General features: G+C 40.5%; 2 protein-coding genes across 3 annotated transcripts; both read left to right on the top strand.

The window, feature by feature from the left end:
* The first annotated feature begins 15,054 nt into the window (after window positions 1-15,054).
* LOC138716588 (hyaluronidase PH-20-like) lies at window positions 15,055-61,545 on the top strand. 2 transcript variants are annotated; one of them, XM_069849755.1, is made up of 4 exons: window positions 15,055-15,079; window positions 51,905-53,094; window positions 54,605-54,694; window positions 60,635-61,545. In XM_069849755.1, the coding sequence occupies exons 2-4, from the start codon at window positions 52,126-52,128 to the stop codon at window positions 61,289-61,291; spliced, it is 1,716 nt and encodes a 571-aa protein (XP_069705856.1). In that variant the 5' UTR covers window positions 15,055-15,079; window positions 51,905-52,125; the 3' UTR covers window positions 61,292-61,545. The 2 variants fall into 2 exon arrangements, with proteins under 2 accessions (XP_069705856.1, XP_069705855.1); XM_069849754.1 differs by lacking the exon at window positions 15,055-15,079 and adding an exon at window positions 34,328-34,410.
* Window positions 61,546-71,714: 10,169 nt separating this feature from the next.
* On the top strand, window positions 71,715-97,557 carry LOC138716587 (ADP-ribosylation factor-like protein 8B). The gene is made up of 7 exons (XM_069849753.1): window positions 71,715-71,905; window positions 76,170-76,250; window positions 90,565-90,638; window positions 90,968-91,061; window positions 93,138-93,205; window positions 94,611-94,681; window positions 97,124-97,557. Exons 1-7 carry the CDS (start codon window positions 71,717-71,719, stop codon window positions 97,171-97,173), a joined length of 627 nt encoding a protein of 208 aa, XP_069705854.1. The 5' UTR covers window positions 71,715-71,716; the 3' UTR covers window positions 97,174-97,557.
* The last annotated feature ends 18,253 nt before the right edge of the window (window positions 97,558-115,810 follow it).

Here is a 115,810-nt window from a genome sequence, read left to right as displayed (position 1 = left end):
ACCAGAATCAAAAGAAAATGTAGTCTGAGGAACAACCACATAACAAACCATTGCATTACTTTAGAAAACCAGTGAGATGCTAAATTAGCCTGACAGCGATTTCTTTACCCTTTTCTCTGTTGCAAGATCTTCTTAATACCATCAGAGAGTGCCCTAGGATCTGCAGGCATTATTATTTAGAGAGATATGAATTTCTTCAGAGGCAAGTCCATTCCTGGTTTAAAAGTAATGTGTAAGATCCTCATTTTGTCCTCTTAATAGACACTGTCTCACTGCACCACTTGTGAGTACTTGGTACCAGCAGAGCTGACTGCTTAACTAGTTTTTCCTGTTGCTCAGTCAGGATGAGTATGAAATATGGTCAAGTGTTCCTGAGCCAACAAGGTCTTGTGAGGCTCACAAGCAATCAGTGGTAGTGAAGGATGGCAATGGTTAATACCAGGCATTTTGGAAGACAATTCCTCAATAGTATATAATCCTGGTCAGATCCCTTTCTAGCTGGATAAAACCTGAGGAAATAATCTAGAGCCTGATTAGCACATCAGTCAGAGCAAATTAGTGGTAGAGTGATGCCCAGCAAATTGTCTGGTTATGAGAACTCTATTTGTGCCTTTGTGTGGGCAAAAAAATGAAGGAGGCGGATGGAGAGGATTCATATTATGTCACATCAGACCTAGCCACATTAAAATCAAAGACTGATTTCTGAGGTTCCGTCATGTCCGGGACCTTTCAGACAACCACACATCAAACTTTGTCATGAGGAAAGATTTTATCTTTAAAGCTGTGTGAAATGGGTGTTCTGGGATGCTTTTCTCCTGGCAGATAGCACAGAAAACCCAGCCAGCATGAGAATGAATGGCTGAAAAGAAGTGTTCAGTTGTTCTCAGCAAATTAAATTACTTCAGACAGTTTTTTAAGTATTTGGCTGTGGTTTCTGTCACAGTCGATGTGAATAGGAGGGTGAACTTCCTTTCAACTTGGTCAAGTGACAAATGCAAGACCCTGGAGCATCTCCATCAGCTCCTGACTCCCACACTCTTGCCAGCCACACAGCCACGCTATCCTCACCTGCACTTCTGGCACACATCATATCTTCTTTGTAGATGTACAGACTGTATTGTTTTCTGAGAAGTGTAAGCTGCTAAAGCCCTTTGCCTCTCAGCTGGGTTACATTTTCTGTATAAACCTTTCTCCTAATCCTTTAAACTAGACAAGTTAATTCATGAATGAATTCACTAATTCATGCAGCTTACAGATTGCATATGTTTCTGTTTTCAAAAGGAAAAATAGTGTGGTTAGTTTCACATCAACAAAAAAAATTTCTATTATTTATAGAGCAACTGCACAGAAGTGCAAAAATCTGTTGATTCTGAATCAGGGCCCTACATTATCAATGTCACAACAACACCTGAGGTGTGCAGCAGGCATCTTTGTCAGGACATTGAATGACAAGTGCAAATAACCTGGAGACCCTCAACATATTTACCTACAGTTGAATCCTAAGCTTCTGGATAGATGCCTCAGAGGACCAAGGATTTATCGTGAGAGAAGCATCAAATTAAGATCTGGAAATCATAGCAAAGACATTTGTCTGGCACTGTTATCAGGGTTATGAAGGAACTGACTGTGGGGAAGTTGAAGTTACTGATGACCATCAGGGACATCTGCAGAGCCTGCCTTGCTGAGAAGATTTGCAGTCATCTGCCTGCTTCCTTTGCCTTTGATAAGTCTTCTCTAACTGCTGCTTAGTCAAAGGGCTGGTTTTAGTATGTTGAGAGGGATGGTAAAGTGAATCCAACAAAAAAGTTTCACGTGATATGCAGTTGGTGACTAAACATAAAGTTGTCCCAGACGTAATCCAAAACTTGAAGCTGTGCCCCGAGGTTTAATGCCCAGAAGGAATGGAGAGAGGGGGTTGCTTGAAGGCTCAGGAAAAATCTCACAGGTAATAAGAATGTGTGTGGTGCTTGATCCAGTCTTTTGAGATTAGGATGTTTAGGACACAAAAAGCCACGTTTCTTCCCAGCTGGCAGCCACAATCAGGACAGTGAAAGTCTGCTACTACTGAAAAAAAATAGCATGAGTTTATCTTTTTTTGCTTTGTTAAGAGTGGAAGATTCTATATACAACTGTGTCTTACTGGATGTCACACTGGATAAAGCATCCTCCCAGATAATAGAAGATGGGGAAGGTATCTAGTGTCTTTTCTGTCTGAGCAAATTCAAGCCCATGTTTTCCCCTTTCATGTCCTGCATGATGGAGGTGTTCATGCCTTGAGCTCTCCACTAGGTAGAAAGAATGAATGAGTCAGATCAGGATTAACAGAGTCAGGAGATGAGAAAGAAAAAGGACAAGCTGCACTCTGTTGATCAGTATTAACTGAGAAAGGAGTACATATGATCTAATTAAACAACAAATCTCCCTATGGGTTTTTTATGCCATCACTATTCAAAATTAAATTAATAACTAGCGCTGGGAGCAGGGACTCCAACTCAGCCAGGTCTACTCCCACCTTGAAACTATGACAATACTCCAATGACTTTTAAATTTAAAGCTAATGAAAGCACCCCGTTATAGAGAGGCAATCAACAGGGGTCAGGCAATTTTACATCTTTAGCAAGAAAATTACGTATGCCCCAATTGCCATTGTAAGATCTGTACTCTGGAGTGCATTGAAGGGCTCGTAGGGCTCTCCTTCCAGTCAGCAGGGTGAAGAGTGCTCTTCTAGAGGTGACCATGAGCAGAAAGAATATCTGGCATCTCTCCAGGGCACTCTGTGAACCTCCAGCTTCTTAGCTTACCAGCTTTGCAAGTGAAATACTCTTGTTAAAAGAATTTACATGAATGAAACAACTACAAACAATTTGTTTATTGATCATATACATAAAAATATGCATATACATGCATACAATATACTTGTATATGTGAAATAATTGTGCCTTTCTATTAGAATCTCTGTAGCTGGAAAAAGAACAAACAAATAGCCATAAGACAAGTAAGGGACCTATGAGACCTGTGCTGAGTTCACTGTTTTTTTCTATTTGACTCCAGCAAATGTGAAACATATCATCCAGCTCCCACTGGCCTCCATTATTCCTTCAGTCACAGAACCTTACAGATCCCATCAGGCTTAGACCTTTGTGATTTTGCACCTCTTAGCAGCTTTTCATTCTTTAAATGTATGCCATTATCCTTGTACATAACCTCAGTGAGTTATGGCTATAGCTATATTAAACAAAATATTGTAAGGTGAACAAGCACTGTGTTAATAGAGCTCTTGAAGGCAAGTGAGAAAAACTTTCATTAATTTTTTTGACAGAAGTCCTTTGTAGAAAGAAATACATTAAATTCCATTTAATTTAGAGGAGACTGTGACTAAACCAGAGCAAATCAATACACAATAAATTGAGTTTAGAACTACCCTTCCTTAAAAGAAAAGAATTGAAATGAAATTCCAGCTATTTCTTTAAAGAAAAATATGGAGATCCACTAAAATTTTTTAAAGGCATATTTTCATAGTGAAAAAAACCTAGAGATATTCCAGTTGAGATTTTTTTTGACAGAATGGTTTTCAGAAAAAATGCAATTTCTTAAAATCAAAGAGCTGATTGTGGTGGATTTTTCAAGGGAAAGTTAAAAAAATTATTCATTTGACAATTTGCTTGTGCTGTTCAACTGAAATACATGATAATAGGAAACAAAACATCTCAATATTTTCTGAGTGGCATTGGATTAGATGTTAGCTGTCTTCATTAAGGTCACATCTTATGGTAGCTGAACAATGGGAAATAGAATCGGGGTTTTATAAAAATCAAATTTCCAACTCTTCTGCAAATGTGTTAAATTAGCAACTGTCTGTAATGCACCAATGCATCTTATATAAATGTTATGATATTCCTTCATATCCAAACATGGATCCAGTTATACAGGTTTGGGTTTCTCCTACTCCTTATATCTATTAAAGTGGGACAACTAAATTAGAAACTAACCTGTTCGGAGGGGGAAGGGCACCTCTAGGTACCATGGGGTTTAACTGGCTTTGAGGTACATAGAACCTGGGTGGAAAGAAGGCCCTATATCCCACCTCAATATCAAACCAGGCACTTAAGCCCTTGTTTGGATTTGAGGTACACTTCCTCTTTAGGCAGAGTTACAATAGCTTTTCATCAGATCACAGATCAGCTCTATTGTATTTCTTCCTTCCATCAAGAGAAAGAGGGATTTTTTTTCCTGCTAAAGACTCAAATAATTTTTAAGGGCTCTCTTTCTATACAGTATTTAGAAGAAGACCTCAAAATCCAGGTTACACTGAGAATTGTAGTTTCAGAATGTAATACAGAATGGAGCAGGTGATCTTGAGTGCTATCATGAAGCACATGCAAGAGAGACTGGGTGATCAGGCCCAGTCAACACGGGTTCACAAAAGGCAGGTCTTGCCAAACTAACCTGATCGCCTTCTATGACAAAGCGGCTCGGCTGCTGGATGAGGGAAAGGCTGTGGATGTGGTCTTCCTGGACTTCAGTAAAGCCTTTGACACAGTTCCTCACAGCATTCTGCTTCGGAAACTGTCAGCCTCTGGCCTGGACAGGCGCCCACTCTCCTGGGTGGAAAACTGGTTGGATGGCCGGGCCCAGAGAGTGGTGGGAAATGGTGTGAAATCCAGCTGGAGGCCAGTGACAAGTGGGGTTCCCCAGGGCTCAGTGCTGGGTCCAGCCCTGTTCAATGTCTTTCTCAATGACCTGGATGAAGGCATCGAGTGCACCCTTAGCAAGTTTGCGGATGACACTGAGCTGGGTGGAAGTGTTGATCTGCTGGAGGGTAGGGAGGCTCTGCAAAGGGATCTGAACAGGCTGGACCGCTGGGCAGAGTCCAATGGCATGAGGTTTAACAAGGTCAAATGCCAGGTCCTGCACTTGGGGCACAACAACCCTGTGCAGTGCTACAGACTAGGAGAAGTCTGTCTAGAAAGATGCCTGGAGGAGAGGGACCTGGGGGTGTTGGTTGACAGCGACTGAACATGAGCCAGCAGTGGCCCAGGTGGCCAAGAAGGCCAATGTCATCTTGGCTTGTATCAGAAACGGAGTGACCAGCAGGTCCAAGGAGGTTATTCTCCCTCTGTACTCGGCACTGGTGAGACCGCTCCTCGAATACTGTGTTCAGTTCTGGGCCCCTCACCACAAGAAGGATGTTGAGGCTCTGGAGCGAGTCCAGAGAAGAGCAACAAAGGTGGTGAAGGGGCTGGAGAGCAGGCCTTATGAGGAACAGCTGAGAGAGCTGGGGTTGTTTAGCCTGGAGAAGAGGAGGCTGAGGGGAGACCTCATTGCTCTCTACAACTACCTGAAAGGAGGTTGTAGAGAGGAGGGTGCTGGCCTCTTCTCCCAAGTGACAGGGGACAGGACAAGAGGGAATGGCCTCAAGCTCTGCCAGGGGAAGTTTAGTCTGGACATTAGGAAAAAATTTTTCACAGAAAGGGTCATTGGGCACTGGCAGAGGCTGCCCAGGGAGGTGGTTGAGTCACCTTCCCTGGAGGTGTTTAAGGCACGGGTGGACGAGGTGCTAAGGGGCATGGTTTAGTGTTTGATAGGAATGGTTGGACTCGATGATCCGGTTGGTCTCTTCCAACCTGGTGATTCTATGATTCTATGATTCTAAGTACAATACACCTAGTTTCTCATATTATAGTAGAAGTCGTGAATCTTCCTGTCATGTTTTGCAAGGCTAAACAATTCTAAGTGAAATATCAGGTGAAAATAATAATATATGAAACCAAAGAACAGAGCACAGATGATAAGCACAGAAATATTCCAGTCAGAGCTTTCGACAATCTGACCCAAAGCTATATGAAGTCAATGATAAGCTTCCCTTGGTTTCAATAGGCCTTGCATCTAGCTGAGCTGCCTCCTAGGGAATTATAGCACAAGGGCATTACAAGCAAAAACATGTTTTGAAGAAGCTTGTGTAGGCACCTAAACATAGAAAAAAATCTAAAATAATCTAAAAGACCTTATTACTTAAATTGTTAAATTTTTTTGAGCTACTACACATTTAGATAGCAAATAAACGAACTATGTGATTTGTTACTTAATGATATTTATTGGTATAAGGTAAGAGAATAACCTTAAATGTTCTTTCACGTAGCCAGAAGCTTAACAGTCAGCTAAAAATATGCATGTACCTGACTAATAATTGAAACTGTGTACAATTTTCAACACAGCTAGTCATTTAGCAGAGGCAACCAAGGTTATTGAAATGGTTTTGTAGTTGTGATTGAGAACAGGACATAAGGAAAACTGCTCTGACATTGTTGCCTGCTGATTGCCATGGCACTTCCATGACTCACTTTGAAATGGGAAATCAGACACTAATTATAAATTTCAGGTAATCCAGAACCTTCTGGTATTGATATGCTCCACTGCATTTCACACTGGCTTTATGTTTATAAAGATATCTTACTTTTGCTTCTCCTTATTGTCATTCGGGAAAAGGACATTTGAAACTGACACCTGGTTGCAGTCATACCATGAAGTATCTGTAAAATGCATGGGTTCCTAAATCTAGATCCAGCTGGGCAAACCCCATCTGCATGTGTAGCCAGTTAAGAGGTACAGGTCCAAATGACAGTAAGGTTAAGTTAGTGTTTCAAATTAAATCAGAAATTCTGATCCAGCGTAGGCAGGCTTTGTTTCAATCATCCTAACTTATTCAGTACTAAACTACTTTCCTCCTGTTAGCCATGAGGCAGCTGAAGAGTAATGCTGCACCTTCTTGCCCCTTTCTGCTTCTTGATTTTACAGACAGGGAATTATCTCCATCACTCAACCAGTTCCAGATGTTGATCTTAATCCCAGGCTGGGGCTTTGCTGCAAATCAGTTTGACAGTCAAGTGCAAAATAGATTTGCCTTGGCTTAATTCAGGTGCCTAACTCTCTGAAATCATCATTATAGCAATAACACTATGAAATACAGCATTTTAAACACTGTACAGATTGCATTGCAACTTAATTTAAATTGCATTTTGTATTGAAATTAATAGGAACAGGTCTCCTAAGTACACCTAATGAGTCAGACTAATAGTCAGGAGTTTGTTTCTATTATTCTTATTTTCATGTAGACGGGATTAAAGAGTAACTACCTATCTGAGCCCTAGTACTCCCAGTTATGACAGATGATTTTATGCTTATATTGAATATTTCAATCACCACTGCCATTGTATTGAGACTAGTGGAACAAATTACTGATCTCTTGTATATTTTTACATATATTTACAACTTGTTCTTCACTGGTGGAAGTCTGAGGTACATAATTTTCTGAAAATTCCAGAATTACTTTAAAATTTTAATATATATTGAACACTAAACTGCTAAAGTAATACCTGAGTTTTCTACTGAGCTCCCACTTTAGCACAGGATTTTCTGAACAGATGCATCTTTGAAAAACGAAAAAGAAAAGATTCAAAGCAGATCCAGAGGTATTGTGGCTTTCCTTGTTGCGCAAACTCAGCCAGTGGGGTTGCTTACACCAATCACTTTTCATAGACTGGTATGCCCTATGAACTCTCTACAGAAAATGAAGTCTCAGCTACACGTGGCTTCCTCAGTATTTAGAAATGATATATTGACTGTTGCAGACTTCTGCACTTCTGATTCTTTGGGAATTGACACGTGTGTTTTGCCTTAAAATGTATTTTGAGAGAGCAGGAAAGGAAAAAAATGATATGAACCAGATAATTGTCTATTAACACCCATGGCAGGAGATTCAGATTCAAGTTCTTTCCTTGTTTTGACAATACTGCCTCACCACTATTTTCTCCAAAAAGATGTTTCAGATCCTTATTCAATCTAGACTTGTAGTTCAGCTCATGCCTCTCTGTAAAGTAAAGCTAAGCCTCCTAAACAGAAAGTCAACACTCTGCTATTCCAAGTCTAGTAAAAACATATGTCTCACTGATGGCAATGAATCTGTTTTCTGCTAGGATTCTAGGTAAATAGCAGTTCTTGAAAGCAGGAGCTTATTAGCTCTTCCTGAAATCCATGTTTGTGTAAGGATTCTCTCTCAGCAGACAAGCAAGATTATGTTGAAATCTGTCAAGACTGGCTGCAGTTACACTTTAGATGTGGTTATGGAAAATTTTGCTCTTTCCTTAACCCTCACTACATGTGGTCAGTGAAGGCTTGAGCACTGATTCTCTGAATCACAGAATCACAGAATCACAGAATAACCAGGTTGGAAGAGACCCACCGGATCACCGAGTCCAACCGTTCCTACCAAACACTAAACCATATCCCTCAGCACCTCGTCCACCCGTGCCTTAAACACCTCCAGGGAAGGTGACTCAACCACCTCCCTGGGCAGCCTGTTCCAGTGCCCAATGACCCTTTCTGTAAAGAATTTTTTCCTAACGTCTAGCCTAAACCTCCCCTGTCGGAGCTTGAGGCCATTCCCTCTTGTCCTGTCCCCTGTCACTTGGGAGAAGAGGCCAGCACCCTCCTCTCTACAACGTCCTTTCAGGTAGTTGTAGAGAGCAATGAGGTCACCCCTCAGCCTCCTCTTCTCCAGGCTAAACAACCCCAGCTCTCTCAGCCGCTCCTCATAAGGCCTGTTCTCCAGCCCTTTCACCAGCTGGAGCGGCTCTGCAGTTTCTTGCTGCATGGGGAATTTGCTCTTCAGCAAAGAAAAGTCTAGCCTTTTTTTCCAAATCTTCAGGCATTGGTCATTGAAACACTCACTCTATTGAAGGTGAAGGCATTCCTAGTCATGGGTGCAACTGTCAGAGCTATTTGAGTCAAACAAATGGGACACCATTTTGTTTCTCCCAGGGAGTGGGAGAAGGGATGGGAGCTGAGCATTTAGTTAAAAGTCCTTCATTTAAAAGACAGGGTTTCTGAAATAAAGACACACCTCTACAACCAAGAAAACCAGTCTTTATTAGAAGAGCAACATGATGTAACTAGCTTTCAGTTAAGGCAATATGAACACAAAAGATTTACTTATAACTCCTGAGAGGGAAGAAGTGGGTGTTTCTATAGGTCGTAAAATCCTCTTCTCTGCTTTCTGATCATATTCCTTTTATTTTAATAGCTCACATTTTCTCATACTTTTAATATTCTGCATTGTAATTTATTGCATTCTAAATATAAAAGGGGTTCAGATTCTATTAAAGTCAGAACAGGCTTTGGTTATGTTTTAAATTAATGCAGAATAAAAGAAAATGTGTAATTTACAGCCTAGTCTCGACTTTATGTAAATGATTATTGGAATTGCTGGCTGGCAAAATGAAATATCATGTTTATTTTGGTCTTATCCTGATGGAAAATAAACTTCAGTAGCAGTAACTTGCTTGAACAACAATGTGGATCAGATGGAGAAAACACGGTATGGTATGGTGTGGTGTGTTGACCCTAGCAGGATGGTGAGTGCGCATGTCTCTGCTCCATCACTCCCCTCCTCAGCTGAACAGGGAAGGAAAAATATGAGGAAATCTCATGGGTGGAGATAAGGACAGGGAGAGATCACTCATCAATTATCACCACAGGCAAGACAGTCTCGACTTGCAGATAAATTAATTGCATTTATTGCAAATCAAATCAGAGTAGCACAAATCCAGAACTCACCAGGTTGTACAGTTCTGGTTATCACTCCTTGGGCCACAATAGAGGTAGCAGGTGTTCCAGGCCATCAGGAGAATTCTCTCCCAAGGTGTGCCCGACTTTCCCTGGATCGGCAAGTAACCCAGAAGTGGGGCACACTCAGCGATGGTGGTAGTGCCTCTGTGATAACGGTTTTAAGAAGAGGGGAAAGGTACTGCACAACAGCAGAGAACAGAGAGAATATAACAGAGAGAAAACTCTGCAGACACTATGATCAGTGAAGAAGGAGCGGGAGGAGGTGCTCCACGTGCCAGAGCAGAAATTCCCCTGTACACCATGGTGAAGATCATGGTGATGCAGGTTGTCCTCCTGCAGCCCATGGACGTCCTTGTTGGAACAGATATCCATTTGGAGCCCCTGAAGGACCCCAGGTTGGAGCAGGTGGATGTGCCCAAAGGAGGCTGTGACCCTCTGGAGACGCATACACTGAAGAGCAGCAGCCACAAACAAGTTCTGCTTTGTTAGGCAACTGAAGGAAGCATAGGAAAAAATGCAAAGTTACCAGGTTTACCAGTTTCCTAAAATACACAGACGTTAGAGGCAGGCCTGATATTAGACTTCCCAGAAGTTATGAAACATGTCCAGGCAATGCTTGTTTATCTCTTAAGAGAACGTCATTGTCTGTTACCACAGAAAAGGCAGATTCTGGAGCTTCCCTCATCTTCCATTGCCAGCTGAATTCTCCCAAGGCTGTTCAGCTCCTGGGTCTTTAGTTTCCTTATAACATTTGTTTAGGATGGCAACGTGTTGAATGTTTTAAGAAGCAGAACTGACAAGAGAAACAAAAATGCAACTGTGCTCTGCACTCAGGTGATATCCAAACCTGCTGGGGAACTGGGCTTTGTGAGGGGTGCAGTCCACTCCAAGAGCTAGCAAAATCCTTTTAGTCACTTTGACAGGAGTGTCAAACTTCTATCTGAAATAAGTGTAAGACTCTTCGAATTTAATTTTGATGTATTATGATAAATAATAGACATCTTTAAAGGATAACAAATGCTCAAAATGCAAAGTTTGGTTCCACAGTTTGACTGTTATTCCTAAAATTTATGTTGATCAGGTCCTTGTTTGTATTTTTGGGGGAGGGAATTACTTAAACCTTCAGAATGTTTTCTTTAGCAGTTGTATTGATTATATCTGGCCCATAAGGAATACTTAATGTCAAAAAGCATTACAGAAAATGTGCTATCTTTCTGAATTTTAGCCAGCAATCTAAAGCTCCTGATGAATTTTTAAACCATTTGGAAAATAAAACAGACTTCAGTGGGACTTCTCTGATTTACACCAGCTGGGAATTTGACCCTGAGTCTTTTAGAACACACTAATTGCCAATCAATAGGAAAAACTTCCAGCTGTTATGTGAAAAATAGCATTCAACTGGCAGCTCAGTCTCTGGCTTTTCTGGTGTAATTTTTCACAGTGAAAATTGTCTCAACTGTTTTAGTGGCTGCCTAAGAAGTGGTTACAGGTCCTGCTCAAAGCAGCGTGATTTTCAGGCAGAGGGGAAGGAGCCAGGAAGTATGTGAAAGGGGGAGAAATGCAAATACAGCCATCGGGGACTTGTGTGCTGGGATCATTTCTCTTGGTAGATGGAAAGGGAAAGGCAAAGCATTGACTATCAATATGGAACCAAAGGAAGGAGCCCAGGTGACTGTGTCAACCTGCTATCCCACCCATGTAATTCTGGGAGATGCTCTAAGTCAAAATAGGTCTTAGCATAACAGCATGCCTAAAATTAGCACCAGCTCTCTGGTGCTAACCAGATTCCTAAACAGGCACAGAAAGGATAGCGTCAGTGAAGTATGATCTGTGTAAGAGACCTCCAGTCTCCATGTGCTGGTAAAGCACCTGGGCAGGGAAAGGAATGGTGATGACATGCGCCCAAACTGCGTCCAGATGAAGTAACTGAACAGTGAAGAGCTTTGGAGAAAAGAGGAAGGTGAGGGTGAGATGGGCTCTGGCAGCCCATCTGCTCTGTGATGGGTCGAAGAACCGGTAGGAGAGTCGCTGGGCTACTTGGTAGCTGCTGTGAGGTCACTCATTGGCTGGTGTACTGGCAGGTAGCTTTGCTGACTCTTGCACATTTTTTATTGCTTACTAATACTTGAAGGATTTCCTCCAGCACTGGTTGGCAAAATACAGACTACAGAATAAATAATAGCTTTCATTTATTAAGGAGAGCATTTGGTTGGGATTAGCTTGTAGAAGGGATCTCTAAGTCTGCCCACTTATTCTGACTGAATATTTTGCCTGGCCTTTCTTATTCATTTTCATGGTTAGAGATGAGATCACATAAGTGATATTTGAGCACTGAACCTGACCTTTTCAAGAAATGGGATGCATATTTCATACATCTGCAAAACCCAATGTATCTCAAACATAGTAGATGTTCTCTGTAGATTAGCTATAAAACTTCTGCCCTAGAAGGCCAGCACTTCCCAGAGGCACTGAACCAGTGCTCAAGCCACGCTAGGTTTAATGTATGCAGTGTGGAGAAGTGACTGAAAACTCATAAAACCAAATGTCAGTAACAGCTTAATGCCTATTGTTTTTAAGTTGTTGGCTTGTAAGTGACTAGCATAATAATTCCAATAATTACTTGTTCTTTTATAGTATGTCCATCCTGTGAATCTCAAAATGCTTTACAAAGACCATAAACAACCATTTTACAGATAGTCAAACTATAGATTGAAAAAAGACAAATTATCTTGGCTCATCTTGCAGCTGGCTGATGGCTCAGCCAAGAGCAGGACAAGAACCTCTGGAATCGCAAATGAATGTGCTACCTTCAAAGCCAAAGGATGAACAGGATCCCTACTGAGCACAGAGTACTGCAGCTGTACATCCTGCAAAAGAAGATGACCCCAAGAACAGCTCAGAGAGGGCCCCATGGATAGATGGTCCTTTCGTTCCCTCAGACATCTAAGACCCTCTGAAGTCTTTCTCATTGTTTTTTTCAGTGCTTGAGGTTAAAAGCACTGGCATAGTTCTTGTCAAGTCAGTATAGTTACATCAGCTTATATCTGTTGAATTCCTGATTCTATCTGCTCTCACCAAAAGCAGCTAACCTCGAGGAATGGTACCAGAAATGACCTATGGTTTACCTCTACTGGGCTTTTTCATTCATTCATTCATTGAAAAAAAAATCACATATAGACTTGCTTAAAAAGAACTAAAAACATGAATTACAATCATGTGCTTTCAGGGTTTGCCAAGTGAAGCTCTGAGCAGTTTGTCTTAAACGTTTCAGCTAAACTACATCGTGTTCCTCCTTGAATGTTTTTTAATTGGTAAAAGTAGCTTTTATTTACCCTGTCTCTCTATACTCCTAGAGTGACTTAAAGCAAGTTGAGCAAAGGTCCTCTACTTTTGAATAAAAGTGCCTCACAGGTTTTTTAAATAGTTGGTCCATTAAATGTACACCTTTAGTTAGTCCATAGAAGCATTCCAAGCTCTCCCCATCCACCTGCTCCCAGTTCCAGGCCCTGAATAGAAAAGTCCTAAATTACTGTCTCCTTAGCCTGTGGAATCAAGTCTCTAAACGCGGTCCTCAGGCTCAAGATCTAGAAAGCAAGGATGAACTCAGCTGAAAAGCATATCTAAAATCTCTGTAAAGTGAGCATCTTTGATGATCTGCCTTGCTGTCACAGGCTGTTCCAAAGGACCAGCACTGCTTTGAACAGCCTGGTCTGCAGCGGTGGGATCAAAACCTCCATGAGCACACACCTTCGTGCCCATGGCACCACTGGGAGAAGAGCTGTGAATCCCCCGTGTAGTGTCTGGTTAATAGTTACTTAGTTCACAGTATTAAAACCTGAACTATAGGTATATAGGTACTGTGAGAACTGTCATGTGTGCTTGCTGAAAATGTTATTGCATATACAGAAATCAGCATCAAGGAATCACTGTCTGTGAAAAGATACTTCTTTATGGTGCCACAAAACCTATGAAATGGAAATTTGCTTTAGCTGTAGCAGACAATGATTTACCTACTTCTTGAGTATAAGACAGTACCTGAACTGTACATTACAATCTTTATATTTTTGTTCTGTTCTTTTTCAGGATAGGTTAATGAATGATACCTACAATTTTATGAAGTTTTCTGAGTGACTTGATCTCTCTACCAGGTCAATCAAATTATTTCAATCAAGCTTCCAGGCAAGTGTTAAAGGGGAAAAATGTAAAATTTCCTTTTAGAAATTTTCTCTCCTTTCAAATAATATTTGCTGTTTCCTCAAGAGATTTTTCAAAAAAAACTTCCTCATTAAAATATTAATTGGAAACAGACAGAAAAGGGTCATGAAGAAAGTGCCATGTCTATTGAAATCTGCCTACAGGAACATGATTGCCTAGTTTCTCAAATAGACACTGCAGTATTGATCAATCCAGCACATTGAAAAACATAGCAAGATAACCTTTCCAATCTTCTCTTTGCTGAGCAAAAGATTTGATGGTGTAGAAGTGAATATAATGAGAGTTCTGACTATTTCATATTAACTCCTGGAAAAGGACCACTTAGAAGTCACCCTTGGGTGACCGAGAAGATAATATTGACATTGACTTTCTGAATGGTTCCAAGTCTCTTCCTCGTGCCACGGTGCGGAAGACAGGAGTCTGGGCAGCTAGTGAAGCAGCACAGCAACAAGGACAACAAACTAAACTCCTCCATGTGATTAGTCCAGCCGTGCAGAGAGAAGGAATCAGAAATGCAGCCTGTTTACACTGGCAGAGGTGGGCACCCGTTCGCTTCGCTCCTACTCATGACGAGCAGGATTTGTACAGCTCCTGGCAGCTCTGCCCTGCTTCTGCTGTACAGGGTTTCATAGTAATCAGAAAAGAACATATCTGGGTCTGCAGCAGTGTACTGGCATATGGGTAGGGCTCTCTTGAATGTGCTAGGGCTGGCCAAGCGTCGCCATAGCCTGCTGTTACACAGTATTGCTTGCCAGTGAGTTGTCTAGCTTGACTGAAGAGGCCCACTGCATTAGTTCAAGAAGAGTCCAGTAAAAAGTGCAAATACATGTGCTACAAGCCTTCATATCTCTGTCATCCTTCTGACTCCTGCCAATGTTTCAGCATCTTGTAGCTTTTTCAGTGGCCAGTTTTTATTCTCTTTATATTTCTGATCAGGGACTTGAGTTTTTGCAAAACACTCAAGTGCTTCCGTCAGCATTCCAAGAGCGCTCACCCCTCCTGATTTCTAGTGCTTGGAGGAGGTTGGTGTCGTTTTGTTTACCATGGCAATGGTACATGCTGTAACAAGTGAATCTGGGCATAAGTCGTGTGTCACAAACTTCACTCTGTGTCACTTAGGGAAGGACTGGAAGAACTGGACTTCTGCCAGTCAGTATAAAGGTAAGGTAGCCTGGGAACAGGCAGTTCTAGTAGCTTGCTTCTGCAGCACCTTGTAAGCAGCAGATCACATCAGAGCCAGGTAAAAACACTTTGCATGAATTTCCATTTTTTTTTGTTTAAGCCTGCTACTGTTTGAGCTGGGTCATTTCTAAGCTAAGGGTGGGATTCAGATATATCCCACCTCGCCTCCAGCGGCTGTCCCAGAAGGATGTAAGACTCCTGTCCATCCTGTGTCATACCTGTCACCCCCATGGAGAAACCTGTGAAAGAACAGGGCAGTTATAATATACAGTATATAGACAAGTGAATCATGGACAAGTGTTTTTATAATTGTTTGCACTGGCATTTTTTGATTTTAGTCTGCGTATATACATATTTAGAAAAGAAATGTCTACGTCCTGATACACTCAGCAAAGGTGGTTTGTTTTGCTGTGCTTACTAATAAATGTGCACTGGTAGCAGCCACAGTGAGCTAAGATGCTTGCATCTAGCATGCTGATATTACTAAACTTCTAAAAACCTTCTGTTCAGGTATTACCTAGTGCTCTAGACTGCTGCATTCCTTCAGCACATCAGGCTTTCTTAGTAATGTCTCATCACCCCTTGACCCCTCTCGCCACCTGGCAACTTGGAGACTTATTTCACATTTGTGACTTGATGTGTTCTCTGGAAGTTTCACCTCTCTGACTGCCAGAGACTGATTTGCCAGGTGTCCTGAGAGCCTGTTTCCTGGACATCTGAGGGAGACCAAGCTAATACTGATAAACCCCAATTCTGTCTCATTTTATTCAATAGAGTAGCAAATGTGTTTGAAAGACCTGTTTGCTGATCTTGTTTGGGAGCAGAGACTTAAACCCAAGCCTCCTGCACTTCAAACTAAGCTTGATGAATCTTTAAATAGCAATGCAAAAAATAAGAAGTACTTTTGCTGAAACATTACAATGGTGGGAAAAACACTGAGCTTTTGATCTTTGTACATGTAACATGTTTATTTTCTCAGAACAGACAGCCAAAGATGAGGGTACTGGGGACATGAAGGCTGGCTACTCCAGAAGGGATGGGCAGCTGGGAGTTGAAGGTGGCCCCAGGACAGGCTGTGCCCTCACCAAAAGCTGCCATCCCACAGGGGCTGGACATGGCAGGTAGATCCAGTTGCTGGTAACAGGGCACATTGACAGCCCCAGATGAGGCAAGGTAATGAGCCAGGTCCTAGGGCTGTCCAGAGAGCCTACTCAGGAGCAGCAGGAGATAAAAGCTGGAGACAAAAATGGAGAGTGGGGCCCAATGGACCCACCCAGGAGGCAGGGCTAGAGATGGTCAACCCCGCAATGTCTCTTGGGCAAGGACCATGAGGCTCCTGGGTTGAGGTTGAGGGTAGCTCCAAGGTAGACTGGGCAGAGACTGAAAGGCCATCAGTGCCTTCCAGATGGCAGCAGAGAAGTGTTTAAACCCCTTTTGTTGAACAATCACTATGCATGAGGTGAGACAAATCCATCAGAAGCTTTGGATGCTGTGCCGTAGGTTCCTCTCCTGTCTTGGTGCAGCAGGAAAGAGGCTCAAGCTCCCAGCAATACGCTCTAGCTGGATGTTTATTTTGAGAAAGGCAGGACATGAGTTTTTTGAAGCCTACAAGTAATAAAGACAAAATCCTCCCTGTAAGGTGAGGGCTCTGTAAGCCGTGGATGAAGTTTAGGATTAAGATCTCTTGGAATTGCTCTGGCTTCAGTTCTTAACATATTTGGTGGCCATACAGAACTCTGTGGTTGTTTTCTTTATCTTCAAAAAGTTTTTAAATTCATTGCCTTCATGACACCTGCTGCAGAAATACTAGCACCTATTATTCCTAATACAATTTATTCTTCTGACTTGTATTTACATATGTATTAAACCATTATCTCCTTCATTTAACTTTAGGATTGAATAGAGAGGGGTCAGGAACACAGAGAAATAGAAATACAAAGAAAATGAAAATAGATTTGAGAGAACCTCTTTCAGTAATAAGCTAAATTAAGAAAAAAAGTAGTTTTACCACAGAAATTCTCTGTTGACAAGCTTGGAAACCCTTCAGAACCACTAGCATCTAAAAGCCCTGGAATTTAGTTTATGCACAGTCCCCTCATTTTTAATACATTTTAGCACAAAGCTTCTAACATTCTAAGTAGCCAGAAAAATAAATAAATCAAGAGCTTTATGCACAGGCACAGGAAGCAATTTAAAATATACATTGCTTCCTTTGGGAAAAAAAATAGCTGAACTATGTGAGGAGTATCTACGAAAAGATGTTCTGGAGGATACTGATCATCATTTAACAGATATATTCCTCAATTTGTCAGATTTATTTATGCATACACACACAGACAAGCCAGCTATAAACATTACTAGCTACTGCTCTTAACTGCGCTAGCCTTGATAACAAGACTGTGTGTTTGAGTTTTTAATGTGCACTTTAATTTCCATTGGTCTGGCACTGTATGCATTAAAATATCTATTTAACAGATCATAAGTATTAGATGCAATAAAAAAAAAAACCCTCTCAGAATTGACACACACTCAAGATGTTGACTTCCTACTTAATGACAATACTAATGGTAGCGAGATTTTAAAAAGTCAAGTTCCTCTCTTAGAGAGACACAGGGAAAGAATGTCATGCTAGCACGTAGATAGATTCCAATGATACAAAATGGCACAGCTTGTTAGTCTTTGCCAGCTCATTGTGTTTGCATATGTTAATAGCAGTTATAAAAAGTGCTATTACTTGGAAGTATTTATATCAAGGTACTATAATTATCTTTTATGCAGTTGAGTAAAGTACAAAATAGAGTAGTTTTTTGGCTGTTATAACACCAAGTATTTTTGATGTAAAAAACCACTTTACAGCCTGAGCAGGGCCTGCTGTATCCTTGTTTACCACCACATTGTGGGAATGTAGGTTAAGATAAATCTGGTTTTACTATCATTTGGACTTGTTTGCAGCATAAAGCAGCCCATAAGACAAATGAACAGAGCAAGATTTTAGAAATGAGAATACAAGAGTTTTTTTTTAAATTAGATCATAAATAAAACGTTAGCCATCAAAATATAACTCCTCCTTTTCCTAGGGAGATGAATAGGAACTAGAGAAAAGTGCAACAGGTAGGCTAGAAATGCAGGCAATGGGTTAGGAATTAATTTACCTTCCCCTCTGGGATTAATACCCTGAAGGGAAAGGCTCCAGCCATGGCATGACCTCTGCTCAGAGCATCCACCAGCTGTAGAGAAGCAAAGTTGAGAAGAGATAATCCTGCTCCTGCTAAGACTGATGTGTCTGTGCCTTGGGTCAAATGTGACCCTCAAAGCCAAGGCAGCACCAGGGCTTCTGAAAGAAACGCACAGGCAAAAGGCAAGGCTTGGGTCAAAAAAGAAAAGATTTGGAATGACTGTGAGAGATCTTAATTTCCAACTGCATTTTCCAGCAGTTATTTCCAAGGGATTCAGATAATGCAACCCAGATGCTTCTCTGGCTATCACTTTAAAAACTATGAAGTCTTTTTCCATCAGGAAATGAAAAAATCCTTTCATAGCTATTTCATTTTGACAGATGATTTGGCCTTCAGCTTTTTAAATTCTAACTAAATAGAAAATGAAAATACATTTTAAACTTTTTTTTTTGAGACTATATTGATATTGTTGCAACTTTTTGTACTCCTTTTACTGAGATTTTATGTTGGAGAAAAAGTAAACAATTTCATATATCTCAAAAATATATTTAATTAAAAGTAGTGCCATCTTTTATTGCAAAGCAGCTTTTCTAGCAGTTCTAACTCCTGCACTTTGAATACTGCAGTCAAACTACTATTTAGAACATTTGCTTGATGCTTTCTGCAGCATGCTACATGTAATTTGGTCATTACCACTTGTGCAGAGGTAATTTAACATTTCAAAGCTAGAGATGTCTATAATGGGGACACTATGATCTGTGTTTACAAATGTATTTTACCAAATGACTACAACTGATTTAAATAGAATTCAGGCTTTGAAATGCTTTAAATTCTTAAGTGGGCCCAAACCTTACTCCTTCCAGTTTAATTTATATTGAGAGTGGTAATTCAGTGATTATAGCACTGAAAATAGGAAAGGGAAATACTACCTGAATTCGACCGATAACTACAGGTAAAGAAATGGGTTCCTTAACAACTACCAGCACCTTTCCATGATTCTTGCCTAAAACCTAAATAAACTCAGCTTAAACTCTCAGGGAAAGAAAAAAAAGGAAGAAAGAAAAAAAAGGAAAAAAAAAAAAAAGGAGACAGTTTTCTTTCAGCCGTGCTCCTTACAATAATTTCATTTTTAAAAAACTGAAAATAGAAAAAGCAAAAATGCCACAACATATCCTACTCTGATGATCCTACCAAAATCAAGAACAGAGAAATTACTGGAAACTGCATTAGAAAATCTCACCTAGGAAACTCAGATGAGTTTCAGTTACAGCTGGACAGCTTTTTTTTGCAAGCTGAACAAAGCTTCTGAAAATTCATGTCTCTGAATTTTCTCTTATTTGTGAAAATATTGTATTTAATACTTATACATACTTATATAAATACCAGACTTTATAGTTTCACCAACAATTCAGACAACATAGAAAGTTTATCATTTAAAAATGTCACAAAACCAGACACCAAGTATACTGGCTTTAAGCAGAATTGAAGGTTCTTCCCTTTGGGGCTTGAATGACATTATATTTCCACATCACAAAGAGTAAACACCTCAAAAACCTTCCTCTCTAAGGGCGACAAGCCAGCTGTTCCTTCATACCACGCATAAGCTGAAAAACGCAACAAAACATTGCTATCTCCTGCCACTGTTGTGTTTGCTACTGCTTCAGCAAAACTATTCTTCCCCCTCAATTTGCTGCTTTACTTCTGCAAGAATTCTCTATACTGCCTGTTGAAAGGCTTTATCGAGCAGAGTTCAATGTTACACATTGACTCATCGGCAAACACAGCTTCTTCTGAATTTCTGCTTGGCTGGAATATATCTCATGAGGTGAGTGGGACAGTAAGGTTTTCTATCTTGAAGTGAAACCTTTGTGTGAGTCTGTTCCACATTGTCCTGCAGGACTTAGTTAAAAATACCAACAATGGCCACAATAGCTAATGGGCTTGTAATCTGATTTGCATAATGAAAAATTTTTATTAATGTTAACTAATGAACTTGGAAAAATGACTTTCAAAATAGAATGTATTCTTCCCTTTGGAAAACAGTAAAATACGTGGAAAGTTCATATGATCACTTTAATGTCAAAAAGGCTGAGTATCAGGCTAAAGGTGGAGGGAAAATTATGATTTTATTATGAAATATGGTGATCAAAAAGCAAAAGGTAAATCAAACATTAAGAAACTTTGAAAATGGATCCAGTAACAATGTGAATTCACCATGCAGAAATCTTCAAGCTGTTAATTTTTGTGCAGACATGTCAGAGACATGGTTATCAACTATGCAGGGAATTCAGCTTACCCAGCACTACAGGCTGGCAGAGCCAAATCTCTAAAGATGGAAATAGATCAAGGGTGAGCACTGGGGACAGGACGACTAGATTAAGCCCTTCCACTAGGACACACGCCAGCCATTCAGTACCTCTGTTTGAGGGATTTTATACACTAATGCCACGCCACTTCCCTCTATAATTGTAAATCCCCCACTGTTCACAAATGGAATAGTAGTTGCTAATTACTCTTGCAATTGTCCATGAAGACAAAGATGGGATAATGAGAAAATTAGAGGAGGATTGGAATAAGGAAGATGGTGTTCAAGCAGGCTTGGAGTGGTTCCTTTCAAAATATCTTACACTTGACACTGAAAAGGCAGGAAAGAGCAGGGATTTTGTCTGGTAGTCATGGGTCTTGCTCGCTGTGGTAAAGAAACTTTAAAGAGCAATCTGTCCCCCCACAAAAGGCCAGCTGGCCAACATGGACTGTGAAAGGCACTTGAATATTTGTGGCTTTAGGCATTTTGTTGCTTGACACATGTCATCCTTTACTAACCTAAATTCATGTTTTTGCAGTCACTTCAGGGTATTCACAGAAAGCTGCCTACACTTTGAAGACGGAAATGTTGTAAATGTCACGCACTCCTGTATTATATACATGCAAATTTACATTATATCAGTCATTTACATTATAGCAATCGGAACAATAAGGTCAGAATTCAGCAAAAGATCAAAAGTCAATATTTTTTGCCTGAAAATAACGTGCCACTGAAAAACATTTGACCAATGCTAAGCTGAGGTAGAACAACTGATAGATATTATAAGTCCGTTCGTCAGATACTGGGCATGAAGCTGTCAAAGCTACAATGAAGTTGTTACACACTGCCTTCCTGTGGCTCCTGAGAATATTTTCACTCCAAGTTTCACTCATAAAAATGCATCTCTGCAGAGCAGTTGTTCCTGTGACCCATTTACAAAGTAATCCTCTCCCTCAGTTCACGGTGATTTAACAGCCCTATTCCACTAAATTATTTACATTCTAAATCTTCAGGTAAGTCTAGAGCCTGGATCTACTCATAGCACAGTCAATTAAAAAAAAAAAGAAAAAAAAGTTAATTTTGATGGCACAGGATCAGATCCTTAGGCAAGGTATTTTATCAGCTGTATCAGAGTAAATAAATATATTTGCTCGACTTCCTCAGTCAATTTACATTCATTCTCTTTTCTTTGTTCCTTTCTGTGAACAACCCACAGTTTTTTACCATTGGGTTATCTTTTTTGACCTCCTATCCTATTTCTGAACTGCTCTTTCATTTTCCCATGTAAGGCCAAGTTCTCTTCCTTTCTCCTCTTTATTAAGAAAATTTGTGGTATAAGAGGGTGCTGATTTTTTTCAACCTGTATTTCTGTTCTTCAGTGTTTTAATTTTACTTTGGAAGAACAAACTCCGTTATTCACATATAGAAGCAAGAAAAGATCTCTGCTTGATTTTCCCTTGGAGACAAGAAGTGGCATTGAATAACTAAATTGCATTTGCTGTAAACCAGAGTACATTTTCTGATCTAGCAGCAGCTCTCAGGAAATTAGTTGTAGTAAATTGCTCAAGTTTCACAGGCCAGCGGATATAGTGTAAACTCAGTGGTAGCAATCAGAGGAGGAAAAATCTTTCTCCCTCAAGGAAAGAAAGATTGTTGGAGAAAAAGAATACAAAGCATTTTCTCAGTGTTGTATTTTCAGACTTGTATCTAAGAAAAGAAATGCTAAAAGAGAATAACAAAGACCTGTAGCCAACCTAACTAGTGGCTTCATCTAACTGGGGAAAAAAAAAATAATCAGATTTTATGTAGTGATGTGACATCACGAAGCAGTAGCCCTACATTTGTAATATTGCATCCTGATCTGAGCAGGACCCTAACCCAAAATAAAGTAAGTGTTATAAGCAGTTTAGGGAAAAAGAACATGAACAGGTATTGAAGAGACCACCACATACATAAAAAAAAAAGGTTAAAATCACTGATTATACATTAATTTGTGGTAAAAGAGGACAAAACCATAGGCCATCATAAAAACTGGTGTAGATAAAAGGAAAGGGAGGAACTGTCCTGTGTGATGTAAAAAAGTTATAAACAAAACCAATGGATTAAACCTAGGAAAGGAGGAAAAGTCTGGTGAATGTGAGAGTAAAAGGAAAGTTGTAAGATTATTTTGTTCTATGGGAAGTATTTGAAAAGAATATGCTAATTATTAAAGAACAGACCAGGTGGCCTATTAGACTTTATCTCACTTGTAAGATTCTGCCAGCTATATTCAAGGAAAGAAATTTTATTAACCTCAATATCATTGATATTTTCAGTAAAAGATGTTAAACTGACACCTTGTTCCTGTATAAGAAAAAAAGCGAATATTTTATTTAATATGCAAATTACTAATGGCTGGATTGTTTTGGATGAGAACTAAAGATACTGAAGCATTTTAGGCCACCACAACTCATTCTTCAGTTTTCTAATCCCTGCAGTATGATGCAGAGACATTCGCTTGCAGCTGGAGTGCTATTATCTGTAAAAAGATGCCAGGTTGTTTCATATCATCCATCTGAATTCTCCCATCCTCCCTTTACAGAACTGATGGGGAGAATGATGCTCATTGTCAAAGTGCTTCTGTGTGCTGGACCAAAGTTAATTGCACAGGATTTCGGCTGGTTTAGACCCGCTTAGGATCCAGCATGTGACAATGTTCACTATGTTGGGAAATTAATGACAAGTACCACCCTCCTCCTGTGTGATGTAACCATTAACTCAAGGGCAGTCACAGAGAAAGCTATAAAGGAAGTAAAATCAGTAGAGCGTAGACACTGTTTGCTAAGTGCCAGCTGCTAATCCAGCGTAGCGAGTTAAATTTTAAAGGAAGAATTTGCCATAAAATAGTTGTGTATGCTCTCACAGCTCCCAGATGGATCCTAGCTTGCTGGGATATGGAACCCACTCTGGGAGCAATGATGAGGATGGTGCAAACCAATTTTCTTCCTGAGCTTGTCTGTTTTCATTACGTATTTTGCTACATTTTATGACTCCTGCTTCCAGATGGCAATTTATAGTTTAGCTGAATAAAAAAAAACGGGGGTAATTTTTCTCCCTGTTCTGCAGATATATACTTTCATTGTGATATACAAAGTATGTCAAAGCAAACGTATATTGTGTTTTCAATTGCTGCTTAAAAGGCGTGGGGCAGTGCACGGGGTGATTTTTCAGGCACACTTTTACCTATTACTTCTCTACCTCAGAGACTGAAGAAATGGTGGCTCCTTTCTTCCCCCTCCTGCTTCATGACTGGCTGATACAACACACATTCATTCTCAAGTCAAATGGAAGGTCAGCCAACTGATGTAGAACAGAATGGTACCTGTTACTGGGTTTCTATGGAGCAGTTCCTTTATTCTGGTTTGCTTTAGTGTCTGTTTTTGAAAGTAAACTAAATCAAGAAAGTGGTTCCTTTGCTTGCAAAGAATTTTAGGTCAATCTTTGGCTAGTCAATCTGTAACACTAATTTTGAGCTGTTTCTTTAGTTTATGTTGTGGGGATATTAAAAAAGAACTTGGCAATGGCACTGAGGATTTGTTAATATTCCTGATTTTCTAAAACTAGATTTCTAGCACCACTACTATAACTCATAATGCTAACAGCTTTGAACGTCTGTGTGCCTGTTCTTGTAGGTATGAACTCCTTAAACTACTGGTTTCTGGATGTTTCCTTTGAGTCTCTATTATTGAATCTGCTCCAGTCGCTGCTCAAACCCTGTTAATGACTGTGCTGATGTCCAATTTTTATTCTTTATAAAAATAACTTGTCCAGTGTATTACTACAGCAATTTGACAAGAATTGTTTATATAGTGGGCATCTTTAGTGCTAACTTTGTACAGGTAATACTTTGATTAAACTGTCTAATTCTGTATGCTCTTTGGAAAAGTTATCAATATCCATGTTTTAATTTTACTTTTTGTCTTTTCTTTCTCCTTTAAGGAGGTAATTATTAGAAAATATCCTGTTTCATTGAAAATTAGGCTAAACATCAACTATTCAATTATGCAGTATCTTGGAGAAAATGTAGATAAGCCTCTAAAACAGACAGCTCCTGCCCCAGTGGGTCCCTAGCACGGCTTCAGACTGTGCACTTACTCACAGATTGAGTAATTTGTATGCTGATATTCACATTGTCCTAAGTAGTACAATATAGTACAGAAAGTGCTTCCATCTCTTAAGGAGAGAAACTACTTCTTATTTTGTGTGAATAATTGACTGCTTAGGTCTTGAGTTCATCTACATACCTTACCTTTCATGCGCTAATTAGAGGCCTGCTCTTGTTAGGTACCATCTGCAGGCAATGGAGAGAGGCAGGCTTTCTGCAGGGTGATTCCTCCCTCTCACCCATCATTCATGATTTGAGATGAATTTGGGAGGTTCCTGCAGAACGAGTTTATGACAACTGCATTCCTAACGTAGGCACCTCAGCTAAATGCCTGAAGTTACCTGCATAAACTGTATTGTGGCATTCAATTATTACAACTTCAACCATTTAGGCATTAGGTCTGTGGACCTAGCTATGTATCTATGAGTTAGTCATTACAGGGAGAATGGATCTCCTGGCAAGGATAAATCTAAAAGATGCTGTACATAGATGAGATTAGTCGTGCTCTACTGCTTTCTGTCTTTTTCTGTCAATGATAAGGAGTGTCTGGAATAGCTGCCTTGGAGAAGGTACTTAACTTTTAGATGGCTGAGAGAAATCCCATCCTAAAGAGATAAAGTATCAATTTGGCCACTCAATAGACTATAGTAATCTTTTAGCTTATCCAGTGGGAAAAAATAGGCAGCAGGATGCAAAATTCCCCATAATGTTCTGTGAGTATCATTAAGGTTATTAGGCTCTAATTTGCCTGAAGAGTGGGAAAACAGCTCAGTCTTCATTGCCATTAACTCTATTACTTTCAGCTGTACTGCAAATTTTATGACAGAATGCTGAACAGTCACTATACTAATTTTATGAGATGCAGCAGGTAGCTAAGATACTAACTGAGTAGACTGGAATTGAACTTTCATCTTAGTTGTGGTGCCATGATAGAGGAAAAAAGTTAGCTTTAACTATAGTTACTCAGAATCCATTAAGAGAAGGGATAGAGAAAGAATCAGTATTTTTAAAGTATGGGATAAAGATTACAGGTTTTAGGAAGACTTTAATGTTTTCACATCTTGATCATCTACCTATTACAACAATGCCTGCAATGGCTTTTAGTGGGTTTTTATATCTTATGTTTGTAGAGTTTAAAACCATTTTAAAGTCCTAATAATTCTGTATTGCATGCAAGAGTAAACACCTGGCTGCTACACTAAAAATTCTTTGCGAGGCTACACAAACCAGCCCTGAACTAGTTGCATAGCATTGCCTTGTGTGGTCTTATGCATGAGTTCTATAGTGCAGAAGCATGATCAAGTGTGAGTTTGAAGTTTAACTCATTCTAGTGTTACTGGCTGCAGTGTGCAGAAGTTCAAAGTTTGGTTTCGCTCAAGGTGGAAATAAATGCAAAAAAAATTATGGGCCTATATTTTTAAACATAGTCATTAATTCTGGGTGGTGCAATGCCTAAGTACCTATCTTGAGACTCCACTAGGTAAAATTTCTGACTCAGCCTTACACTGGCTAAGGCAATGTAAGAAGCTCTTAGTGCTTCTGCAGACAAATACACAGCACCAGAAATTGGAAGGAGTTTTCGAAATGACTTTTGTTCTCATATTTCTATACTGATTTGGAGTGAAAGCGTGAGCAGCCTTTAAAGGCTTTATCTAGCAAGCAATTCTGCAATGTGTCCAATTTCTTGAATTATAATGTAGTCTGACATATCTGCAGCCAAAAGGCTTTGCGTATCAACCAAATCAAAGGCAAGAATTCTAAGTCAAGGAGATGTTTGATTACTGCAGAACTCAGAGTACAATCCTGAAAGGGTCCTCTGGAGATCATCTGATTATCTCTTGCTTTCCAAAGTTAGGATTAATTATACTTAAAATGATTTTCCAACTTTCCTAGATTAAGTGTTCTACCTTTTCTCTGCTTGTACTGCTACAAAGTGTTCTAATATTTGATTGAAATCTTTGTTAATGTGACTGGGGTTCATTAGACCTTGTCTAACCCCTAGTGGATGCAGAGAAGGTTAGTATTCTTTCATCCTTTTTTTAATACTTTCCATTTCCCTGCCTATTAAAATGATTACCATGTTTTCCTAATACCCTCCTCTAAAGACTAAGGAACTGTCCTTCACCTGTTCAGTATTACCACGCTATATTTCCTGAAACTGTATTGATTTCCATGCTCTGCTGCATCTTTGGCATTCTACAGAAAGAAGAAATTGATCAGTTGATTTCTTCTACTAAAGTACACATTGTTGAGTACATCAAAAAAGTTGTATGAGCTTTTTCCTGGTCATTCATTCTATTTGAGATTTTTTTTTCATCCTAGGCCAGACCTCTGTCAGACTTGCAGGCCATCTGTGTTGTAGACCATGACAAGCAAAAAATAAAAACTTGTCTGAAGACATAGGTAGTCCTCTTGTTGGATTTTGACGAGGCTGTGCATGGTAAGGTGCATATCAACATAAATACACATGAATATATTCCTCTCCAGAACTCTACCTGTGATGTGTATGTGCACATGTCCTAATACTACAGCAAACAAAACCTACCAGCCAAGCAACTAAGCATTGCCATTTAGGGGCATTTTACATCTTTCTGATGTATTTTCTCAGCAACAAGTTACTTCAGTATAATCTTCTTGCTCATATACCAGTACGGAAATGTTTACAAGCAAGAAGATGTTTAAGGCCAAAGGAAAACTATAAATTAATAATCTTTTAATTAAAAAGAGTGGCATGTTTTGATTCGCAATAATTACCCTGGCCTAAAGTGGCTGATGCAGACTGAGTCTACAGAAAGTAGATCTGGACTAGTTTTAATACAACAGCTTTCTCTCTCTGCTATGGATAGGTGCTATGCTTTAGTATTTATCGTGTAAATACACTTCCTCCTGTGTGAAGCTGCAGCAGGTATTTAAGGCAGGATCAGAGCAAGATGTATATTAATCGACTCTAAACCCATTGTTGATATATCCAACATTGGGTTATAGACAATTATGTGTTATAAAGCTGTTTGAAGTAGAAAATAAAAAGTGGGCTACAGAATATGGTTGCACAATGTTCATGTATCCTGGGGAAATTGCATGTGATTGACTTTGAAAATTGATTTTGAAAATTAATTATTATTGCATTAATCTTTCCTTGAAAGAATAGTATGATAAAATCCCCATTTAAGAAATAGAAAATTCTAAATATTGTCTAATCCATTATTAAGTTCCTCTTTTATTTGGGTGCAGTAAAACAACAGGAAAGGATATGCTCCTTAACATTTTTGCATTGCTGATATAATAACAGTGCAATTCCTACATTTGTAGGATTTCTCCAGCTTGCAAGATCTTTCCTCTTTTTCAGTAGGGGAGAAACATCTGTCCCAGATGATTAGCTCTGTTTGCTCAACATAGAAGCAAGAAAACATAACAAAACCCCCACCATCTAAAACAATCCTACACAAAGCTTTTTCCCTTTTTAATCTCTATCTCACTCTCACGTTCTGTTTGCTTCATAATGATCTAATTACAGTTGTTTTTGTTAGCAAGTTCAAACACCTGTATTTGGGGTCTGAAAGACAGAATCAGAACTAAATAATTCACTCTGGTTTGTACAGGCATTCCAGAAGATCATCTATCATCTTTATGTAGACAGTTTTCATGTAAAGTCAAGCACAGAAAAAACTGTAATGGTTCCCAAATGACTAGTTGAAGAGTATAAAAAATGCCCTCCAGAAATTCTACTTCTATATTGCAAAGTATTAAACTATTGAAAATCAAATGTAGTCTAGACATGAAATTCTCATAGAAATTATCATTTCCCAAAGCTATTCCTCGAGGGCCTAAAAATATTGGCCATGCCATGTTGAAATTTAACATGATTTTTATAATGTACAACATCATAAGACTATGTAATATAAATAACCCATGAGCACTGACACTGCTGCCCAGAATCAACATTTCACTTACTTGCCATGGGTCTTCCTGAATTTGTTTTAGCACTAGTCTTTATGACTCCAAGCAGTTCTTTTTATGCCTTTAACATGCAGATTCCCAACCTGGGATAACACTCACCTTTTCTATGTTGCTTTGCAATCCAAATGAACTGCTACCTCTGCAGCCTTCAGAAGTCATTTAAATTCATTTCACAAGCAGGTGAAGCAGTTCAGAGGCAGTTTATAATGCAGATTTTCTTTGAGGCCACATTCCAGCTGTGTTAAGTGTGGAAACAGCTGGTATAGGAACTAGCTAGTAAGCAGTCTCCTACTCCAGCCCTTGTGGAAAACCTTGACTGTTTTGTTTTTAATTCAAAAGCAGGTAGTCATCTTCACACAGAACATTTATAACGTGCTTCAATTAGCACTTTTCTCAGCAGGCTTAGTAAATTAGACTAACTCTTTTGAAGGCAACAGACAGCTGGATCTGTTTCTACAAGCAGTCTATTAAACTGGGATTCTTATTTGTTTAATTCATTTTCTCAAAATTATTTTACGAGTGCGTAATGATTTTGTCAAACTGGATTTACAATTACTGCTATTATTGCTCTTAATATGGAAATTGCAAGGAAATTCCCTGGGTTTGATTCATCTATCACTCTGGCAAAAACAAATAAAGAATACCCTCTAGTAAAGTCTGTGCAAGATAGACTGAACATTTCTAACTATTTTCTAGTCAGAAATACAAACTAATCTATTTCTGAATTCTGCAGAAGTTATATGTAAGCCAGCACTAGGTAAATAAACCAAAACAACAACAAAAAAGAGGCCCGTGGAACCCTTGAAATTCTTGCAAAACAGGGCAAAGATTGATTATCATCTTTTAGTACTTGCATTTCAGAACTTGTTTCCAGTGCACAAATAGTTATGAGCTTTTACTCTCCTCGACTTCATAAGAAGAGGGGTAGGGAGGAAGCAGACTCAGCAGGGAAACCTTGAATACTCAGAAAAAAGAGCTAATTTAACTTCAAACTGGACTCAGAGGAAAATCCTTGAGATCAAAGTCCAAATCAAGTTCGATACATTCAAAGGTGAAGAGAACAAAAACTTATTAATCAAACACACTGTAAAGTACTGCTGGATGGGAACTGTTTGATGAAACTTCTTTTTGACAGAGGATTTCAATCTCTCCCCCCAAAAAACAAACAAACAAACAAACAAAAAAAGGACAGGACTAAACAGAAAATATGTGGGAATACAGGCTTCTCAAAGAAATTCAGGCAAGCCCACATTGACTAGTTTCTCATGGCTAGAAATGTGTCCTAGCGGCAGAAGAGCCACTGGCATGCCTGCTCCCAGATGCTGCAGCCCAGGGCTTGCTGTGTTCAGGTAAGATACAGCTAAAGATGATTTTGCCTCAGGAATGCTGCCTACATCTGTATTACTTCTTTCTGCTGCACAGGTAGAGAGCTTCCAGCAGGAAATGGGAAAGCAGGAAGGGACTGTAACACCTTAGTCATCCCAGCCAGAGCTGCAAGAGCTTGTTTCCAGGCAGTCTCCTTCCTCCTCTCCTGCTCTCTTGTCTGCCTATTTTTACACACATATGCAACCTGTTGCAAAGCAACAGCCAGGAAACAAACTTCCTCCCTCATGAGCCTCCCATGTGTCTGTGCTTGGGGCAGGGATACATCTCTGTGCTTGAGGAGATGATCAAGATTATTTACTAAAGATGGTTTATTCCTGGTCTGTATAAATGTGTTATTTTTTACTGTATATTATTCTCTGAGATCATGGCATGGTTGATAGAAACATTAGTATTTTAGAAAAATGTGGGTGAAGAACATTAACATAGATTTTGCATGTCTACCACATGAATGACTTCCTGGTGGTTTATATTTCCGTAACACAAAAAAAAAAAAAGGGATTCTGGCCCTTAAGATACATTCTGGCACAAAAAAAATGACAGACTGGCAGATGAGAACAAGAAGCAGGATTTGCTGGGATCCAGTGGTCCTGATATCCACAACAGCAAGGACTTAGGAGCACAGGGAAGACTGGTAAGTGCTTCTTATGCTTTCCAGAATTTACAATGGCAGGGATGCAGTGTGGTGTAGTTCTGTGCTGTTGTGGCAAGAACGTGTGCATCCCTCTCTTCTCACCATGTGTGCTTTGAACCTGTCCATATGGAAAGGATCCTTCCCTAGACATCCACATCAATGCACAGACAGTGGTCTTTTCCTTCTTAAAGGCATGATCCCCGATGTTGACTATATTAATGAATATGGTCTTGTTGATGTAAAATTTGCACAGATGTGCCACAGCTACCTGCACTCTAGGGATTTTCATGAGTGAGAATTTGGGACTAGATAAGCTTCAGAAGCAGTTTGCATTATTGCTGTTGGTTTAAGCTGGGGTTTTGTCTCCCGAACCTTTTTGCTTTTGAGCTGGATGAGGGAAGCGTGTCTCCTTCTTCCTTCCTTTATTAAAGCTGCTGTTTTCAATATGTATAGGTGACGCACAAGAACATATCTTTCTTGACATAAAACCATTTCACTTCAATTACTTTTAGCTTTCACATTTGAAGAGATAACTGGAAAATGCCTCGGCACAGACTGACATAAAAGGCAATGAGACATGAAAGGCAATCAGGTAAATAAGAAAATTCTTATTTACTAATTTTTACAGTGCCTATTGTCATGGCAGCTTGGCAAGGGATTAGAAAGATTTAAATGTAAATGAGTTATGTCATTCTCAAAATTAAAATGAGTTAGTCATTCAAAACTGGAGGGCGGGGGGGGGGGGTGGGAGGGAGGAAAGGCAAAAGAGACTTCTATGTTTCCTTTAAAAGCTTAGTTCTGAGTTCTGGAAGGCACCGAGTGCAAGCCACATTGTAGGAGGCCTCCTGGGGGAGAGCCATGATGCCTGTACAGAAAAGCACAAGTTAGAAGTAGCTTTGCATATGCAAATATGCCAGAACAGGAAAAATCAGGGCTATGGGAGTGTGTTGCTGTGCCCAAACTAAAAGCTCTGCAGAGACAACAGCGTGGCTGCTCTGCAGGACCCCGTGTGGGACTGAAAGCTGCCCGTTCAATCTGTGTGGGGAGCAGGGGAACATGTGAAGAAAAGGGAAGGGAGATACCAAATCCTCAGCTCAGTCCTCTTCATCCTTTCACTCCACCAAGTGTGCATTCCGCCAAAATCACAATGTCGAGTTTAGACACCGATTAATAACAGGAGCGGTTCCTCCATGCTTCATACTTGGGGCGGCAGAGTTTTATTTTTGCCAACACTGCTTAGAAGCTTTGGGCCACCTCTGCCTTTGCACATTCTGTGCTTTAAAAAAAATTATTTATAGCATTCAATGATATAAACTGGCTATTATTTGTGTAACTACGCCCACGTCTCTTCCCATCTGGGGAGACATCTCCTCTCTTATTTGCTACCAGCTGCAGCTCATATTTTTTCATCCTTTTCTGCTGCTCCACAGCCAGCAGGAACACCTTCCAGTTTGTGTTACATCACAGCAAAATCAGGAGTCTTCCAACAGCCATACCCTTACGACTTGGAGAGGTGCAGAAATACTTAGCATCAGGTTATTGGGTTGAATCCATCTGTTTCAGTAGCAACTGAAAAATTTTAGTCTCTGCTGATGGGCTGGCAGCTGTGGGGTGTGACACTGTTGTCTCCTCTCCGGTTCCCAATAGACAGATGCCATAAAAACACAAACAAAATTAATGCTTTTGCTGGCAGTCTCATCCGAAGACACATTCAGTGGGCAATGTGTCTGTTCTTAATGTGGGGCAATGCCCACAGAGACGAAAAAGGTACTGCAGTGAGTAATTTGAAGATCACCCTCTGCTGGGCTTGTTCTGGGGATGGGAACCTTCTGTACCAGCGACTGCAGGTCTTGCTTTGAAAGAATTAGTTTGATGATAGAAGCCAGAGGGGATGTTGAGGGATATCTGAGACAAACCAGTAGGTTAATGAGGTGTGAAGAATGGTTTGGTGACAGTTCTCTGCACCTCTTTTTCTTTCTTTCCCCATACCTCTGCAGACCCATTTCTGTATCTCCTCAGGCTCCTTGACTTTATTCTATTCCACACCATCACTTCCACCAAGCACAACAGTACTTCCTTTAAATGTTGAGAATTATTTCATTTATTTAATACTGCAGTCAGCAATACCTGGCTTATTCTGGGAGAAAATTCCTATTTCACAAGGGAAGTGAGTGCTAGACCACAAAATGAGTGGTAAAGATGCCAGATGAAATTCTGGCTGTTAAGAATCCCATGGAGTGGATCCTGTACCATAAAGATGTGACATTACAGGAATGAAAACCACTACTACACGTGAAGTGGAAAAGCCTTGCAGTCTAGAGTGTGAAAGAACAGCAACAGCTTTTGCTGCCATGAGTCTTTCAACAGTAATTTGACCTATATGGTCTCATTACTACTTGTCTTATCTTCACTGTTCTTCTGACACATGAAGCTGGCTCCATATTTTCCATGAAGAAGGACATTATTTGCTTTTACAAAAACAGCTGGCAGAAGAATTCAAGCCAGACAAAACCAAATTATAGTATTAACACTTAAAATTCCAAAGCTTTATTTTCATTGTTCTCTGGCTTTTACCAATCTTTGTTGTTGTAAAATTCTCATGTCATATGAGAGTAATGTACAGTAGCAGGTAACTGAGGAATGTTAATGTGAAAATATGTATTTTGGAATATTGTGTTCCATCTTCTTTCTTCATCATAGCAAACTGGTTTAGGTTACTTTTCCCCATAATTTTAGGACAGTTTTATAAACATTTATTCTAAATAGTTATTTAAAATCATTGTTCTACAGCTGACCTTAAAAAATAAGACAAATTTACTGTTTTGACAATTTTGCCATTTTGGGGATTTATGATTATAGCAATGTAAAAGGGATATATCACAGAGTACCAAAATCTTAGTAAAAATAATACATAAAGAAAATACATTGTATGACATCTAAATGACAAAATGTTTCAATATTGAAATAAAATTCTTGAGACTGAAATCAATTCCAAAGGCAAGTGTTTTTATGCTGAGGGAGGAAAGAAACAGTTTTTAAATTGCCACATTGTAAGTCTAACAGAGAGCTCAAATCAGCTCTAACCGGTGGTACCACCTAACGTCCCACTGCTGTGGGAAGTCCTCAACCCAAAATGAGACTAATCAGAGCTAGGAGTTCAGTGGCAGATAGTGAAGGCTGTTCAATTATCTTTATGGGGGCATTAACATTCCTACATCAGCATCTGTTAGGGATGCTTCAGCAGTCCTACCCCAGTCTCTGTGAGAGCAGTGTGAGGGCCAAATGTGGTGCCCAGTTCAGTGATCTACAAGAATAGCAACCTCAACACCTGTTCCAGTGGAGGATCTCCTCCTGTGACCCTGTTTCCCATCCAGCACTGATGAATGCAGAATGCAGTTTTGTTTCCCTCTACCCCATTTCTGCACAGCCATGAAAAAGCCTCCTGTCTCCACTGGTCAAACCACTGCTGCATCAAAAAGAAAAACTGAGCTGAAATGTGAAATATTTCTTAGTTTAGAAAAAACCTCAACCTCTTTCAAAGCATTTCTTTAGAAGACTATAAAACATTGTGTAAGACCTCTGACAGGTAATGTGTCGCTATACTACTTCCTGCAATCAGCTGTGACAGAGGCGCCTTTCATCAGCTACCCTATAATTATGCTAAGGTTTTAACCAAATGGCAAATCCCAATTGGTTGGGCCAGGGCCCTGCCTTTCCAGACAAGGTTAATTATTTTGTCCACTCACCTGTTCATTCAATCCAGCAAGCCCTAACCTGTGGAATCATGTAGGTGAGTATTTACTGCTTACTTTTATGTTGTTTAAATTTTTAGTACTTTGAAATTTAAATCTCAGAGAGGGAAGGTAAAATTCAGTAGGACTTTCCAGAAAGTTTGTCAGGAATCATGAGGTGTAACTACCACAGTTATGAACCATATGTGATATTATCACCTATTTCCCTCTCAGTGTGTTTTAACTTTTCTTCATCCCAAGTGATTCACTGAACAACACACACAAAAGATTACTTATAAATTGTAACTATATAGCTGTCATAGGTATTGAGTAAAATCTATGTCTCCGTATCAACAAAATTGCTAAAACAATCTTTAAAATACCACTTGTTTCAAGCTTTTTGGGATAGTCTTGACAATTTTTCTCTGGAGGTGGCAATAGGGAATAGTAGTCTAATCAGATTTTTGTTTCTTTAGGAGTCTTCCGGAAAGAACTTATGCTTGGGGAAGTTTCATAAGAAGTCATTTGTCTGTAGTGAATGTTTCTAGTCAGGTGTGAAAGAAACAACACCTGAACGTTTTCAGCTGGTCAACTCAGGTAAATTATACGTTGCCGTATAATAGTTATTTTTTTATATGAAGCTACAGATGGGCAAGGCAATCCACAGAATATCCGAGGCCAGAGATCTGAGTCAGAGTTGCTTACAAACAATCAAGTGCCTGCTGGGCAGTCCCTGAAGAGGTTTGGGTTGGCGCAGGTCTCTACTGAAGCCTCCAAAGAGAAATCTGAGAGAGGGAGAGGATGTGGGCAGTGTGAGCAGCAGGCCTGTAGGGCATGTGCTGTCAGTCCCTGCTCCCACTGCAAGTGGACCAAACCCCTTCTTTCAAACATGCTTGGCATTAAGGTCTTTCGGCTTTAAAAATAGTAGACTTCACAGTGTCTCAACTTTGCTGTTTAGCCAAAGTTTGTGTGGGTTTGCAAGTTATTTCAGTTAGAAGATGATATGGTGATGCGTTCAGGTATCCTGGCTGTTTATTTGAAAGGACTGCACGAGCTTCACCTCCCCAGCCACAGTGTGTCCAAGCAAACAGAAATAGCTGTTTGCTCAGAGCTGCCAGCCTCTGCTTTCAGTTCTGTCACTGTAAATCCTTTTCCTTAGGCTTCCTCTGAGGGTTATGTTAATATGCTTGCTCAGGCAGGTCCAGCTGCCGCTCCTTTCTTCTTTTTGGTTGAAACTGTTAATTCTTTGCATAACCATTTTCCAAAACAGTTTGCGATAATGCTAATGTCTCCTCTATAAATCAGCAGTGTTTTGCATAGCTTTGTAGTCACCTTTGTTTTGAGGCTTTGACATCTGCTTACTCATTCCTCTCTCTTATCTCCAGGGATGGGTGGCAATTATGCTGGCTCCTTGGTATTAGTAGGTTTATCAAAATAACAAAAGACAATGAGGATTATGAAGAAACAGCAGGTGAAAAGGGGCACAGTAGGAAAAAGGAATTATTCTTGAGGGAAGATTCATGTCTTTACTGCAGTTTCATATTTTCCTCAGATTGTATTTATTTATATATGATTGTGTGGGAGAAAGGGATATGGAATGAATCACAGTCCCAGGAGAGGAAGTTTAAAAAGAGAGAGCATTCAGAGAGAGCACAAGAGAACTTGAAACCGCATACTGTGAAGGCAGATGTTAGTATATAAACTGGTACTGAGGTTAATAACAAATACTTATTTCCAAGGATAACTCCCTCTGAGAACCCCCCCTACCTCCGCCTCCTGTTGCTCTAGCTATGAAGCATTGTTGCTGAAAATCCAGGAACAATTTCATCCATACAGGTTGGGTTTACTCCAGGGTTACATCTGCTTCCTTACATTTAAAAGGGAACGTCAATATCTCTTTCTTGAAAGACCCTCTTTCTTAAGAAAAAAAAAGGGCATAATTTAGGGACTGAAATAATTTAATGTTTGGAATTGGCTGCTGTGTTAATTTTAATACTGAATTGCTTCCAAGGATTAAGCAAAAGCCTGTTCTGTCTCTTATGCAGATGTTCTCCAGAGCAATCTCACCTTTTCCAAAGACACAGTTACTCTTGTACAGTTAGATAATTTTTTCATATTAACCCCTAGACCAGAGTAAAGATTTGCTGGAGGAAAAATATATTTTTAACACAGATGTGAAATACCATCTGCTTTGTCCAAAAATGTATTGCAGTCATATTTCTGTGCTGCATGAGGGCTTAAAAGGAAGAATATTACACACTTTTCTGTTCAGTTCAGACTTCTGGGTTTCAAAATAATATGATGATCATACATACTTACTAATAGTATATTATAATCCTTCATATTATGGGCTCCCTTTGATACTTTCTCTACACCTGTAGGTATAACATTGTCTTGTTTAGAACAGCTCCCTGAGAAGATCTGTTACAGTAAACTGCTTAGGAAACCTGTTCTTGTACCACAGCTCCAGGTGCAGAGTGATCTGCACTACAGCTCTTTGCAAAATCACTGTCCAAACAGTTTAAAATGTTACTGGAATACAAGTTATTGCTGAAAAAAAAACCAATCCACCATTTAGCATCTTAGGTGGAATTCCAAAGAAATATTTTGATGAGACTATTCAAAGATTTTTTTAATTTAGTCAGTTATTGTCCCTATAGAATAGGGGAACCAATGAAGATTTTGCCTGCAACCTGTTGAATATACAGGCTAAACCAGAGAAAATAGAGGTTGGTGTGTTTTGGGGGTTTGTTTAGGTATTTTTGTTTGTTGTAATTTTTTTGTTTAGTCTTCTAATTAGTATTATTCAAGAGAGTTCAGTGTGATACAGTGAAAAATATTTGACCAGAAACAAACCAAAGAAAACCACAAGCTTTTAAAAATTAGGCTGTGATTTGCCTGGTATTCTACATTAGGGTACTAATAGTATAGTACAGAAATGTGATCCAAATATCTCCCAGGTTGTTCTGTGATTTAATTACCTGTATACTAATCAATATTAGTGGTAGATACATGATTATATTTTTTTAATATTATATTGACTTTTAATGCATATTTTTAATGATTTTGAATCTTGTTAGAGCGAATATGTTCGGACTCATTTTTCCATAAGGCACTAGAGATTCAGCAGGCAGTGACTGTTTTGCAGAATAACCTTAGTGAGATAGAATACTCAGTAATGTGACACGTGATAGACTCTATCTTATCCCTCATTTCTCTGCAATGGAAACTCATTACAGAATCTGAGTTCTGCCAAACCTACTTGTACACAATACAGCAAAGGAAATTTTCCAAATACTCTTGAAAATAAGTTCAGACAATTTATTTGGCTAACTTGCTAAAAACCAGACTAGAACATCAATAAACAGGCTGTTAATATCTTAAGAGTTTTTATAAAAAGGAGAATTAGAATTTGCAAAAGGGAAAAAAGAGAATAAAGAGGACAAAGTTTTTCTTAACATTTGAAATTAGTCATGCAACATTGCAATAGTCATCGTAAGACTATAAAAATAAACAAACACGTTAGTAAAATATATAGTGGACTCGCATTTAAGTAATTCAACTGTTGTTTGAGTAACGTCAGTCTTTTGTCTACACATTTTCAAGGATGCCTGTGTACAACCTGGATCCTTAGCTCCTGACCCTTATATGATTGGCATATTTTGATTTCTTCCATGCTCAGGAGTGCCAGCACAGATATTTGTTTGGAGGTTTTCTCAGTCTTCAGGTCCTCATGCACTCATTGCTGTGTACTTGGAAAAAAGAACTCAAGAATAGGAGTAAGCAATGATGAAAGAGCCTGATGTTAAGTTCTTGATGATAAGGACAGCCACAGCACCGGGGTGTAATTTAACAAGTGTGTCTTTAATCAGATGTGCTGGCTAAACTAGCCAGGTTTGTTGGTTCATGTACTTACTCATGTAAACCCCCTTCCTCTCTTTTATTTTGGAGGACATATTTTTACCTTAAGCAATTCATCATGTGGCCTCAGGAACAACTGCCATTGCCCAACTGAGAAGATTATACTGAAACGGTGGTGGAGTTTTAGACACCATTGTCAAAATAAGTGCTTACCAAATTTCTGACTTTACGGAGCAGTGCAGCATTCATAACAACAAGGCAAAATCTGACCACACAAATACCATCCCTCACACTTAAAGACTGATCAGGTTAAACTTGCTCTTAGCTGTGCTGCACAGATGGTTCATACATTCAGAGGTGGACTTTCTTTTGGAGGAGCTTCCTATTCTTTGCAAGCATTTATGTTATCTTTGCAACACCAATGTGTGTTTGTGTTCAGTGAGTATCATTGCCTTATTTTAGAAATGCCAAAATGACCCAAGAGGGGAATACTACCAATAACTACCAAGGTTATTCTTCCCTTTCTTCTCTGTTTGTCTCATGACTCTGACGTGTTTGTAATGAATGAACAGCCTCTAGCCCTGAACATAGACCTCTAAAAGAAGGAGGAGGCTTTAAATCCTCTTTAGGTTAAAGTTCTAGCAGCAATACTGTTCTCTTTATCCAGAAGAAGGACCCCCTCCAGAATGAACACTAAGAGAATTGGGCCACTTCTCGCAACAGCACCACCTGGGGCACCCGAGGAGAAGCGCAGAAGGGATGTCAGACACATTAAGCATTTTCCACTGATTGATAACAAATACAAATTTTGTCCTCAGACAGGTTTTTGCTGACTGTGGGCTGCTTTGATCCTATTCAGAGAACTGTAAGTCTATGGATTGTATCAGTATTGCTGGTACTTAAAAAAGTTTTGGATTCTGCTTCAGGTTCCAAGTTTAAAAGTTTAAATACACTAACAATTAAATGCATCCTTAGTCTATTTATCTGCTCCTTAGGAGTCATGGCTATTTCTCCTTAGGACTTAATCACTGCTAGTCTCTTCACAGAAACTGGAGCTGAGTCTTCAGGCAGTTTTCACAGCTTCGTATTTCCATAGCCTTCAGATAAAAGAAGACACAAAGCAATTTGCCCCAAACACTTAGACAGTGACAATGCCTCATGCCATATTTTGTCTATAAGGTTGTGAGTTATTTTCACACCAACATAGCCCGTGTTTATACTAGAATGAAAGAACAGGGACTAAATCCTCAATATTCTTGTCCCATCTATATATTTGACTACATTTCTTAAACCACAACTTTACAGGAATTTAAAAAAAAGCATTCCTCTACTCCATCAAAAAAGCAGTTCCACATGCAAGCTTCTGTATCCAAGTTTTCTTCAGCAAAAGGAAAAGACTGACCAATTTCCATACCATTATTTTCCATAATTATTTTATGTAATTGATTTATATGCAATAAACCACACATTATTTGCAGTGTAAGAAACAGCAAATAAACACTTGAAAACTATGTTATCTGTAATCTAAAATGATAGACGATTATACTGACGATCTTGGGCTTAGAAGCATTTTTACATGCTACTGTTCAGTCAGATACCACAGCTCAGTAACACTTGTCTTCTCCTTTGGAAGTCGTGAAGAGCACCCCTGCTTTCCTAGTGTTCAAGGTAAATCAGGAGGTGCATGAGATTTTATGGATTTTTTATTGAAATTTGAGAAGTGTGGTTATGACTATTAGTGTAATAATGTTGGATACTGGTTTTGTTTATTGGTTTAAGTTTATTTTTAATGTTAGTGAATCTGACGTGACTGAGCTATGTCTAATTACCTCAAGACTAAACATTGGACTTTCACATCTAATTTTCATAAAAATGCCCAAGCTGAATTCTTTTGACATTTAGTGGCACCTCTTGAATAAAAGCCAAAGAGCAATCATTGATATTTAATGGGATGCATCAGCTGGTCGTGGTGCATAACATTTGTGTGAAGCTGAAATACCCTCTCCTTCAGGGAGAGTCCTCTCCTTTATTTTCTAACTGGTTTTGGCCAAGTGGGGCATTTTTTTTTCTGGTGCATGTGGCATGGCACAGGTCTATGACTGTGTAGCTACATAAATATGGGAGCACACTTGCATTTTCAATCATGTGTGTTTCTGCAGTCTAGTTTATGCTGTGAAAAATGATGTTATAATTGAACCAAGAAAATTGATATGATTTCCTCCAATACATAACCTTTGGAAATGCCAAATTCAGGAAAATCTAAAGCAGTAGCTGTTTCCCTAGACTAAGGGCATTTAGATCTATCAGCATGTACTTCTAGTCAGGTAGCCCCAGAGCAATTAGTGTTAACAAATCGTAACGATATTGACTTTTTGACAAAGACAAGGGCAGCTTTATGACTCGATTTACTTAGACTGGCATTCAAGGAGACTGAAAAGAGTAACATTTCTCACCAGAGCTGTCAGTGTTAGGCTGAGCCAAAGGCAATCTTTCTAACTGGAAACTATTACACAAAATAATCTGTTAGCTCATACCCAGCAGAGTACATCGCAGCACAATTTGGAGGAGGACCATTTCTCAACAATCAGTTAAAGCAAACTTTGCAAGATAAGCCAATAACAAATGAGTTCTAGCTAAACCAGTAAATATAGTACTCAAACCAATGCTTTCTTCTCTTTCTCTAAATCAAAATCAGCCTGTTATTGAAACCCACTTATAAGAAAGCTTACAGAAGCAAAGAGCTAAATTTGTATTCTGTAGCTTTCTGACTTTGATAGGGACAAAAACTACTTCATAGCAAGAGCCAGGGGCACAGTAAAGGCTGAACTACTCCTAAAACTCCTTTCTGAGGTGATCACACTTTTTATGACAAAACCAAGGATCATTGTCTTGGTAATTGCCAGTGTATCTCACTGTATCTGTGTGACAATTTTATTTCATTTTAATAACTTGTATTTGCTGAAGTAGAAAATATTTTCCTCCATAATTTCTGTATAGAATTTATTTTGGCCAGGAAGTCTCAGTCTGCACCATCTCAGGAATGTCACTTAAAATCATAGAATAACCAGGTTGGAAGAGACCAACTGGATCATCGAGTTCAACTATTCCTATCAAACACTAAACCATGCCCCTTAGCACCTCGTCCACCTGTGCCTTAAACACCTCCAGGGAAGGTGAATCAACCACCTCCCTGGGTAGCCGGTTCCAGTGCCCACTGACCCCTTCTGTGAAAAATTTTTTCCTAATGTCAAGCCTAAATCTCCCCTGGCAGAGCTTAAGGCCATTCGCTCTTGTCCTGTCCCCTGCCACTTGGGAGAAGAGGCCAGCACCCTCCTCTCTACAACCTCCTTTCAGGTAGTTGTAGAGAGCAATGAGGTCTCCCCTCAGCCTCCTCTTCTCCAGGCTAAACAACCCCAGCTCTCTCAGCCGTTCCTCATAAGGCCTGTTCTCCGGCCCCTTCACCAGCTTCGTTGCTCTTCTCTGGACTCGCTCCAGAGCCTCAACATCCTTCTTGTGGTGAGGGGCCCAGAACTGAACACAGTATTTGAGGAGCGGTCTCACCAGTGCCGAGTACAGAGGGAGAATAACCTCCCTGGACCTGCTGGTCTCGCCGTTTCTGATACAAGCCAAGATGCCATTGGCCTTCTTGGCCACCTGGGCACACTGCTGGCTCATGTTCAGTTGCTGTCAACCAACACCTCCAGGTCCTTCTCCTCCAGGCAGCTTTCTAGACAGACTTCTCCTAGTCTGTAGCACTGCACAGGGTTGTTGTGCCCCAAGTGCAGGACCCGGCATTTGGCCTTGTTAAACCTCATGCCATTGGACTCTGCCCAGCGGTCCAGCCTGTTCAGATCCCTTTGCAGAGCCTCCCTACCCTCCAGCAGATCGACACTTCCACTCAGCTCAGTGTAATCTGCAAACTTGCTAAGGGTGCACTCGATGCCTTCATCCAGGTCATTGAGAAAGACATTGAACAAGGCTGGACCCAGCACTGAGCCCTGGGGAACCCTACTTGTCACTGGCCTCCAGCTGGATTTCACACCATTTCCCACCACTCTCTGGGCCCGGCCATCCAACCAGTTTTCCACCCAGGAGAGTGGGCACCTGTCCAGGCCAGAGGCTGACAGTTTCTCAAGCAGAACGCTGTGAGAAACTGTGTCAAAGGCTTTACTGAAGTCCAGGAAGACCCCATCCACAGCCTTTCCCTCATCCAGCAGCCGAGTCGCTTTGTCATAGAAGGCGATCAGGTTAGTCTGGCAAGACCTGCCTTTTGTGAACCCATGTTGACTGGGCCTGATCACCCGGTTCTCTTCCATGTGCTTCATGATAGCACTCAAGATCACCTGCTCCATGACTTTCCCTGGCACTGAGGTCAGACTGACAGGCCTGTAGTTCCTTGGATTCTCCCTGCGACCCTTCTTGTAGATGGGCACAACATCAGCCAGCCTCCAGTCCAGTGGGACTTCCCCAGTCTTCCAGGACTGTTGGAAGATGATGGAAAGGGGTTTGGCCAGCACATCCGCCAGCTCCTTCAATACCCTTGCATGAATCCCATCTGGCCCCATAGACTTGTGGGTGTCTAGTTGGGCTAGCAAGGCTCTGACCACCTCCTCTTGGATCATGGGAGCCTCATTTTGCTCCTCTAGCTCCTGCGTTTGTACACAGACGGAACAACTTTCTTTACAAATAAAAACAAAGGCAAAGAAGACATTAAGTACCTCAGCCTTTTCCTCATCCCCTGTCACTGTTGTTGCTTCTGCATCCAATAGGGACTGTATGGTCTCCCTAGTCCTCCTTTTATTATTTATATATTTATAGAAAGATTTTTTGTTATCTTTCACAGACTTTGCCAATCTGATTTCTAGTTGAGCCTTAGCCCTTCTGATTTTTTCTCTACACAATCTCACTTCCCTCCTGTAGTCCTCCCAAGAGGCCTGTCCCCTCTTCCAGAGCCCATAAACGTTTCTCTTCTTCTTGATATCCCTCAAGATCTCTCTGTTCAACCAAGCTGGTTTTTTCCCCTGTCAGCTTTTTTTCCGGAACATGGGGATGGCTTTCTCCTGAGCTGCTAGGATTTCCCTTTTGAAGAGCTCCCAGCACTCATGGGCTCCCTTGCCCTTAAGTACTGTCTCCCAGGAGACTTTGCCAACCAGCCTTCTGAAGAGTTCAAAGTCTGCCCTCTGGAAATTTAATGCTACCGTCCTGCTAACCACCCTCTTCACTTCACCTAGAACAGAAAACCCTATCATCTCATGATCACTTAGTCCTAGGCATCCACCTACTGCCACATCCCCCACAAGGCCTTCTCTGTTCACAAACAGCAGGTCCAGGAGGGCACCCTCCCTTGTTGGTTCTTTCACCAGCTGTGCAAGGAAGTTGTCTTCCACGCACACCAGGAACCTCCTAGACTGCTTCCTTTCTGCTCTATTGTACTTCCAGCAGATATCAGGCAGATTGAAGTCTCCCACAAGAATGAGAGGCATTGATCTAGAGATTAACCCTGGCTGTTTATAGAAGAGCTCATCAGCTGCTTCTCCTTGGCTGGGTGGTCTGTAACAGACTCCCATCACAAAATCTACCTTCTAATGGGCTCCTCTGATTTTAACCCACAGGCACTCAATCTCCTCATCACCACAATCCATCTCAACTGTGTCCACATCCTCCCTTACAAAGAGGGCTACCCCACCTCCTCTCCTACCTTTCCTACCTCGCCTGAAGAGTTTGTACCCCACCATAGCTGCACTCCAGTTATATGAGTCGTCCCACCACATTTCTGTGATGGCAACAACATCATAGGCTCCTTGCCCTACAACAGCTTCCAGCTCTTCCTTCTTATTCCCCATGCTGCGTGCATTGGTGTAAATGCACCTCAGCTGAGCTGCCGAGCCTTCAGCCCTCTTAGAGGGAACAGAGTTCATTCCCAATTGCCTGGTAACTGGAGTAGCTAGCACCAGAGTGCCTGTATCTCCCTTAGCAGCCCCAGGTGTGTTCTCCTCCACTTTCTGTGTGGTGATGTACTGGTGGTCCTCACCAGCACACCCTCTCCGAATCACCAGTGCCCCATATCCAGGCTCGTTCCTGTCTAGCCTGGGCTCAACCCCCTCCCCCTTCACATCTAGTTTAAAGCTTGATTTATGAGCTTAGCTAGGTTTTTAGCAAGGGCTTTAGTCCCCCTAGGAGACACACGTGTCCCATCCTTAGCAACAAAGCCTGGGGGTGCATGAGCCACCCCATGATCAAAGAAGCCAAAGCCCTTCTCCTCACACCAGGCTCGGAGCCAGGCATTAATCGAATTCTTCTTCCTGACTTCCAGCTCCTCTCTATTTAGCCTTGGGATGGAGCAGAATATTATTTGTGCCCCAGAGCCCTCCATAATTTTCCCAATGGCCCTGAAGTCTTTCTTGATGGTTTTGGTCTTTTTGTTTACTAGACCATCGTTACCAGTTTGGACTACTATCAGAGGATAGTAGTCTGTCTCACGGACCAGGGAAGGAAGTTTTCTAGCTACCTCCTTCACTGATGCCCCCAGTAAGCAGCAGACCTCTCTGTGGAGTGGGTCCGGTCTGCAAATGGGTCCCTCTGTTCCTTTTAGGAGGAAGTCCCCTATAACAATCTTCTTCTTAATGGAGGATGTTTTTATCTTTTTTTGAGGATGGTGCAGCCTAGGGAAGGATTCTTTGTTTGGATTATGTAGAAGCCAGCAAGGAGAGCTATGCTGTTGGACTTCCTAGTTACAAACAAGGAAGTTGAAGGTTGAGAGCCGTCTTGGCTGCAGTGACCATGAGATGGTGGAGCTCAGGATCCTGAAAAGAAGGTACAAGGCAAATATCAAGATCACAAATGCTGAATTCAGGAGAGCAGTCTTTGAACTCTCCAGTGATCAGCTTGGAAGAATCCCATGGGAGATAGCCCTGGAGAGAAGAGGAGTCCAGGAGCTGATTGATTCTCTAAGAACAATCTTTTCCAAGCTCAAGAACAGTCCATCCTCACATGCAGGATACCAAGGAAGGCAGGAGGAGGCCTGAATGAATGAACAAGATGTTCCTCACAAAACTCAGACATAAAAAAGGAATCACACATGAACTGGAAGCAGGGACAAGTGAACTGGGAGGAATACTGAGATACTCTTTGAGTAAGGATGAGGTTAAGAAAGCCAATACTCCAGTGGCAAAAGCTAAGGTACCAAAAGACTTTTAGTCAGTCTTTACTGGAAAGACTGGCCTTCTGGGATCCTAAGCTCCTCAAGCCCATGGGAAAGACTAGAAGAAGGAAGTCTGACACTCAGTAGAGGAGGATCAAGTTAGGGAGTATTTAAACAAATTGGACGTACACAAGTCTATGGGATATGATGATATGTTCCTACAAGGGGATGCACACACTTAGGGAGCTCCTTGATGTCACTGCAAGACCACTCTTGATAATCTTTGAACAGTCACAGTGATTAGGGGAGGGTTCTGAGGACTAGAAGAAAGCAAAATGGAGGATTCAGGGAACTACAGGCTTGTCAGCCCAGCCTCACTCTCATCCCCGAGAGGTTGACAGAACAAATAATTCTGGAAAACATTTCTAAACATTAAGGACAAGAAGGTAACTGGAAGGAGTCAGGATGGATTTACAAAGAGGAAGTCATGCCTGACCAACCTGACAGATTGCTACAAAGAGATGACTGGCTTAGTGGACACAGTGAAAGCAGTGGATATTGTTGATCTTGATTTTAGAAATCTTTCAACACTGTCTCCTGTAACATTCTCACTGATTAAGTAAAACCTAGATAAATGGGCAGTGAAACTGAAGTCTGACTTAATTGCCAGTCTCAAAGGGTTGTGATCAGTGCCAGGAAGTACAGCTGGAGGCCTGTTTCTAGTGATGTATCCTAAAGGTTCATACTGGGTCCAATACTGTTTAATTTCTTCATTAATTATCTGAATGATAGGGCAGAGTGCTCCCTTGGCAAGTCTGCAAACATGCCAGAAAATCATGCTGCCATTTAGGGGGAACCATTGCAGGATGGAGAAGCAGGCTGGAAGGAACTTCATGAAGTCTAACAAAAGGAAATGCAGAGTTCTGCACATTTAGAGGAATAACTTTATGTATCAGTACAGGCTTGTGGACTGACTGGCTGGAAAGCAGTTGCACAAAATTCTCTAGAAGGTTGTGGTGGATACCAGGTTGACCACAGTGAGCAGCAGTAATGAAGACAAACAGCCTCCTGGGTAGCATTAACAAGAGTATCCATTACCAACAGATCAAGGAATATGTTTATTTCCTTCTATTTAGCATGGGTGATGTCACACCCTGAGTGCTGGGTCTACTCCTGGGCTCCCCAGTACAAGAAAGAAATGGGCATACTGGAACAAGTCCAGCAAATTGCAATGAAGATAAAGAAGGGATTACAGCATTTGTTATATGAGGAGAAGCTGAGAGAGCTGAGATTGTTTTGCTCAGAGAAGAGACGGCTTTTTCCTGCTGTCATCTCTGGCCAGTTGCAGAAGTGCATGGAGCTCTGTTTTCCAAAGGCTTCATCAAGCAGATGCCATGCAAATGAGGTATTGCTCTTAGAGCAATTTAAATGAACAGAGCCATTCCGTCTTTCCTGGTGATCGGATTTATGATCTAAGCTTATGAAACTGCTTCTTGGCAGAGTTTCTTTAGTTACCACATAGGCAGCTGTGGAATGGTGAAATATTGGTATTGGTGTTTAAACTTGAGCCCAACTGCTGCTTCTTTAATAAGAACTTGTTTGCCTCCTGTGATTGGTAAGATAAAAGTGAAATGGACAATAAAAAGCTAGACGAGGGAATCCAAAGCAACTGTGAGAACTCCTGTCTGCTGTTGCTTGTTCATAATCCCAAGAGAACCAAAGAGCTTGATCATGAAAGAGGATCTAACTTTTTTATTATGAAAGCAATAAGCAGTCATCATACACTTGATGACTCTTGATTCCAGGGTCTTGGGTATCTGCAGCTCTTGGCCTTTCCAACTGGTACCATTGGTTTTGATTTCTTCCAAAATATCAATGAAAATTTGTCAATTGAAGAAAAAGGGAAAATCTTTACTGTAAAGGTGGTGGGAAGAAAAATCTAAATCAAGCAAAATAGTGCAGAATTACATTTGACCAGAGCTCAGCTATTTGTGAAAGGCCATGGAGAACTCTTAGCAGCTAATTGTGCATAGGTGTGTATACTATAAGTGTGCATAACACCGCAGACACTCAAGTGTACTGCAAAAAAGATTTGTGTTAATATGTTGAGGGAATGAGGATGATGGGGCCTAAATCCTAGCTGAAAGATTGTGATGGTTTATAGAATAGAGGTATGTTCTCCTGGCAAAGCGTATAGAAAATGCTTTAAGTTCCTTGATTTACAGTCAGAAATCGGGCTCTAGAGGTTCAGGGGCAGTGCAGCTTAGGAGACAGAGGTGCTGTCATGGCTGGTGGGAGAAAGCTGTTAGATTTCTAGCTCTGCTGTATGTTGCACCTCACCACCTATGTTACATTTTAGTTCCTTTCCTTACCTTTCTTTCATATACCTGTAGATTAGTTCTGAAGGGATGTCTGATACTGCATGGTTGTACTTCCTACTTGCTCCTTCTACTTGTACTTCCTACTTCAGGACTATAAGCTTCTATTTTGACAACAAATTCATCCTCTACTGCCAAGCGCTCTTCCAAGAATCCTTGCAATTCGTGCTTGTTAGCCAGCCTTTCAGCTGCGCATGCTTGTGTCTTTGAGTAGCCGGTTTCATTCACATGTACTGGAGCCTCTAAGACAAGAAAACTGAATTGACTGTTGTTCCCTCCTCAGCTAGGTTGGGGACCTGGCACAAGGAATGGCTGGTAGCTGTGTGCTTCTCCACTCACACAATAACCAAGAGCTGGCAGCATGCCCAGAAAGAAGAAGAATAAAAAAGAATAAAGGGGAAAATATCCATACTGCCTATTGGCATCCAAAGTGATGGATGAGGAAGAAGCAAAGTGGGGTCTGCTAAACAGACTTGCTAATCTGGAAAGCTAAGTGTTTGGGTTCTGACATTTCTTGAAGAGCCCTGTAATGCAAAATTCTTCCTCTGGGAAATTCAGCTCCTAGAGTTCTCCTCCTCCAGTACAACTTTTCTGTTTGTCCTTAATTTCCTTCTAGTCCTCAAAAGAGGCAAACTATTCTCAAAAGAAGAATTTCAGAATCACCTCTAGACAGTGTTATGTCCAGGACCACAGGCAGGATCTAGTGTACTTGTTGACATAGATTCTTTCATTGTTTTGGTCTCCCAAAGATCTAAGTTTCACCATTCTGGCAAAACCTGTGTTATCCATTACACTGCCGTCCCTTCTGCCCCTCCTGATAGTTCTTTTTTCACATGCTTTTCTCCTACAATGAAAGCAAATCTGGAGGTTCCAATAGATTCAGATGTGACCATACTTAGTGAAAACACAGGGGATCTCATTGTACTACTACTACAACAATCTCTGCTGTGAACCTGGCTTGAGGCTGGACTTAGGAAGGTTCAAGTCTCCATCAACCTCTCATTAGTGTCAAGCTTTTTTGGCTATGCAACAATTTGATGGATGGAGGCATTCTGCCATTTATTGGAATGAATTAAAGAAAAATCATGCAGCCAGAGGGATAATAAAAAATCCAAATGTGTAATAACTGCAATGTGTTGTCTGTACGCATTGTTGAGGCAAGAGAGATCTAAGATTCTGTGCCTATAATGCTTATACTTTTTACTCTGTGTAGTCACAGAAAAGGCAAACAGAAGGAAACAGATAATTCAAGGTTTAGGGACCAGAGATTTGCGGTTTCCACTTCTAGTTGAATTTGGCAGATGCAAACCAAAACCTTTTAATCTGTCCTCAGAGATTTTACATTTCCAGCTACCTTGTGCCCCATTTCATGGTGACCCCTATATTTTCATGCACTCTTACATACACCTTATTTAATCTATGGCCTCATTATGATGGAAAGTGATAGATCCAGGTTTGAACTATTTCAATATCAGGACCAAAGTGGATTCAGGTGAGTTACTGCAGAGGAATGATTTAGCTACTGGGCTGTTATGTAAAAGGTGCTGACCACACCATGACCATCACCATTACAATTATGTTTTTGAATAAAAGTGTGACTGCTTACTATGGATGTATGGACAACCTCAGTTTTCCTCATGAGTTACACTCCTGCGCAGACTTAGAGTCACTTAATCTGTAAATCTCAAGTGGCCTTATGCAACATATAGATGGCCATATACCAAGGCAATACACAGCTTTTGAGCCTGTTTAACAGATCTAGACAGAAGATACAGTGCCTGCATTTCCAATAGCTCACTGAGATAAACAAGTGTAAATGAATTGTTTTCTTCATGTGTGCAACAGTCCAGGTTCTAGTTTTGTGTTGCTTTGTTTATTCCCTAATGTGCTCTTTAAAATTAATGAATTAAGACCTAGAACTTAAATGTTTAGAGACAGGTGAGAAATACCACATCTAGTTTACTGTTGATTAACAGAAGACATAGTGAGACTATCCACGTTTACAGACATCAGTTACTGGCACAACCACGACTACTGCTGAGTATATTTATTCTGATCCATGCCTTACTGGATACGATTCTATCAGTTTTTTATCTACTTTTTCTATACAGAGTGTGTCATGTGTTGAGAGACAACGTGATTAACATCATGAACAGCTACACTTGAAATACATACGAGAGACTTCAAGAGGAGAGTTTATCAATCTGTTTGACTCTTTCTGCCTGACAGTATTGCAAGGGTGAGAAAATATATATAAATCTCACCCAGCCTACTAGCCAGAGTCCTTCCAACCTGACAGTCATACGAGAGCAAGAAGCCCAGCCTGTCAGGATAATTAATGTGCTAAATACACAATAAGTAACATAGCAATGACGAAGGGGTAAATAATAATAATACTCAGCTTGCTACATATGCAATAATTAATGACAGCAATAACACAAAGATAATTATTAACATAATATTATCTAGCTTGCTCTGTTCCATTAGAGACTCCCCTTTTTAATCCCTCTAAAGAGTTAAACTGCAGAGACTTGTACAAACAAATCCATTTTATTAAGAATAACAGCTCATGACTTAATAAGGTTTGTTAATTGCTGCAGAGAAGGTACTGTTTGTGAAAATATATTGAACAATCCTATTTATGATACTACATCTCAACGCATACAGGCATGCGACAAGCAATGATATATGGGTAGTAATAACAATCAGACACAAGTAAAAATAATGTGTAGATAGGGTTAGAGTACAAGAGAGAGATACTAACAATTAGCTTAATGTTAATTAGCTTGATGTTAAGATTTATATTTAGTGTGCATATACAAAGTGCTAGTGCTTACCCCAGTTGAATTGCAGGGTGTGGAGGGGAGATTGGGTTCAGCTCATCAGCTGATCCCTAGAGTTTTGCTGACATTTTCTATTCTTCGCACCTGCTGGCACACCAGAACTCTTCCTTTGTTCACATTATTTCAAAAAATCACAGAATGATAGAATCACTAGGTTGGAAAAGACCCACTGGATCATTGAGTCCAACCATTCCTATCAATCACTAAACTATGCTCCTTAGCACCTCATCCACCTGTCTTTTAAACACCTCCAGGGATGGTGACTCAACCACCTCCCTGGGCAGCCTGTTCCAGTGCCCAGTGACCCTTTCTGTGAAAATTTGTTTTCTGATGTCAAGCCTGAACCTCCCCTGGTGGAGCTTGAGGCCATTCCCTCTTGTCCTGTCCCCTGTCACTTGGGAGAATCCCTCCTCTCCACAACTTCCTTTCAGGAAGTTATAGAGAGCAAAGAGGTCTCCCCTCAGCCTCCTCTTCTCCAGGCTAAACAACCCCAGTTCTCTCAGCCGCTCTTTGTAAGACTTGTTCTCCAGCCCCTTCACTATCTTCATCACTCTTCTCTGGACTCGCTCCAGAGCCTCAACATCCTTCTTGTGGTGAGGGGCCCAGAACTGAACACAGTATTCGTGGTGCAAATTTATAGTAAGCTTACACCTAGGGGCAGAAAAAGTTGAGTGAATGTGGTTGCTATGTTAATTGCTGATTGGTGGAGAAAGAATTCTTGCTTCATGTGCCAAAACTTAACCGCGCAAGCCCAGGTGTGGCCATGGGAGTGGTTTGCCTCAGAGGAGGATAACCTTAAGTGTGGAGGTATGTTTTAGTACTATAATGTTATTACAATGATGAGCACAGGTCACCTGTAGGTCGAGTTGTCAGAGCAGCAGCTGCAATCCATCTTCTTAGAAAATAATTAGGCTCTTGTCCTTGGCAGGACCTTGCCAGTTGCAAGAGCTCACTATGTCTACTTCTAGATGTCTCACCCCCCACTTTTTTGATACTGATATGCCTCTGATTCATTCCTTTCTGTTGAAGGCCTTGTACTCAGCCCATGGCAAGAAATGCAGTGGAGGGCTAGAGAAGGGAGGCGGGGGGAAGCACCCTTGCCCATTTCTCCCCACATTCAGTCTTATTCTCATATTTAGCCTTTCTTCCCACATTCAGCCTCATTTCCCACAAGAAAGTTTATTTCCTCTATGACTGTATATTGTGCTTTTTCTTCTAAGAGAAATTTTATTGAAAGATTAGTTATTCAAAATTATAGCTATTTCATGGTTAGAAATGAAATATTTATCACCTCTTACTTTACATACATTTGTCTCTTTTTCTGCATTAGGTCTCAGAAGCTGTTGAAAGCCTTTCCACAGTATGAAATGACAGAGAGCCTTGTATAAAGGACACCCTATTTTACATCTAAGGTGTATGGCTTAATAGGTATTAATTTCATGAAATATATTATATGGTAAAGGTTTTGACAGACTACCAACCTTCTGAACACCCAGAGACCATTTAATTTTTGTCTGATCAGAAGCACCTAATGTCACTGCACACACTATAATGGAAACTCTAAGACAAATACGAAGTTTTGGTATCTGTGTTACCTGTACATTTCCTGTATCAACTGGTATGGTGTTTGCCACTCTTCTAGTTTCTTGCTGTTCATCTTTGAAGATAAGAGCTAGTCCACTTGTTCATAATTCACCTTTCATTTCTATCTGGAATGCTCCTACAGAGCTTTGTGCTGAAAGGACTGGAGTACAGCTGGACATGAAATTATTTTCTTTCATTGGGAGCACATTGAAGACATCCATTGGGCAGAACATCACTTTATTCTATCCAGACAGGCTTGGCTACTACCCTTACAAAAATGAAGTCACTGGAGAGGCATTCAATGGAGGACTCCCCCAACTCTCACTCCTGGATAATCATTTGAAAAAAGCCAAAGAGGACATTCAGTTCTATATTCCTTCAGAAGAACAGTTTGGATTGGCTATCATTGACTGGGAAAACTGGAGACCTGTCTGGATAAGGAACTGGGGATCAAAAGACATTTATAGACAGGAATCCATTGAACTGGTCCAGCAGAGAGACCTCAGTCTATCAGAAGCCGAAGCCAGGACTATAGCTAAAATGGAATTTGAAGATGCAGCAAAATCAATTATGTTGGAATCTTTAAAACTGGGCATAGAAATGAGGCCAAATCGTCTGTGGGGATATTACCTTTATCCAGATTGTTATAACTATGATTACAAACGAAACCCACATAATTATACAGGAACCTGTTTAGATATTGAAATAGAAAGAAATAATGAGCTTAACTGGTTGTGGGAGAAAAGCACAGCACTTTATCCATCTGTTTATCTACAGACAGCCTTAAGATCTTCCAGAAATGCCCAACTCTTTGTTCGCAACAGAGTTCAAGAAGCAATTAGAATTTCATATGTCTCTAATTCTTCTTACCCACTTCCAGTTTTTGTATATACACGTCCAGTATTCACAGATGCCTATGAGGAATATCTCTCCCAGGTGAGTAGAACTGGACCTTAAATATTTCAGATTTCAGTGGAAAGAAATTACCAAGTGACACTTACTTAGCAAACATGCTAACTCATACTAGAAAAAATGTGTGTAGGTTTTGTATAAAAATTTAAATTAATCCATCAAAGAAATTTGGTCAAATGGAACACTAAGAGCTCTATTCCAAATCTTCCTCATGATATTTATCAGAGAGCGTTTTATTCTCTGAGTAGCTCTCAAATGTAGCAAAATATTACAAAGCTAGAAAACATATTTAGTACATTAAACCAGAGGAAAGAAATTTGAGTAACACCTTCTGAAGAGTATTAGTAAAACCGGGCAAGACTAGCGCCTACTTTTTAGGTTATAAGAAAAAACAATAAAAGGGAGTCTTTCTTTTCCTTAAAAAAGGCTTTAAAAGCTAATGAGAAAAACCTGCCCTTTGTTATACTCAAGTAGATTTCCAAATGGTATTTCAGCATCTCATGGGTTAGTCAAGGTTAGTTTCTGATTAACGTCTAATCATCATATTGCAGTTCTGGTTGCACTCTTCCCTCATATTTTTATATACATCAACCCTATCAGAGACATTACCGATCTGGGGAATCTCTTTGTCATCATCAAGGCCATAAGGAAGGGGAAGTTGGATGCTGTGGCCCTTGTGATCATATTTTGTCTGGTGTCCTCTCACATCCTAGACAGAGCATCACCAGGCACTGCCCTTAGTTCCATGGATACCTCCAGGAGGCAAGGGGTGCTGTCAGGGTCCCTACTGGGTTCCTCGTTAATAATTTAAAACATTTAATCCTTACATTCTTCCTCTTCATGTGTAGTGCCCTGCAGTAAGCTGGTTTTGCCTTGCTCTTTTTCTGTCCATAGTCCTCTCCCGTCACAGATGGGCTTTCAGATTTTTTTTTTTTTAGGGCTGTGCTAATAGCTGAGCCTAAAATGAAAATTGAACAGAAAAAAATGTCCCAAATCAATCTCTGTAAAAGGCCCAATCCATTCTCTGGAGGGAAGAAATTCTTGTTGGTGAAAGCTCTTTCTGTTGCTACTTTTCTGCTTTAGTACTTTCTGATAATTCTGAAATTAAGTTTTTTTAAAAAAATAAAAATAAATAAAACTATGCCTTCCACCTTCTGCTTCAGGCAGCATCACTGAAATGAGTTAATACCAACTCTGAGCAGCGAGGAGGCAATGCAGCAAAATATAAAACTTAAAATGATTGGAGGACTTTATGTCATATGCATAATCACTGGCTCAGTTTTACAGCCTTGTTTTTCTAAGCAGATGACAAATTTAAATTGGATATAGTTGGCAAAATTTTCTGGCATCACCTGTGCAACCCAATCCCAGAATAAAATAGTGCAATTGAGAGCAGAATGTTTGCATTGTGTATAATTGCTTGCTGTCTTCAAAGTAGTTATTCTGGATATGTAATTTACTATATGCATTATACCTTTGGCCTTATGCTATAGCTTACTTACAGCAGTACAATTCTTTGTGCATTTCCTCTCAGGATGACCTGGTAAATACCATCGGAGAATCTGCTGCACTCGGCGCTTCTGGAATTGTGATCTGGGGTGATATGAATTTAACACAAAGTAAGGTATGCCTGATTAGTTATGATATGACATTTTTAAAGAGCAATAACATGAAAAGGATATAAAGCATTCTGATTACTTACATCATACCTTCTACTTTTAAAGTGATGATTCCATATTGCCAGCACAATTCTCTAGTCAAAAAAACAAGCTCATTTGAGGCTGACAAAGATTATCATAGACCGCACAGAATAAGAGTTCCAACCTTTGAAGTATCAGTGTTGGCTCTGACTAACTGGACAAGCTGCCATGATAACTGTAGGCAAGTTAGCATATTTTAGTTAATTTAAGGAAAGAATTCCTGTATCTTCATTACAATCCAATCATAAAGTACAGAAAAAATTACCTGTGCTTGCTCAGAACAATTTTAAAAGATCCTTCCACTTTCTAACCCAGTGCACTTAGCAATAGTATGTAAAGCAGTAAGTAGAAGGAGTCAGTCTGTGAAATTTCAGCTCTAGCCTGTTCTGTGTGTTGTAAGTTGTACTTTGAATAATTTCACTGTAAAAATGATCTGAGCCAGAGAAGGAAAAAAAAAATCAGACTTGTTTTAGGAAGATCAAATATCTAGTTTGAGAAACATTGTTACAAGGATGTTCAAATCAATCTCTCCAACTTGCTCATTCATGCCCAGGCACCTAGATATAATAAACTACTGTATGGGAAGACTCTTCTGAAGTCTTCTAAGAGAAAACAGCTGAAACTCTTCAATGCTGCTAGGCCTCCTCTCATAGAAAAAATGGCCAAATAAATCTCCACAGCTCTGGAAGGGTCAAATTCCCAAATGCATTCCAATTTGACTCTTTCTTTGTGTCTGCCTGCCTTTGAGAAAGCACACCAATTGCACCTGAAGGTTTTTTTTGCCTGTTACAGAGCCATAGAATTGTTTAGGTTGGAAAAGAAATTTCAGATCATTGACTCCAACCGTAAAGCTAACACTGCCAAGCCACCACTAAACCACGACCATAAGTGCCACATCTACAAATCTTTTAAATACCTCCAGGGATGGTGACTCAACTACCTCCCTGGGCAGCCTGTGCCAGTAATTGACAACCCTTTCAGTGAAGATTTTTTTTCTAATATCCAATCTAAACCTCCTCTGGTACAGTCTGAGGTCATTTCCTCTTGTCCTATTACTTGTTACTTGGGAGAAGTAACAACCTCCTTTCAGGTAGTTGGAGAGAGCAATGAGACTTCCCCACAGCCTACTTTTCTCCAGGCTAAACAACTCTGGTTCCCTCAGCAATTCCTCATAAGACTTGTTCTCCAGACCCTTCACCAGCTTTGTTGCCCTTCTCTGGACATGCTCCAGCACCTCAATGCCTTTCTTGTAGTGGGGGTCAAAACTAAACACAGTATTCATGGTGTGGCATCACCAGTGCCAAGTACAGGACACAATCATTTCTCTAGTCCTGCTGGCCATGCTGTTTCTGATAGAAGCCAGGATGCTCTTGGTCTTCTTGGCCATTTGGGCACACTGACGGCTATCGACCAACACCCCCAGTTCTTTTTCTGCTAGCTGGCTTTCCAGTCATTCATCCCCAGGCCTGTAGCGTTGCATGGGATTGTTGTAGCCCAAGTGCAGGACCAGACACTTAGCCTTCTTGAACCCCATACAGTCAGCCTCGGTCCATTGATCCAGCCTGTCCAGATCCCTCTGTGGATCCTTCTTTACCAACACTACCTCATAACTTGGTGTCATCTGCAAACTTACTGAAGGTGCATTCAACGGCTGGAAGGCATTCCTGTAGATGGGCATCACATTTGCTAATCTCCAGTCATAGAATCATAGAATCATAGAATAACCAGGTTGGAAGAGACCCACCGGATCATCGAGTCCAACCATTCCTATCAAACACTAAACCATGCCCCTTAGCACCTCGTCCACCCGTGCCTTAAAACACCTCCAGGGAAGGTGACTCAACCACCTCCCTGGGCAGCCTCTTCCAGTGCCCAATGACCCTTTCTGTGAAAAATTTTTTCCTAATGTCAAGCCTAAATCTCCCCTGGCAGAGCTTAAGGCCATTCGCTCTTGTCCTGTCCCCTGCCACTTGGGAGAAGAGGCCAGCACCCTCCTCTCTACAACCTCCTTTCAGGTAGTTGTAGAGAGCAATGAGGTCTCCCCTCAGCCTCCTCTTCTCCAGGCTAAACAACCCCAGCTCTCTCAGCCGTTCCTCATAAGGCCTGTTCTCCGGCCCCTTCACCAGCTTCGTTGCTTTTCTCTGGACTTGCTCCAGAGCCTCAATATCCTTCTTGTGGTGAGGGGCCCAGAACTGAACACAGGATTTGAGGAGCAGTCTCACCAGTGCCGAGTACAGAGGGAGAATAACCTCCCTGGACCTGCTGGTCACACCGTTTCTGATACAAGCCAAGATGACATTGGCCTTCTTGGCCACCTGGGCCACTGCTGGCTCATATTCAGTTGCTGTCAACCAACACCCCCAAGTCCCTCTCCTCCAGGCATCTTTCTAGACAGACTTCTCCTAGTCTGTAGCACTGCACAGGGTTGTTGTGCCCCAAGTGCAGGACCCGGCATTTGGCCTTGTTAAACCTCATGCCATTGGACTCTGCCCAGCAGTCCAGCCTGTTCAGATCCCTTTGCAGAGCCTCCCTACCCTCCAGCAGATCGGCACTTCCACCCAGCTCAGTGTCGTCCGCAAACTTGCTAAGGGTGCACTCGATGCCTTCATCCAGGTCATTGAGAAAGACATTGAACAGGGCTGGACCCAGCACTGAGCCCTGGGGAACCCCACTTGTCACTGGCCTCCAGCTGGATTTCACACCATTTCCTCTCTCTGGGCCCGACCATCCAACCAGTTTTCCACCCAGGAGAGTGGGCGCCTGTCCAGGCCAGAGGCTGACAGTTTCTCAAGCAGAATTCTGTGAGAAACTGTGTCAAAGGCTTTACGGAAGTCCAGGAAGACCACATCCACAGCCTTTCCCTCATCCAGCAGCCGAATCACTTTGTCATAGAAGGCGATCAGGTTAGTTTGGCAAGACCTGCCTTTTGTGAACCCATGTTGACTGGGCCTGATCACCTGGTTCTCTTCCATGTGCTTCATGATAGCACTCAAGATCACCTGCTCCATGACTTTCCCTGGCACTCAGGTCAGACTGACAGGCCTGTAGTTCCCTGGATCCTCCCTGCGACCCTTCTTGTAGATGGGCACAACATCAGCCAGCCTCCAGTCCAGTGGGACTTCCCCAGTCTTCCAGGACTGTTGGAAGATGATGGAAAGGGGTTTGGCCAGCACATCCGCCAGCTCCTTCAATACCCTTGGGTGAATCCCATCCGGCCCCATAGACTTGTGGGTGTCTAGTTGGGCTAGCAAGGCTCTGACCACCTCCTCTTGGATCATGGGAGCCTCATTTTGCTCCTCTAGCTCCTGCGTTTGTACACAGACGGAACAACTTTCTTTACAAATAAAAACAAAGGCAAAGAAGACATTAAGTACCTCAGCCTTTTCCTCATCCCCTGTCACTGTTGTTGCTTCTGCATCCAATAGGGACTGTATGGTCTCCCTAGTCCTCCTTTTATTATTTATATATTTATAGAAAGATTTTTTGTTATCTTTCACAGACTTTGCCAATCTGATTTCTAGTTGAGCCTTAGCCCTTCTGATTTTTTCTCTACACAATCTCACTTCCCTCCTGTAGTCCTCCCAAGAGGCCTGTCCCCTCTTCCAGAGCTCATAAACATTTCTCTTCTTCTTGATATCCCTCAAGATCTCTCTATTCAACCAAGCTGGTTTTCTCCCCTGCCAGCTTTTTTTTTCCGGAACATGGGGATGGCTTTCTCCTGAGCTGCTAGGATTTCCTTTTTGAAGAGCTCCCAGCACTCATGGGCTCCCTTGCCCTTAAGTACTGTCTCCCAGGAGACTTTGCCAACCAGCCTTCTAAAGAGTTCAAAGTTTGCCCTCTGGAAATTTAATGCTACTGTCCTGCTAACCACCCTCTTCACTTCACCTAGAACAGAAAACCCTATCATCTCATGATCACTTAGTCCTAGGCGTCCACCTACTGCCACATCCCCCGCAAGGCCTTCTCTGTTCACAAACAGCAGGTCCAGGAGGGCACCCTCCCTTGTTGGTTCTTTCACCAGCTGTGCAAGGAAGATGTCTTCCAACTGGGATCTCCCCAGTTAGCCAGTACTGCTGACAAAGGATAGAAAGCGGCTTGGTGAGCACTCATGCCAGTTCCTTTTGTACTCTTGGGTGAATCTCATCTGGCCCCACAGACTTTTGCACATCCATCTGGAGTAGCAGGTTGCCAACCATTTCGTCTTGGATTGTGAGGGCTCCACTCTGCTCAACATCCCTGTGTTTCAGCTTGGGCGGCTGGGCACCCAGAGAATAACTGGTCTTATTATTAAAGGCTAAGGCAAAGAAGGCATTAAGTTCCTCAACCTTTTTCTTGTCCTTTGTCACTATGCTTCCCTCCACATCCAATAAAGGACAGAGATTCTCCTTAGCCTTCTGCTGCTGATATTTTTATAGAAACATCTGTTATTGTCTTTTGCAGCAGTAGCCAGATTAAGTTCTAGCTGGGCTTCGGCCCTTCTTATTTGCCCCCTGCATAACCTCACAACATCTTTGTAGTCCCCCTGAGTTGCTTGCCCGTTCTTCCAAAGGCTTGCTCCCTTCTTCCTTGCCTGTCCCTTCTGAAGTGTTTCTAGCCATCCATTGCAGCATCCCAGTTGTGTAAGTCATCCCACCATGTTTCGTGATGGTGACTATATCATAGTTTTCCTGCCATTCCATGGTTTCCCAGCTCCTCCTGTTTGTTGCCTATGCTGCGTGCATTGATGTACTGACATTTCAACTGGGCTGTTGGCCCTTTCACCGTCTTAGAGCAACACCTTTTAATTCCTTCAAGATATTTCACTGGCGTTTCCTCCTTGGCTCCTATTACCTCAGTAGCTCCTGGTTCATCTCTGTAAGACTTCAGCTGTGCTCCAGTGTACCCAGCATGTCTCAGAAACATAGGCTGAGGGCCCTCGCTAGCAGACTGTCCCTCTAACCTTGGTGTATAATCCCTCAGCTTATCTTGGGCAAGCCTGGTATGGTCATCCCGCCTTCTATTTTTTTAACAACTATCACAGTCGGTAGCCTTTCAGCAATGAAACATTACTGTGGGTCTCACTTCCGCAAGAATTGCATCAACCAAAATTTTTAGACAGTTTTATATATGTATCATATACTTAAAAGAAAAACAACAAAAAAAAACCCTACAGATCCCTCAGTTTCACTGAAGTGATCTCCATGGATGTAAATATTAGCTGTATCTGTATGCAGTATTAGGCAAATGCCCTAAGGAGACAGTGTCAGAAACAAAGAATGAGTTCCCAAAGCTGTGCCAAGCATACACAGGATATATGCCAATTTCATGATGAATTAGAGTAACCAATTCCCTTAGCACACTTTTCATTTGACCATCCTCCCAAAATGCTTTCCATTAAAAAAATGCCATGGATGCTCCCTACTCCTTCAGCCTAGCTATTCAGATCATGAGAAAACAGGAGTCTCACAGAGATGATTTGATAGAAAAATTATTTGTTCAGGCTGAAGACGTGAGGATGTTTTTCAAGATCTCTTCAAACCATTCAAGACATAAAAAGGAACTTTGATCCTTCGTGCAACTTCTTTAAATGCATCTGATTAAAAATGCTACATGAAATACACAGATAAAATGAAAGATTGAAGTCCTCTGCTTTCTGATAAAAATGCCTTTCATAACATCTTCAGCAACCACCCAACGTAAATTTGCTGTGATGCTTGAACTATATAGCAACTTCTCAGATAAAATTGCTTCCAACAACTGCTTTTAACTATTACCAAAACCTCGGGAGAAACATTCATAGATATCCACTATGGTACTGGTATCAGAATGATGGCAAATTGATGGTTTCTGTACTAAACTACGCAGATATGATGTTCTTTTCACAGAACACCTGTAGAACTCTGGACAACTACCTTAGGAGGACTTTAACCCCATACCTCATCAATGTCACGATGGCAGCCAGAATATGTAGCCAAGTGTTATGCCAAGACTCTGGTGCTTGTGCACGGAAAAAATGGAATTCCAGTGATTATCTTCACTTGAACCCTGAGAATATTGTCATTCAAATGACAAAGGATGGAAAATACACTCTACGAGGGCAACCAGCATTTCAGGACCTGCAAACATTTAGAGAAAAATTTGATTGCCACTGTTATGCAGGGCGCAGTTGTGAGCCTAGAGCTGATATCAATGACATCCATTACCTCCGTGCCTGCATTTCAGAAGATATTTGCATTCAGATATCCTCAAATTCAGTTTCTAATATAGAAGCCTCTGAAGAAAAGGTCCTGTCTAACGGAACTGTATTTTCATTCACCTCTCAGAGCAAGGTGACATTATCTGCACATCCTGAAAGAGATTTCCAGCCTACCTTAGGAAATGATACACTCAATATAACAACTGCAGAATATAAGACTGGCACAGCTGCCACTAGATATGATTTAGAAACAAATTATACTCGTACTTTCAGTAGTTCTTCATCCTATAAGATAAGGATGTTTAATCTGCTTTGTTTAATTCTAAATTTGAGAATCTTAATATAAATGACCCTCGGAAGCAAGAATATTATTTTTCCTGGCTGTGTTTGCAATTCTATAGGTTTTACTTACAAAGCCAAATCATTCCTAAAGGCATATGGTATTATCTGTATCAGGTAACGTTTTCTATTCCATAAGTGACACTTCAGCTTGAACGTATTTCTTTGGTTTAGTTCTATAAACTACTATTTGTGCTGAAGATACATAGGTCTGTATATACTGATTATAACATATGAAAGGATAATGCAGGATAATGAACATTTTTTACAGTTTACACTTTTAATACTTACATTTGAATAAAAAAAACCTATAATGCCATTTTGTATACTTCCGAGTTAAGCCAGTTAAATACATCTCAACCTGGACTTCATTGAGTCACAGCAGTCAATAGGTTTGACGGTCTATGTGGAAATTCATTTCATTCTGTATGAAAATCAGCTCTTAAAAATATTTGGCTTAACTTTATATCTATGGGACTTTGCAGCAAAAAATTTATCTAATCAATGTAATATTTCTCCACTTTTGATAATATCTACAGGGACAATGTGGGTTTTCTTTTAATTAGATATATTTTTAACTCTTCAAAAGGTTCTGACTTTAATGTATATGTCAAATATCACAGCTTCTTTATTTAAAATTTGAGTTGTATCAGTTTATCCTACTTCCTTTCTTCTCCTTTTCTTCTCCCAAGCCCTTCCCCTTATTTCAGATGCCCCCTCCTTGGCTTTCCAGTTTTTGTCTGGCTGATACTCACAACTAATCTGACCTACCTCTGCCCTTGGTACCAGCACTGATTATCAGTCCTGGCTTCTCTGCCAAGACAGCCCTACCAACAGGATAGGCCTGTCTGTGCCATTTGGTAAAATGCCTGTGAGTGTGCGACATTCTCTATGCCTGACTATTTTTTGAGCCGTCCCTTTGGTGAAAATCGGTTTGTTCTCTAGGAAAACTCAACAGTGGAAGCTGCAAGATGAGTGACACTAGGGAGCTGGGACTCCATTTCTGCACTTCCAGTGCCTATGTTCCTCAGTCTTGGGGCCACCTTTCTGACCTTAGTTCTGCTGACAGAACTAAAACCATTTGCTTAATCTTATTCCATTGCCAAAAGCAGTGTGAAAGTAGCAGAGATACCTCAGAAGAAAACTACTCCCAGTACCATATCAGGAGCCTAGTTATGATATATGTGTAGTCAATTTAAGCATTTAGAAGCAATTAACTGCAGCTTATTTGGTAAAATAGCCTTTTCAAATTATTATGTCAGTTGCCTAATAGGCGGCTGAATTTCTGATGGGTGAAGAGCAGCTGCTAGCATGGATACATTAAAAAAGTCTCCCTAGAGCTAGGCATAATCTGCATAAATAAATCACCACCTCTCATAGATACAACCTGCCTCACTAATAGAAATACCTGGGATTCAGTATAGTAGCTGTTTATTTACAAAAAAAGCTCATGCCTTAATCTAGCAGAAAACACATATTATACCCATTTCCTTTGAATTTTCAGGTTGTCAGTCATGACAGATGTGCAGAAAAATAGATGAAGCTTTTAGATTTAACATGGAGAAATAATGTTGTATGGCTTTTGGACAGCAAGTTATCAAGAGGAAATGACAATTTTCTCATGGCAGTTACGGTGTTCAGTCCACAAGTCAAAGTTATTTCTGCCATTAAAGTTCCAAGTACAATAATGAATAAAAAATAAATATGTAGCAGACTGTCTGGCACAAACAAACCCAATTTGTTTTGACCATATCTGTAAAAACATGTTTTCACTGCACCTTTGATACTGGCTATTTGATCTTGGGTAAATAGAAGCCATGGTATCATAATTACCGTACCTGAGGTATGGCCCTTTCACACTGCAGTTGTGATAACTATCGAAGGCTTTCTGAAAACTGGAAATGTTGCTATTAATGCCTTAGCATATGTTGTATGACTTAAATGAAGTTTTATTTTTTCAGCAGAACTGTTGAACATGTCTAAAATTTTACGTTGGCACACAGAGTTCTAGTTCAAAGCCTGCACTGCTTTGTTAAATGTTTGGCAGTCTCCTGAGACTAGGCTTGTTTGTACCTAGCACTGTGAAAGACACTGGACCTGTAGCACTTTGTGATAAGAGAGCTCATAGGTTCACAAAATCTACAAGTTTTGCCATAAATACTGTGGACCAGCAGCCAGGTAACAGCAAGCAGAGCTTTTGTTATGGGGAAAGCATGAAATCATCAGAAAAGGATGAATGAGAAGTTAAATCACAGAAGAGTTAAGATAGAGCACTCAGGACCTCCCAGCTGATGCGGAGAAGTGAACTGCTTAAGTTAAAGAGTGAAGCAGCAAGGAACATGGACAGACCACTCTCTTCCCATTCACTATTTTTTATCCACCTGGTATGTCATATGACAGCCTTTCCCTGAGGCCAAATATAAAGATATACACAGTAACTGATACGTTAGATTAGACCCAACCATCTGATCCCATCTCTTTTCTTGAGAGCAGGCCAGGACCAGAAGAGTAAAAGGAAGGTGAGAAGAAAGCAGACTATCATAATAAACTGTCCACAGAAATGTGTCTGCCGAAGTTTCATGCACAAATAGGTATCTTGTGCTCTGATGCATAATGCTTTACCAACCACCTTTTGAATGTTCATTTGGGATATTTATATTGCTTACATGTATCTGCAATTCATCCTTTAAACCTTACAAACTTCTTGCCATACAGAGATTCAGGCCAGCTATGTGCTGTGTAAAATTACAGTATTTTCCAAATATATTATTTTCTCTATTATATTTTTCTTGCTTATACTCTGTGCTAAAGAGTCACCATGGAATCAGTGAGTCTCGTTGGTGTAAGGAAGGAGAAAAGAAGGAAAAAGGATACTGTGCCTTGCATTGCTGGTGTCTCTCTTATGTTCAAAGCCAAACTTGTATTCTCCTCAAGTGGAACCCCTAAAAAAATATTCACCTTCCACTCACTGCATTTTCTGTAACCTTACAGTTTCAGTTTCTTATGTTCTTGTATTTTTCAAAAGATTAAATATTAGAGGAAACTTCATTTAACTTTGATTGCTCTTCATTATTTTGTACTTCTCCCCTCTAGGTAGAACTCAGGCTGGCAATGCTTATGGATCGGGAAATGCTAAAATGGGTCTGATTAAGTGGTTTAAATGAAAGTAAATTAAACAGTTCAAGTGCCCTCTTTCAATGTCTAAAAATTTGGCTAAAATTTTAATTGAAATTCCACTTCTCTGTCTGAAAAATCTTGATCTAGCTTATAGTGATCCTTATTCTGGGATGCTCAATGATACTGACAATTCTAAGAGAGATGGCTATTGTCACTTACAGAATCTAAACAGAGGTGAAATCATAGTAGAGTCCCTGCCTTACAGTTTCTTGCTTCTTTATATTAAAAATAACAACATGGAGAGAGATTTTGAGAGACAGGCCAATAATACCACTTTGTAGACAGCCTAGGATGTGACTGGTATCCCAAGGTGCCCAGCAAAATTTAATCCCTGCATTGTACTGGGCCACACTGTTATATACATATCAGCAAAGAATTGAATGGAAGATTTCAGGCCTGTGCAATGTGCGATAGACAGCTCTCAGACACAGATTGGATTTGTACATGAACCTATCCATCACTTTTCAACACACACAACAAGACAGTAAAGACAGTTACATAATTTACGTTACATATTCAGTTATGGAGCATTGATGACCATTTTAAGTGGACAACTGTATTCTGTCCTTCAAGTATACACACATTTAAAACTTGATTGGTTTTTCACAGAGTGCTTGTGCAAACCCCTTTGCACTGACAGATACCCACTCTGCCAAAGAAAACAACCTGCAAAACTAGGGTCTGAGTTTTCAAGATAGAGTCATGACTTTCATTACAAAGAATAACATTGATAAAAACCAACGTTATTGCATGGCTTCAAAAAACATTTCCTGCTTTATTAAACAATGACTTCATCTTTCTCAAAGAAATTTCATTGTTTTTGTTCTTTCCTGGCATTTTTTCCCCTGTCCTACTGAAAACGTTGTACAGGCAGCTGGAAACAGATTCCAGAAGGTTACTGGTCTAATTTCATTCCTTAACACCTTTACATGTTTCATGATGTGTGGCTATCCCAGACCTTTCTGCCTGTTTTTCTGGAAAGACTCCACTGAAATTTAACCCTGCATCAAACTATTCTTCTTATTGATGACAGTAATGTAAACATACAGCATTTGAGATCAATCCTAAGTTTTCAGCATCCACCAGTCAAGGATATGGGTCGTTAAGAGAACAGTTCTTTTGTTGCAGGTGTTTTGAACCCTTTGCAGCTACTTCTATTTTCACTGCCAGTAGTGCTCAGAGCTGCAAAATCTTCCTGCATTTGTTGCCCCCTTGTTACACATGACAAAGTAAAGGGCAAGGAGGTAAAGGGCACCCACCTATCAATATTAGCATCCTTAAGGGAATAACTTTGGATTTCATTATGATCACTAATGTGTTACCACCATTATGGTGTATTGATTATAGTTCTCCTTGGCCAGCAGTAATTAGATGACATTCTTCACTGTATGCTTGTATACCTCTTAACTTACAAGTGATAAGGTATTTATTGATTAGTAATCAGACACAGACAGACAGTATGAAAATTAATGCAAATCACTACTTTATATATTCAGACAACATTTTGTTTCTGTGCACACAATTCCACAGCGTGGTGTTCACCCGCATATATATGTGGACATCAGAAAATACGCAGTCACTGTACTCTGCCTTTGTTTTCATCTCAGAAAATATATTTATTCAATACCTTTGAGATCCTGCAGAAGACATATACCATATGCTGACAGTCTCCTTCCAGAGCACGCTGCTCCCTCAGGCTACTGGACGGTAAAGACAAGATGATAGCTTGCCACTGTCAAGTGATGATTTCCCAAGGCAGGGACCGAACAACCACCCTTTTAAAGGGAGGCTAAGGGCACCCTGCAGTCCCATAACAATAATACTGTTAATGTCACAACAAAGCACTCACTCAAAGTATCTCACTGCTGGGACTAACAAAACACAGATTTAGGCTGTCTGTAAGTCCTATGCATTGTTTCAGTATGTGCTGCATTTATCAATTTTAGGTATCCAAAAAGCAGAGTTCTTCATTTGAAAACCTAAATCTGCCCAACTCTGCCAGTGTAAAAATCCTACAGAATCACTTTTTCATGTCTTTCCTCACTGGAGCATGACAATATTTTAAGCTACATACTAAAGAGTCTCAGACACTCTAGCCAGCAGAGGGCACAGACGACGCACACAAGACACGGGTGGGTACATTACAATACTCTGACTGAAAAGTTCAATAGAGTCTTTCTATTCTCTTTAGCAAAGCAGCTGCTCGATTCTTGCCTACAAACAGGAAAGACACAGAAAGATGTACGGCTTGTTCTACAGGGTTTTTGTCCCAAACATCTGGTATATTAGAACAAATGTGAAAACACTGGAGTGAGACATCGCCTCTTCTCAATGTTCTACTCTCTGGAAATTTCATTCAGCTGAAGTCTTCTTCTCATTAAGATCATCAGCCATCACTAAAATTTATGGTTAAACTACAGATAATGTGATCTGATCTCTTTTTTAGTACTCTGAACTAGAGATGTGCATCCCAAACATATTGTTTCTACCCAAATGTGGAAATATCTGGATATGCAGTATTGGTTCAGGTCAAGTTTTGCTGACCGTATATTTATAGCATCACCACCGTTATAATCTAAAATGTAAGATCCATTCTTATAAATTTTTACAGCACAAATAAGTCTCTCCAATAGAGCAAGCAGCTTTACCATCACTTCACAGACAGAAGTCTTGGAATATTCAACATGCTAGGTGCTTGCTACATGGACCCATAGCATTTCTACACTGGTCCTTCAATGCATATATCTCAGTAGACAAGACAGAAAAGTGAAATACTTTATCAGTAGTTAAATGTTTCCCAGAAAGATTAAGTGACTTGTCTACACTATGGTCACATGGGATAATGAATGGTGGCTTTGTGTCCCAGCTCAGGGTTTTAGCTGCAAGAACAAATGCACTTTCAGCAGCTAATTGTAGAAAGGTAGCAATAGTTTTGCATACAATATTCAACAACCAAACTGACTGCAAAAGAAAGAGTTGCCTTTCATAATCATACAGTTTCAGAAAAGATATAACAGATCTTTGAACTTGGACAAACCCTCCAAGACTTTCTCATATTTTGAGATTTTGACCCCCTAGACACTATAAAAGACTTCAGTCAGTGTACAGCTGAATTAATGTTTTAGAATTTAACTGTCTGTCCTCTGCTGGCCTTTTATGAGGAAATGACTGAAATGTATGTTTTCAGAATATGTTACTGTACCTGCAATATATTGTTTCTTTAAGCTTCCATCACTATGAGCTTTAAGCATTATTGCAGAATTTAAAAATTCTTGCAAAAATAGACACTGCTCAATTTTATGTGAGTTTTCCTCTAGGGAGTAATCAGAACCACTTCATTCCCAGAAATCACTCTCACAAATGGACTGTCTTTATTCCACACATTGCCAGCTGGGTGATATATGGACCTGGGAGAAACTCTTGTATTTTTCAGTTTTAAGGCAGCCTGAAGCATTTCACCTATTCACTCAAAATTCAGTAATTGTTTCGGCTGAAACAAGTTTTTTAAAATAATAAGATACATAGCAAAAAAATAATAACAATAGCTATTTTTTATATATATATAAAAAATAATATATCATAGAATCATAGAATCATAGAATCATAGAATAACCAGCTTGGAAGAGACCCACCGGATCACTGAGTCTAACCATTCCTATCAAACACTAAACTGTGCCCCTTAGCACCTCGTCCACCCGCGCCTTAAACACCTCCAGGGAAGATGAATCAATCACCTCCCTGGGTAGCCTGTTCCAGCACCCAATGACCCTTTCTGTGAAAAATTTTTTTCCTAATGTCCAGCCTAAATCTCCCCTGGCAGAGCTTGAGGCCATTCCCTCTTCTCCTGTGCCCTGTCACTTGGGAGAAGAGGCCAGCACCCTCCTCTCTACAACCTCCTTTCAGGTAGTTACAGAGAGCAATGAGGTCTCCCCTCAGCCTCCTCTTCTCCAGGCTAAACAACCCCAGCTCCCTCAGCCGCTCCTCATAAGGCCTGTTCTCCAGCCCCTTCACCAGCTTCATTGCTCTTCTCTGGACTCGCTCCAGAGCCTCAACATCCTTCTTGTGGTGAGGGGCCCAGAACTGAACACAGTATTCGAGGAGCGGTCTCACCAGTGCCGAGCACAGAGGGAGAATAACCTCCCTGGACCTGCTGGTCACGCCGTTTCTTATACAAGCCAAGATGCCATTGGCCTTCTTGGCCACCCGGGCCACTGCTGGCTCATGTTCAGTTGCTGTCAACCAACACCCCCAGGTCCCTCTCCTCCAGGCATCTTTCTAGACAGACTTCTCCTAGTCTGTAGCACTGCATAGGGTTGTTGTGCCCCAAGTGCAGGACCTGGCACTTGGCCTTGTTAAACCTCATCCCATTGGACTCAGCCCAGCAGTCCAGCCTGTTCAGATCCCTTTGCAGAGCCTCCCTACCCTCCAGTAGATTGACACTTCCACCCAGTTTAGTGTCATCTATAATATTATATATTATATATTATATATTATATATTATATATTATATATTATATATTATATATTATATATTATATATTATATATTATATATTATATATTATATATTAATTATATACTATATACTATATATTATATATTAATTATTACATATTTATTATATATTATATTATAATGGCAATAGCTTTTTGCCAGTAAATTATTTCCTGGTCCTTTCAGCCATCCAACTAGAATTGCCAATTTCCTCAATGTCAACTTTTCCACCCATGTCTCCAGTGACACCTCCTTGCCCCCCAGTTATGTTTAGCGTAAATGGTAACTGGCTGGTAAATTTGTGACTTCTGGCTGTGGTGAGGACTTACAAGGATTGAATGGCCATGTAGCTGCTACTAAGAGGCAAGTAAAACAGCAGAGTTCTACTACACTGTCCCTCAGTGCAGGATCTGATCAAGTTCCTCTCTTTCACCATGCTACTGAGGATAAACAAACACCCATTTTTGTTTGTTTGGGACTCACCACCTAGCTCTGCTTTCCTCCAGAGTTTATATTAGGAGAAACAACGAAAAATAATTCCCTAACATTTCCATAGTGTGGCAGGGTCAGCTCCAGTGCCCAATTTCCTTCTGGAAACATTCAATTAAATTTACAAGGATAAACAACTGAACATCTGTAAAAAATCTCAAAACTACACTATGAGTAATTTTGACTGTTTCTATAACCAGAGCATGAAAAAGCCTCAAGCTCTTCACCTCTACAGCTAGCCCAGAACCAATTGCTCTTGACAGCAGTCACAAGAGCTTTCGGGACTTTTTGACTGGCTGATTGACATAACCAGTGAGTTTTGTCACAAACTGCATTCTCTAGAATGCTAAATTATGTCTCTAAAAAGAACATGGAAAACAAATTTTAAAACATTTTGATGAATTTTCTGTGTTCCAATAGTAGAAGTAGCCATACTAATTTTTTGAAGTGGCTTGTTTATATCTGTATTAAAGTCCTTCATTAACCAATACCACCAGCACTGTCACCTTCCAGAGCCATCAGGTATAATTTCAGTGACAACTTCAGAGACTGGCAGATGGGTTTCCATTAAGCTTTAGCTCTGTGTTTACGGGGAAAACAAGACTTTCCATAATGCTGTGCAGCAAGACTGTAAGCTAAATCACAGAATAACCAGGTTGGAAGAGACCCACCGGACCACCGAGTCCAACCGCACTTATGTGGTTAAATGTCACATATGTGGTGAAACACACCACAAGCGTCTCTTGTAGAGACAAGGAAGCATGTGACAGGAGACTCTCAAAACGCTGTCAGAGAAGAACCCAAATAAAAAGCCTGCCCCTGCATGATGAATGATACAAGAAAAGAATCCTCAACATAAGGATATGGGCCTGTTGGAACGGGCCCAGAGGAGGGCTACAAAGATGATTAGAGGACTGGAGCACCGTCCATACGAGGACAGGCTGCGAGAGTTGGGGTTGTTCAGCCTGGAGAAGAGAAGGCTCCAAGGAGACTTCATAGTGACCTTCCAGTACCTGAAGGGGCTACAACAACCTTGGGGCACAACAACCCCATGCAGTGCTACAGACTAGGAGAAGTCTGTCTAGAAAGCTGCCTGGAGGAGAGGGACTTGGGGGTGTTGGTTGACAGCCGACTGAACACGAGCCAGCAGGGTGCCCAGGTGGCCAAGAAGGCCAATGGCATCTTGGCTTGTATCAGAAACGGCGTGACCAGCAGGTCCAGGGAGGTTATTCTCCCTCTGTACTTGGCACTGGTGAGACCGCTCCTCGAATACTGTGTTAAGTTCTGGGCCCCTCACCATAAGGAAGATGTTGAGGCTCTGGAGCGAGTCCAGAGAAGAGCAACGAAGCTGGTGAATGGGCTGGAGAACAAGTCTTGTGAGGAGCGGCTGAGGGAGCTGGGGTTGTTTAGCCTGGAGGAGGCTGAGGGGAGACCTTATTGTTCTCTAGAACTACCTGAAAGGAGGTTGTGGAGAGGAGGGTGCTGGCCTTTTCTCCCAAGTGACAGGGGACAGGACAAGAGGGAATGGCCTCAAGCTCTGCCAGAGGAGGTTCAGGCTGGACATTAGGAAAAAATTTTTCACGGAGAGGGTCATTGGGCACTGGATCAGGCTACCCAGGGAGGTGATTGATTCATCTTCCCTGGAGGTGTTTAAGGCGCGGGTGGACGAGATGCTGCGGGGCATGGTTTAGTGTTCAACAGGAATGGTTAGACTCGATGATCTGGTGGGTCTTTTCCAACCTGGTGATTCTATGGTTCTACAAGAAAGCTGGGGAGGGACTGTTTGCAAAGGCTTATGGTAATAGGACTAGGGGTAATGGGTATAAACTGGAGATGGGTGGATTTAGAGTAGACAGTAGGAAGAATTTCTTCACAATGAGGGCGGTGAGGCACTGGCAGGTTGCCCAGGGAAGCTGCGGCTGCCCCATCCCTGGAGGTGTTCAAGGCCAGGTTGGATAGGGCCTTGGGCAGCCTGGGCTAGTGGGAGGTGTCCCTGCCCACGGCAGGGGGGTTTGAACTGGATGCTCTTTAAGGTCCCTCCCAACCCATCCCATTCTATGCTTCTAAGAGTTTTACGGTAAGACCGGAGGTCCCAGGGTGCGAGAATCGCCCCCCTTGGAGGTGAAGGGACCTACGAACCCCACCCCACGGCCGCCCCATCCCCGGGCCAAACCCCACCCCGCGCCGCCGCCGCCATCACGTGAGGCGCTGCCCGGCGCTCGGTGCCCGCGCCGCTCCCGCCGCTCCCGCCGCTCCCGCCGCTCCCGCTCCCCATGCCCGGCAGCCCGGCGGTGCCGCGAGGGCTGCGCGCCTGCCGCAGCCCGGGGGCGCTGGGAGGGATGCTGGCGCTGGTGGCGCGGCTGCTGGAGTGGCTGCGCTCGCTGTTCTGGAAGGAGGAGATGGAGCTCACGCTGGTGGGGCTGCAGTACTCGGGCAAGACCACGCTGCTCACCGTGCTGGCGGTAGGGGCGGCGGCGGGGAGCGAGGGGCGCGCCCCCGCGGCCCTTCCCGGAGCGGTGCGGGGGGCGCTGGAGGCTCGGACCGGGGTGAGGTCGGTGTGAGACGGGGGAAGGAAAACCCTCCGCTGTCTGGGAGCGGATTCCTGGGCGCGGACTCTCGCCCGTGGTTCGGTGTCGGCTCGTCGCGGCCAAAAATAACCCGGAATGGATCGTGCGTCCTCCGAGGCCGCGACTGCCCCGTCACTAAATCCTCCCGCGGTTCCTCGATGGCTCCTCGCCGGCGTTCGGGTCTGCTTTGGGTGTTCCCTTGGCGCTGTGGCCCTGGCCTGGCCGCCTCGCGCCTCTCTCACGCCGACACCCGCCGTGACGTTTCCCATTGTGTCTCCCTGCCTCACCTCTGTCTGCTGTGCTCTCTGCCCCCCTGCGCTGGTCCATCCCAAAGATTTGCTTTCCAGAGGAAGGTGGAAGCAAATACGTACCCTAAATATGTTTAATAATAGTCGTGAAACTTCCCAGTGCGTGCCCTTTTCTGTGAGGTGATCGCAGCTCTTACATGTTCACGTGCCGTGATATGAAGGCTTCCAGGTGCTGTTCAGTCCTTGTCCTGAAATGTTAACTGGATCACAAGTCAAACCCACGCTGGGAGGTGTGTAGCCTGAAGTCTGAGAGACTGAGATGATGCTGAACATATGATATTTCCTATCTGCTTTTATATACACTTATGGATTAAGGAAATATACATTAGTGTGGAGAAGAGGATTAGTGAAGAAGAAGTGGTGAGAGAGAGAAGGAGAAAAAGGAATGGGGTAGAGAAAGTACAGAAAGCAGAGAAAGTATGTGTTGTGGAACAGCAATCAATAAGCTGAAAATGATGTAACAGGTTGTCCAGGGAAGCTGTGGCTGCCCCATCCCTCAAGGTGTTCAAGGCCAGATTGAATTGGGCCTTGAGCAGCCTCGTCTAGTGGGAGACATCCCTGCTCATGGCAGGGGGGTTGGAACTGGATGATCTTTAAGGTCCCTTCCAACTCAAACCATTCTACAATCCTGTGACCTCAAACTGGCATTGTAGTTAGTTGGTTAGGCACTCTATCAGGCTTGGTAACACATGCTTCGGCAATCCTCATGCCCATTGGAAGTGTTCGTGCCCCAAGGGTGAACTTTGCAGAGGAAGAGGGAAAGGCATTGGAAATTAAATTGGTCTGCTTTCATAAACGGAGCAAAACCCACAGTAGTCTAGAGATACCTAACAGTAGTGTGTGGTATTCAACTTTCTGCGTGTAAATCAAATGTTTGTTCACTCATTTGCAATACACCCCTTGTGGAGTGTCATCCTATGTGTTTGTCTCTCCTGTGCTAATATATTGAATACCAGAGGACTGCTGTTACTGCAGGTCGATTTTGCCAGCAAATGTATCACTTAAGAATATACTCCAAGGTATCAATGTTTTCCGACCTGGGGAGTGTTACAGCTTGCTGGTTTTGTAGCTTTTGATTCTTTTTGACTGGAGAGGACACACCATGAAAATCACTGAAGACTATGGCTGAAGGATTTGGGAGTAAGGCAGTGGAAAATAGCTTGCTCTTGAATATGGCAAATGAATTGGGAACCCCACATGTGCTTGTGTGTGTGGCTAGGGTGTGATGAGATGAAAACAACCATCACAAAATAGTGGCTGCTTAAAATGCGAATTGCAGTGGATCACAAAACCAAATGTTAGGAAATTACTGCTTTTTCCACTTTACAATGGTATTTGGAGATCCTATCATGCTAACACTGAATAAACACCCTTTGCGACAATCTCCTTCCTGAAGAGCTTGAGACATATGTAATCCTCTGTTACCAGTGGAAACCTTGGATGTCACTGCATTTTACTATGGACGTGCACTGATATAATGGAGTAGAATCTGGTCCATGATCTTTATGGTAAGGGGTTATGGCAGTATTCATTATCAGTTCAATATGTAGCAACATTTAAAGAAGACATTACAAACTTCTTAGCATCAGTTGTTTTCATCTGCGTCAGAATGTAATCTCTTTTTTACTGAGATATGACAATTTAATTGTTTGCACAGCTTGAATATTCACAAAAATAGGCAATTTGTCATGTAAAACTTCCTTAGCAAGCAAAATAGAACAGATTTTTTACTTTATGGTGCTTACAGCACTTGAAACAAAAAACAGTAATCAGAGTTTTTGGACTAATGCTGGCAAAAGATTCAACATATTACTTTCTTTTCTTCATTGTGTGGGGAAAATAACTGTAAACATATTGCTTCCTTTGTAGCTGGTTCTGTTCAATCAGAATAGAAAATTTTTAGAGGAAAATATTAAAGATCGTTAAAGAGAACACTTTATTCTTTACATTCTATCCCCAGTACCAGAGCAGGTATGAATTTAAAAAAATATTTTTATCTTTGGGTTTAGCATATTACACATGCTGTATAATTTACTAACAAAAGTGAAATCCTGACTTTGTATGAGTTTGTTTAAACAGTAGCCTCCTGGGTTGGCTAGCTGTTTTTCCAGGCATTCCTGTGCTTGAGTATTGATGAGACATTCTCAGAGTTTATGTGTTCATATGTGTTTATATATCTGTCCTTCACAAATAAATGTACTATATATTTTAGTAAATTGGGCCAGTACCTGCTACAGGAGATGGTAACTAATTGGCTTTGTCTTACTCCATCCAATTAAAAATTTCTATCACTGCCGGGTAAGTGTCTCTGTATGAAACTGGAGGTGCATTTGTCTTCACTGGTTTTCCTAATGCTGTTGGCAAGTCATAGAAGCAAGGAAAGAAGAGGAAAGAAGGGACTTTCAGAAACAAAAGATGGTGAAGATGATGCTACAGAATGTAGCAAGAAGATTCCCTTAGGTAGGGTTGAACAAGTAATTGATAGAAGTTTTTTCTTATCTAAAGAATGTAATTCCAAACCCCAAAGTCTTGTGAGAGGATCAAGTAACTGTCATAGGTTATACAGCTTTTAAAGTCCCAGATTAAAAATAATTAATCTGAGTTTGTGGCATGAACTGGAGGCATAGTGTATTCTTACTCTGCCACAAACAGCAAAGAGTTGCAGAAAATATACAGAGACCAGCAGCAGCATGAGGGATAGCTGCTGGAAGTGCATGCACTGTGAGGCATGTAGCTAGCTGCTCTAGTTCACCCTGATCATTTCCTTCTCAGGTGGGAGGGACCTGTTAGAGCATGCCTGCTTCCCTCCTCATCCACATATCCATATTTTCTTCACCAATACCTCCAGGGCACATGGGATGAGATGGATGACGGGACATGGGCAGATAAATAAGGAAGGGCAGTGTCAAGTCCAGTGGCAAGTTGCTCTCCTTTTTGGATGACTGGAAAACCAGGACTATTGTGTGTGTTGCAGAGAATCCCTGGGCCTCTGTAAAGATGTGACTTTTAAGTAACCATCTGCATATCAATGCATCACTCTTAGGAGACAAAATACTGTGTTAATAATACATTGTGAAGAGGAAAAATTGAAAATGAGTTATCTACTTAGATCTGAGTTTCACCTTTCTCTCAAAAGCTGTCTTCTGTAGTGGGTAGATGTGTGTGAGGTTCCTATTGGCACGGTAATAAGTGTCTGTCTTATAGGAATATTTATCTGAACTGGGGGAGGAGGCAGCACTTTGGTTTTGTGGTTTGGGTTTATGGTTTGCTGAGTTAGTACCTTGTATTTTTCTGTCTTAATGGTGTTCTCTTAGCATCCACAGCAGGACTCTTCTGCTATCACCTAGTCTGCATGTAGTACTGTCTACATGAGTACTCTTTCATTGTTTATTACGTTTGGAGTTAAACTATTTGTAACAGCAATAAGAAGCTAAAGAGAAAATTCACGGTATACTCCGTTTTATCATATTTTATCGTATCGGGGATTGGACTAGATGACCTTTAAAGGTTCCTTCCAACTTAAACCATTCTATGAGTATGATTCTGTACTTTGACTGTGGTTTTTTGTGGTTTGTTTAGGGATCAGATGAAGAATTATCCAAAGTCTCGTGGTTTCTGGGGTGATCTTTGCTGCTGGGGAGAATAAAAGATCATTTGAAGGGACTGAAATGAACAGTCTTCCTTGGTGTGACAATGCAGTAATTGAAATGCTGACCAGTGCTCTTGTTGAAAATTAAGGGGATATTTTACTGTGTTGTAAAATAAAAAGTCTTAGAATACAAATGAAAGAGTCACCTGCTGTGTATTAACTATTTTATAGTAAATTATTTTTTTATTTGTTTGAATTCTAGTCAGGGCAGTTCACAGAAGATATGATTCCTACCGTAGGCTTCAATATGAGAAAAATAACAAAAGGAAATGTTACCATAAAGGTAAGTGTGCATGTTTGAATTAATACAGAATGTATAACTAATACACAAAATGATTTAAACTTGGAATGTGAAAGCATACGAAGTTTCTTCTAAGCTGACAGGGTCATTTGTCTGTTTTCCTAGATAAAAAATAACTTTTTTTTAAAAAGCGTGTAATGGTATATTTCTCTGTAACATCAATCTGTTTGATTTCATGATATCCATGCAAGGCAAAAGTTTGTTGCACTCCTTTAGGTTAGAGAGATCAAAAAATTCTGAGATATTATGGGAGCTGAGTTGACCCCTGGAGGTGCTTCTTGCCTCTCTCTTGTCTCTCTCTTTTCTCTCTCTTGTGAGCTGTACAGAAATAAAATGTCTCATATAAGTCAATTGTCAGGGAACCATCTCTTAGGCCTACAGAGAAATGCCAGTTTAGTTGTGATTCATGCCATAGGCATCAAAATAGATGTAAATCACTTCAGTAACACTACAACTCTCTCTTTTGTTTGACTGTGAAGGGACACTGGTTGGTTAATCTGGATTGAATTCACAACTTTTGTCTGAAATTAGACGAAGGGAATATAGGACTTTGCCTTTACCTTGACTTTTTCCTCTTTTTCCTTCATTTCCTCTGCTTTCTCTCTCAATTCTAAAGATACTGTTTTTCCTCTGGTTTGGTACAACTCCTAAACCTAGGGAGCATTTTCTGAAATGACATGTAATGTGAATACGAGCAGTTTTTAACTGTCTACTCACTCATGCTAAACGTTAAGCAGGTAAAGGGTGGTAAAAGGAACGATTGACTTCTGTTGATTGGGAGATTTTGAAGCTGAAATAAAAAAAATACGTAAACCTAAACTGACCATAGGGATATAGATAGGGTGACTGTTTTGTTTCTCGTCTTTGTATCTTGGTATGCTTTTTTCAAAATTTCACATGACTGTAGGGCCTTCAGGTGTACATTTCACTTTTGTACCTACTTTTCTGTTATAAGCTTGTAGAATGATCAATAGGTTTCTCTACAGCTGTTTGTATGTTACAGTGCCTAATAAGCCAGTCTTCTGAAATCTGTTGAAATGGGAAGTCTAATGTCACTCGACTATTTCCTCTCATCACCACAGATCTCCTCCCTGTATACCCTCTTGAAATTCATGTTGGATTTGGCTGAAATTAAAGTTGTTTAACATTACTGATGATTTGATTTAAATTTAATTGTCCATGAAATTTTGGCAGATTGCCAAAACCAAATGATGGTGAGTATCTTAAATCAAGGTCTTTACAGTAAAGACTGTAAAAGGCTTAAAAGGAAAATGGAGTGAAAGTAAGGTGGAGGATAATCATTATTGCCTTGGTAACCTCAGCTTTGTGACTTTGTGCATGATCATTATGATAAGTACATGATTAGAGCCTACTTTGGGAGAGAAGCTCATCTCACTTTTATCACAGAGCAGGTAAGCAAGAAGACAAAGTAACATCATGTAAGCATTTCTAATTCATGCATTTCCTGAAAGGTGAATGACTAACAGAAGCCTAAATGTTTTTTCAGTGTAGATGGCATGTATGCTTTTGTGAATTTAAAAAATCAAACTGTCACATGATGAGCACTGTAATATTCAATTCAACGTGGCCAAACTCTTCTTTGAAGTGAAATGTGTCCTTCCAGGGTATAAAATTTCAGTTAAGATTTTTTTTCAGTCAGGACTGTCTTTCTGTAGCCTTAACAACCAGTTTATATGTGATGGTAGGACAAAATGTCCAGTTTAACGTTTTGAAATAAATACACTCTATTGTACCTTCATTATATTTTTTATTACAATATAACATAGCAAGAAAAGCGCATACCACAAGTGTTCTGGGAGTGAACCTTCTGAAATTCTGAGAGGAGAACACCCTTACTCTGCACAGGTAATGGAAGCAGAAAAAGTTTTTGTCTCGATTTCTCACTTTTTATGACTTCTTCAAGGGTGAGTTGAGAGGTGCTTGAATCACTAACACCCACAAATGTGTGTAGTGGCTCCCATTTTACAGTTTATTCCCAAAGATCAAAATTTTCAGCATTGTTTTAGTGAAATTCGCTGTTACTAGTCTGTCTAGCAAACTTTTAAATTCAGATGCTGCTGCCTAGTGTGAGGTAGATATGTAGGAACTCATGGCATCATGGTAATGAAATCCAGTTAAACTTTTGAGTTTATCTGCTGGAATAGGTGTTCAAGATTAGCATTACTTTACACGGTGGGCAACTCTCTGAAAACACAGAGGAATTCGTATAGCAATGTGAGTAAGCCTGCATGAGCTGGACTTGAGCAAAAAAAGTAGGTAACCAGAATCAAAGCCTCTCAGCACTAATTCTTGCAGCCAACCCTGTATGCTTAGTTTATTTTGGAGACTCAGTAATCAGAAAGAGTAAAAGGTAACTGAACTGGTCCTTCAGGAGACAGAAGGAGCACACAAGGTGCATATTCTGCTGAGTAACAGTTATGCAGCCTTTTTTTGTGAATGGAGGTGGTTATTTCATCATGCTCTCTGTTAGTTCTTATGAATGCTATGTTCGAAACTGGTTCAAATACACAAAATTTCATTAATTATGAGGCACAGCATCTGGTCTTGGCCCTTCTTTATGTCTATTCTCAGTATTACACATGATCATCCAAGATCTTCCTCATCTTTGCTGGTTCATTTCTCTGTAACCAGCTCTGCTTATGCATATACTGTGTGTACAGTAAAGGTGGTAAGGGGAAATTTCAGTTTACAGGAGCATCTGCTTTGATTGCAGTAGGGCAGTATTCACGCTGCATATCAAGTAGGTATACTCATAGGCAGAGAGCTGTTTTCTTTCTTTCCTTGCTATGGAATTTCCCTCCAATTCTTCTCATGGCTGTTAACCTTTCCTGATCAAACCTTTTTCACTGCCTGATTTCTTTGTTCCTCATCCCTCTGTATGTATACATACAAAGACCAAACCCTTGATACCTCATTCCTCAAAATACTTGCTCTTATCCCTTAAAGGTGAATAAAGGTGAAACAAACAATATCCTTGCTTAGTCTAGGAGTGAGTTTGTCAGTGAATGAGGAAAAAAAAAAACTGGAATTCTAGTCTTGGTTTCCTCTGTTAAATGTGTCTTAACAACTGTCCACAGGCTACCAGGCAAAGAGCTGAACTATGCTATAGAAAGAACATACTTCATCCTAACAGCGGCTTGGTACATACTTTTTATCTTCTCCTAAAAGAGTGCCTTTTTAACCAAAATTTGAACTTCTGAACATCTTCTCCTTTGAGGTACAAACAAATTCTGCTTTCCAAACAGAATCTTTCTTGTAAAGGGAAATAAACCCAGCCCTTCTTAAAAAAAAAAAAAAAAAGAAAGAAAGAAAAAGCCACAAAGTAACCTGTTCATATACCTGCTATTCTGCCTGTGGTAACACTTCTAAACCTCAGTATGATGTTGCTTATGCTAGGGACAAACTAGACTTACCTTCTGGAAAACTTAAGAGAGAATTAGGCCAGCCTAGTGAGGGTTGCAGAGACTAAAAGGGCAGCTTTTACAATCAGTTTAAGTAGGTCATGGTGTGAGGTTTTACATTCTACGTTAAGCCTGGCTGTGCACCCTTGCATCGCTTTTCTGTTAGCAAGAGTGATCACATGGCAAAGTGGCAGTCAGATCAGCTAACTGACACAAATGAAAGCGACCTCTAAAAAACTCACAACTAACAACCAGGCCAAACCTGCCCCGTTGTTAGTTTCTCCCTGGTCAAATTATCTGCTTAGTGTATTCCCCAAACAGCTGTGTGTTTACTGGTGTGGCAAACTGTGTGTGAAAGCAGGATACAGACAGGCAAAATAGTGTGGTTTTGGGGCAACCTAGATGGGTTGACTTAGCTGCAAAACACCATATTTAGAGCATAGAATCTGGATAAGGAAGAGAGGAGTCTTTCTGTTTGGTGAGTAAAGCAAGGTTTTCCTTCATCCTTCCACAGGTGGCTGCAAACTTGTAAGCACAGCTAACACTGCCTGTTGCCAGAGGGCTGCCAGAATTGCGTGTTCAGTGCGCACATGTAGACTGCTTGCGGATTCAGATGGACCAGGGACGATATTTAAAAAAAAATTAATGTTTAATGCTATATTGTTGGATTTACAAACTTTATATGGTGTTATATTTTCTAGTCTATGATTAATTCAAAATTCTTATTGGTTATGAAAGAGAATTTATGGAGAAGTCAGTAGGCATTGATATCAGAAGAACTGTTTGATTGATGTGCTAATTCTGTAGATTTTATCCCACAAGGTTCTGTTTATTGTACAGAAATTAAGGTGCCCACTAGTTAAGACAGCAAATCAAATAGTGTATTTACAAGAAGAACATCAGAGGTGCTGCCTGACAAGTGTAAATGCATCTTAAGGCCATCCGATGCTTTTTGACCTCTTACACGTCAATGGCAGATGTTCAGGAAAATGGGACCAGTTACAATATTGTGATTAGCATTGTGACATGAAGCAGCAAATACAGACTTAGAAGCAAAAGCTGTTTGTTTCAGTTGAAGCAGTCAAAACTGTCCTGTGTTTTAATTTATTCAGAAGAGGTATTTGTTCTTACTGTTCTTTCAGGCATGCAGGTGTTCTTTGTCCTCCTGCCTGAGTCTTCCCATCTCTTTCAGAAGAATACATTTGTAATGAAGCAGCACCTTCTGCTTGAGCTTTAACACTGCTTCTCAGTTAATCTGGGAGAAGATTCTGTTTTAATTGTTCCTAAATGTCAGTTTCACATACTTTTCATCACATCTGCCTTGCTTTACCACTGATCAAAGAAGTTCACAGATGCCATAGTTAATAAATAAGTTACTGCATTCAGCTATAGTTCATAAATAATCCACAGGGATAGGAATTGCCTTTTGGTTCCATTGTATTCTGTCTTTTGCATAGAAACAATAAGGCTGTGATTTAGGGCTTATGTAGAAAAAGCATAAAGGTAGTTGGGAGTGCTCTACTGACGCTGCTATGGAATTGTCAGTTGTGGAAGAAAATGAGAAAACTATTGATGATTCATTTAACTAGACAGGCAAAAGTTATATGCAAGTAGACAGAGTCTTCAAAAATAAAGTATCTTTTGTGCCAGGGTATTTCAGATAGGTGAATCATAGAATGGTTTGGGTTGGAAGATCATCTAGTTCCAACCCTCCTGCCATGGGCAGGGACACCTCCCGCCAGACCAGGCACCTTAAGGCTCCATCCAACCTGGCCTTGAACACTTCCAGGGAGAGGGCATCCACAACTCCTTTGGGCAGCCTGCTCCAGTGCCTCACCACCATCATTGTGAAGAATTTCTTCTTAATGTCTAATCTAAATCTTCTGCCTTCCAATTTAAAGCCATTAAGCCTTCGTCCTGTCAGTACATGCCCTTGTAAGAAGTCCCTCCCTGCCTTTTTTGTAGGCCTCCTTCAGGTACTGGAGAGCCACTATAAAGTCTTCCCCAAGCCTTCTGTTCTCCAGGCTGAACAACCCCAACTCTCTCAGCCTGTCCTCTTAGCAGAGGTGCTTCAGCCCTCTGATCATCTTCATGACCCTCCTCTGGACCCGTTCCAACAGTTCCATCTCCTTCTTTTGTTGGGGATTACAGAACTGGACACAGTCCTCCAGGTGAGGTCTCATGAGAGCAGCTTAGAGGGGAAGAATCACCTCCCTTGACCCACTGGCCACACTTCTTTTGTTGCAGCCCAGGATACAGTTGGCCTTCTGCACTGTGAGCACAAAGTGCTAGCCCATTTGTGTTTCTCATCGATCAGCACCCCCAAATCCCTCTCTGCAGCGCTGCTCTCAATCACATCATCCCCTGTCCTGTATTGAAACCACGGATTGTTCCGACTGTGTAGGACCTTGCACTTGGCCTTGTTGAACCTATCAAGGTTCAGACAGGCCCTCTTTTCCAGCTTGTCCAGGTTCCTCTGGATGACAAGATTGAATTCATGCAGGGAGGAGGTATGTAAGTTTCTGTGGAACTGTGCCTTGCCACTTTGATCTTAAAAGTCACGTTATATATAGTTGTTATAAGAATTAAGAGTAAATATATAATGCTAAAGTTATTGATATGCTTATTAGTTTCAGAAATGATACTTGATTTGGAAGTCAGTCTGCACAGAGACATAATTTGTCTTAACAAGTTCTCATGGTTTCTCTGCTACAACAGCGTACAGAGAGAGTGAGAGGTTGAAGGGGAATATGGCTCTATGTATGATACTATGTATCTATGTATGATACTATGTAGTATCTCTATATGTAGAGATACTTATTTCCTTAAAAGCCTGTTAAGATGAAATACTTGTATGTCACTATCCCTGTATGTAGGGGTAAGCTGTTAAGATCTTACAGCCTAATTGCTTGGTAAAGCTTCCAAATTTATTTAACTGTAAGAATTATATCATTTGTTGATAAATTGATAAAGGAAGAATGGTGAGGGGGATGCCTCTTGCTTGAATCCTCTGATTTGCAGCCTAATCAATCAGGATTCAGAGTGAAATTTTCTTTAACCTTTGCATTCCAACAAAGCAGATTGCCTTTCTCATAGACATATTATGATATCCAGCTGGCAGCTATTAAAATTCTTGGATAAAGTGTTATTTTACTAAACCTGTGAAGACCTTCAAGCATGGCAAGAACATTCTTCATGATGAGCAGATAGGTCTTGTGTCTGACCTTTTTCAAAGGTCTCACTAGACTCTGCAAACCAGAATCAATTAAACTTACTGTAAGAGTGAGGCTGAGGAACAGTCTGAGTCAAAATTCATAGACTGAAAAAATGACACTCCAGAAGGCTAAGACTGATCACCCCAGGCAAAGAAAGTTGCAGCACCAACAAATAGGTGATACTAATCCTTATCTGTTTTTTGCCAGGCTTTGGGATTGGCCACTAAGGAGGAAGTACTGCAGTAGTGCAGTGTCTGTGCTTGGTTTGTTGACTGCAGTTTTATCTCCAGGTTACATGCAGCTCCAGAAGGCAACAAGATTTCGGGAGCCCATGGTCTTCTTTACTTCTTTCCTATTTGGCAGTTGTTTCCAGAAGCTAGCAGATTTATTCTCATATTTAGTTTATAATCCTAGAGTATAAAATGATCCTCACTGGCATGCTTGTGTGTGAGTATTTGTTTGAAACACACTGAAATTTAAAAAAAACATATACTGAAAGAAAAACACTGATTCATGCAGGTCTAAACATTTTCTAGGAAGATGCCGATTTCATGTGCTCTTTAATCAAAGTTGAGCATGATCAGAAGTGTCAAGCTGTCAGCCTTAACCGTGAATTGTAAAATTTTGGCTTGTCAATATATTTCATAAAATTTGTCACCTATTCTTTCCAAAAATAGAGGAGGCAAAGAGGAATGACTTTACCAGGCACCATTTGAATTCTAAGCAGAAAACTTTATGGGGTTTGAGATTGTGGTTGATACATTAAATTACAGGATGATTTCCAGCTTCAAAATACTTAATGTACTACCAGCTATGGATCTCTTACAATTATTTTGATGAAGTTCATAATGAAATGGATGGCTGTCACTGTTTTACGACAGAAAAAATCTGTGAGTCAATTGATTTGAGGTTTTAATTCCAAAGAAGTTTTTTTCCTCAGTGATTTGATCTTGATGGGATTCCTCTATTTTTGGATGAGGTCAGTGTTAGTAACCGTTTTGCTTTGGTAAGATTTACTGTTGAGTAAGCTAGACAGTAGCTGAAAAATGGCTTTTAACAAACCAAGTGTCTGTATCCTTGCAGATTTTGCTGTCCAGAGAGAGCAGCGAGCAGCTGCTCAAGGGACTGGACCTGTGAAGGTTGAAGTGTGGTCACCCTAGTTGTCACCACTAGAGGCCAGCGTCCTTCCACAGGAGCTGCAGCTCAGGCCAGTGCAGGCCAGTCTGCTAGGGGTGAAGCCAAGCTGCTTGCTGTTTGCTGAGGTGTGGCAGAGGGGGATTAGGAAGAGTATCCTGGCTCTGTGTATTCCTCTTCCAGGCTCCTTCATTGCAGCACTCCTCCCCGCTCTGGTAGTAAGTTTCCAGGTCTCCAAACACTTAATAGAAACAGAATCCTCTTGCTTCGTAATGCTTCATTAGCAGCAATTCAAAAACATGTTAGCTGCTGTGTCACCATCTCACATGTAATGCAGGAATAAAAGCCTCTGTGTGTGCTGTGTGTATACTCCCAGCAGTGTTTCAGCAGGTTCTGGCAATCCCATATAGCTTGGGTCACTCTGAAAAGGCAGTGGCATATCTGTGCTAATGTCAAGGCAAAGTGGTTATTTCAATAAAGAATTTCTGTGGGATGTCCCAGTGATTTCTTATAGTTATGTGTAAGGAAGAGCTGTGTCGCTGGATTCAAGAAGGCTGTGATCCATAGCAGGAAGTCCTGTTACTGGTGATATACCTCAGGGATTGATTTGCATCTTCATTAGTGACCTGGATGATGGGACAGGATGTAGCCTCAACAAGTTTGCTGATTACACAAACCAGGGAGGAGTAACTGATAATGCAGAGGGTTATACTGTCATCTAGAGGAAACTCAACAGGCTGGAGAAATGGGCTGACAGAACTCTTACGAGGTAAAAGAACCATTAATGAGCAGTATACATTTGCAACAGAGAGACCAACAATGTCTTGGGCTGCAGTAGGAAGAAGTGTGACAGCAGGTCAAGGGAGGTGATCCCTCCCTTCTACTCAGCACTGGTAGGGCCATCCCTGGAGTACTATGTCTAGTTCTGGGCTCCCCAGTGCAGGAGAGATGTGGAGCTACTGGAGAGAGTCCTGCAAAGGGCTATGAAGATGATTAAGGGACTGGCACATCTCTCACTTCAGGAGATGCCGAAATACCTGAGATTGTTTAGGCCAGAGAAGAGAAGGCTCAGGAAGGTGTTACCAATGTGGCTCATAGATGTAGCCAAACTTTTCTCAGTGGTAGCCAGTGGCAGGAAAAGTAGTAGTGAGAACAAACTAAAATACAAGAAATTCCATTTAAAAAATTAAAAAAAAGCATTTTTACTGTGAATATGATTCAATATTGGAACAGATTGACCAGGCAGGTTCTGGAGCAGTCTGTTCTAGGTGACCTTGCTTTGACCAAGGCGAGCTGGACTATATGATCTCCAAAGGCCCCTGCCTCAGTGTTTATCTGATTCTGTTAGAGAGGGTTACAGAGTGACTCAGAGGATAAGTGTGAAGCATATTCAGAATTGCTTAATAATGCACCAAGAAGGAGGAGTATGAAAGCGCTCTCACATCTGATAGTTTTGGAAGAGAAACCTTGGAAACTATGTGTTGGGAGTTACGTGCTGCAGAGTATGCGATGGGCTCATGCATTAGATGGGAACCTCTACAGTGATTGGGATAAACATATGGGGCCAGAAGCCAGTGTCCCGAGTTAGAACAGGCAGTGTAGAATGTCTCAGTAGTCATTCAGACTCCTAAATGGCCAGTCATTTAGGACTCCTAAAAATGAATCATCTAAACCAAGCTTGTGTTTTGAAGTGGATCAGCTATTTGTCCAAATAGCTTAGGTAATTGTTTCTTAAAATTCGTTCTTCCGTGAAGAAGGTTCCACATTATCCCTTGTTTTATGTAGTATTCTTTCACTCTAAGTGTTAGAAAGCTTTTTTTCCTAATATCTGATGTGAGTTGCTGTCATCACAAATTGAGCTCCCTTTCCCTGTAGCCATTTCCTGGGAAACAGTGTAGGTTTGCACTCCACTCCCCTCTTTATAGGTCGTAATTTCAAAATCTATTCTCACCCTTTCTTCTCTCATTTGGACTTTTTCAGATTTGTCTCTGTGTGTTCTTTAGACTGGTGCTCAAAACCAGAGTCTCCCCGACACTTGAGGACAGGGCAGTACATACTTCAAAAATTATACATAAGATGCTTCTGCTAGTACATGAGGATTTAAGATCAGCAGCACTGTTAAAACATGTATTTATTTTGTGAACTGAAATGTCCTGCACTTCTGTCTAGTTTTTAACCATTTTATGCTAGTGCATTTGGTTCCTTCTCTCCAAATGTAGCATTTTGAACTTGAGTGTGTGAAATTTCAGCTGCCTTAATTCAGACTGTCCCTCTAGTCTGTCCAGATACTTTAAGATTCTGATCTTTTCTTTTTACCCACTCCCAGCTTGAAGTTATCTGTAGTTTGCATAAACATATGCTCTAGTTTAACATCCTGTTGGGACACCTGGGAACCATAAATGCTGCCCCTGGTTAGCTCTATCCTTAGCAGCTTTGCCTTATTGACAGAAGCTGGGAATCTGTCAGAATTGCTCATACTTAAGAAGTAGACAGTGAGGGGAGCAGACTAAGAGGGTGCCAGGGAGCTGTTCTGTGGGTTTAAATCTGTCATGGGAAGTGTCCTTTTGTTGTCTAATCTACCAATATTAGATTATGTTTTCCCAGCATACTGACTATTTTATATCCTCCTGGCTTTTATCTGCTATTGAGCACATATTCATTTTTGCTTTCATGGTTATGTGTTCTTCAAGGACAAGCAAAATTACTAATCACTATAGTAGTTATTGATCGGCTGTTTTGAGCTAGCAGTGTCCTTGCCTGTGGTCTCCTTGCGCTCAGTCTTCCAAATGTAAGCTCTGCCTACAACTTATAACTTCTGTATGCCTGCTTTCGGTAGAACCTTTTGGATTTTGATGGCTAGAGATGGAATCTTGAAAAGATGGTACAAAGGATCACACATCGTCACGCAGAATCAAGGCTTTCTGCTTTGTGGAGGACACAATATTGAGGCTAGGCTGGATTGACTCCTTCTGTTTAGAGGTGTGTTACATCTTAATTGAGAGGATTACAGTCTTAAGTCTAAAGCTGGGTACACTGATGCCCTCCTGCCTTGGAACACAATGTGGAGATAAGCACCATGAGATTCTGAAAATGGTTTCTGAGAGCAGACTTTGGTTTTGGGTCATGTTTAAAATCTGCCTGTTAATTCTTCCAACATTATAACCTTTTGTCTCTTAATAAAATGGCAAATGCATCCATCTCCTATTAAAGTGCCTCTGCGCTTGTTTTCAGGAGTTGAAGATACTCATTCATTTTGTGTTGCAACTCCATTTCCAGTTCTTCAGTGAAAGTGCTATGAATAAAATAAATAATTATAAACTGTGAAGTGTGCATATAGCATGTTTTCTATATGTGCCTAAAATAAAATACGGAGTTGCAAAAAGTGCTTTAAAGTTGGGCTTGATTGCCAGTGAGGGGTGAAAATAGTTTTTTTCTTAAAGGACCAAGAATGACTTCAAAGCACATAATGTTCTGGAAGGTACTGCCTGCAGAAAATGTAGCCATTTGGCATATTTTTTTAAGTTTCAGGAGCAACTGTAAAGGCATTTCTGAAATACAGGATAATGGATAGGTAGTAAGTATTCCTAGGTAGTAAGGTAGACTAACTTTCATAGTAGGTTACATGGTTGGTTCTACAAGTAAGGCTCTATAGTTTTGTATCCAGAGGGCAATTTATTAAAAAATTTAAGGTTATTTGAGTTAGCTCTTTTTTATTCTTCCCATTTTTTAGAAAGGGAAGCTGAACATTACTGGATAAGGGATTATATAGGATCTGTCTCCCCTGAGCTTAGCCAGGTGAAAAGGAGGAAGCCAGCCTGAGCTGGCTAAACGTGGAGAGCAGTGGGTGCTTTGCAAGAATGGTTCACTTGGTAGGCAAGGTGGGTAAAAAAAGGTGCAAATGTTTCCTGTTGTGCATGCCCTCTGAGCTCTTCAGTAGCTACAGAGCAATTTTAGTCACTTGGATTAGATGCCTACATTTTAGGTAGCTGAAGTTGAGGGAAATAAATCCCATACTTTCCAGTTACTCCGTGTCATTACACATTGAGTTGGCTGTGAACCCTGTGATTCCTTGCTGTGTATGCATGATCTCATTAGTCACATCTCAGTGTACGTGAACTTGTCTGCGTAGAACATGGTATTGGCTGTTGCTGGTGCTGTCTCATTCTGCTCAAATACTCCTCTTCATTTAGAATTTCTTCACCTGTTTCTTCAGGTTATGTTTTACAGCTGATATTTGCAGAATACTTTCAAGCAGAAAAATACGTTTCTGAGTTCAAGTATTTGTAGTGTTGGATTCAACTTGCAAGTTAAGATTTCCTGCATTTATTTTCTTTCAACATTTCAGATAATTATAACTTAATATATTGATGTAAACTGAGTTCCCAAACCCTATTAAAACACCTTGTCTATCTTTTGTCCTTCATGTTGTACTTTAATCAGTAGCTCTAAGCCTTATTAGGGAAACTGACTGGAAATTACTTATCTTTCCATTGTTTCAAGGTGACTTTTTCTCCTAATGAGAATAATACTTGTTCTGCTTTAATATACTATATTTAATACTTTAATACTTGTTCTCTTTAATATACTATATCATCAAACAAGGACAAACCTAGTAATTCTTTATCTTGTATTATTTATTTTGTGATTAGTCCAGGCTATGTAAGCTTGTAGATTTTTGCGGCTACCAGGAAAAATAACTGTCAGTATCCCAAAATCTAATCTTATTACTGGCTTTCCCTGTCGTCTTTCTGTTTCTTTCCTTTCTGATCTACCAAGAAAATAATCCAGTGGGTTTTTTTCTGGACACGCAGATGTGCACCAGATGGTTACTGATAGTTTCCAGGTCTTGACGAGTTATTGGAATAATTAGTGTTGGTGTGAGGTTTGTCATCTAACTATAATACCAAACCATGTAAGCATCTTTTTCAAGCTTTTAAAAGAAAAGATTAAGATTATTAAGATTTTTCCAAACCATGCTTCAAATGTCAGTGCAGATAATAATTGATATGCAGTTCATGGTCAGAAGTTCACTCAACTCTCTTTCATATGTAAAATTCTTGATCTAATAAAGGAGATCAAAGGCAATCTACATTTAGGTGAAACACTAACGTTATGCTAGAAGGAACAGTAAGATGTTGACCAGGGAATGATTTTAATGATGAATTGAGAAAAGCTTCTTTCTAAAACATGAACATAAGGTGTTGAAAATGATAAAGTAAAAAATATGATTTGTGGATTGCGGAATTAAAAGTATAATCCATATTGGTTAAAAAAAGCCTTATCCCAAGGGTCTGTTAAGTCTTGTTCTGGCGCAAGCCTTTATTGCCACAGCAGGTTTAATATGTTTGGATTTATAAAGTGTAAGTATGAAAACAACTCTTAAGAAAATTTTGCTTATATGTATATTACTTCCAAATTCAGTTTGTGCTGTAATGGATATGCCTTCTAGGTCTGTTATATGGTACATACTTTTTAGATGATAGCTAAATCTGTTTAAAATAAGGAACACTTACTTTTCTTTGTCCTTGACATAGGAACAAATGCATTCCTTTTATTTTTCAGTGTTCATCACTATTTTAATAGGTGTGTCACCTGTAACACAACTGTCTTTGGATGCAGCTGCAGCAGCTACATGATCATGCAGCCCTTGCCTACATTAATTAGGTCTTTTCCTGGGTATTTTGATCTTGGAAACAATTTTGAAATAAGATTATTGTCATCCACCAAAAATATTGAATTTTTGCAAGCAAAGCAGAATAAGTAACTCCTGTACAGAAGAATAATATGCTAGCCTTTTAACGATAAGGAATTCAGATTAGGATTCCTGGACACTTAACAGCATGTGTAAGTATTTTGAGGATTGGAGCTTTATAAAATCCCAAGCAGAATTTGAGCTTCCTTTCCTTAAGATTCACTGATTAATCACCTCAGGCCTACCCTACACTACTGTTCCCTTTCTGATCAGTTAATCCATGTGTCTAAATTTAAAGAACATTTGATGAACAAATGGGAGTGCTGTGGAGCTATTGGAGCTCCTTAAAGTATATCATCTTGTACATGGACTCAATCTGCTCTCCACCCAACTCTTTATTTACTTAATATCTGTCTTTATCCTGCTGGAGGCCTGATGCCTTCTCAACTCAGGTCTCCCTAGCCCCATAAAAAATTCAACTTCCTAACTGTTTTCATACAATGTTGCTATTCTTTCTCAGTTTTAGACTTTATGTTTGCAAGAGTTCACTTTGTTATCTGACTAAGACTTTCTTGCAGTGAGTGGGAAAGGATAGCAGTCTCCAAAATGGGCATTTGGAGCAGTTAATGTCACAAGACTGACTTGACCTGTGAATATGTCTGTCCCCCCTGACGGGGGGGAGAAAAACAGTCTTGAGGGAGGTCACTTAAAAAACTGCCTACATTTAGGCAATGCCAGTGCAGCCTACATACTGCCAGTTAGAAATCTTTTAGTCTGTTAGTACTGTGTAGTTCAAAAATGTTTTGGGGCTAGGATGTTCTTTCCTTTCCCAGGTATGGGACATTGGAGGGCAGCCAAGGTTTCGAAGCATGTGGGAGCGTTATTGCAGAGGAGTCAATGCAGTTGTGTAAGTTTTCTTCTGTATACCCATACAAAATGTATTTTAAAATATGTGTGTCCATCTCCATCACATAAGAAGACCCAACATGATAAAAGTACTGTGTTACACATCCAGCAATCCAAATATATTAAGTAATTGCGTGTTCCAGGCCATTTTTTCCCCACAGCCCATATTTAATTCTGTATATCCCTGTACGAATAAATACAGGGCTTATACAACTTAGGACTGTTCCAATGCTGTTGTCAATGTGAATAAAGTTGTCACGTTTCAGGTATTTTAATTCAACTTTCTGCAATTAATAGACAATACCACAAATAACTGTATTCCCGTTGCAGTTACATGGTGGATGCGGCAGACTTAGAAAAAGTAGAAGCTTCAAAGAATGAGCTACACAGTTTGATAGATAAGCCACAGTTGCATGGCATTCCAGTAAGTATTTTGTTTATTATTCTTACCTGAATGTAGACAATGTAGCCTAAAGGAACATGAATTGCTTCCTCTAGACTCTTAAAAATACTAGTATAAATATGATGCAGCCTTGATGCACTATGATGTACTCTTACAAAAATTACTGTGACATTTTTTTTCAGAGGACTCAGCATCTTATCAGTGCTGCAGTGTGTTTCTATGTTTTCTTGTTTAAAGGTCAGAATAGATTTGGAAAAAAAAATAATTTTCACGTGTAGCATTATCAGACAGTAATTACTTCCAGTCAGTCCCCTTGTTGGCTGGATTTGAACCACTGACCCAGATATGTTCTGACAGTATCTTAAGGCATGTGAGATTTGTCTTTCTGAGGATTGGCAGACACTAATGTCAAATACTGTCCTCTGCTTCCAGGGACTGTGGAGGACCTTGACTTTCTATGTGTCCTGACTTTTTCTTTTTCTTGGTTTTTTTTACTTTTTCAAACTAAACTGTGTGGAAAAAATGCAAATATACATCTCTTCTCCTGCAGGAAGTGTCAAAAAATATATTCTGAAATTCTACTGAGGAATTGAGGAGGTGCAGACTAACGTTGTTTAATTAAATGTAGTCTGTCAGTTTAGACCTAGTAGGAATCCATCATATTAGCATTGATCTTTGATGCTGACATCACCAAGCAAGAGTTATACCTTTGATCATAAGAAAGAAAACAATAGTACATACGAATCAGGAAGGAGTTAGACACAACTTGATAGCTCTTGCTTGGCCCCTTTTTTGTAAGCAAAATGAGGACACTTGGCCAGTGCAGATGATCAAAGTAATCTAAGGGTGAGTACACAGACCACCACCATCTTATCATTGTGAGAGTAAAGTTCTCACACATACATACCCAAAGGAGAATTTTTCAAGCAAGTCTCCATCTTTTTTATAAGGTTTGCTATTACTGTTACATTGTTATGTTAAGTACGTGTTGAACAAATCCTGCATAAATCTATAGTCAAGCTTTTCAGGTCAAGTGACATTGTCCATCCTTTGTACTGTCTTAACATTTTGTTTTACTTCTCACTTTTCCTTCCTGAAATGAGAAGTCTCTCATATTTTCAGAAGTATTTAATTAAGTTTCTTTCCTTTTATGTGTTACAATACCACATTCCAATTGCCCAGCCTGACCAGCACAGAAATTTCCAAGGTGTAGTAATGTATTTTTTACTTAGTGTTATTTGATAGGTAGAAACTACTGTTGAACTTAATTCAATATATTGTACTCAGACTTTGGCATTATAGATTTTAAGGTAGCTTTATTAATCTAAGACTGCAAATAATGGGTTTTAATGTATTCCAGATTCATGGGAAATAATGGGACAGTCTTGACTCAGAGTTGTAATGCATCTGGAAAACAATATTGCAGTCATAATTAGAAAAACCTTTCATTGCTTACTTTATCTTCTAATATACTCAACCCATTTATCTGACCTTAATTTATACTTCAAGCCTTCAGTATTGCATAGGGACTCTCAACTCTGTTCAGAAAATTCTCTGCATTTCTCAGACTTAATTCCTGATGGCTTCCTTTCTGATTTTTATGATGGATGCTCAAAGCAGAGGGAGAGGAATCAGTCATTTGGCTGGTGTTTGGATGACATATGGTTTGGATGCCAGACTGTTTATTATGTCAATGTTTAGCAGTAGAGGAGCAAAACTGTAGAGACAACCATGTTTGTGTCTTGAGGACCCATCCTCTGCTGCTGGGGTCGTACTTTTGATTAACATCAATCTGGTTCTGAGAATTGAATGTTTATTGGTGGCTTGAGTGCAGCTGGTGCACTTCTAGAGGAGATTTCTGACATTGATACACCCAGAAATAATTGGATCCAGTTTTTGGAAGGTGTGCATCCAGCATCTGATGCTGATTAGGAGTGGTGCGATTTCCATGATGCCTCCACAGCCATTGATCATTTTGAACACGTCCACTATTGTGTACTTAACTGCAAGATCCAAAATAAGGCCAACAAATGGTTAAAGACGAAATAAACTGTTATTGCTCATGGATTTAACATGAATATGAATAATTTCTTTCAGGTATTAGTCCTTGGAAATAAAAGAGACCTCCCAGGTGCACTGGATGAAAAGCAGTTAATTGAGAAATTGTAAGTATCTGGCCTGTGCAAAAAGCTGAAACACTGTGAAATTTGATATGCAGGAAAAAATGGTTGGTAGTCTGTGGCAATAACTGGCTATAACAGATTCCATTTTACATTCTTAGATACTCCACTTCAGGCTCTGCTGGCAGTTGAAATAGCAATCTAGGCTGATGACTGAACTGCAGTAAATTTGAACCTCTCTTGATTATTATTTCTGTTGTATAAAGTTGTTCCAGATAATCCTGTTTTCCCGTCACTGAAGATACAGCTGCTGTAGATAGTAACAGGCTCACTTATGCTTTTCAGAGCACACCGTAGTAGCACTTTAGTGCTTGCAGGGCATTAGAACAGAACCATGTTAAACTACCTTCTCTAAATTTCAGCAACTCAGGTATTTTTGGAATGTGTCCAAAGCATATACTTATGGATTACGTAAACTAACTTAAATTCATGCATTGTAAGGGTAATTGTAAAGGAAATAGAAAATTTTGTAAAAATAGCCACTGTAGCACTAATTTGGCAGAACAGGATTCTGTGTCTCAAATCACGTCATTTTAATTGGTAGAAAGTGAAGATTCAGTATAGAAGGATGGTCCAAAGGCTAAGCAACTAAAATGAGACTTAGGAAACACAAAATGGCTGAGGTTGGAACGAACCTCTTGGAGGTCATCTTGTCCACCCATCCTCCCACCTGCTCAAGCAGAGCTCCCTAGAGCTGACTGCCCTGGACCATGTCCAGGTGGCTTTTGAATATCTTTGAGGATGTAGACTCTGCAGCCTCATTGGGCAACCTGTGCTAGTGCTTGTTCACCCTCGGAGGTAAAAAGTGTGTCTATTCAAAGGGGGCCTCCTGTGTTTCAGTTTGTTCCCATTGCATCTTGTCCTGTCACTGGACTCCATCTTCTTTGAAGCCTCACTCCAGATAGTAAGGTTCCCCCTGAGCCTTTTCTTCTATAAGCTAAACAGACCCAGCTCCATTAGCCTTTCCTAATAATGTGAAAAGCTTCAGTCCCTTGATGATTTTAGTGGCCCTTCTATCTAGAGTAGCTTCTCATCCCTCTTTTCCTCAGGAGCCCAGAACTGAATGCAGAACTCTAGGTATGGTCTTACCAGTGCTGAGTAGAGGGGAGGGTTCACCTCACTGAAGGATTTCTGTGTTTTTACTGTTCACTATTACACTGACTTAATGAGAAATTTGATTTTTTGTGAAATGACTATATAACCTTTTAATCTTTATGGTTTAAGAAATGTGGAGGGTTTGTGTTCAGTAGCATATTTTAAAATTTAATATCTAAGAATGGAGTTGAACCAACTGAATAAAAAGCAGGAACCATGTAATTTAATGGAAATGTCTATTGTCAGGTTTTGTGTAGTAATACCACTACTTATTTTATTATTTTTGCTTCTGTAGAAACCTTTCAGCTATTCAAGACAGAGAAATCTGTTGCTATTCTATTTCCTGTAAAGAGAAGGATAACATTGGTAAGCTTCTTTTCCTTACAGTATCATCAGTGTATATTTTGTACTTTGGATCAATTGTTAAAAATGTTAATGACATTTGAATCTCTAACTCCAACATATAATTGAAAATCTCAATTTATTTGGAATTTTTTTGTTGCAAAGCCTGTATACAGTTGTATTTATTTTAACATAGAATTATGCGTACTGTAGGAGTCACTTGTACTTGCAATTTTTAGGTAATAGTTAAAAAACTTTGCTAAGTGTTTCACTCCATATACAATTTTACTTCGAAAGCATGTCTTACACGCGTGTGGCTGTATGATGGTGTTCCTTAAACTGAGAGACTAGTGCTTTTGTCCTACTGGAGGCATGAAGAATGTATCCTGAAGTCACTGGAGACCTATAAAAGCCTCATGATGTCATCGTCCATGTGCCTTCTCTTTTTGATCTTTCCTGTGTCCTTCATCTTTCTTCCACTTTCCCATCCCTTTCCTCTGTCATGTTCTCCCCTTCTCTTCCCTCCACAGCACAGGAAGAAGGAATGAATCAAAGGCTAAGCCAGCAGCATCAGTTGCCTGGGGTCATGCTGCCCCTGTGCCATCCTTCCTTGCATGCTGCTAAGGCAAGTGATGCTGGATGGGAGAAATACAGCCTGGGCATGTATTTCCAGCAGCTTCTTGAGGAAGCCAGACTGGTTAGAAGAGCTAGGCAGTTCTGCAGGACTCAGCTGAATGAGAGACAATGGGAATGGGAGGAAAGCCACTTTTCTTCCATCCTAGGTAGAGGGGCCCAGGTAGTGGAGGTGGTGAGGAGACTGCTATGACATGTGGGCTTCATAGAGCTGGGAGAGATTTCAGCTGTGTGCAGGGAAGTGGTAGGCAGTGAGAGGTTCTCTTGAAAATGGTGAACGTGGTTTGTATATGTTTGTTTGAAGGAGACTAGACCCAGGTTTGCTGTAGCTTGCAATGCAAGAAGTATCTCCAAGAGGGGGAAATACATAGTTACACCGTGGACCATTAGAGTTTGGGATATAAGGACTAAGGAACACTACATAATCAGGATTATCTGCATAGGTGAAGGGCACTGAAGGTGATTGAGTTTTTAGAAATGCAGTGCTTAATCCTCATCAGATTGGCAAGTCTGCAGTGGAGGATCTGTAAGTGGTATTGCAACTAGCAACTGATAAAACCAGCTTAATTTCTGAAAGGATCCTTGGAGAACCAGGTTTTGATCCTGGTTCATGTATATACATGGCCCAGAGGAGAAAAGCAGGGGAAAAAAAGCATACTAAAATTTACAAATGGGAAAATAATTCAAAGAGTGATCACTAACGCAGAGCTCTGTAAATCACAAATGGGAGAAGAATGCATCTATCACATCTGTTTGGACCCTTGCGCGCATTACTGGATCACTGTGTGCCATGTTTTGAGGAGGACCTTGAGAAATTGAAAAGAGATTCGGCAAGAACCTAGGGAGATAAAAGGACTGGAAAGTATAATTTATAATGAAAAACTATAACGAAAATACCTCTGACTTATTGAAGTGATGGAACTACTGACTGGGAGCTGTCTTCTTCCTCTGCCTTTTTGATTGATGTCAGGGCAGTTGAATGAGGTCATTTTTCAGTGCTAGCTGCAGCCTAGCTAACAGGTCTCATCAGGATGTATTGGTGTAAGGGTGCCTGTTTCTCTGTCCTGAGAAACTGTGCGAGATTAATATATAGTTATTAGCTTTGTTTTAGATGCCGTAGGATGCTTTTGTCTGTAGTCTTAGTGCCTAAGCTGATCTGCCAGGTTATTCATGGAGTGCTGTCTTGAACTTAGGGTACATGTGGCAACAAATTTAAATTTGAGGACTAGAGCTATTGCTGCCCCCTGACATCTTTGCTGCCTCCCTGACAGATGTTATGGCCTTGAGGCAAAACCATCTAATCTGCTCGTGAATCAGTTTGTGAACTGTTGCAGTTTTCAGCCCAATGTGTTAGTTTGTGTCAGGAGGGGTACCAATTTCAGCTATCAAATTTTAGCCCAGCGTTGCATGTCTTTCAGAGACCTTGGACTCCTACAACCTTCCTAAATGGCTTCTTAATGTTTGTTAGATGTTTACCTTTCTCTTTCCTTCTGATTGTGTATTCCTATCTTTGTTCTCACACTGCATTTCATTCCAGTCTGGATTTTAGAGTTCATTTTGTGGTCATCTTAAATCTTTGCTTTTCCAGCAGTTTTTCATCTGTGGCTTAGAGAACTTGATGTACATAATTTCAAAACAAACAAAAACCATCAGGAAAAAAAGCCCTACGTAGAGTTTTAATTACTGATTTTTAGTTAGGTGAGAGCCTGTGGTTTCTGGGTTTTGTTTGTTTGGGTTCTTTTTCTTTGTATTAACCTGCTGGTGTTCTTTTGTCCTTTTACCCTCTGCAAACAGGCTGTTGAGTTTTTAATTTTGTTTTACCTGTTCTGACAGACATAACATTACAATGGCTTATTCAGCACTCCAAATCGAGACACTGTTGAAGAAAACTTTTGCTGAAGATAAGTCCTTCTGAATCACTTTGACTCCTATCAGCTATACACAACTGAAAATATAAAGAATGCAACTGTGTACTACCAGGACTCATTTTGGTCTATTTGTTAACAGATGTAAAACTGAGTTATAGCTTGTCTCTCTATTTTGGTTCTTTTTTTAAAAATCCAGATATTTGTCTGCCTATGTGAAATTCTTGAATGCCTTAATACAAGACTGAAAGAAATCAATACTTTTTTTGGCTGGAATATTTGAGTTTATGCATGTGCATTGTCAAATACTTAGTCATTTTTTTCTAATTTGAAGCCGAATAAACTGCACAGTGGACACTTACATGACTGGTTTCTTTGAATGTGTCATAAAATTACGCATAAATATTTTTTTCCCTGCAGACACCTGCAGTTAAGTATCAATAATCAATTGAAATCATAATTAAAAGCATCTGGTTTGATATTAATCACAACACTTTAAAATACTCTGATAGGTGAGAAGTTATTTCCAAAGTAGTTTATCTGTAGTTATCTAGTTTTTCCAGTCACTAATGTAAATTATTAGTATGAATATTCTTTGGGAATTGAGAAGTAAAACATTCTAGACAAACCTGTCCTCTTCTATTGGGAGGGGAAAGAGTCTGGAATTGCAGTGGATGTTCTTGTCTGCTAAACAGAGAATGAAATACAAAGAGAGAGGTGAGATCATATGCATCTTTTCCAACATTATTACCCCTGAAATTCATGGATTTGCTAAGCATTTTTATTGTAAATGAAATAACTTTCACAGTGCTTCTGGACTAATCTTTCCATTCCTGGACCTTGCGGAATTTTACTATAGCTGGGCTCTGAAGTAGGATTAGTTATTTTGAAACAGTGTAAGGAAGCAATTAACTTTTTAAATTTTGATGCTTTGCTAACATCTTACAGATACCTGCTTCTGAGTGCTTCACTTAGAAGCACTCTGATGGGAATTCTGTGAGTCTGGAAATTCTATTAAATATGGAAAGTTCATGTTGAAAAATAGTAGACAGATGTAAAATCAATGCAAGATGGATGCTCTGTGACCAAATGTTACAAGGGTGCTTGCCGATCTAGGGGGGAGGCATTCTGGGATGCTGATCTAAAGATGTGGTAAATCAACTGATTGCTATGATATTAAAAATTTGTAAGTCAGTCGTTTATGCAGTTCTTGTGCTTAAGTACATGAACTATAAAAATAGCAACATTTTTTATCTTGTCTTTTGGAGGATGCTTGTCGGCTGATGGCTCTGATAAGCTACGTAAAGCATATATTGCATGGACTTGAGAAAATCTTTCTTGAACGTCACAGGAATTCTACTGCAAGCATGGGAATCAGGTTATGGCTGTTGTTCATAAATATTTGCGGTATTACCTGCAGAAGTCTGTCCAGGGGGGCTAGATTTTATATAGTTTAACAACAAAAAAAATTTGACTACATGTTAAGTGCTGAGTGCTTAGTAAATAAGTAAATAGTGGATGTTCCTGAAATGGGATATTAGAAACGACCTTCCAAAATCTGACATGTAATCTATCCAGTAACATTTTGTTTGCTGAAAACCCAGCGTTACATGGCTAAGGTGATGAATTTTTAACACTGTTGTTGCTCATGGGGTTTTGAAGTAGTAGAGTTGTTGCAAAAAGCACTGGGATTGCAGTCATTATGCATACAACACAATGGGAGAGCCACTTCTGTACCAGTGATCTCGATATCCTTCCTGTAGTTGTGCTGCTTGACAGTAGTACCTCATCCTTCCAACCTACTATGTTGGCACGCTTCTGGCATAGGAGCACCCTATCAAATCGTACTGCATCACCCTTAAATCTGGACTTCTCTTGTTCCTTCTGGAATTTTGTGGGAATGGATGTGGCCTCTTTGCAGGTTGATTGGAACCAGCTAGTTTTCCAGTGTTAGTGAGAAAAGCAGCATTGGGTCCTGTCCTTCCCTTGCTTTTTTCAACATAGTATTTCCTTGAGAGATGACCAAGGAAGTTAATTTCATATGTGATATACACATCACCATGTACCAATGTAAGCTAAAGACAACCCGTGGAGCGAGGAGGTTAGGTTCCGTGTTGGCTGGATAAATCTCTGTGAATAAGAGATGAGAATAAGCAATATTGTTATTAAAATAATCCCATTATACAGCATATACTTTTTTTTTTAATTCTTCTCTCCTACTGTGTGACCTTGTATCCAAACCTAAGGCAAATCGGCGCACAGACACTGGCCTCACTGTTTCCATTTGAAACAGCCTGTTTGTTTTTCACCAACTTGCCTTCAAGTAATTTTTCAAAACCAGCTTAGATCTAGATGAGTTTTTACTGTCACACTCAATAGCTTTGTGGGAAAGATGAAGTGTAGCTGACTGACAACTCTGACATCCTACTTCTGAGGCTGCATATGGCTGTAAAGTGTTACTGAGATCAGTGTTGAGACCACTGGAGACAATGTTGAGAAATGTTATTTGGAGAGGTCACAGACTTCCTTTGCAGAGTTTCTGTGCAGGGTGTGTCCCCTTGCTCAGGCCACAACATTATAACGCAGTGCCTTGCATGGACTCATTAGATGTGTTTCACCAGCAGGGAGGTCATGGTGTTACATGGAGTGACCACACTGTGATTGCTCTCTGCTCTTCGGCACTCTTGAGGAGCCGACTGCAAGACAGCAGCTGCTGTTGTACTCTTGTCTTTGCTGGGAGATGGCAAGTGCCATGATACGCTCAGCAGTTCTGATCCCTAACAGTGGTGGTAACCTGGCCTCCAGGCATAACATCTTCCAGACTGTGAGAAAGAGCAACTTTTGGGGATGCAGCCAGCTGAGGAACTAGAACTAACTTTCAGTTTAGGCAAACCTTGTAACCCCAGACTCCACAATGTCAAGAGCCCTAATACAGCATGGGTGCAACAGTAGTATAGACATGTTTCCGTTCCCTTTTTTCTTTTCCCAAGTGTAGAAAGAGCTTAACTGTCACCCAGGGCTATACAGAACCACCAGGTGCTAACCATCTGTTTTACTTCTATCATATTTATTTATTTATTTATTTTCCTGCTAGCGATGTAATTTTCCCCATATTTCTTTTCTGTTTGCATTGTGTATTGCAGAAAGCAATCACAAACATAAAATTTTAGTTAAATGATATTTAAAAAAAAACCAAACAACAAATCAAAGTTGAGGGTTTTTATCAAATCCACCATAAAACTTTCTACATTTATTGCAGAGAGCAGTGACACATACATAATTTATTCCTGAATAAGCTGTTTTGTGAAATGCTGCTATTTCAGTCACTTGAGCAGCATACTAAGTTGAATGTCTCTGTTCTGTGGTTTAGGGCAGGGTGTACATACTCTCTGTCATGAGACTTTCGATTGGGCCAAGAGAACATATACAAGAATTGTGTATAGTGACCCCAAGATTTTAGAGCTTGTGAAGCAGAACAGACTGTACCATTGGCCAGCATCACCAGCAAGGCTCTTCTGCCTCTTGCTTTGACCCAGTCTGGTCTGCAGCATACACACTGTGATCCTGCAAGGACCTGGATACCAAACACTTCCTAGCTCAGGCCATAATGTCATGGCTTAAAAGCACGCAAGGTAGGTAGAATATGAGTGAAGGGCTGGCATCTGCCAATTAGTTTTCCGTGTCATGGTTTCCAGGCCAGCCCAGGCCTTGGAGTCGGTATATAGCAATCTATACAGTATGTCTGTGCTTATTTTTTCCTATGGTTTTGTCTTACTCAAATGCCTCCAAAGAACAGGACGAATTTATACTTTTCCCTATACTTTCCCTATGCTTCTCCAGTACCCTGACAGGCGCCATGGGATTTCACTATTATGTTTTTGTGCTTGGGACCTAAAACACTGTCCTGGTTGTGACTTGGATAGAATTAATTTTCTTCCTAGTAGCTGGGATAGTGTTGTGTTTTGAATTTAGGATGACAATAATATTGATAACACACAGATGTTTTACTTGTTGCTGAGCGGTGTGGACACCAAATCAGAAACTTTTCAGCTTCTTGTGCCCTGCCAGCGAGGAGGCTGGGCACAAGAAGCTGAAAGGGGACACAACTGGAACAGCTGACCCAGACTGGCCGAAGGGTTATTCCATAGCATATGACATCATGCTCAGCATATAAACTGGGTGGAGGTGGCTAAGGGGAAGTGCTGCTTAGGGACAGGTTGGTCATTTGTCAGTAAGAGGTGAGCAGTTGCACTGTGGTGAGAAATTACATTTTGCACTGCTTGTTTTGTACATCCTTTTATGAATATTATTATTGTCTCTTCCTTTGCCATCCTATTAAACTGTCTTTGTCTCAATCCATGAGTTTTTTTAAGGATTCTGTCCTACATTCCACCAGGGGAGAGGGTGGTGAGTGGCTGCATGGTGTTTAGTTGGCAGCTGGGGTTAAACTGCAGCAGACACTGACATCCTGTCTTATGGGTAGTGCCTGCAAATCTGGTCTAGAGCCAGAGGTCATCAGCATGGAGTGTTGCTGGACATGCTATTGAAAGCAGAGAAGTAAGAGATGTACTTATGTCCTCCTTACTTATGGGAAAGGATGGCTCTAAGATCTGTCGGGCAATGAATTAGAAAAACATCATTTGTCATCAAATATGATATGACCAGATTTTGTCCCTGGCAAGAGATGATGCTGCATTGTGGTCCAAATCAAATGATTCATGTCATTATGCAGTCAGGCTAGAGGCATAGACCGACCGTCACTGGTAAACAAAAATAAAACAATACTCCAGGTTCTGAGAAGCTATGGTAATCTAAAAGCCGCCAGGACACGGGACAGAGTGGAACAGCTTTCTTCCTCTGCTGCAGAAGATACAGAAATGGGACATCTGTGAGGAGTCACGCACCGTTCCCCAAGCATAAAAGAGGGAAACACTAACAAAATAATGTTGCAGTATTTGAACTGTTGGAAAATTCCTAATTAAATCTAGTATAACTGTCAAAATAACCGTGCAGTAGATTTGAGAAATTAGACTCAGAAGTCACATGTTGAGTATCAGGCTTTCTCATTTTACTGAAGCTGTAAACTAATAAATCAATGTCTTTAAAACAAGAGATGAAAGATGAGGGAACAGCAAGAGATATTTTCATACTGTACAGAACAAAATGCATTGATGTAGTGAGTAGTTTTAATTACATTTAATTGTTGTACTTCAAGCCTTTAACAGAGGATTTTTAATGGGCACAGTAAAATCTTTGCCATTAGTTTTTAATGCAATGCGATGCCTGATGCTGAGCTGTTACAAATCAGTAAAATGCCACTGAAGTCAGGGGAGTCATAGATGTACTGACTGAGGCTCAAGTTCCTTATTTTGCATTAAGTGAAGCCAATCTGGTCTATCAGACAGTGTAAAGAGCGAAACATGCTGTGTAAAAACCTGAAGAGTGGGAATGGCACCATTTGGGAAGGAGAATTGGAGGTCATCTTTGCTGGCTAAGGTTTGGTGGACTAGGAGCTAATGAAAACTGACAGATTACTCCTTGGGAAAAGAAATATCTCCTCACAAAAATAACAACCATGCAAATTAATGTGATACATAAAGTGGGTGAAGATTTATGTGACTGTTTCTTCATCCTTTTCATCTGGCTTCCTTTTTTTTGGGCCGTTCCCTAATGATGCTCATTTGTCTTCTTCACTTAATGCTGCCTGCCCTTCTTCTGATGCCACTCCTGTACGCTGTGCTGACGTGGGGCTGCACCTTCCTGGCCTCTCATTCTCAATCTCCGCTGATGGTTTTTTGATGGTGGTTGAGATGCTGCAGCTGTGGAAGCTCTTTTGCCTGTCTCTTCATGCCACCTCTCTGCCAGAATTGACCTCCTCACAGTGCAGGTGGTAGAATGGGTGGGCGCAGCCCTGCACTACAGCCACTGCAGATCACAGCCTCAGTATTGCATTCAATGGCAATTTAAATTAATATGTCAGGCTGTAAGGTACTGAGCTGTGGGTGAACTGTTTTACTGCCTCCTCTGTTAGCCTCTAGCTGCCAGGCTTAAACCCAACAGAAACGCTGAAGCAGAGCTGAGCTGAGGCTTCAGCCCAAGACTGTGAAGATCATCAGGAAGATTCTGGTCTACCACTTTTAATAAAATCAGGACATTGGCTTTAGTTCATCCACAAAATTTAGTTCTGCTGTGATTATTGCAAAGAATAAAAAGATCCACTTGAGTAAAACATGAGTCAAGCCCTCATTTCTGTCCCACCACATTGCACACAGAACTCTGCTGAGAAACAATGTAATTACCTTTCTCCACTTCCATCTTCCTTCTTAGAATCCTTCCCTATAATTTCCACTCTGTTGCATCTGAAATGAGATTCAGCCTGCTTAGAACAGAGTCCCTAGCTTTCCATTTAAAGTGCAAGATGTTAGCCTTTCCAAATGTTGTGAGATGATAAATATGTCACAGAAAATGTGGTTTTCTGTGCTTAAAAGGAGAGTAAGTAATTCTAGAGCTTTTTCCTTCCTTCTGGGTAAGGTACTAATGGGTACTTCCTGAGGATGAGAGGCTATTGGCAACAGGTATCCTATTTGATTAGGTGAGATCAGTGGTTGATTCCTCTGAAGGTACTGATATTGAGCAGGGTATTTTTGAGAAATGAACGAAGCAGAAGGAAGAAAAAGGGAGGAAAAATGAGGAAAACTAGCCCATCATCCCCTTGTCCCTCAAAGACAGGGTTCAGGGACAGCTCGCCCCAAATGTTATTCCAAAGTGGTTGGTTACTGTCTGATCTGCTCTCAATCTAAAGCTGCAGAACATATGTAAAAAATACCTGTGTAGATACACACACCCCCCCCCCACACACACACACACACCTGTGTGTATATATATAGAGAGAGAGAGAGAGAGAATGATAGGTGATGAAGGGCTGCTGTGGTGAAAAACATCAGCATTAGATAACTTTCTGAAGTCCTTACTCAAATATGGGGTAACTATCATGAACAAGCATTCATTTATTTTCTGTTCTGCACGTTAGCTTTGTATTATGCAAATTCTGTTTTCTACTTTGTGTTTAGCAAATAAGCACTTCTGTTTGCTTTTACCTTAGCCTGCCATGAGAGAAAGCTGTTTTAAGGTTTTTCAAATGTCAAGCCATCCCTTTCCTGCATACGTTGTCACCTTTTGAATTAGGAGACTGGGAAACTTAACAACTGCTTGGCTCCCCAGAGCATTGCTACGGGCAGGGGGATGTTTAAGAATGATGCATAGATTTACATATTAGCTGCATGAGTTGGTTTGGAAATTACTGGTGTGGGGGTCCAAGAGGTAGATGTCTTTTCCTCTGACAGGTGGAGTTCAGGGAGGCTTGCTGACCTATAGCAGGGTGTGAGGAAACCAAGTGTGAGAGTTTTCAAGGTGTCTGATAATCACTGCTGGATGTTTCAAAAGGCTTGTGATATTTCCTGTTGAATAAACTTGAAGAGTTTGTCCATGTTCACGCAATACTTGGGATCATGAAAAATATTTTAATCAAAAGTCACCACCATCTACAGCAAAGACCTCCAAACTCTTCCATGGTCTTGTGTTCACTCTGTTTGCAAAGTGGGTGAGAAAAAAACCCAAACCAACAATCTACCAGTCCACAGAAAAAAAGCTCTTATTCATTTGTCTCACCACATCCAAAGGTTTTTGTGATAGAAATGGAAATATTAACAATCTATATGTGTGGAATAACATTTGCCTGCATCCTTGTCAGGTCTACTTCAAGGAAAAAGACTTAAGAATCTGCAGACTGAAAAACCAAAACACATGCATAAACAGCTAATGTGTTTTACAATCGAATCATCATTTGGTTTTGGAAGTTTCAGCTGCTCAATATAAGCTGTGATTTATACCTTTGGGGTTGTTCTCTGACTGTTCCTTGAGTCTTATCCACTTGATTCTGTGTCTTTTTCAACAAATGATGATACTTTTAATGTACATATACCATGGAGTTGAGATATCCAAGAAAAACCCTTTTCTGTTGGAGATATTTATTTTCATTGGCACATAGAGGCATTTGTGTCCTGCTGTGTTTTTAAACTGCTGGCCTAGATATTGCTGAAATAGATAGCTTTGGGATAATGAGGGGATAAGCATGTACCAAAGATATTTTTTACCATTCATTTGTTCTAGCTGAGGTTACACATAGAGACAACAGTTCAAAGAAAACTCAGCAGATATTATTTTGCAGTCACAGAGAAATGGAATTAAGTTAATTTAGTTTGTAAGACAGTGGACTGCTAGTTTTATTGCTTGTTTTTCTTTTCCACTCTCTATTAAAAGCTGAATATTTACAAGGTGGAATGCAAAATTTAATCTGAAGAAATTCTCATGATAAATGCACTGGTAAGCACTGCAGGGTGTGTGTCTATTTTGAGACGTATATATATACACAGATGTGTGTGTGTGTGTTTGTGTGTGTGTGAAAATACAGTGGTTATGCAAAGCCAACTTCATCCAGCTCTTGATAGTGCTATCAACATTGGAAATGGATACTATAGATATGTATTTGCAGTCTAGGAGAGTTGACTGGCAGAAAGATAAATTGGTTATCTGGAATCATTCACTTGTTGTTTACCAGCAGCTGATGTACATTCATCATTTCCCCCTGAAACTAATAGTGGGATTTGCCATCTCTGTGCTTGTGAAAGGCTCTGAGCTGAATTTCAGGTATTGCAACATCTGTTTAAAGCATAAAACTCTAGTAAGGCTTGGGCTACTTTTTTTGTCTTTTTTTTTTTTTTCCCATAGGCTTTCCTGAACTCTGCCTGGAAGTTTGTCAGTGTACACTCAATCCATTATGGGATGGACAAGTAAGTTTGCTGAAATGCTGCCTCTTCAGTTCAGAAAAAAAAAACCAAAACAGGAAGCACCACTCCATAGTTCTGTATTTAAAATTTGGGAGAAACAGAGGAAAAGTTGAATTCTTTGTACTCCATGGAAAGCTTATTCCTATCTTAACTGAATTGGGTAACAGCAGGGGAAAGAGGGACTTTGTTAGTTCTTCACAATTCCTTTAAAGTGATAGGTTATTTTTTATACATGATTGTAGAATGGTGGCTTTTAGCAAATCACTTTAAACAATGCATGTTTTCTTCAAACATAAAATAGAATTATGACATTCTCAAAGAAAGGGGAAAAAAATAGCTTTTGATAGAGCTGGCTTGGTTTGCATCGTGACAATGATACACAAGTTTGGTGTAGCATGTAATTGATTGTGAGACAGACTTTACAGAGCAGGCACCGGGCAGATCCCGCTGGTGCTTCAGGCCTAATGGATGAAAAAGCCCACAGGTTTGAGATGGATCACTAGTGTCTCTGCTCATGCCATTTCAGACATAGCAGTTAATAATTTATCTACAATCCCTCTAGTACATTTTGGATAAACACAAATAAAAAGTGTAGGGTATCTTCTTCATTGTGATTTTGCAGACTATAATCATCGATGTGCTCAAGCTAATAACCCTCCCTCCACCTGTTATCATGATAAAATGGACATCCTTTAGTTGGAAACAAGTGGGACAAAGATTCATTTTTCTTTTAGATTTCATTAGGGGTTTTTTGGTTTCTTTTTTTTTTTTTTTATTGTCAGCTTTTTACCCCACCATCTCATCTATTTTGTTTTGCTGAGATTTCTTTTTCTGACCATCCATAGAGAGCTGTAAATTATCTGAATAGCTGTCAGGACTGCATTCAGGATTTTGAAGGCCATGGGCACAATACTACTGGAGGGGTCTCCATCATCGCAGACTGCTACCCTATATGTGCACAGGATGATTATGTGACATGCACAGTAAAATCTTTTGAACATATGGCATAGTAACAATTGTCTGCCTGCACAGATGGAGCGAATGGGGTGATTTGTCTGTTCATGTGCAGTAGCCACTTTAAGCTGTACAGCAGTCAGTATGGCCATGGAAATACATGTAAGATGCTAACTGGGATGAACAACCATTCTGGTGGTGATTGATGTGCCCTGGTACCATTCCAAGCAGCCATTCAGCCTTTTACAGAAAGATAACATTAGCACTCTGTTTTTTGCATATATGATGTCTAGCATAATAGGGACCCTGAGTCATGTTGTTAATACGATAGAGAGAAATACTAACTTAGATCCAAGGAATCATAGAATCACATTCAGACAGTCTTGAAAGCTACCTGGTCATGGGAGCCTGCTCTCGGTGTCTCTCTCAACACGTCTTATTCTGGGCATCACTGTTCTGTTAAGAAAATGAAGAAGGCAGAGAACTCAGTTGTCTTAAGAATATTTTCTTTTGTTCCTTTGGTAAACCATTTTCCAGCTGCCTCTACTTGGCAGTCTCCCCTACAAATCAAAAACATTTATGTCTAAAAAATATATTATTAACATAGAATCATATCTCTACCCAGCCTGTAATTGTGCTTAGGATGGCCTCAACTCAGGTGCAGGACTTTGCATTTAGCTTTGTTGAACTTCATGAGGTTCACACAGACTCACTTCTCAAGCCTGTCAGGGTCCCTCTGGAAGGCATTGCTTCCCTCCAGCATGTCAGCAGCATGACATAGCTTGATGTCATCAGCAAACTTGCTTGAAGGTGTCTGAAACAAAGACATTAAACAACACCAGTCCCAATACTGACCACTGAGGAATATCATTTGTCAGTGAGCTCCACTTGGATCTTGAGCCATTGACCACAGCTCTTTGGGTGCGACTAGCTAGTTCCTTATCCACTGACTGGTCCAGCTGTCAAATCCGTATCTCTCCAATGGCCGTCATGTCATTGTCATGTTTCATGAGACCAGTACATATTTCAAATCTATCATAGAACCATAGACTATTTTGGGTTGGAAGAGACCTTAAAGATCATCTAGTTCCAACCCTCCTGCCATGGGCAGGGACACCTCCCACCATGTGCTTCCAATGCTTTTTTTTCAAGAAACAAGTGAAGAATATGAATCCTCAAAGGGATATGCAATAACTGTAGACAAGAAGGTGGACAATTTTGTAGATTTAAATTGTAATACTTTTTCCAGTAACTTACAATTCTCCCAGTTACATAGATTCTCAAGAAGATGTAGTGAAACCCAGCATTACACTGTGATCAAATAACCCTTGCCAATATTTTTTGTAATCCACAGCCTGAAGTCTTAGGTTCTTCCAAACTTTTCCTAGTTAACTAAAATTATTATGGATATTCATATCAACTTTATAACTACTCAGTAATTTCTTTAGGTTCAGCAAGGCCTTGTTAGGTTAGGTTCCTCAAACTAATGGTGTGCTGTGAGAGGACCCTTAAAAATGTGAACATCTCTCTCTTGTCACTGGATGCTTTGTCTCAAAATATACTGCATAGTTCAAAGACCTGGACTGTTGAGTATAGAAGCAGATTTATCTCTGAGGGGAGAAATGAACACCTTTAGTTTTACTATAAAGCTCCAGGCATTATAGACAGCCAGGTAATATCCTGACTCTGCTTTAATCACTAGCAAAAAGCTTGCTGACTTCAATAAGGCCAAGATTTCATCCACATTGTCTTTAATAATCTGTACCAAAATGAGATCAATTCTTTGCTGGGGGGGGGAAGACATGAAATTGTTCTAAAATTGAAAATGGACAATTTGCCAATTATGAAGACATATCAGAAAATTTGAGAAGCTTCCATCTGGGAAACATCTTCTGTTAGTCTTTCATATATATTAAAAATACATTTCCTGTTTTCTACAACTAATTAACTGGGAAAAAAGTATTCTTCTGGTGGCCATATCCAGTGGTCAGCCTATGAGATAAAATCAGCTAGTCTATCAGTGCCAGAAATACTGCTGAAATTTTGACTTGCACTGAAGTATCATTATTCCCACTTTTCCACAAACCTGTTCATCAGGCTGTGTGCATTGAAGTGAAACCTAAACTGCTATTTAGAATTAATTCATATAACCTAATATTACAGCAAGATATTGTATAGAATAACTAAGGTCAGCAGATAGAACTCGAGTCTTCCTAGGTTTTCAGTAACTTGAGATCCAGTCCAGAAGATATGGTATATACCATAGTTATTTTTGGCCCAGATGAACAGGCAGTGAAGTACCAACAGACAGAATATGGTATTCTGAAGTCCTGTGAGTGAGGAATTAACAATTCTGCCTTCTCTGGGGAGCCAGTGACACCAAGTTAAAGTTGCAAGACGGGACAGATCTCATTTCAAAAACATGTGCATGAAAGCTCACACTTTTGCCATTAATTATATGAACTAATATCATCAAAGAACTACAAAATAGATGAAACTCTCTAATATTATTATATTAATCAAATAGTTTCTAAATCATCAATACATTTTTATATCAACAAATGAATCAGAAGAATCAGGCAGGCTCTCTGGTAAGCTTTTACACTTCTGTAGACTTCTTTCTATATATTAAACCCCAAAGTTAAAATAAATTGACTTTGCTCTGAAAGGGAACCAGATTCCTTTTCAGTGGATGTTCAAGATTTGATGAGGAAGATTTACTTTGTAACTTTACTTTTTAAATAATGGCTAGTTACCCAGCTTTGCTCTTCTGCAATAATCACAGCTGGATTTTTTCTGTTTAATGGCAGTGATCAAAGGAAGTAACTGTTTGCTTTATCCGAGTGGCTTTCCTTTCAATACCCTCTTCAGTGCAGCTTCTAAAAAGCAAAGTCACACTTGCATGAAGGAAATATTTCCAGAGTGGCTTTATAGCTTCAAGTTAAACAGACAGCACCCTCTGCTAAAACTGGAGTACTTCTGCAGCAATACAGTTCATTAGAAAAAAACCCCACCAACAAAAAAACCCAAACCAAACAAATATAGCCTCTGAAAAAGATTAATTGCTCTCTACTGCATGGTAAAAAGAAGAAAACAACTCTATGGTGGTCTGGAAAAAAAGAATGGTTACTTTCCTTTATGTGCTCTTTTATCAGAGTAATGCACTCAGCAAGAGAACCATGTCTGGAAGAGGAAAAGCAGCATCTCCACACATTAGTTTCACAATAGCTGCTAATATAGTAAAATTCAAAGTCATGCAAGAGAGGACCTTTACCTCAGCCACTGCTGCTTGCAAAGCCAAGGTTTCTGTAATGCCATCAGATCATTATGCCCTGCATACCACAGCAGAGACAAACAAATATATTATTTAGGCACACAGACCGAGGTAGTGCGAATATACAACTGATGAAGTAATATTATGTGTCAAGGAGAGTAATTTTATCCAATGATCAGCAGAAGCAATTGGATGCATAAGGTTACTTCATGCACACCCTTGCAGGTCAGAGTCATATCTACCCAATAGTGTTTATGCATCTAATATCTGTTGAACAAAAGCAGAAACAACCCAAAGACATCTCATGACTTTGCTGTCTTCTAATAAAAGAGTAATACTCTACGTAAAAATCAGACTGACTCAAGCTGCTATTATCCCAGCCCAAGTCTTATATTCCCCAACTTTACAGTGGACCAGACTGATCAGGGAGATGGAAGAGTGTTCCTAACATGAATGCTTCATTTTCTGACCTGTGTGTACCTTCCCTGGACCAGAGAGCTTGGGCAGAAACTCTTCCAGGCTGCAAGTAGCCTAGATTCGGGGCTCACCTTTGCTTGCTAAGGCTCCCCAGACAGTTGACAGGCATGCAGGAAGACAGGCAGCAACACTGGTGCATTTCATAAGCCAAGAGAATGTCTGAAGACTTGTGCTCAGTGTTTGCTATTGATCTGCTGTAGCTGGCTGCCTGCTCAGCCGTGTGGGAACAAGTAGCACTTTAGAGTCCTTATGTACCCTGAGAAGCTGAGAGATGCAAACTCCCAATTTAGGCTCTCTAAATTGCTCTCTGAGGTGTCCAGAGCTGTCCTGTTCTGTCTGTTGTGCATTTAGAGCAGTTGGGCATGTTTTCTGTGCAGCTTGCATTACATTTAAAAAGACAGTTGCTTGGTTTTAAGATTTTAGTTTGGACAAAAGCTTGGAGTTGAATGCAATCCAATTAAGGTTCTCTGTGCCTGTGTTCTCCACTTATGAAATGAAAATGACATCACTCTACATGGGAGCTGTGTAGTTTTGTATACATTAAGAAATTGATGTTCTTCATATTAGACTGATGTTTACAGTTGAGAAACTGAACCCTTTCACACCTTCAGCTCATCTGAGCTGAATCTTTCTGTTAAACTTTATGCTCAAAACAGTTTTGTCCAACTATATATTTTCTGTGGTTTTAATGAAATGTAACAGGAATATAATTGCAAATCTATGGCTACTTGTGAAATGTAAAATTTGTGGAAATAAACCAGTCTATTCAGGCTGTATTTGCTGCAATCTTTTCCATAGGAAACATCATATATGCCACTTAGCAATTGTTAATAGGAACCAGAAGCCTAACTGGCAGCTCACCAGATGAACAGAGCATATAAAAGGATACCAGTTCCCCAAGGATATGTCTCGATATCTAGGAATAAGAATACACATTCCGCGGGTCAGTTTTCATAAATACTGAATTTGTAGCTGAATTCAGCAGTTTCATGTAGTCAGCAGCTCTGCAATGCAGGGCCCAAGCAGCAATGTATATCAAAGTTACAGCACATACTCTAGTATATTAGTCCAGTGCCAAGTTGCTCGGTGCCACACTGCAAAGATGGACACAACATAACCATGCATAGCCACACTCATATAATAATGCTCAAGGTTTCTAGTTCAGTACTTTTTCTGCTTCTTTTGGTTTAAGCATATGCTCTAGACAGAGACAAATCAGCTGGAAGTACTTAAGACTCTAGGCAATGTCACAGGTAATTAACACCCTAGATGGATAATGAAAGACCAATAAAAGGCTAAGGGTTAAACATTATAGCTGTTAAAAAATGCTCTTAATGAAAATACATCACAGTCTCTAGGATTATGTTTTAACTCTCTCTCAACACTGATGACAGAATGGGACCTCCCATCCCTTTCCTATATATTTGTGTATGCTCTGTAAAACATGGCAATCTTTTTGAGGTTTTTCAAGGTATTTCAAGGTTGAATGTATAGTGTGGATGTATGATTTTCCAAATTTTTTGGTTGTTGTTGTTTTAGTTTGTTAGGAAAGAAATTCCAAGAAGCTGGGCAGCTAAGTAAAGTCCAAAAGATTTAAGGGAGGGTGACTATTTTTAAAAAGAGATTAAAGCATGGATGAGAAGTAAACTCACTGTCTTAGGAAGAAAAGAACTACTGAAAGGTAGTCAGTCTTCAGGAAGGGTCTTGCTTGTTCTTAATGGATGAAGAAATACCATGCTGAGTCTAGACAGCTTCTCCATAGATTTAGAATCATAGAATCACAGAATCGTAGAATAACCAGGTTGGAAGAGACCCACTGGATCATCGCGTCCAACCATTCCTATCCAACACTAAACCATGCCCCTTAGCACCTCATCCACCCGTGTCTTAAACACCTCCAGGGAAGGTGACTCAACCACCTCCCTGGGCAGCCTGTTCCAGTGCCCAATGACCCTTTCTGTGAAAATTTTTTTCCTAATGTCCAGCCTAAATCTCCCCTGGCGGAGCTTGAGGCCATTCCCTCTTGTCCTGTCCCCTGTCACTTGGGAGAAGAGGTCAGCACCCTCCTCTCTACAACCTCCTTTCAGGTAGTTATAGAGAGCAATGAGGTCTCCCCTCAGCCTCCTCTTCTCCAGGCTAAACAACCCCAGCTCTCTCAGCCGCTCCTCGTAAGACTTGTTCTCCAGCCCCCTCACCAGCTTTGTTGCTCTTCTCTGGACTTAGTATAACATGAAATAGTTGGTGTGCCTAGTAAAAAGCTCACTACTGTAAAATGTATACTTACTGCTTGTGTCACTCTGTGTTAATTAAATACACCTACCAAAGCTGCCATTGTTTTTATTACCAAAGTAATCTTCCAGACCCTTGTGTCACTAGTTGTTGCTTAGTATCTTACACAAAAAAATATGAGATCCCTACTGGACCCAGATTTATGCTCTTCTCCACTTCCCTCATAGCCATGCAGATGTGGTGAGTGCTATTATTACAGGACATCAATTCTCAGAGCGCCCGGTCTACAAGCCTTGCTGTGATAATATGCAGTGTAGATCACACTTGGTACCAAGGTGGACATCTGCAGTCTGTCCTCATGGGAGCATGGTGGGGTAACTCACACAACTGGAGGGCTGCAATGGATGGCTATGAAAACCTCAGAAGGGACTGGCAAGGAAGGAGAGGAGGTAGGGTAGCCCTGTATACTAGGGAGTTTGTTAATTGTCTAAAGCTTAATGATGGTGACAATAGGGTTGAGTGTTTGTGGCTAAGTTTCAGGGGGAAGGCCAACAAGGCAGGTATCATGGTGGGAGCCTGTTACAGACTGGCCAACCAGGATGCAGAGACAGATGAAATATTTTATAAGCAACAGGGAGAAGTCCTTGTGTGGTAGTTCAACCTACCAGATGTTGGCTGGAAATACAATACAGCGGAGGAGAAACAGTTTAGGTTTCTGGAGTGTGTGGAAGGTAACTTCCTGACACAGCTGGTGAGGGGGTGAGCCAGGGAAGGCGCCCCACTGGGGGCCATCAGAAATGGACTTGTGGGTGAGGTAATGGTTTGAGAACATCTTGAGCACAGTGACCATAAAATGATAGAGGTTCTGATTCTCAGAAAAGTGAGGAGAGGAGTCAGCAGAACGGCCACCTTGGACTTCTAAAGGGCAGACTGTGGCCTGTTTAGGAGACCAGTTGACAGAGTCCCACGGGACACAAACCTAAAGAGCAACTTAGGGAAAAAAAGGAGAGTTTATGGTCTTTGGAAGAAGAAACAAACAACTCAAGAGAACTACAAAGATATCATGAGGTTATGCAGGAAGAAAATAAGAAGGGCCAAAGCCCAACTAGAACTTAATCTGGCTAATGCCATAGAAGACAATAAAAATGTTTCTATAAACATGATGTCAACAAAAGGAGGTCTAAGGAGAATCTCCATCCTTTATTGGATGCAGATGGGAAACAGAGACAAAACCTGAGGAAAAGGCTGAGGAGTTTAATGCCTTCTTTGCCTCAGTCTTTAATAGTAAGACCAGTTAGTCTCTGGGAACCCAGCACCCTGAGCTGAAAAACCATGGACAGGGAGCAGAATGGAGCCCTCACAATCAAAGAGGAAACAGTTAGTGACCTGCTACACCACTTAGACACAAACAAGTCCCACTGAAAAAGTTATCAAGCACTGGAACAGGCTACTCAAGTAAGTGGTTGAGTCACTGTCCCTGTTGGTACTTAAAAAAAGTACAGATGTAGCACTTAGGGATCTGGTTTAGTGGTGGACTTGGCAGTGTCAGGTGAAGGGTTGGACTTGGAGATCTTAAAGGTCTTTTACAACATAAATGGTTCTATGATTCTGTGATTCTAATATGTAAACTCAATTTATCTCAGATATGTAAACTGAGGGAAAGTCTCAGTGAAGTATTCATTCTTAAGAGTGAATGACCTGCAGTGGTTGACATTCCATTTTGGACATGATATGAAGAAATCAGTCAAAAAAACCCATTATTGCATGAAAGAATATTAAAAAAAAAAAAAGAAAATAGGTTGATTTTGGCACAGCTTTAATCACGCTGATCATACATGGCAGGTGGCTGTTGTGCAGAACATGGCAGTCAGTGATGGTACTGGCACACAACCCATCCTTCTTATGTGCCATCCCTTCGTTTATTCAGGTTTAGTCTTCTAAATTATCCTATTCTTTAACAGATGCCCATGATGTTAAAATGCAAGTAGGCCCACAACATATGCCCACTTTATTTTATTACTGGCATACATCTGCATCTTCTTTTATTTGCCACAAAGACATTTTTAGCAAACGATGAAGGAAAGATAGGCTTCCTGCCTCAGCTGATGGATGCTGATAGATGGATAATTTCTCGGAGTAGTTTCGACTATGGGGAATCTGAGTTTCTAACTGGAATCCAGTCAGCCTGTCTCTAAGATATGATATTCGCTCCTTCATTTTAACTTGGAGAAATGAGGGACCACATGGATCATGTTCAGTTTGTGGAGGTAGCATTCTTTTCATCTTCACAGGGGAATGGGCTCAGGCTTCCTCTATCTGCTTTAGCTGACAGAGCACCATCTCTTCCAGATGCCATTTGCTGACAGATTGTATCTGCAACAAGATGTGTCATCTCAGTATTCTATTTATGAATACATTTAATTAAAATCCATTCATGCAGATGTAAAAGCATTTACCATTTAAGATGGCTATGACAAGGACATAGCGAGGACTTCTATTCCTGTAACTTCTTTGCCCTTTACTTTGGGCCTTTCAGTCCCTATCTGAATTTTCCAGGATATTCTTAGATTACCTATTTGACTAAAGTGGCTTTCAAATATAGATGCTACAAATGGAAATGTCAACAGAGAAACCATTCAATAATCAAAATCTTTCAATTCCTATCTCTCAGCTATCTGCTGTTTTTTGAAATGCAGCCTCATGAGTCTGACAAGGGCTTCATGCTTAATTGCCAAGATTGAAATTGATGCACCTGGTGCAAAAAATAAACCACCACTTCACTGAACATTTGAAGATATTTAAATAACCATTGCATCTCACAAAAAAATCCTCCCCTCAAGGCCTCAAGGGCCTCATCCAAATTAAACCTAATTGT

This window comes from Phaenicophaeus curvirostris, chromosome 1 (genome assembly GCF_032191515.1).
Source record: "Phaenicophaeus curvirostris isolate KB17595 chromosome 1, BPBGC_Pcur_1.0, whole genome shotgun sequence".
Taxonomy (NCBI): Eukaryota; Metazoa; Chordata; class Aves; order Cuculiformes; family Cuculidae; genus Phaenicophaeus; species Phaenicophaeus curvirostris.
The sequence above is the reverse complement of the archived record's forward strand: the minus strand, read 5'-3'. Positions and strand labels throughout refer to the sequence as shown.

Excerpts from the sequence above, each read along its gene's own strand:
- LOC138716587 (XM_069849753.1), top strand. The coding sequence starts at position 71,717 with ATGCCCGGCAGCCCGGCGGTGCCGCGAGGGCTGCGCGCCTGCCGCAGC. Across the intron at positions 71,906-76,169 it reads CGCTGCTCACCGTGCTGGCG|TCAGGGCAGTTCACAGAAGA; the intron begins GTAGGGGCGGCG and ends TTTGAATTCTAG. Across the intron at positions 94,682-97,123 it reads TAAAGAGAAGGATAACATTG|ACATAACATTACAATGGCTT; the intron begins GTAAGCTTCTTT and ends CTGTTCTGACAG.
- LOC138716588 (XM_069849755.1), top strand. The coding sequence starts at position 52,126 with ATGGAAACTCTAAGACAAATACGAAGTTTTGGTATCTGTGTTACCTGT. Across the intron at positions 53,095-54,604 it reads ATGAGGAATATCTCTCCCAG|GATGACCTGGTAAATACCAT; the intron begins GTGAGTAGAACT and ends ATTTCCTCTCAG. Across the intron at positions 54,695-60,634 it reads TGAATTTAACACAAAGTAAG|AACACCTGTAGAACTCTGGA; the intron begins GTATGCCTGATT and ends TTCTTTTCACAG.